Here is a 117,894-nt window from a genome sequence, read left to right on the forward strand (position 1 = left end):
TAAAAAAAAGATGTGTGTGATAAATTATAGAAGTAATGAGAAAATTACACGTGTCGGCATATTGCAAATAAAACCCACTAAGTAAACATTCTCTCATGTCATTCACGAGATCGGGTGCGGATCGGATGTGCCCATTCCTTTTCTGCCATTCCGCGTTGAGCTGTCAAGTGAATTCCAGCCGTTTGATTTGATTTCATTTCCCTCATGATTTGTCAAAGTTCAATACAATAAATACATTACTTTTACTTTTGTTTAATTTTGATTTAATATACTCTATGTTCTTAACTGTGAGCTCTGTTTTTCAAATATTGAAATCAGTAGCACTTCGAAATCGCATTTTCTCTCGATGAAATGTTATAGATTAATGATAGGTTCGAAAAGTTGATCGTGTTAGATTACGTTTATATTGATATGTGGTGCACATTCTTGATTTTGATTTTAGTTGAAAAGACACAAAATGATTAACTCACTAGTCTACGTTGTTACTCTTATCGGTGTTTTTGTTATTGTTGTCGTACGATAATTATGAATATGTTATGTTTAGTGTTTCTGTTAAGGTCAAGTGATGATGGTAACGAAAACGTGATAAATTCATAATCGTAAGTAGATGTGATAACAAATAATTAAATTAAATTCCATCACGATTACACTAATTTTCATTTAGTGAACGAACTTTTAAAATTATCCCTTCAAATTTTAAATTCTTTAAAATTCATCCCTCTCTTAAACAAAAGGTCAAAAGTCTATGCTTCGTTTCATAACTATTTTATGTTGTATTAAAAGGATATTTATAAGCATCGCTCCCACTCATAAATACTTTTTTGTTTTGTTATCCCTTCTTACAACTAGAAAAAATAGTCAATTTTAAAAATCTATTTAAAAAATGATGGGAGATTCAAATGTTTATTTAACATAACTAAAATTTATGAGTATAAAGTTTTTTTTAAAAAAAAATCAAAATTGTTATGATAATACATTATGGTATTGAAATTATGATTAACCTTTATTTTATTTTATGTTATTGACATAAATGTTCCAAACTATTATTTGGAAGTACAATACTTCCGTAAGAAAAGGAGACATGGTTGATTTAAACAAGCCACGTGTATGCTAATTAATCATTATAAAAATAAACACAAATCAATTTTTTTAGAAAATAATAACTGGTTAAATAAAAAAATATATATATTTGGTTAAACAGCTATTTACCTATTAATATATGGCCAAGTTTGGTTAAAATCTAATATATAATTTTGTCATTTTTCATCATATTTGTAATTTAATTTAAATCAATTTCCATTATTGAAACTAGTGAAGACCTTTAATAGTACATGATTTAATTAAATAACAAGATAAATGGTGTCAGACATATTTTCATTTCTTCAACTTGTACAATTGTTCTTATATATCAAAGTTTCAAGTTTTTATTAAATAAATTGTTGTTTTAGTTCTTAATTAGCTTTTGTTTTAATTGCTTTTTGTTAAGTTTTTGTCTTTGTTAACTAAATAAATTGAATTTAAAATTCAACCAATGTTGATAGATCAACGATGCCAAATAATTTATGAAAAATTAAAAAGAAAAAATGAGAATATTATTAAACCAACTTTAACAATATATATCTATATATGAACTATTTTTATTTCATATAATATCATTACTCATATACAATAAAAATAAATATAGCTTTGTCACGGATCTATTAAAAAACTATAGCAAAAATTATTATTATTATTATTTTAATTCAAAACCTAAGGATAAATTTGAAATTTCTAAATACCAAAATATTACACTTTTAGAAAAATAATGCTATACACCAAGTCCCTTATCTTGTAGAAAATTCTCAAGTTGGCCCAAAATTATCCAAGAATGTTTTAGAAACACTTAGGTCATTTTTGTAAAAATAAAAACATTAAATTTATTCAACAAAAGTTGGTGCATAGTTGAATTTAATTCAACAACATATTAGAAAATATGGAATCAATCAAGGGGTGGGTGAATTCTTTTTTCTTTTCTTTAATTAAAATAACTAATAACTTATTTATTTTTAGAGAGACTATAATAATTGAGAGAAAATTATTTATTTTTAGTTTCCAAAATTTAAAAATTATGCAATGTTTAACATTAAAGTTTTGCTATTTTTTTATTTATTATATTATCCTTTAAAAAAGGAGGAAAAAGAAAAAGGAAAAAAAAAAAAAAAAGAGGTGGTAGCTGTAAGCCAACGAAATCCCTTGATTCGCGACGTGCCGTGACTCGGGCGAGTCAAAGCGTGACTCAAATGTTCCTCCCGTGATTGGCGAGGAGAATATTACGTGGCAACGAAACAACCGCCAATCATTATCACGCTACTTTGATTAATAATTACAATTATAATAATTAATTACATTGCTTTGCTTTTAATGATTTTTCCCTTCTCCCATTTTCATTCCTTAATCTCAGCAAAAGAAATCACCATTTTTCCGTAACCTCTTCGTACATTTTCGATCCATTGTTTCAAATCCACAATATTTTTTCTATTTTTCCCTAATAATTAAGGTTGTTTTCTCCCCAATTCTTTACATAATTTAATATTAAATTCCCATCCACGATTCCATACACGGTAGAGAAACTATATTTATCAATTACTTATTTTTTAAATTCAGCTTGAAAGAACAAATGTGTATGATTAATAATTAATGATTTTATTGCCAATTGATATAGCAGAAGAAATGCTATCACTGGACCATCTTTCAAATTTTATAATTCAATAAACCCCATTTCTATCACTTTTGTATTAAACTTTCTATTTTGCCTTTAGTAATTATATGAGTTTTCAACCCCAAAGTTGATATTTTTTTATGTCTAATAGACTAGTAAATTAAAAAATTGAATAAATTTGAAATATATTAAGGCATAGCATTGGTCATCGATTTGTGGTAAATAAGAGAACAATCTAATTTATAGATTACTCGTTAAATAGTATCATTTTAAAGCAAGCATAAAAAAATGTTAATACGAGGATTAATAAATTGAATGTTGGATCATAAATAATTTTATTTAAAAAATTATTTTTAGGAGAGTGGTAAAAAATAGTAAATTTAACTAAATATTTACAACATAGTAAATTGTTTGTTACTAATAAAAGTTATAAAAATCTATTAGTTTAATTTATTTTGTTATTTTAAAAAATATTATGCATTTATTTATAGTTGAAATAAAGAGTATAATTAGTTTGGAATGTGATAGCTATAGTTATGTGGAACAATATATTAAAATTAAAATAGTATATGAATATGAATATTAATATTAATACAAAATTGACTTATACCAAAGTGAGGAGAAAACAAATGGGTACTGATTACGTGACAGATTTTCCTGAAAAATAAAAAGATTACGCGACGGACGGAGACGATGGTCAAACAGTCAACGTTTGCGACGTAACGGAGAGAGAAGGAGGAAAAAATCTGGCACGTGGGAGCCGACGCCCACATGTGTTACGGCAGTACAGTAGTTAAAGGTTAAAACGGAGCGTTAGCGAGGGTAAATTTGGAAATGAAGGTGACCTAACTGAGTTAACGGTGTTGACGTCGGTTGGATTAGTTTTTATAATTTATTGTGATTTTTAAAAAAATATATATTAATTTTGAAGAAAGTCTATAAAAAAAAGCCATTTCGTTGGAAGCTTACTCTGACTCCATTACTGCCTTCTCCATCTTCTTCTTCTTCTTCTTCTTCTTCTTCTCTTTTCAATCTCATCAGTGAACAGTTGTGTCTGCATTTTGACACAAAAGGAATTGGAGTTGAAGAAATGGCAATGGCGGAATCTGGTAAATGGATTCGTTTGATTCTTCTCGTGGTGTTCATGTTGTTCGTCGGAGCAATTGCTAGAGCTCCCAAAGAGATTCCTGAAATTGAGTATGAATCTCCGTCTCTACGATATTCTGTTTTGTTTATTTCAATTCTTATCTCCGTCGGTGATTTCCTCTCCGCCGCTGTTAATTGCTCTGTATTTATTGGATCCGAGTTCTCTGTAGTTCATTTATTATTTTTCCGTCTGTTCTTTCTGATTTCGTATTCATTTTAGCTACATTATGTGAGTAGCCGTCCAATTTTGAAGGCTCTTCAATCTACCGTTTGTGATTTTCTCAATTGTATCGCATTAATGCTGTTTCACTCGGAGTTTTTCTTCGCCTGTTCTTGTTTTCATTTACAACTCTTGTTATTTGTGTTGCTGAATTTGTTTCTTTCTTTAAGAAAATGGCTCGTCCTTGTATCGTACATTTTAACCTACGGAAAATTTCAGTACGTAGACAGAGAGAATGCGAGGGGAGATGAAGTGTTCAATTAGATCTTCCTTTAAACTTTAATTTCTCCGTTCCAAACTAATGATTTCGATCAATTTTGCAGGAATGGAGGAACTGAGAAGCTGCAGAGCTCAAGCAACTCAACGATGGCGGTGAGGTGAATAATTCTTTTGCTCCTCTTTTTTTTTTTTTTTAATGAACAAGTTCTATTCAGTTAGAAGAATAAATGCGGCAGATTCAGTACCTAACCAAACATCTTTCAACGTTATTGCACTTCCCACCTTCTTCTATTCTGAATTGATCTCAGCCGTCTGTTTTTTTGGCCTTTTTTCACCCAAATTCTCCGTTTGTAGATCCAGATCGCTGGATCTGAACCGTTTATTTCGTTAACCCTTTACTTCTTTGGATTCCTCTCTCCTTCTCCTTCAATATCAAATTTGAGGTTCCACCCAGATTTGCAACTTTTTCCCTTTTTCGTTATTTATTTGCTATATTAATAATTGAAGAAAAAGAATAAAAAAAAAAGGTTATGACATTTTCATTTGTGAGATTGTTTGTCAAAATGGACTTTTCCCGCTCGCTCTTAGAAAAAGTTCCTTTTAACGGTTTTCTTGTATGAGCTTCCAGTATCCTTTTTCCACCTTTGTGTATTGCTACTGCACTAAAAAACGCGTTTGTAGTGAACGGGCTGCACCTATCTTTTTGTGTATTTTCTTTAGTTGTATAATAAAAAATTAGATAAAATGATATTCGTTTAAAAGTTTTCTAAAGTTTGTCATATGAAAAAATATAGACTGAATAACCAGTGAGCTGCACAAATATAGATATTGATATAGTTCAAATTGAATGTGAACACTCTAACAGTTCACTCTTTTTTTTTTCATCACAGTAGAAAAAGTATTTATTTTAGAAAACAACTTATTAGATGACAACTGAAGCTTAATAATTAGTCGGAGTACACAGGAAAGATGGATTTATTCCGAAGGCAACAAACAAATTTTCGGATTACACTACTCTCTTTCTACACTTTGTAACTTTGCCACGTTTTGCTTTATGATTCGCTAAAAGCTGGGGTTTCTCCAAATTCCATGTGCCTCTGTCCCGGTCACAATGCATTATTGTCCCTGCCAAAAATCGATATCGTGCCTATCAACTGTCGGTTCTAAAGTATTGTTCGTTTTCTTCTTTTCCGTTAGGGTCATTTCTTTTTATTGCATCTAATACATGGTAATTTCAGGTTGGATGAGGCTAAGGATCTCGGTAATGAGCATGCTGTGGACAACCCAGAAGAGATCGCTGCTATGGTTGACATGTGGGTCCCTTTTCCTCTTCATATAGATTATAAACATGTGAAATAGTACTATATTTAGTCTAGAATTTGAATTATCTGTAGGAAAATTATGTGGGGTGTAGATTAGGCTCATCAGCCCAGAAACAGGTCTTCAGGAATCAAATTTTTAAGGAAATTTGAGTAAACCTGTCCAATCTGACCAAATTTTACAAACCCACCTAAAAAGGATCGCTATTAATATGCACATGGCTACTTTCCTGTCCTTCATCGTCAGATTGTTGGTAGATTGAATCCTGATTCCAAAGTTGAAATCCCCCATTTCATCTTTCGTCTCTCTTACTTAACGATGCTTTAAAATTTTCAACTAGGTGTCCCTGTCCATAGCCCTCTCTTTCATTCAGTTTTTACCGTTTGGTTTTGTTTCGGGAACAGGACAGTCCAATGTGGATCCATTTATTTTCTAGGATCTTGTTATCCAGTCCATGTGCACTTGTAAAACGAGGCAAATGAAGTTTAAGAGTAATTTGGACGAGTTTTTGCAAGTGGCAACTGCCCTTTAGTGGCCCAATACGCGACAATGACCCGAAAAAAAATGCCACCAAACTTTCACCCATCAAACTGAATAGTCTTTCACATATTGACAAATGGGATTTGCCTTTTTTTTTTCATGGCTCCCATCATCCCGTTCTTGTTTTGGTCTAAATTTAAATGTACAAATAAAATTTACCCCACCGACGCTGCAAGCAAGCGTTTCTATTGTTAGGTCTTTCAATAATGTCCCTAATATTATTAGTGTTATAACGTCAATGGTTAACAGTTAAAACAATTAACTTGATCAGGAGTATCCGCAATGCTACTGCGAGGAGGGAGCTCGGTTTCTTCTCTTGTGGAACCGGCAATCCTATTGATGACTGCTGGCGTTGCGACCCCAATTGGCAACAGAATCGCAAACGTCTCGCAGATTGTGGCATTGGCTTTGGCCGAAACGCCATCGGAGGCCGTGACGGTCGATTTTATGTTGTCACTGACTCCGGCGACGACAACCCTGTCAACCCAAAGCCTGGTACTTTGCGACATGCCGTCATCCAGGACGAACCTCTCTGGATTGTGTTCAAAAGAGACATGGTGATTCAGCTGAAACAAGAGCTGATTATGAATAGTTTCAAGACAATTGATGCTCGTGGGACCAATGTTCACATTGCTAATGGTGCTTGCCTCACAATCCAGTTTGTGACCAATGTTATTGTCCATGGTCTAAACATCCATGACTGCAAACCCACTGGAAACGCCATGGTAAGAAGCTCACCCAATCACGTGGGGTGGAGAACAATAGCTGATGGTGATGCCATTTCAATTTTTGGATCAAGTCATATTTGGATCGATCACAATTCACTCTCTAATTGCGCTGATGGCCTCGTTGATGCTGTCATGGGATCCACTGCAATTACCATCTCCAACAATTACTTCACCCACCACAACGAGGTATCTTCATTCATCCTATCTAACCGTAATCTCGAATCGTATTGTTTCTCTTCCATTTTTAAGAGACATTTCATAACATTGTGTGTTAAATGAACAGGTTATGTTATTAGGACATAGTGATTCTTACGTTAGAGATAAACTAATGCAAGTGACCATTGCTTACAATCACTTTGGTGAAGGACTCATCCAAAGAATGCCAAGGTACAATCTTACTATTCATCATTATTGTTCTTTTGTTCATTTCAAGTAAGCACAGTTTTCTTAAATGTCAGCTACAAGCTGCAATGTTTTGATGACAGAACCAAGTATCTATAGATAGATATTGGCTTTAAAACTCTGATCTGCTAAACGACAGTGTTTAGCCATTTATAAGCAAGAGAACAATAATAATATCCCAACCCGTTCCCAGTCATACAAAATTTAATCAATGTTATCAATTATTCCAGGTGTAGACACGGATACTTCCATGTGGTGAACAATGATTATACTCACTGGGAGATGTACGCCATTGGTGGAAGTGCAAATCCAACCATCAATAGTCAGGGTAACAGATATGCTGCTCCAACCAACCCTTTTGCAAAAGAGGTACTAATTACCTCTACTTTAGTCTCTATACTTTTATTATTTGTTTATTTTGATTCATATACTTTCAAAATATTCATTTTGATCGTCGTACTTTGATCTTTGGTTTAATTTAGCGTTGAACTTAAAAAAAAATGACCATTTTGATCTCTAAAAAAGATATAAAAATAAAAAGGACCAAATCAGTTCCTTGAGTGTACTTTCCAAAAGTACGAAAACCAAAACGAATAATTTAAAAGTGCAGGAACCAAAATGAACTAAACTTCACCAAATCTTAAGCTTTTGAGTTCAATTGTAGTTCAACTTAATATCAAACCCATTTATTAAAGGTTAATGTAATGTAACCAATGACTAAATCAAACAACTTGTATAGGTAACAAAGAGAGTTGAGACATCTGAAAGTGAGTGGAAAGGTTGGAATTGGAGATCAGAAGGAGACCTTTTGTTGAACGGAGCCTTTTTCATTCCATCTGGTGCGGGGGCCTCATCAAGTTATGCTAGAGCTTCAAGCTTGGGAGCTAAATCTTCATCCATGGTTGGTACTATAACATCCAATGCCGGTGCGCTTTCCTGCCGAAGAGGCCACGCGTGCTAGCATTCCAATCCTCTCGACCATCACAGAACACCCATTCTCTATTATTCTTCTGTGAATTTTTCAAATATTTACTTACAAAATAGCCTTACCCACCAATCTCCATATATTCTATCAAAATTCATATATCTCCTCCTCCTTCCTTCCTTCCTTCCTACCTACTTTCTTTTATCATATCCAAAAACAAGTGTACATTTTATTATCTTCTCGTCTCTTAACCGAGACGTTTCGTATTTGAACACGTCCCAGTTTGCTGTTTGTTGAGAGTCAGACACTCTGAAATCGCTCGACCTCGGCCTGCTTCGACACGAAAAAACACACCATTTGCCGTTCGGCAAGCAGGTGCGGAAGCGTTGTTCTTGTGTGTTCATTTATTCCCTTCACCACACTTCCCCCTCACTTTTCTTCTTCCTAAATCCATTCCAACTCTCTTTTGCTTCACACCTATCATTATTCTTACTCTCTCTTATGTCTACTCTTCTGTTCTTATAGGATCTGAATGTTTTGAGTGTTTTTTTTCTTTTTCCTTTTCTTCCTTTTTTTTTTCTTTTTCTTTTTACACTATGTTCTGTTTAGTGATACAAGTTATAGTATGTTTGTCAAACATTGAATTATCAAAGCAAAAGTTTGCTAAAGATGATAGCAAATATTGTTCATATGCCTTTCTTCATCTTAATTTCACCTTCTTTTTTCTCTTTTTTCTCTTTTTTCTCTTTTTAATTATTCTTGGATGTAGAGTTGTAATATAGGGGTTGAGAAGTGATGTGAAATAAATTCATTTGGTTGAGTTTTAAAAACTCCTATTTTCTTTTCACATATAATCATAAATATAAAAGACTTATTGATAGACAAATTAAATAGGTTAGGCCCTCTCATTAAATTTGAAAAAAAAAAATAGAAGAAAAAAATGTGGCCCCGTTTTAATGACAATTTTGTAGTGCTTTTCTATTTGTAAACATAATGTTCAACTTCTGCTCTTTTTTTTCTACTTTAAAAACATTTTCGTCATCTTAATTTAATATTTGGAACCAAATAACTATGTAAGGAATAAAACTGTTTACAACAAACTTACTTTGTACAAACAAAATGTTTACAAAAGGAAAAGGCTATCATCTTAGCTTTTATTTGGATTCAAACTTTCGGAATCAATAATTGTTTAATATTATCGATAGATGTGTAGAGTTAAACTTTTATGTATTATTGTCAATCTTTAATAATCCAGGTTTCACATCTAAAAAAGGGTAAAGATGAAAATGAATTTAGGAAGTAAAGTGATCTGAACTCAACCTAAAACAAAAAGAAAGCAAACCAATTAAATTTATGGAGTGATATTACTTTTTACAATTAATAGGAAATAGCTTTTAAAACTTTTTGGGAGTGATTATTGAATTCTTTAGATACTCAATAAGATTATGTTGTTTTTATTATTGCAATCACTTTCATTTAGATTGTTGAGTGGCAGTTGATGATTCTTGCATGTGCCAACCCACATGCTACCAAGTCATCATCATTTCCCCTTTTTCCCTCTCCCTTTATGGCCTTCACCTATCAATAAAGTTTGGGAATTTGTTGCCCTTTTCAATTTTAAAGTGATGGGGGAAAAAACAGTTAAATTTCCTTTAACACAACTTAGACAACAACAGCTGTTCATTTTTTTACAATAACTTCATTTCTATTTTGGTTCTTTAGAATCATTTTAGAGGAATAATATGTTCAAAGTTACTGTTAATTTTAAATATTAACATAAGTAAAAGAAAAAGAAAAAGGAAGAGCATAGAATAAATTAATATGGATTTTATATAAACATTGAGACTTTTTGTTTTCTATTATAGGTTATATAGTTTGTTTTCTCAATTAGGAAATTGAAATGATTTCTTGAGCGATCAAATTGGAATTCAAAGTCAATACCAAATTAAGTAGGTATGCAAGAAAAAATTCATAGAAAGAAAATAAACCCATGCCCTATGTTATAAGGCATCAAACATTTGACTATATTTTAAGAAGTATGATATGAATTTCAAAAGTAAGTAATCATTTTCATGACATTTAAAAACCGTTGAACTTTCGTTGACATAAACCAACATGGTAAGACTCATAAATTGCAATACGTAATACCTTATCCATTGAACAAACTTGCAAGATAAACAACAAAATAATCACTTTTCTTTTCAATCACGTCGAATAGAAAATCGACAACATCAACTTGTGAAGTTGAAGAATTGAAAGGTTTTTGAGCCAAAATGATCTAATACCTCAACCAATTAAGCTAATGCTCAAGTTGTCGACAAATTTCAGCAGCATCTTCCTTTTTATCCTCATTTCAAATAAATGCTAAAGGAGAAAGAGAACAAACGATGACAATTTAATAACTAATACTTTGATGAGAATCTATTTCCTGTTAAATGAGATATGATGGAGCAAATATTTGAAGAGAGTATTCCAAAGTGTAATAATTCATTCCAAGAACTAAATTCAGTTGAAGACTATTCTACTACACATGGTAGGCTTTGCCTTATGCTCCACTTTACAACTGATAAGAGAGATTGTTGAAAGGGAACCATAGAATCAATCAAAGAAAGCAACTACCCACCACCTTACATTCTGTTTCCACACACATACACATGGCTTCCAACCCCTCTCTCTTTCATTCCTAAATACAGGTAGGAATTGGATAGAAACTTTAAGATTTGGGGAAAAAGCACAATGTGTAGTTGTCAGTTCGACCATATGACACGTGAATAATTTAAACCTCTATGGATATGTTTTTGTAAGCAATCTGAAAACAAAAATTTTAAAACAAGGAATTCAACAAAAATATGGTTCTATGCTTTCATATTTCATAAATTAAGAACCAAACTGAAATTAAGGTAAAATATAAGACCCTAAAACGAAATACTAAAGATATAATTTAATCTAAACAATTCTAATATATAGATCAAACAATTAGATTTTAATAAGATGGACATGACAACTTTAAATCAAACAATTAGTTAACAGCACGGCTGCAAAAAGCTTGTAAATAGTTTGTTATGGCAGGACAAGATAGAGAGAACCTTTAGTCTTGGATCGGGCTTGTGTAATTAGCTTCAGCAAAGTGAGATTTCACCAGCGCAAGAGCACGATAGCGATGAGATATCTTGTTCTTTTCTTCCTTGCACATTTCAGCATACCTACAAAATAAATGAAGTAAAATCATCGGAAATATGTTTCAGACCTTTTTTTTATAACTTGATCGTATTTGTTGTAATATGATGCTACAGTGAGAGGAAAGAATGATTAAAGCTTACGTTTGGTCAAAGCCATCAGGTTGAAAAATTGGATCCCAACCAAAATCATTAGGGCCTCTCGGAAGAACAATTTTTCCCTAATAAAGCAAGTAATGAGGACAATTTTTTAGCAAAACATAGAATGAAACGCAGAGAACTTGTTTTCATATAGTGTTATTTTAGGAACGACAAAATTTTGTGAGATCAATAATGAGAGAATCTATAGCATCATTGTCCAAGCATTGATATTCCAATACAAGTGATTAATCTATAGTTTCCTGTGTTGGACAAAAGAATTATAGTTCGCTCCATTGTTTGTCACTACAACTTCTTGACTGCCATTACACCCTTGCAATGGCTTGGCGCAACCACTTAATTTAAAATGATGTCAATCATCTGAATAGCTTCTTTTTCTCCTTCTAGTCTTGAATTACCAACTTCTCCTTCATTGGAATCCATCTGTTCCTCATTTACAAAAATAATTGCTCTGCATCAACAACCAAAAACTGCAACTATCTGTTCTTATACTACTTAGACTTGTATCATTGTATGTATTGTCCCTACAACCAGAATTTACACCGAACTCCCCCATTAGAACCTTTAGAAGCATTAACCTCACTAAGTTGTGCACTTTTTGAATGGCCGGCAGATCGTTTCATACAAAAAACTGGCATTTCTAGCCTTCACAGTTGCACTTTGAAATTAGTATTTCCTTCCATTTTCCTTAACCATGTTTCTCCCAAACCAGCTTAAGCACACCTCGACTAATCTCACTAGATAACCCACCCAACCCAACAACATTAGTGTGTCAAGGAAACTTATAATAAATTAATTCCTAGATAGGTAACCACTATGAATTGAACTCATGACCTCTTGATTAGTTATTGAGACTATCTCTTTTTTTTTTTTACCACTAAGCCAACCCATGATGAATATGTTTGTGAGTGATTTTGAATTGTTAAAGTTAATTTTACCATATTCAAAATCATCCAAAAACATGTTTTGAATCATTCAAAACTAATTTTAATTAAAGGCATGTTTTGGAGTGATTTGAACATGGAAAATGTGATTTTGACAAAATCATTCCCAAACATGTCCTAAGAAATCTTCTACAAATAACTAGAGCAATGGTGAGGCCTATCAACTCATCTTAAGAATCCAACAATTTGAGTGGTCTGACGTCTTCTTTTATTTAAGACTGATCATCCTTCCCCCTTGCCTTTGGAGCTAGGGCAACAAGCATGCGTGAACCATTTCACGGAGGATCCAAATAGCCCAAAGTCTCGATAGTTAGATCTCAGCCTTCCAGTTGAAAAACAACGTTGATGGGAATTGTCACTTTCCATGAATTTCCCATTTCTCACTCAACGATGGAACTTCACTTATTTCTTTTTTTAAGGATTGACGAATCAAGTGAGATTTTTGTTCCACTCCCAACCTTTCCCTTTCTTTTCCTTGCCACAGTGATTCAATTCCTAGTAGTATCAAATGATACAAGCCGGATCCAAGATGAAGAAGGAAGATCCCCTTCCCCAAAGAAATGATATTTTTGCGGATACAACACATACAAAATTAACCAAATTTACCTGATGTAGAGGCAATCAAGAAAGCCGCATAAGTAAATATATAACCTACAGAAAAGTGGGCTAATCCAACTAATCTTGCTTGCACAATGGAAAGAGCCACTGGTTTATCTCTCCATCGAATCAAATTAGCCAAAGGTGTACGTTCGTGAGCCCATGCTAAAGTTTCAATCAAACCAACCTACAATCTCAACTTCTAAACATCTTAGTAGAAAAAAATATGTATTTAGGATATTTTATTTGAATATATGTTGGGATTATTTTTAGGTAGAATGATATGTATTTAGGGTATTTTATTTGAAATATTTTGGGATTATTTTTAGGTAGGATATGGACTCACTATAAAAGTAAACTGTATTGTAGGTGATTTTTTTTTTTTTTTTTGTTTCAATAAGAAACAATTTCATTAATGGTATGAAATTACAAAAGAAGGGGAAGATCCCAGTGAGGGAAATGTGGAGGAGATATCAGATATTTTTTTCGTCTATGGGAGAGAAGAGCACTGAGCCTCTTGAATGGGGATATGTAATTTGCACTTTCTATTGGCCATTTCCAATAGAGTATTTCCTTTGAATTTCTGGTGCTATCAGTTTGACATACAAAAGGGTATATACTAGGTCCCCATCTAATAGGATGTGCTTTCCAGCAAAAGAAAGAAGTGATCTGAAGTAAATCAAAGATTAAATTTATAATAAAAATAACCATACTTCAAATGGAATTGGTTCGTATTTAGATGATTGGAGAAAACATTGCTTAGGAATTTTCTTCTTCTGCTTTTTTTTTTCTTCATATGTATAGCTCAGCATATTGTTAAGTAGAAAACTGTATTGTTTCGTACCGGAGTTTTTCCCACAAATGTGATCGGTTCAGATTCAGGCCCAAGAGAAAATGAAAAGATGCATGAAGCATATGCTGACTTGTCCTCGTATGCCATCAACAAATTGTTCAGACCTGAAAAATAGGGATGTAAGCAACACTTAGTTGCAATGACCAGCATAAATCACTGCCACTATATGTGTGTGTGTGTGTAGAGAAAAAGAAGAAGAAGAAGAAGGTAAAGTGAAAGCTAGTATGATGACGAGTACAACCTTCGTGGCCGATCTTCTCCAAGAACCATTTGCTGCTCATTTAAAGCCACCAGATGATTAAAAAAATAAGATACATATCTTCTGCAAATTCAACTGAGATTCATGCGGAAACAAACTTGGATAGATCTCAATGAGTTTTGTTAAAATAAAAATGGAGAAAACAATCAAAGAAAATTTTGTATAAAAGCAGAAAATGCTATTTCAGTAATTAAGGAAACCAAATTCTACACCTCCTTCAAGAATGTGTCATACTTAAAAGGCTATTTTCTCACTTGAAAATATATGATCCTTTAATTGAGTTCTTCGACAACTTTTATATATATATATATATATATATAAATCAATGACTACATGGATTATGGTTCAACTAACACGTAAGTAACAAACAAAACTTCACCTCAGAAGGGACATTGATAATGTAGCAACTTACATGTATGGCCCTGAAATGGAGACAAATAACCATGTTAATCATCTAAACATATACCCCTTGGGATGAGAGGAAGAAATTGAATACCAGGGAGACCCTTCAAAGCATTGAAGCAGAGGCATGTATCTTCCACCAGAACCGGCCCATTAACCTTTCAATTACCAAACCCGGCAACTTCAAATCAGTCAACTCCTCTCTTTGTTTTGATTCATATGAAATGACAAAAATGTAGAAGAAACTGCACCTTGATAGCAGCCAACCGAGCCTTCTCTTTCGATATATCTTCTGGTTCGCCTTGCAACTCCGGCACTGTCGATAAGAATTTAATGAAATATGCAAAAGATCGAAAAATTAGGATTAAGTGAAAGCGTGAGAGAGTTTACAGTCAAGCTTGAGAGAACGAAAAGGAATGGAGTTGCCCAATATTGCTCGAACTTCCTCAAGCTTCTTGACGTTCCCGGTCACAAACGTCACCGGCTGAGGAAGCACCAATCCAATTCTTGTCGCCATTATGGATTCGGATTCCTCAGAATTCCAATCAGGAGATCAGATCGAACTCCAAAAACAAATAACTCAGTTCACCTCAAGGCGCCAATTCTTAAACCCTAATTTGGGACGAGGGGTTTTTCGACCAATGTTTTAATAGTTCGAGCGGTTACGGCAGTTTCTTTCAAACCTTCTCTAACTTCTCTTTTTAATAAATTCCCTTACCTAATTATATGATACATGAACCATAATTCTGATATAATATGTATATGTTCGTGACTTAAATAGCTAATTTTTATTTTAAATGAAAACGTTAGATTAATATATGAAGATGGAGAATCGAATCTCTAACTTTGAAGTTGATAGTATAAATATTATATTAATTGAATATGTCTTTTTCAACTTGTTTTCTATTTCTTAATAAATATTGTAACAACAAAATTTTTACATCCAATTCGACTCAAAGTCATTTGCATACGATTTTATCCATTATCTACCTCGCTAAATTATATAATCTATGTTTACTTTTACAAAGTACGAGTAGTTTTTTGACTTGGGTTCGAATGATTATATGTTCATGTAAATGGTACTTTGCACTCTTATTTTTCATTATTGCTAACAAAACGACGTATTTTTACTTGTGGTTTAAATCCCCACCATATTCCCTAAGGAGTGTTTGATTTTGAAATAAGTAATTTAGACGACAAAAATAAAAAAACTTGATAACTACTTATAATAGCCGTGTGACTGGAGACACTAAAAGCCCAAAACTCTACGCAATAAACGAGGCCCAATTGTGTTTAACTATTGGGCCGAGCATTTTGGCCCGTATCTTTTTCCCTCCCTGATTGTTCTTTCTAGCTCTAAACATTTTTTTATATATATTATAAGTTCACCATATATGACGATAATTTGATAGTAATGTGACATTAATCTACATTTAATTTGTTATTTTTATAATTTAAAAAATGTGAGTGACGTTAATTCTATTATCGTAATTATTTTTGTTACTTTTCTAAACTCCTTTTTTTCTTTCTTTCTTTTCCTGTCTATAGTTTAATAATAAATATATATAGTTATTTTTTAATTAACCCATTCACATTGGTTAATTTTTAAACGGTGAGTTTGTAAAAATAATAAATACAAATTAGGATAACAAAGCTTATATCGCTTACATTTTCAAAATTGCAAAAGTAAATTGTCGTTTGACTACCGTCATATTTGTCAAATTTGCAATATAAATAAAAAAAAATGTTATGAATTGATGTTTTTTTTTTTTTTTATCCAATACAATTTTCCAATTTAAATTATATCTCAGTTATGGTCAAATTCTTTACATATTTATGATTAACAAAAAGTGTTCATCTACGTGTCAATTCTCAATCCTCAAAATAAATGTTTTACGGATTCAAAGTATAATTTTATTTGTCAAAACATTACCTACGTATTAGGAGATCGAACAACATTCTCATTAGTTATGTTCAACACGTGTATCTCTATTGCATACACTCGTACTATAAATAGGGAAAAAATATATATATTTTTTTTTAGAATAATGAAAAGTATAAAAAGGAAACAAAAAATAACAAGTTAAATAGTAAAGGTAACATCGTGTTTTGTTTAAATCATGTATTTTGAGTGTGTGAATGTGTAGCAGGTTCACGAGCCAATGTATTTTTATATCATATTGGAGTGAATAGAAATCTAACTAGAAGTCATCACGTTGTAGTTGAATATCAATTTTGAGTATCTTGAAACATATCAACAACTTCAACCTTTACACAAAATTGAAAAAATGTTCGTTTCGAATCGGTTTGTTTTCTTTTCTTTTTAACAAATCAAATTAAAATTGTGTATATTAATTTTTATAAAGACCAATTATTATTGTATATTAAAGACAAGATTATGTGATTGCTTTTTTTTTTTTTGTTTATTCAAATTTGAATATCACGTGAAGTGGCCTAAAATTGAGGGACACACTGTCCTTTTTGTTGAAGACTTAGGGCAAAAGTCACAGTGCCAATCAACCAAACACCTTTTTTTAAAAAAAATCATAATATCAACAATAATTCTAATAGAATAATTATTTTAAATAGTAAAATTGTCATATATCAACTACTCATTTGACTAGTTTTTATGTATTTTAAAATATCTATAAAATAAATTTAAAAAATTACAACAATTAATGAAATTTTGTAATATTTTCACAAATGTTTGTGTTTATGTTTAATAAGATGAAGAAAATTTGCCCTTTTTAAATTGATTTCATGGACGTGGGTTGAATGATTTTATTCCTTACTTACAATTTGGTATTCCACGTGAGTTGGATATATGATTACATTTTGCTTGTGAATGTGATCAACTAATGGGGACTCATCTGAAATTATATTTTCTAATTAAACAATATTATTTACATGCCATCTTTTAATATATTAATATTAATAATATATATATAGATAGATAGTGAAAAAAAATAAGAAAAACTATATCACATCATAAAAAAAGTTTTAAAAAAAATGATTTAATGAGTAAGACAAGTAATTAGATATATTATATTGTAAAAGAACGGTTTATTTTAAAATTTGTTATTTTTACAATTTATTAAATGTGGTGACATGAGCTCTATTATCATTTTTTTTTTTGCTGTTTTTTCAAACACTTAAAATATTAACCAAACTAAAAAATATATGTTGTTCGTTGTTATACTCAACTTTTATATTTTATCAAAATCTTACACTTTTCTTCGTTGATGTTAAAAACCCAAAACTTTTATTGGATAACTATTTGAACTGTGTGTTGTAATCCATACAACAAAATATGAAAAGTAGAGATAGAGAAAAAGGTTGAGTTCATTGGTAAATGTAAAAAAATTGTATAGTTAATAGATTACTGTATAAGTTTAGTATTTAAATCGACTTGTTTGCACCAACTTAAAAAAGTTTAATGGTCAAACGACCTTTGAAACTTTGTCTAACAGGTCGGGTTAAAAAGTCTTCGTGTTGACTTGTTTTTTTGGCTGAGGGGGTAAAAATGGAAATGACTGATTAACTTGTAGGACAATTCAAGAATCTAATCAACATTAATGTGACCTAGTGTTTATAAACTATGTGAGGTATGAATTGCACGAATTTCAACCGTCTGATCATTTTTGCTCATTAAATCGAAGGCTTGTTGGTGACTCTCATAATTAATACATTTATTTAAATAACACAATTCTAGGGAAATGGCAATGTAAAAAATGTTTATTATTAATAATGTGTAATTAATTGTTTAATTTAAAGATTCTCTTTGTAGAACTAAAGCTAGAAGTGTGTCAGTTTATTTTTAAATCTCATTTACCTAAGTCTTTGTATTTATTTCATTTGAGTACTTATGTATATATTATATATATTCTCATTTTGCCTCTCCACGTCATTTTCTTTCATCTCAAGACATCGTATTTAATAAAAGTTTTAAAATATACACAACTTTTGATTAAATAATTTATAGTTACTAGTGAGCCATAGTCACTTTTTAAAACTGCAGTGACCATCACAAGTGTAGTGAAAATATGAGAAGATTTTTTTTTTTTTTTGAAAATACAGTTATTTTAATTATTGTCTTGTTAATTAAAGTTAGGGTTATTTTTAAATATAACAAAATAATCATAGTCTAAGATAAGACGGTGAAAGTTAGTAGATATACGACTTTTAAGACTTATAGTAGCTTCATTGAACTAAAAAAAATGACGAAGATATCTATCTTGTGCTAACCTATTTGCTCTTACCCTTCCAAATGTCCATCTAACTTAATTACACATATTTGCTAGTTTTGGGGATGAAAGCTAAATACACTAAATAAGATTTAGTTTTAATCAATTATAGTCTATTTAAATTATTTTTTTTATAGAAATCTATTAAATAACCACAAAATTTTAAAAATAAACATAATATGTGAAACTATTTTAAAATGATGAATTTTAAAAAAATAGTATTATTTACTTTTCATATCAAAATTTTAATCAAGTCCAAAATAGACAATCATAAATTTAATTAAATTATAAATTATTAATTTTTTGATATATTTTTAGGATTGATACTTCGTGTGGTGTGAACATAACTGTAGTGTATCTGGTGTTACTATACATATAGTTCCTACGTTTAATACATCTCTTATGCATATAATTAATTATAAAATGTACGCACAAAACAACATCAATTGAATTTAAGAGAAAGTTAAGAACACAATATATTTCTATATAAAAAATTATTATACAATTTATTGTTTCCAATTTATGTTTCTACTTTTCTTGAGAAATATAATCTGTGAAAAATAGTTTCCCTCTATTATTTTTCAATTTTATTTGATTCTAATTATATTATGCCTTCAAATCAATACTTTTATTTTGATTTCTTTATTGAATTTAAATTTTAGTTTATATTTAGCTATATTTATTTTACGTTTTATATTTATATGATTTTAAAATTTTAATTAATTTTATATTTGAATTTATATACTATTTTTATATTCCAAATTTAAACTGTGAATATAATTTTTAAAATTTTAAATTTCAATTTCGCATTATGCATATTTATATGTTATTTTACATTTAAATAAGGTAGTTTTTGTATTTTTTAATTGTTATATACTTTTTTCCATTGTTGCTCGTGGATTTTTATTATATTTTGGATCCAATCACTCAAAATTAAATTTTTTTTATCTAAATTGATTAAATAAATGGATTAAAAAAATGATATTTTTAGAAATAGTAAAATAAATTAAAATATTAGCAAAATATTGGATTTTATGTATACGAGGGGTAGAATTTGTAAAATTTGCTGTTTTTTTAAATTTCCCCATAAAACTATTTAAACTCCTTAAAGGTAAATGTTTTATTTATTTTATAATTTTACCTGTTTTTTCAAATAAAAATATGGATATATTTTTAGGATTTATAGGAATGTTAATAATTTTTTTTCTTTTTATGGGACAAAAAAAAGAGAAAAGAACTAATTTTCAAATTATCAACGGTTCATGAACACTCTGCCCTCCAGAGCTTATAATTTTGATGCATGGAGCAAGACCAAGGAAGCAAATAAGAAGCAACAATGGAGGCCATTCTTATTCAAAACTCAACCTTTCTTCAACTTCAAATGATAAACACACAACCCATTCTGGTTTTTTTGCTCTCTCTCTGTTCATCACTTTCCTCTGTTTTCGTGCCATATTTTCCATTATTCAATTCTTCCCCTCTCTTCCCTAGAGAGAAAAAAGCCCAAAAACAAGCATCCAAAGCGCGGCGTGGGTAGTGGGTTGGATTTTGATAATCTCAAAACAATGCTCCACAATTCTCTATTTTATTGGCTTCAATTTGATTCCCTTCCTTGATGAATCGCCATTGCTAGTAGTTCTTCGAGAGAAACGGAAAGAGGCTGCAATATCAATGATACGAACCCGAGAAGAAGGGTTTGGAAATTGATGCAAATGTCGTCGATGCCTTATTCGAGACAATATTTCTCCATCTCATTCTTCTTCTTCTTCTTCTCATTTTTCTCTGTTCTTCATTGTGTTTCTTATGTCTATGCTTCTAATGGCGAAGCCGCTATGTTATTTTCATGGCTTCGAAGTTCTGGTAGTGGTTCTCATTTCTCCGATTGGAATGCTCTTGACGCTAGTCCATGTAACTGGACCTCCATTTCTTGCTCCCCTCATGGGTTTGTTACTGACATTAGTATTCAGTTTGTTCCTCTTCGGCTTCCTCTGCCTTCGAATCTCTCTTCGTTTCGGTTTCTTCAGAAGCTTGTTGTCTCCGGTGCTAATGTTACCGGAAAAATCCCCGACGACATCGGGAACTGTACGGAACTTGTAGTTCTTGACTTGAGCTTCAATAATCTCGTGGGGTCTATTCCCGGAAGTATTGGGAATCTCCGGAAGTTAGAGGACTTGATTTTGAATGGAAACCAGTTGACGGGGAGTATTCCGGCGGAGTTGGGGTTTTGTTCTAGCCTAAAGAATCTCTTCATTTTTGATAATTTACTATCTGGGTTTTTGCCGCCGGACATTGGAAAATTGGAAAATCTCGAAGTTCTTCGAGCGGGAGGTAACAAAGAAATCACGGGAGAAATCCCACCGGAGTTTGGAAACTGCAGTAAACTGGCATTGTTAGGATTGGCCGATACTCGGATTTCCGGCCGGTTACCGTCGTCTCTGGGAAAGCTTAAGAACCTTCGGACATTGTCGATTTACACAACTTTGCTCTCCGGTGAAATTCCATCTGATTTAGGTAACTGTTCCGAGCTTGTTGATTTGTATCTTTATGAAAATCGTCTCTCAGGTTCGATTCCACCACAGATAGGAGACCTTAAAAAACTTGAACAATTGTTCTTATGGCAGAACAATCTAATTGGGGCAATCCCAAAGGAGATTGGTAACTGTAGCAGTTTAAGAAGAATTGATTTCTCTTTGAATTATCTGTCTGGGACTTTACCTTTAACGTTAGGGAAACTTTCAAAGCTAGAAGAGTTTATGATTAGTGATAACAATGTCTCTGGTTCAATTCCTTCTAGTCTTTCAGATGCCAAGAATTTATTGCAGTTGCAATTTGATAACAATCAGATTTCTGGGTTGATTCCACCAGAGCTTGGAACCTTATCAAAGCTTACTGTGTTGTTGGCATGGCAGAACCAACTTGAAGGAAGCATTCCTGAAAGTTTAGAAGGGTGTAGTAGTCTTGAAGCTATTGATTTGTCTCACAACTCACTTACTGGTGTTATTCCTTCTGGATTGTTTCAGCTTCGTAATCTTTCAAAACTTCTGTTGATTTCCAATGATATATCTGGTCCAATCCCTCCCGAAATCGGTAACGGCAGCTCACTTGTGCGGTTGCGGCTTGGAAACAACCGGATAACAGGTGGGATTCCTAGAACAATTGGCAGGTTGAGTAGTTTAGACTTTCTTGATCTCTCTGGGAATCGTATTTCTGGTCCATTGCCTGATGAGATTGGGAATTGCAAAGAGTTGCAGATGATAGATTTGAGCTATAATGCTTTAGAAGGTCCTTTGCCTAACTCATTGGCTTCTTTGTCTGAGCTTCAGGTCTTCGACGTTTCATCTAACCGATTTTTAGGGGAGCTTCCGGGGAGCTTTGGGAGTCTTGTTTCGTTAAATAAGCTTGTTTTGAGAGCAAACTTGTTATCGGGATCAATACCACCATCACTTGGTCTATGTTCAGGTTTGCAACGACTCGATCTTAGTAACAACCATTTTACTGGCAATATTCCAGTGGAGCTTGGACAGCTTGATGGTCTTGAAATTGCTCTCAACCTCAGCAACAATGAGCTTTATGGACCAATCCCACCTCAAATGTCTGCACTTACTAAGCTTTCGGTACTTGATCTTTCCCGAAACAACCTCGAGGGTGACTTGAAACCACTTGCAGGGCTGAGTAATCTGGTCTCTCTCAACATCTCTTACAATAATTTCAGTGGTTATCTTCCTGACAACAAGCTTTTCAGGCAGCTATCACCAACGGACCTGACTGGCAACGAAAGGCTATGTTCTTCGATCAGGGACTCATGTTTTTCTATGGATGGATCAGGACTAACAAGGAATGGAAACAATGTGAGATTATCACATAAGCTTAAGCTAGCAATTGCCTTGCTTGTTGCTTTAACATTTGTCATGATGATCATGGGGATTATTGCTGTGGTTAGAGCAAGAAGAAACATAATTGATGATGATGATTCAGAGTTAGGGGACAAATGGCCTTGGCAATTCACACCATTCCAGAAACTAAATTTCTCTGTGGACCAAGTGTTAAGAAGCCTCATTGATTCAAATGTGATTGGAAAAGGATGCTCTGGGGTTGTCTATCGTGCTGATATCGGTAATGGCGAGACCATTGCAGTAAAGAAACTTTGGCCAACAATATCAGCTGCTGCTGATGGGTATACTGATGAAAAACCGAGGGTTCGCGATTCCTTCTCGACGGAGGTGAAAACTTTAGGCTTGATTCGTCATAAGAACATTGTTAGATTCTTGGGTTGTTGTTGGAATAAAAACACAAGGTTGCTCATGTATGATTACATGCCCAATGGGAGTTTGGGAAGCCTTCTTCATGAAAGGGGAGGGAAAAATGATGCATTGGATTGGGGACTTAGGTACAAAATTTTGCTTGGTGCAGCACAGGGGCTTGCTTACTTGCACCATGACTGTGTCCCTGCTATTGTTCATAGGGACATCAAGGCCAATAACATTCTGGTTGGCCTAGATTTTGAGCCTTACATTGCTGATTTCGGCCTCGCCAAGCTTGTCGATGAAGGCAATTTTGGTCGGTCCTCCAACACTGTCGCTGGTTCTTATGGCTACATTGCTCCCGGTAAGTGCTCTCTTGAATTATCGTTTTCATTTCATATCAACTAATTTATTTATCTGGTCTGTTAAAGAAACCAAGAACTAACCGTGTATAACTACATCCACAATTAGAAAGAGAGAGCAATTTATTATTAGGGATAAATATCAAATACTACAAATTACAGAGCTACTAATAAGGTTTGAGAGTTTATAAATAACACCTCTCTAAATCTTGTGCTTGGTTATTCAAAATGCAAATATCAGATTCATGACATTTCAACACAATTTTACTTTATAAAACTTTCCATCTATATGTCAAAACCTTGAAGTGTCGCAATCAAGTATAATTTAGCATAAAGCTAAATTTATTATTTTCCCCCTTAACTGAATCCTTTACTACTGGCTTTCTCCGTTGTAGTGACAAACAACATTCGTTTTTCAACCTGATAGTAAGAGACATCATTCTTTCTTTTCCTTTTCAGAATACGGATACATGATGAAGATCACAGAAAAGAGCGATGTTTACAGCTTTGGCGTAGTAGTATTAGAAGTCTTAACAGGGAAGCAACCAATTGATCCAACAATACCAGGAGGGCTACATGTGGTTGATTGGGTGAGACAAAAGAAAGGAGTGGGGGTTCTAGACTCAGCTCTTCTGTCTAGGCCAGAGTCAGAGATAGAGGAAATGATGCAAGTTTTAGGCATAGCATTGCTGTGTGTGAACTTCTCCCCGGACGAGCGCCCGAATATGAAAGATGTCGCTGCCATGCTCAAAGAAATAAAGCAAGAAACCGACTCGAAGATTGACGTGTTCGTTGAAGGAGGGTGCGATGGTCAAGAAAATAAGAGGCCAAGGGGGGTGTTGGCAATGGCAACAGCTTCATCTTCTGCTAATAAACTGGGAATAGAAAGTGTTTGTGTTAAAAGTGATGGTTTCAGCCTCACTTCTTCCTCACTGCTTCACCCATCTTCCTCTACTGCCAAAATGGGAGCCAAATGAATTAAAGAATTGTATAATATAACAATACAGGGGAGAGAGTATGGTGATTTCCATTTCTTTAGCTGTGTTTCTATGTTTTTTTTTCTTAATCCTTCCCAATTTTTTCTATGTAAAGAGAGATGGCAAAATGTAATTTTAACTGACATTATTGTTTCAGCTTCTTCACTTAGATCTTTTTTAAAAAAGTAAAATCTTGATCTTGGTAATAGATAGAACATAATCATGATTACGTCCACTATGCTTACTTGGAAAGAGTAAAAATATGATTTCATTTCAGTTCTCAAAATTTTCATTAGTCTATCTTGAAGATTTAATTTTTTAAAAAAATTAAACTACCGCTGGAAAGTTCAACCTTCTAAGTTGTAATCTGACCATCGAAATAACTGGAATTTCAAATATTCATATATATGATTTAAGAACTTATCAGATGTTTCTAATAGGCCATCACATTTTCTATCCTGTGTACATTTTTTTAATAGTTCACACACCTATTATATTAAAAATCTAAGATCAAAATTAATTGCACGTGATAATTCAATTTCAACTCTAATTGCTCTCCGTTCATTTTAGATACCTTTTTAATACATCAATGTTATTATAGTAAAGGTAACTCTTTGAATGATCTATCAGACATTTAATTTTCTAATTTTTTTAGGGCAACTTTTACTGAGCAAAATAAGCACTAATAACAGCGCACTCCTTTATCCAACAACAAACGAACACGTGGACCATTTTGAGCTCAACTGACGAAACGCAACCGGAAAAGTGGCGTATTCCGGCCATGCAAAGGAATCGACATGCAACCCGGCGTTGGACGACCTTCATAAATATTTATCATGCATTTTTAATATATATATCTGAAGTTTCAACCAACTCTCTGGTCACAAAATTTAATAATTTCTATTTTTCCAAGAACGTTAATAAATAAAACAATGTCACAGACCAGTGTTGCTCTTAAATTAATTAATTAAATTACCATTTACTCCTCAATCGGCTGCCTCGCAATTACGCCTTCAACAGTTCCTCCTCTCACTTCTTCCCGTTTTTCTCCCTATATATAATCCCATTTCCCCCCTTACAAGTCCACGAAATAATTAGAGATATATACAATGGAGAAGCTCTTTGTAATGTTTTTGCTGGTGGCTGTTGCGGCGGCGCGTGGCGTTCCTGGTGGTGATCAAGCGGAGTTCGTGGAGGCTGTTGAAGTGAAGGCCGCGGAGCTGCCGAGGAATGCTGGGCGTGGGGATGCTGTTCGTGATGAGAAGAATTTTATCTACGGTGGAGTTGGTGGCTTTGCTGGAATGGGCGGGTACCACACTCTAAAATAACCAATACTCACGTGCAATTCCATGCATCCATTTTCGAAAAGGAATTTTTTTATAAAGATTAAATTGAATTCTTAAATGGGTGCACCAAAAGCTACACAATGGATGTAGTCTAAACCAAGTTTTTTCCCCTTTAAATTTTCTCTAATCGTTCAATTTTTGTTTAAGAACTTGCATTATTATTAATTCTAGGAAGCTGACATGTTTTTTCTTAATGATTTTGACTTGAATTCAATTGTATTTATTGAAATATTTTGCATGATACTATAACTCTTTCAAGTAATGTAATTATTATTATTTGGTTTAACAGATACGCAGGGTTGGGAGGCTTGCCGATGCTAGGGGGTTCAGCCGGGATCGGAAAATTTGGTGGAATTGGTGGGGTCGCTGGAATTGGTAGCTTGGGTGACCCCGGCGGTCTGGGAGGTGGAGGAGCTGGTCCCGGCGTCGGAGGAGCTAGCGGGATTGGCGGTTTAGCCGGGCATGGACTTGGCGGAGCAGGCGGAATTGGTGGTCTAGCTGGGCATGGACTTGGTGGGGCTGGGGGCGTCGGAACCGGCAGTGGCATCGGAGGCATTGGAGGATCCAACGGTGGTATTGGAGGAGACGGCGGAGCTGGCGGTGGTCCGCCAGTCAGTGGCTCTATTCGCCCATAAGGTCTTGAAAAAGAAAATGTGTAGTAATGTTAATTAGTGGTGCTTTTTGTGGGTGCTGAAGCTCATGTAGGGATTTTTATTTTTGTGTGTTTCTAAATTATGCATGGCATGCATGCATGCACGTACTATGCTCCCGTCTTTATTAAATAAATATTAGTTTCCTTTCTCTTAACACAAGGCTTTTAAATACGAATTTACCACGTTGAAGTGTGAATTTTAAATTTTAAGAAAACTTTGAAATATTCTCATGTCATATAGCTATACAGTTGTTACTCTCATACAGGGGAACTTAGTATAGGTTTAAAGAAATTTGAGTTTTCTTTAACGATATGATATATATACATGCATGTATAAACTGAAAAAATACAAATAATAAAAAAATAGCTATACTGCAAAACAGTCTCCACTAATCTATTTGTCGTCAAGTATCCGTTGGTGCATATACACTTATATGACATTAATTTTTATCTTCAGCTATGCGTTTGATCTTCTAGATTACAACCAATATTTTAACCATATACAATGTTAATAAAACTCTATAGCATATGTCGTACTTAACAAATCAAGGAATCTAAAAAAGACATTAAAAATGCACCCAAATATTAGAAGCGACACGTACAAATGTTTCATGCAATAATCTGGAACACATACAATAATATGGCTTAAATTTGTTCGTCATAAATTAAAAGAAAGCAATCAAATGTTATTATTGTGGTATTAACTACCAAAGCGAATTTGGGCTGCAGAAGTTTCAATCCCTCGATTTTGTAATTGTTGTTGCAGTTAAATATATATATGTGTGTTGGTATAGTTGAATGTTAAACAAATGTTTAGTCATATATTTATTTAATGATGATTTTTGCATGGCCACCACTTGTAAGATCCTCTTCTTTATTTTAACCACCACAGTTTGATCTATCAAAACCTGCATGCATGTCTCGAACCTATCACGATCCCATTTGTCCAAATATTTTTCAAAAATGAAAACTAATAAATTAATTAATTTCAAGAGGTGAGATCAGCCTTCCTCTTGAATACATTTTTTGGGACGTTCGTTTAGAACTATAGCTTTTAATAAACTACACTCTGCGAAGTCTATTACCGAGCTCACTAATGTAGTGGGTTAATTATCATAACGGATGAGTTGTAATTAACATATGTTTGAAGTATCAATTTGAGTTAATCAATCATAATAGCTTAAGAAACATTAATTACTATACTTGAATGTTCAAGTTTACGTTGGTTATATAAACTAATTCACTCTATTCGACTTTCACACAATTCACAAAATTTTACAGGCAGTCAATGCAACAAAGGCTTTGATACAGCTAGCAAAAATATGACTTACTATTTGACTATAAACATCCATTATCACTTTCAAAAGTTCAATAGGTTCAATTTTATCTTTACAATTTATTGGTGTCGTGTCAAATTGAATGGCCAAGCCGATGCCATGTAAGTGTCCAAATCAAAGGTTCCACAGCCTCCTTGTCAAGCTAAATTCTCCACAAATGCCATACATCCAAAATAAAATATCCCAATGCCCTGCTTCTAAATTCTTTCTATAAATATCAACACTAACAACATACATTCCCCCATTCCTACCCATATCCCCCATATGGCTCGACCCGGAATTTTCCTCTGTATTTTGGCTTTGATCATAGCCAGTAGCTTCGCTAACCAGCAGCCGGCCAACGTCGGCACTGGCAGCACGAAAACTATTACTGGAGGAGGCGGCGGCGGTGGAGGCGGAGGAGGTGGAGGTGGATCGAGTAGTGGTCCGGCCACGGGCTCTGGGAGCGGTTCGGGGTCAGGAAGTGGTGGCGGGGGGTCGGGTCGGTAGAGGTTGATGGCCCGTTGGAAGACGACTTGTCGTCTCTCCAATCTTGGTGTCGTTTTACGTATAACAACGTGTATGTCGACAATAAAGAGCGTTGGGATATTGTGTTTTTAGTGTAATGTATTAATGAATAAGCTGCTGCACGTGCCAATGCTTTCACAGTTTTTTACACACGGTTAAATTAAGAATCTATCTAAATACAAATTCAACAACTCGTATCTATTTCTCACGTACTAAATAATTAACTTGTAACTAACCAAAACGAAATTGTTTTGGTTGTCATACACTTTTGAATTTCGTATTTCGTTTTATTTTAGTACTCTAGGTTTGAAAATGTATTAAACAATAAACTAAATAGATGAAATAGTTTTTTAAAAATATATTAAGGAGCGTTTGAAGGAAGTATGGAGATTGTAGTGGTCTAGTTTTGGTTTGTAAGAAGGTTTGCTAAATGTGATGAAGAGGAATGGAGAGAGAGTTAGTGGTCGACTATGGGAAGACGAGAGTGAGAGAAGGATTACCAAAAACCTAATCCTAATTCCTACCCCACTCCACTTTCTTCAAATACGAGAGACAACCACCTCTTAAATACGTAAAAGAAAATGGTTATTTTCAAAATATAACCAAACAAACCAACAAATTAACAAATTTTTGAATATTATTATTTTGTGTAATTTCAATAAACACATATAAGACTATTAGTAATAGATGTATATCAGTGTTATTAATAAAACGAGACATAGTTTCAATCATTAACTAATTTTGTTACATTTTAAAATAATTTGAGCATTTTTTTTTGTTATTCAAAACAATTGGTTGAAGAAAAATGATTTATGGAGGCATTACGAGAAATAAACAATGTCTGGGCTGTTGGGGAGGCCCATATAAAATAAAATAAGTTTGGGGTAAAAATGGAAATAACGTAAAGTAGAAGGATTTTTTAAAATACAAACACCCTGACTTCATTTTTACGCATCATAAAGGCGGGAAAGCTTCAAATACACAAACCGGAGGATTAAGCGCGCGAGAAAGAGGAAGAGAAGCCATGGACGGAAGCAGGTCAAGCGGCGATTTGCAGAGCATTCTCGATGCCATTTCGTCTTCAGATGTAAGCTCCATTTCAATACATTGTATCTCACTTCGTAGTTTCTTTATTCTGTTTTAGTCGAATTCTAGTTTGTTAGCTAGGTTTTGGTTGCGATTATGTTTCGATTTCAACTGTTTGTTACTACTTGAAAATTATGGTTGAATCCACGAGAATATTATTGGTTTACTTAATTATTTGGACATTTGCAACTTGTTTCTTCATTTTTTTTTTCTGGATGAATTATTTCTAGCATTCTCTTGAATATTGTTGAATTTCTGCTACTTCCTTCTGGTGGCTGATTGATGTGTCATTGAGTTTTTCAGGTGGTCGAGAGTCGTGTTCAGTTGCTCAAGAAACTGGAGGATTTGGATTTATCAAGTAAATCAGACTTGATTTCATTAGTCGAAAGCCTTGTAGTATCCGCTCTGCGACTCTTTTCATTTTTTAGGTTTTTTGTTTTCCTCATTCTCGTTGTTCCATATTCTCAACAGAATGTGAATACAGGTATTGAAACGTCGTTTTCCTCTCAGATTTGCACGTATTTAGCTGCTAATTAAAGTTTTGAAGTAATTTTTTAATCTGTTTATCATTATACATTCCTCTTCTGAGCAAATGTTTGTATACCTTGACGGGGAGCTTGATATTTTGGGAAGATTTCACATGTTTGGATGTGACGCAATGCCTGTTGAACAGAACTATTTTACTTGTGGCTGTAATACGAGTAGGGAAGGACACAGCTGATTGTCTACTTCAGTTTCTCACACTCGGAGTTAAGGTAAACATATTTTGTTAGTTCTCTACGCACAACAGTTTTCTCACTGCTGGGAAGTAAATGTACGAATTGGTAACCTTAAAATACTTAATACTTAATATCACGTGTTTTTTTTATAGGCAAGTATCTGGTGTAGAAAGCATTTAAAGATGACGCTTATGTCAATCCAGGAGTCACAGGAAGAAGAGCATTCGAACCTGTTTTTTCAGGTGGCATACAGTTGATGTAATCTTACTGTTTGCATAGTAGATTTGAAATGAAATCGTGCACACACATCCCTCAACGTTATTCATCAACTTAGATGCAATTTTATTTCAGATCACTATATGTAATCAGATATTTTTAAATGCAGATCTAAAAAACGTAGTTCTAAAATTATCGATAGATATAAATATTTATAGCTTTACTCCATGTTAAGATTAATACTTTCTTTGGGACAAACATTCTCTTTATTCACAAATATTTACCTAACACTCTCTTCCCCTAAATTTTCTAATAGTTTTGAGACAGATCACTGTTTTAAGATTATTCAAATTTTATTGGACGTCTCCGAAGTCTGAAGGGACATTATTTTAAGATTACTATGACTACTACTACTATTGTTTTTAAAAAGTAATGCATAGGTAAAGGGTCCCGGAATCCTTTGTGTGATGTGCAATTAGTAATATTGATAGGTGTCATATCCATTATTTCTTTCTGGTATAACCAGCATGTACTTATGTACCAATTATATAACCTATAACTAGTTATGTTGATTATGTCAAGACTGTTCTGTGTTAACTTTTTGGATCATAGAATATGAAGTTGCCCATATCATCACTTAGAGTTCTTGTGTGAGCCCTCACTGGGACCAATACATTTCTTCTCCTTGACGCAATTTGCCATTCCCATGGTGCCCTGCCTGTATTCTCGTGACTGGGTTGCTTCTTTATGCTCTTTCCTCACGAAGTTGTACTGGCATAAGTGTAAATGTTTTATTTTAGATTTTAGGGTGGGAATTATTGTTTTCTTATTATATGTTTTGAATTAGTCTCTAGTAGGTTTGGACTCATTTAAATTTCTTTGTGCAGCTTCTTTTGGATGCATTGAAATTTTCTGCTGTCAGTTTTTCAGCCCTTGCGAGATGTCCTCCTTCTGAAGACAAGGTGCTGATGAATACGGTTGAGAATTTTGCTTTGGAGCAGTTGAATTTAATGATTGAATCAGTATCAGAAATTCAGGTACTAACTGCTTGCATGTTGTATTGATTCTTGGTAAGAAGCTGAATGGTTAGCGCTCCCAGATTTTCTTTATTTCCATTTTGTTTTTAATATCAAACTCAGATTTTCTTTCATTTTTGTTCTCAATGAAAGAAGTTGTTTTCATTAAAAAAAAAATTAAATTCAGGTAAAAATTGTACTTTACGGAGGTCAATTTAAGAGAACTGTCAACATCCAGGAATTGCTGTGGTTGGGAAGAAAAATACTGTACAAGCATCTTCAAAATGCTTTGAAAAAGTCTCGGACTCACGCAATAAATTTGTTTATGCTAACGGCCTCAATACTGCTGATTAGATAAATGATAAAACCACGAAGAAGCTAGATGTGTTATCAGCTCACCTTATCCTGTCTTGAAATCTAGGAAGATGCAGTCAGTAACTATTCTAGGATTCTTGTTTCCGTTATTTGTTCTTTTCTCTGTAAATCTTTTAATCTCTGATCAGATTTGATGCTAATAGAAATAGATATATTCAACGTTGGATTAAAATGGTCCTCCTCATATTATCCTTACTATGATTAATATGACTATACAAATGCTTCCTGCAATACACTAGAAAAAGAATATAAACAGGGTTGTAGTTCTTATTATTACTCTTTGTCATGCGTGACTAAACTATAGATTTCCAAATAAGAAAAGATTAGTTGGCTTCGAGTTAAATTTTTTGGTTTTATTAGTAATTCAAGCTGTAGTATCGAGTTTACTAGCCTTGGTTCGATTAGGTGACTTAACCAAGCCAGTTTGGAGATTCTTTCCAAACACAGCAATCCAACTATTGTTGGATACCGAGAACAACTTAAAAAGAACTCCGCGGCATATTCGTTTCCTTGATTTAATTTACTAAACCTGGACCAAGTGTTAGTGTTGGCTATCTTAATCATTCTATAGTTTCGTATTTTGAAGTTTCTTTTGCTCGTCTTCTTTAGTCTTGTGTGTATAAAATGAAATATCAATTGCTGAAATTTTGCGTGGTTGCATGAAGATCCTTATTCTTGACAATCTTCATATTTCTTTTTTTAAAAAATACTTTCCTTGTGGAGTGGAACTTTAATACTTACTCTTTCCCTCATATTTCTTAAATTTTTTTGGATATTTTCTCTTTGCCACTGTATTGCTTGAAACAGGCGTGATCCTTCTTGAAAAATTATTTGTTATTTGTTCTTCATCTGGCATCATGACAATTGACAACTCCTTGGTTTCTTTGATCAGAGTATTCATAAGTTTCGCTCCGAAATTTTGAAAGCTGTGCAGATGGTCATTGATGCAATGATAAAATTTTCTGAGTTTCACTCTCAAGTCCTAGATTGGGAGTCCTCTGGTGAAGAATTCAATAAAACCAGGCCTTCTGTTAATCATGTCTTAAACGTACATAAGTGTGTAATGGAGAAGTTATGTGAATTGGGCACCATTGCAGCCAAAGGTGGTGGAGGATTGGTAACCATTCTTAATGTGTCATGGAAAGGAGTGTTTACCTTGCTTCAACATGGAAATGTGGTGTTATCATCAAAGGTGAATGTAGCAGCCATTATTCTAAATCTAGTTTCACTTGTCATCGAGCCTATGAAATGTGCAGCAGCGACCTGGTCTTCTGTAATGAAAGAACCTGTCTCTGCAACTGATGCCAGACGGATATTTCTTCCAGTCAAATTTTTTCTGATTAATGCTGTGAAAATATCATGCCTTTGTCCTTGCCAAGCTTATCTAGTACGTAAGGAGATTATTTTCTGTGTCCTTGTGATCTCCACATATAAAGTTTGGCTAAGCAATGAAAAGTTACTAGAAACTGTATCTGAAGCGATTACTGAACTTTTGGAGCAACCATGCTTGGACTTAGTCAAGTGTATACTAAATTCCACCGATCTAAAGCAAGACCTGAAACACAATATAATGGATTTGTTATTCACTACCGAAAGGTGTTCTTTCCCAGATGGATATCCTAGTGCTTGTTTTATGAATGATCCAATGAATGAAATTTTTAACACTAATTGTGAAGGCAGGAATGATGCCAAAATCTTATCGCTTGGTCGCATTAATTTTCTGCTTAATTTGATGAAGCATTCTTTCGATCTCAGCGATGATGCAAAACTGCTGATCACCACAAAACTCAATTGGCTTTTGGACATTTTAGTTCAAGAAGATGTATATGCATCAGTTCTTCTCCTGCAAGTTCCTTTCTCATATTTCTCTGGCAAAACTACGGAGCTAAAGTGGCTGCCTCTATTATCTTGTCTTTTGCATGCATTGAAGACTTTCATGGTTGCAGTTTCTAAGAATTATGCTTGGTTGGAACTCCAGTTGTTCTTGCTTGACAATCTCTTGCATCCTCATTTTCTTTGCTGGGACATTGTTATGGAACTTTGGTGCTTTATGTTGCGCTATGCTGATGATAACCTGGTGAATGGTGTCATCTCTAAACTTTTTTCTGTAATGAAGTTGCTGGCATCATCAGAGCCAGTTCTTGTTTACAGTTCAGCTTTGAGAAAAATGGCTAGGTCTATAACTATGCTACTTACATATGGTGCACATACTAAACTTAATGAGATTTTTGAGTATATTTTCATTCAGGACAAATCTCAGTTGTCGACTGTGATATGGGTTGCCTTGATCTTGGAAGGCTTTCCCTTAAACTTACTTTCTGAGAAGATGAAAAATATCGCTATTCAGAGTACGATTCGTGATTATTTGAGCTTCATTGGAAATTTCAGTGAGACTTCAATGTTAGCTTCCTCCTCTGCGACTATTGGGTTGCCGGTATTTTCTGCATCTACTACAATACAATCCATGTAAGTCATCATATTTTGCCTTGTTAAGGAGACTTGATTCCTTTTCCTACGCTCTACACTCCTTTAATCCTATCATGACTTAAAATTTTATTAATACAGGTAGTTTTGTGCTTTAGCATATTAGGAGGCGATTGTGTGATCCGCTTTCCTGTTGTTTCTATTTGCCAATGGAGTTGACGTTATATATTTTTCAGACTTTCTTTAATATCGTTCTAATATGATGTTTTAGTACAGATTCTCAGTTTCTCATGTATAATTGTGTTATTTGGATGGCATGATGTCCCGCAGGAAGTTAAGCACCTCTGATATTGATGTGAGAACGTTAAAGTTCTTACTTGCTCTTCTCCGTAGTTACAAAATCTCTGGAGTTGAACAAGCAAAGGGAGTCTGTAGGAAACTAATATCTGAAACATTGGGGATCATCTCGTGCATGAAGCACCTTTATGCAGTTAATGAGATGGAGGAAGTCATCTTGGAGCTTGAAAAGCTTTTTATCTCAGGACCAACGGCCTCAGATGCTCTGTTATATGAATGCAAATCAAGTTTGGCTCCTTTCCTGGCAGGGCTTGCACATAGCAAAATGACTGAAACTGATGATAATGCAAAAAGCTGTGCTGTGTGGGAGTTATATCACATGTTATTTAAGGAGCGGCACTGGGCATTTATACATTTGGGGTTAAAAGCTTTTGGATATTTTGCGGCACGTACTTCTTGTGAAGAGCTGTGGAGATTTGTGCCGCAGAATGCAGCTCTTTCATACGACTTGGAATCAGGAAAACAGGTAAGTGAAGATGGATTTATGTTAGAGTTTAAAATATTTCTTGAGAAGGAGATGGCTCTCCTCACAGTAACTTCGAGCTCCGAGCAGCTAGAGCTGCTTATGAAAGAAGGACTTGTGTTAAAGGATATGTTGAATTCGTCATTGAAATTATGTGGAACTGGCAACGAATGTAAGAGTATGGAGATTGATGAGGGACCATCTAGCAGGAAAAGAAAGCTTCCTGAAGGACTCAGTAAGGGAATGGAATTGCTAAAGAATGGATTAAAGGTCATGCGCCAGGGTCTCACACTGTTGGAAGAAGGCCATGTCGATTCCAGAGAACTTCACAACAAACTTCGGAGTCACTTTTCTGGCCTTGAAGATGAAATATATCGTCTGGGCAGCCAGGGTGGGGTTGACTAAGTAGTCACGAATCCAAAGGTACACTCTCCTTATGGCATCACTTACATGCGAACGAATAGACTGTTCATAGTTGTCAGAATACGATGGGGTTCTATATGTATTGGGTCGACGACCTTTTAGTTAAATGCATATATTTTAATCGGTTCAGCTATGCTCAGTTTGACATAATTTACTGTTGCACTGATACGTTCTTAAGCATGGCCTTGCAATCATTGCTTCAAATGAAAAGAGCCTTAAATTCTATTTTCATATTGTTAATGCCTTCTTTTTCTCCTTTCCGTTCCAGACCAAGAAATCCAGTGCTGGTTAAGTGACTTATGGTTCAGTCCGTGCCATCCTTCAATTGCAGAAGGAACTGGATGCCAGTTTGCACAGTGGAGCCACACCTGACATCGGTCTTTACCTATAATGACTAATGAATCATACCGATTGGTTCGTGCTACAGTGGTGAGTCCGAGAAGTAGTTTGCCCCACAGCCTTTCTTTGGTGCCAACTAGGGCTTTACAAAGACTTCTTGCCACTCATCTCGGTAATCTTCTTTCCTAAAACTGACGTTTGTTCATTATTGTTAGGGAAAAGTTAGTATAGAACTTCTTTTATTGTTCGTCGTAAGAAAAACTGTTTAAGACACACGGATCAAAATATGATATCCTCAAATCAGCAATATTTATTACTGTAATACTAGAAATCTCCCCATTAATGTTTGTTAGAAATCATTCCTCTTTTTAAAATCACTCAAACTTTCAATGATAATTATTTCTGTATTGAAACCATTGATGGGATTTGGCTTTATGGTCCATTTAGGCACTAGAATTAGTATAAGTCGAGTCGACTGTAGCAAAATTTCAGAGAAAGTAGAAACAAATGATAGGATTTCTCGAACGTGTTACATTGCCAATGAACAGAAACTGAGGCGTCAATATAGTATAACGTTTAGGCGACTGATATTATTCGAATATGGAAGAATTAGAACCGTCATTTTTACCATAGTATTATTGAACGCATATTAACGACTGATGCCACTATAGGACCATGACAGACACCATTTTGTTCGTAGAGTGGATAAGGCACTATCTCTCTCTCTCTCTCTCTCTCTCTCTTCTTTTTCCTTTTTAAAATTTATATATTTAGGGTATAATATCAGATCCTCTCTTCACCTTAACTTTTCGTTACGTAGGATGAAGATTTGAGTTTATCTCGGACTGTGCCATAAGTTGATCGATATCAAGTATATCGTAATGGTCGATATTGATAATTGGGATAGCGATAGGAGGGGGGAGTGAAGTTGAGAGATCTAATCAGTGTCCCTACGAGGTAGAAACCTTGTTTACGAAAGGATGTAGAAGTGAGTTTTACATTGCCCAACTCTGCAAATGGTAAAAAGACTGGCGTTCTATGAACAGTGGTCAATAACTGTCTACCTAATCCCCACTTAACATCGGTATTTATTTATTTATTTCGAAAAAAAGAAACAATCTGGAGTAAAAGTAAACTATGTAGTATGCAAAATGAAATGAATGATGATGATTTAGACTTTTGCCTTTCGCCTTTGACCGCAGCTTTCCCACTTCAAAAGGCCATCGGAGCTCTTGAAGATTTTCGAAGGAGATACTTTCTGTGGACTAACAGGTATTTGTGAAATCGTTGGGTCATTATGTTCATGCGTGGGTATAGTCGATGTATTCTTGATCATCTTGAATATATTGTTGTCCTGGGATCCAAAGGATAGCACTGGAGTAATATATTCTTATGCAGGGATTTTAAATAAAACGACTTTTCCTTTTCCTTTATTTAAGTGAGATAAAAAGGAATATTGAAATTATAATTTTGTAGATAATTCACTATTATGATCTTTTTTTAGTTTTTGATTTATAAAACTAATTTTGTTAGCTAACATGTCTGAGTGTATCTAAATTTTCACTTTTTGAAAAATCTAAGTATTTTGAAAATGAGTTATTTTAATTTTTCTATTATTATAATAATTATTATTATATTTGTGTCTTCCAATCTCAGGAACAATTGTTTGACTGCTACATTTGATAAGAAAACAATTAAGACGTTGAAAGGTAGGTAGAAGTTTTATTGACTTGAATCCCCCCCCCCCCCCCCCCCCCCCCTTCCTTGTTATCTTCATGGTCCTTGTTTACTAGTGTGTCTAACCCACAGTGATAATTTAGTATAAAATTTTCATGACTTGAATTTTAAGAACTATTTCAATTGCAGTTTACAGGATAATCAGAAAGAAAATCATTACCAAAGAGCTTCTAACCAATTATATTTAACTCTGTTAATTCGAAGTGTTTACATGAGCACTAACGCTTTCCGATGATTATAGGGCATTTGTTTGAATTGAAATTTTAATTGTAAAGTACTTTCGGAACTATTGGCGTCGCTATTATACAAAGCTTTCACATCGCATATTTTAATTCCACGGTGTGATAATTAATTACACTGCCATTTTCTTCAGGGGCTAACTTGAATGTGTCATTAAGATTTTCATCATTTTCCTAAAGAAAGTTCTGAAAAATCACGCGCCGCGTCTCTGCTAGTGGGTGTGCATCTACATTTCTCTTCCAGATGTTCAATATATAGAACATGTGTCAAATTAATGGAGGAGCATATAATTCTCTCTTGATATGTTATACGAGAATATCTAGAAAGGAAAAGCACACTTACGGTTCTTCTACCTAAATTTTTCACAACCATTTCTCTTAGTACCATCTACTACACATTTAGCACATAAAAATGAACAGTGAAAGTGCATTTCACTGAAGTAGTACGTCCTCATCATTGAGAACGTAAAAAGTCTAGAATTACCGTTCTTAGAAAAAAGAAGCTAGCTTCGAGACCATATAAAGCTTGAGCAACACTGCCATCATTTACACCAGAAAATTTGAGTTTCCATTGTTTCATGATCATGAAGATTCTCGTTAGCATTCTGATGCTCATTTTCTTCCCATTCTTCACTGTTTTCGTGTCACTGTTACCTGCAGAGCAACTGTTTGGCATAGAATACGAAGTCCGTGTGATCAATGGCTTCACAAACAACTCCTCACTTCCTCTAGTGATATGGTGCGCTTCCAAAGACGGTGATATTGGCGGGCGTGCGCTCCAGGAGCATGATGATTTCAGTTGGCCTGTCAAGACCAACTTCTGGATTACTACAACAACCTCTCAATTCTCATGCACTGTCAAATTGGACCGTACAAGGAAAAGTTTTGATGCATTCAAGGTACCAAGAGATATCTATCGCTGTAGTGCTCTCAGGAAATGCTCGTGGTTGGTTATGGAAGATGGGTTTTATTTCAGCGATGATGAAGTAAACTGGAAGAAGGATTTCTCGTGGTAAAGCACCAGACCAGCTAAGTTCTCTCTACTCTACTCTACTCTGTTCTACTTCTACTTCTACTTCTCTACTAGTTTTGCTTTTACTGTCTTGATCTTGGCCTTTCCAAAGCTAGATTCTGTAGTGTAGTTCAGGAAAGGAAGGCTATTTTGAATCATAAATATGAGTTTAGCGATGGAATTTGAATTCCCCGGTTATCTACCTAGTAAAAGTCGCCTTTTTTTTGTACCGTGTACCTTTTGAATTAATTAATAATAAATCTCTTTTTTAGGCGAATGATAAATTTACGTTTGTTCAGTAATCCTGTGGCATATAATGGTTAGTAATAATTGCCTTTTGTGGTATTTGGTACGTAAAATCAGGCGTTCATTAGACACGGGTTCTCTTCTTTTTGAATGCTCTCGATCTTACTGTCTAAGTTTTCCTTTTTCCTGTTTTTTTTTGTTTTTGTTTTTGTAACTGCAAGTCTATTTTTTCATGTAGACGTGAGATTGAAATGGCTTGTGTTTATGTAGCTTATTAAGGATTGATTTGTTCTCTCAAATCGCCCTTCCACAACTAGGAATGTTAGGTGAGAATGTCTAACGTAAAGATTTTGAGAGACCATTTGGAGAGAAGAGCCGAAACAGAAGTTGAGACAGAGGAAACAGAGGTAAAATGTATAATGAGAAGAAACTATTCAAGTCTCAGAATCAGCAAGCTTCTTAGATGGCCTTAGCCTAGTTTAAATTCACTCCTAAATCTATCTGATTTTCAATACTTGAGGAATAAAACAGTAGTTATCGTACCATTTCATCTTAAAACAGTAGTACAAGTCCCAAAATCTCGATAAGCTCACTCTTTAGACCCCAGCTAAACTTGTAGAACAACGTTTGAGGATAAAAGGATCGTTGGGATGCAGGAAGAACTAGGTTAGAAAGGAGGTTTGATGGGAACAAAACTACTAAAGTCAGGTTCAAAGAGAAGAGATAGCCATAAAGATACTCCCAAACTATACAGTAATCCCTTTAGTGGTAATTCCATAACATAGCAAAGTTTTGTGGTGCAATCAATGTGTTGGAAAATGTTTAATAATAATTAAGACCGTGACTAACAATGTTTAGTTGAAGGTAAGATAATATTATTAGAAATGTGGTGAGAAGGTTGTAGGGTAAAATTGAAACATCCACAACCACAACAGTGGATTGTTTGGGTTTTTGCAATTTCTTTCCGTTGGACCCGCCCATGGGTTTGTTTTCATTAAATCTGGTATTTGTAGATTGGTTTGTATGCAGGCGAGGGATTGTAAATGATAAATATTTTAGTTGAAAAGACGCAACATATGTAGCAAAATTGGAAAATTGGAAAATTGAATTTTGATGCAGGGCCCCGAGTCTATGCTAAAAAAGATTTGGCCTGACATGATGTAGAGATTTTCCTCCGTTTTCACATGCGCTTCCTCGATTTGTTGGTATGTACTGCAACATCCTCTGCACACATAAATTGTTACCCAATTTCGAGACACATCTATTTCAATTCTTCTTTTCTTTAAAAATAAATATAAATCATATCTTTTTTTCCCTATACAAAACTATTGTCTCAAATAGTTGGGTGAGTTTATAAAGTATCTATGTCTTTAAACTCCAACCTTGTGTTCATAAAATTCTTAATTTTTTTTTAGACTTAAAAGAGTAATATTTTAAAACCATCAAAAGTATATACAAAACCTATAAATAAAACAATATATCTTTCTCAAAGATTCATCCGATATAAAATAGTTGATGACTTGAAATTGTTCAAAGATTTCTTAAACATAAAATTGTACTTGATAAATTTTTAAAATTGAAAGTCTTTGATCATAATTTTTTGAAGTCACGTGCTTTAAATTTCCTGTGGCTTTGTTTAGTGCCAACTGCCAATTTCTCGTATGCATCAACTTTCATTTTAAAAAATGATAATAACATTATAAATTTAAAGTACAAGTACAGAGACTTTTTTAACCTCAAAGACCTGGAAGTGTCTGATTGTGCTTTGCTTGAACTTCTCAACTTTGTTGGGTCAGCAATTCACCTTTGAATTCCAAATCTTTTGTCACCTTCTACCAGCTTGGTTCTTGATGCAACTTGTCCTGATTTTTCAGAAAAGAAAAAGAAAAAAAAGATAATCATCAACTTAAATAAACCACTGATACAAAATTTTGATAATACTTACTAGTTTGACCTTCTAAGTTGGTTATTGTTTGATTATCAATAATGTTCTACGTTTTTTGTTCGTTATTTGTATCAACTTCTCAAATTACTCTTTTCTTATGATGATTATCAACTCAACTTTATATGTCAAATGTTTCCTTAAATACATTTAAACGTGGAGCTATATGTTCATCTCGTTTTAAAGAAAAATTGTGATAAAATCTACATGAACAATTAAATGAGCTACGACCCATGATAAACTAAAGTATTTTCTTTTATATAAAAAAATATAAATACTATGTGAATTTAAGCACCGTTGGTTATGTTCAATCCACTAACCTTCTAAAAAAGATATGCAAATATTGACACGTGTAAAATCATAAGGTTGGTAGGGATAAAGAAAGTACCGTACTTTGGAAAATTTTCCTAATGTTCAATGTCAAGTGGCACATTAAGTAGCTTAGGCCAACGTGATTAGAAGCCTCTATCTCCATGTGAATCACAAAAATCCACAAGTAATGAAATCTTTGTTCCCATTGGTAAATTAAATTTGTAAAGTTCTTAAATGCAATAATTACACCAGAGGCCTCGAATCACCACATATTAACCATTAATAACCATATGAAGTTATATTAATATATAATAAAAAGAAAACTATTAAAATATAATATCTTTTGTAACATCAAATCTTTTTGTTCTTCAAATTGCACAACTAGGCCTGATTTGAAATTGGAGATGACTGAACCCATATCATGCAATCAAGTTTTTTTTTTTTTTATATTATCTAGTAAGATTAGATAATTTATTTCCTCCTTGTTATTATAGTGGCAATAATCTTATTTATATTATTGCACACACTTTATCAGACACTTGCACTACAATGTCGTCTCAATTGTAGAAATAAATATCATATTTTCCCGTATACATTTTAGTTAGAAAATTTAAAGTATAACTAAAATTTAAAGTATAAGTTGAATGTTGAGTGATAACGATAACTTTAAAATGTAAGGTTTAGACCAACACGATATATAAATTTTCTAACTGGTTTAGACCAACACGATATATAAATTTTCTAACTTTAAAAATTCCTCGCGACTTAGTGAAATGTTTTTTTTTTATAAAACTATTATTTCTTCTATCCCTAAATATTTCTATCACATTGTTAGAAAATCACGTCTATATTCTTTATTCATCTTTGGTTGTCGATTTCTTCTATCCCTAATTATTTAATTGATGAATTTATTTAGACATTTTTATGCAATCTCATTTTCTTTTCTCCCATATGACCACCATAAGTGACTATCACTCATGAGCGTGCGTAGTTGCGATTTGTTTATAGATCTTTTCAACGTTCAAACCTTTTTAGCTTGGACTATACATAAGTAAGTATGTTATGGTTGCAAATTTGGTTAAGTATGATGCTAAATTTGTTATTATACAGAGCCTAATCATTATGAGACCTACCATATATCATATGTAAAGAAAATCCAAAGTAGGGAAAAGAAAATGGTTATGATGCTTTCATATGTGGGAGGCAATTCTATTTCAGTGCCATTTATCCAATTAAGAGTCACTCTTTCACATCAGTTTCTTGAGGACCCTCCAAGGAATATCTTACCTCACATGCCTTCATTTCCATTGGGCTTAGTCCAATCCAACAGAACTAAAAAGTTTAGCTTTGAGTTTCAATGGTTTCCCAATATTAGCAAAAGAAACATTTTGTTCCAAAAATAACGGAGTAACTGTAAATATTCGCCATAAAAACCTCGCAATTCTACCGCAGAAGAAACAGAAAATAACTGGAAAGTCTACGAGAAAGCAATTTAACTCTAAACATAAGACTTCCTTTGTGTCTAAATCGAGATCAATTCTCTCTTCCGAGTCCAATTACATGAACACTCTCTTAAGATTTTTTTACTAATCACACTCTTTTCTCACTCTCAAACTAGATAGCAATGGAGTAATATTCTCAGGTAGGAAAACTAGAGATATGGATTCTTTTTATAGGCTTAGAGTTCATCCCCGTTCTTAATATTTTAATTTTGAAACAAAACTCAAATCTCATTTCTTGGAAAAATAATAATTGAAATAACTTTGTTGGTTAGGGAATGGGCAAATGGCATAACAGTGTTCAAAAAGTTTTATCAAAATTATTGAATGTAGGTATAATAATGAATTGTTTTAGCTTCCTATTACACTACTATAGTTTGAGGAAACAAATATTTTTGGGTTTAACTTTTAGATTCTTTTCTTTTTTTTTTAAAAAAAAAATAATAAGTCAACTTTTAGAGATAGTCATGGAGGGGTCCTTCCCCTTCATTATATTTATAAAGTGTTAAGTACTGAAAAAGAGATGGCGACATACCAAAATCTCAAACCAAGACGATGAACAATCTCTTTTTGCCGACGCCCTCTTCAATTGCAATTACCGCCAACACCATCCTTCTCAAAGTTTCAAAACAAACAAAATAAAGGCTTAATTTTAAGACTAAGAGATTAAAAACAACATAGTGTAAACAATTTAGATCCTATCGTAAGAAGTCGTCTTGATAAACTTTATCGTATTTACAATTTTATTAAAAAAAATTTGTTATACACTCGATTATTATTATCGTTGTTGTTGTACTTTTATAATTAATTTGATTACGTACTACTACCCTACCCTCCAAAGGGACTTTTATAAGTGTAATGTGATGAAAGACTTTTGTTCCATTTGACTTTCTATTCACATGTTCCTTAGCTTTCATAAAGATACATATGATATATGAGCATATACACAATTTTAATTTCTTTCATATTTCTCCAAACTATTATTTCCTTTGGTTATTCAATATGATCCTCAAGTTGCTTCCTATGAATAATGGTGTTTGGGTTGGCACTCATAAGTTCATATTGTTGGGAGTTGGGATTATCTTTCTTCTCCATTCATTTTTGTCTCTCTTCTCTCCTTTTATTATAATACGACAAAATCTTCTATCCACAATTTAACAACTATCAAAAAGTCGCTTACATATGTTTTAGTTAGTCTTACTCGATCAAAAATCATAAAAGAAATAGGATTTGTTTTAGTACAACAAATATTATGAGTTATATATGGAGGATTTTAGAAATCTTTCCTGAAGTATAACAAAATGATATCATTGTCTATTAGTTATAGACATTGATAGATATCTATTAGTGTTGATGTCAAGAAATATTTTGTTATATATGTATAAATAAATTGGTTCGTTCGTGTCAAATAGTTTCTTGCAGTAGAAAATTACTAAACCCAAAACATATTGTATATTATCACATGTCTTATTAATACTTAGATAGATGAAACACACAATTATATTATATCTCTATAAAATATAATAGGATATTGTCAACTTTTCATAATTTTAACATAAATATATGTTCAAATTTTAAATGTTAATTTGTTCATCAAATCCTAGTATTTGCTAAATAAATATAATAATAAGTAACACTTTAATTATATAATAATTAAGTGAATGAAATGCATTAAGCCTAAAAAAAATATGAAATTTATTTTTTTTGGTTGAAAATTATTATAAATGAGAATATGTATAAAATAAATTAAAATTTCAAAATCTATTTAATTTCTTTTTCTTTTTTTGCATTATTTTTTAACAGTCAACGGTCAACTTGATTGTGATATAATAGAATTTCAAGAAGAAGAAAATAATTTATAAATTTCGGTACAAATTTGAATATTATTTCAACAACTTTGACTACATATACCATCTGTCTATATATATAATAATTCAAAGCTGTTGAAATTTATGATATAGTTTTGTATCCTACCTTATACGTCACTAATTAAATTGAATTCATTTAATCCTTATGGAAAAAAAAGTTTGTAATATGAATAAACTTTCATTTTTTTTTAAAATTTCATTTTAAATTAATAAACCAATTTAAAAACCTCGAAAACAAAAGCAATAAATAAAACAAAACTATTTTATCATCAACGCCATGCAAATTAACGGTTAATTTGATCGTTCTAAGTAACAGAGAAAATAAACAACTAATTAGTCTCTTAATCTTAAAAGTTATTTTAATAAATAATCTCTAAATTTTAAATTTTAATCTCTTTTTGTTTAAGTTTATTTATGATAATATTTGAGAGTAACTGATTATATACAAAATTGAAAATTCAATTAAAAAGTTTTGAAGACTAAAGTCGTAATTTGAAGGATGATTAGATATGAAAAAGAAGCTGTTAGTAGAGTCTATAAGCATTGGAAAATCCCAATATCTCTTTTGCTTTTGCATTTGCATTTGCATGGTCCTCCTAGTAATCAAACAGAAAGTCAAAATGATGTATTCTGTTCACTAATGGCTCTTTCTAAGGCCATTCTTTCACCAAATCTTCCATATCAAAATCCTATTGACTTCTAAACAGGGTTTCACACATCAACAGGGTGAATGCAACTTTATCCTTTTTTTGGTTTTTTTTTTTTTGTTAATGTTGTTTTCTCTCCAATTAATATTGATCTACTTGAGCAAATCATCAAGAAGAGTAACAAAACGTTGACGTAATCATTTCCGTACTAAGTTGTTCATAGCACCACATAAGTTGTTCTAACGACTCTAACAGTTGGAAATTGAGATATCTAGCTAATGCAAATCATTGGGGTTATCTATAGGGAGTGGATGGAAGAAGTTCAAAACTATTTATTGATAACACTGATGTTTTACATACAGAACAATGGTATTACCAACTGTACATGAAAATTGTAATTAGTTCCTTTTTAACAAAAATACAGAAGTGGAAAATATCTATCTTTACCCAATTACCCCCAATAACTTAGAAGACAAATTCAATGGAAACATTTTTCTAAAAGAGAGAGAGAGAGAGAGAAAAAAAACTATGAAACTAATCAATTTCCTGTTAGAAAAAAATCAGGAGGAACAAATCAGAAACTATAGCCATCTTATGAAACTTCCAAGAATTGATGAACTGTCATACGGTGTTATCTTTGAGGGGAAGATCGGAATCCGGAGATGGAATGAAATTCACTTCCTGCTCGTTAGACTCTGTAAGCATCGATACAACCTCCCGCATTGATGGTCGGTCGAAAGGAGACATACTTGTACACATTAGAGCAATTTTAAGCACACTCATCATGTGCTCAACAATACTTCGGTCTTGAAGATTCAACCGAGAATCAAATATTCTTGACGTGTATGAATGGTTGCGGATAAAATTTTTCACCCATGTTACAAGATCACCTCCTTGATCTAATGGCTGTACAGGAGTTTTTCCTGTTAACAGCTCTAGAAGAACCACTCCAAAACTATAAATATCACATTTTTCTGTAACCTTCATAGAGTAAGCATATTCTGCACCAAGAAAAGAAAATAGAGTAGGTAACTCGAGCAAGAAATGCAACATGGGATGATAATTATATTTATCTATAAACTTAACTAATAGCTTGTTGAAATTTTTTTATATTCAGAGTCATAACGAAGAGCTTACCAGGAGCAATGTATCCATATGATCCTGCAACTGCTGACATTGATTTAGAATGAGGCATGTCGATAACTTTCGCTAGACCGAAATCACCGACATGAGCTTCAAAGTGATCGTCGAGGAGAATGTTGTTTGATTTGATATCACGATGAACTATCTTTGGTTTGCAGTCATGATGCAGATATGCTAGACCATCTGCAGCTCCAACCGCAATCGTAAACCGAGTTGGCCAATCCAAGCAACAAGAGGATCCGTGGATTAGTTCACCTAAACTACCCCTTGCCATGTATTCATAAAGTAGCAGATTGCAACCTTGGTGGTAGCAGTATCCATAAAGCTTAACGATATTTCGATGCCTTATCTGTCCAAGTGTCAAAATTTCGGCTTGAAAACTGTTTTCAACGCTGTTGCCTTCCCTATTTGATGCCAACTTCTTGACAGCAATTATCTGTCCGGTGTGAACTACGGCTTTATAAACTGTTCCACAAGCACCCTTTCCAATAATATAACTATCATGAAAGTTATTTGTGACTTCAACTAGATCATGGAAGGTGAAACCCTCCTTGGGAGGTAAGTAAAAATCTGAGTCAGAGGACGGAATCTCCTTATTTGGCATCGAAGATTCATGTGGACGTCTCATGTGATGTAAAATAATCACAATCAAAATGAGAGAAATACCACCTATAGCAGAAGCAATTCCTGTGATGATTTTACCACGTGATGTATTTGCATTCTCTAGTGGTGTTGAATGAGAATACGAATTCCCGCTGCAATCACCAAGAGGTCCGCCACAAAGACCATCGTTGCCTATAAAGCTATCGGTGCCCATGTTCTGAAACAAAGGAATGGAAGGTATAGGCCCAGAAAGGTCATTGTAGGAGAAGTTACAAACTGATAAACTAGATAGGTTGTCGAATTCTGTAGGAATTTGTCCAGTCAAATGATTGTTATTGAGAAGGAGAATCTCTAGAAGGTAGAGCCTTCCAAGCTCTGGGGGTATTCTCCCAGTTAGATTGTTATAGCTGAGATCCATTGCAATCTGCAAGCTTAAAAGGGAGCCCAACTCCTTTGGAATTTCACCAGAAAATGAGTTACTCCCAATCTGCAACTCCGTCATACGGGGCATGTTTCCTAGTCCTGCAGGTATGTTTCCTGAGAACTTATTTTCTGAGAGGATGAGAAGCTCCAGTTGTGAAAGTGATCCGATCTCATTCGGTAAAGAACCTGTAAAGGCATTGTGGCTGAGATCGAGTCTTTGAAGCATCTTGCAGTTGAAAAATTCAAGTGGCAACTGACCAATGATCCGATTTGATGAAACATTGAAAGTGACCAATTGAGTGAGATTTCCAATCTCCTTTGGCAAGCTAGATGTGAAGAAGTTGTTTGCAATTTGAAGCCTTTGCAACTTATGACATCTTCCAATATCTGTAGGAACTGGACCACTGAATTTATTTTGGCCCAGTTCAATAGCAGAAAGGTTCTCCAAGCTGCATAGCTCAGATGGAAACGCACCGGTAAGCATGTTCCCGCCAAGACGAAGTTGCACCAGTGATTTACAATTCAGGATTCCAGAGGGGATGTTTCCATAAAACTTGTTAGACTCCAAATTCAAAATGCTCAGGTTAGAATGATGACAAAGGTGAGAAGGTATTGTCCCTGTTAGGTTGTTTAGTGAAAAATCAACCACCCAAAGCCAGCTGTAAAGTCCAAGTCCTGAAGGAATGCTACCACTGAGTGAGTTATCAAAGAGCTGCAGTTGTACCATCTTAGTGAAATATTGAAAACCAAATGGTATAGGTCCTCTAAGATCATTCATCGATAGATCGAGTCGTGTCAAATTACTCAAGGTGCTAAATTCATCTGGTATAACACCATTCAGCAGGTTTTTGAAGAGGAAAAGCAAGTGCAGACCTTTTATCTTACTTAGTTCAGAAGGGATTTCACCAGTTAGATAGTTCTCTGAGAAATCAATTTCTTCAACAAGAGAAAGATTACCTATTTCCTTTGGAATAGTCCCATTAAGAGCATTTCTATAGAGATACAACTTCTTCAGGGAGCTGAGATTCCCCAACGTCTTTGGTATGAGGCCAACCAGATTATTTGCATACAGCGCAAGGACCTCGAGGCTCTTACAGTTCCCAAGCTCCTCAGGAATATTACCAGAAAACTGGTTACCCCAAAGAATCATTTCGGTTAAGTTACGAAGCATTCCGAGCTCCTTTGGTAGTTCCCCTCCTATCTGATTTTGAGCAAGACCAAGCACATTAAGACTCTGGCAACCACTTATTTCAGAAGGTAGGCTTCCAGAGATAGCATTCTGTCCAGCTCTAAATCTCTTAAGATTCTTGAGATTTCCAATAGAACGAGGCAACGGGCCAGTGAGCTGGTTAGTGTACGCCACAAACTCAACTAGTGAGGATAGCTTCCCAAACTCTTCTGGGATCGAACCACTTATTCGGTTGTTACAAATATTCAAACTCCTCAAGGAAGTAAGATTCCCCATTTGAGGTGGGATTTTTCCCTCAAACATGTTGTTATTAAGAGAAAGGTATTCTAGACCTGAACAATTACCAATCTCTTTGGGAATATTTCCAGTGAAGTTATTGTAAGAGAGATCAAGAGAAGTTAGGTGAATTAAGTTACCAATAATGGGGTTCACGGATCCAGAGAGCTTTTTCGATTTCAAGTTGAGTGACGATACGACCGGAGCTTCACCAGATGTACATTTTACACCGATCCAACTGCACGGTGTCTGGTCCGCAGGATTCCAGTTCTTCAAGCTATCAAAATCATCCTTTAAAGTCCTTTTCAGCTCCAAAAGGGACAATCCCTCTAAGTTCAACCCTTGTGAAGTACAAAAGAGAAGAATGATTGTAAACCAAAATCCAACAAACCTGACTAAGAATCCTTCCCATGACTTGACATCTCCAAACATGTTAAGAGCCATTGCCTCCACAACAACTACCAGAAAATCCAGCAAACTTAGCACCTGTAGAAACACCTATTATGTCAAACAAACAGCATTGTCTAATAAAATCAAATCTTACTCTAACACATACACCAAAAGAACAGATGCCCCTTTCACTTAAAGTTTCTAACAAGTTCATTTCAGATTCAACACAGTCCTCAATCAAAACACCATAAAATCCTGAACTCAGTGCCAATTCTAAGTGAATGCGAACAAAAGAGTCAATCAACAAAGAACAACAAACCTCATAGCATGGCCATCACTCGTCGAAAAAAGGGTAATAAACACAGCAATTCCGCCATGTCTTCTTCCAATTCACATCTTCTAACGAAAATCCCAAAACCATGGAGCTCATAAATCAAGTACAACAAAATAAAAAGGGGCAGATCGAGATTGAATTTCAGGGCCTTTGCAATAATGGGTATCGCCGAATTGCGGTCAATAATTTGGCAGAAAGAAGAAAAAGAAGAAAAAGAAGAAAAACAAAACAAAACAAAAAATTATCACAATCTCTACTACTTTGCGGCTGTAATCGAACACTTGGCACTCTAAAAACAGCGATAAATCAGAAAGAAATCATTTCCCCTTTTTTGGTATATTATATTCAGCTACATATTGATCAAAATAAAGAAGAACCCATCAGCGGAAACCCTCAAATTAGTTCTCTAACAAAAAAAAAACAAAAAAAAAAATGGAAAAAAAAATGAAAAGAGTCGAGAGATCTTAGAATGAATTATTAAAATGAAGAACAAAAACCAGAGCTCAAACTGTGAAGCTAAAATGGCCGACAAATAAGAGGATTATTTCCCATCTGTGTAGGGGAGAGTGGGGGCTGATTTTAAGTGGTTGGAAAGACGAGAGAACTGTGAGTTCCACACCCAACTTGGAAGAGAAACTTCGAAACTTTTCTTTTTCTCCCATTTTATTTCATTTCCTTTTTTCCATTTTATAAAAGTTCAATTTTTCTTTTCTTCTTTTTCTTTGCCATTTGTATTTTGTCTGTTTGTTATTATATACATAAGCCGATCCTTAGCACTGGGTCGTTAATGGAGTCACGTTTAATAATCAAACCATTGAAGAAGATGATGATGAAGAAGAAAGCTTCGTCTTCGGTTTTTGTTTGTTTCTTTCAATTTGGGGTTTTCTTTTTTTAATTCTCTGAGAAAGAAAATTTGAATTTTATTTTTCTGGTTTTTGTCATTACTATTTGATTTTTAAATTATTTTTTTGGGGGAAATCTTTTTCTTTCCTTTTCTTTATAAAGAGTAAGTTTAGTCATTATGAAAATAATTTATAATCCCATTGGGTATGCTTATTTTATTTGGTAATTCCTTTTTAAAATCTTAATATAAAAATTAATACCATCTACCTTCAAACAAAAACATACAATCTTATCCACCATTTTAAAATCCATTATATCAACATAAATCTCTTCAAATTATAGAAAAAAATCGATCTAAAATAACCATAATTTTAAAAGATGAGTAAACAATAAACCACCAAATTACCACCGTTTGTTTAATTATCTATAAGCCCAATTAGTTTAAGAGTGAAAATACCTGATTTGGAAGGCATAATCATCAATCTTCACTGAAAATTATGTTGATTATCTCTACTAACTTAATCAGATGACGTCATGGATGAACACTCACCATGCAACCCTCTTTATTTATTTATATGTATGTATGTATATATATTTTAGTGCCAACCAACCAATGGGTTTCATTATTTTCTATGCAAATGGCCAGATTCCAAACGTCGTCGTTTCAATCACCAAGGCGTCACATCACACGTGCAGCAAAGCGGGTAATGTTTTTTGCCTTTTCTTTTTCTTTGGGAAATCCTTTTTCCTTTTGTGTTTTTATAATTATTCTTTTTGACAGGTATAAGTTTCCCTTAATAATTGACAACTCTCGATTAATTTCATTTTACGTATGCAAAAATATATTTACTAAAATATTTCAGAAATTCATTAAAACCATTCATTCTAATTGAGAAACTGAATAATGACATCAAGCTTGTGTCACCAAAAATTGATGGGCCTGATAAGTGGGCCGTTAAGATGTCTATGGGCCCATTAAGCCCACGGGATGAGAGAAAGCCGAGGGGCCCAATAAAAGTGGCCGACTCTTGAGTCATGACATCAAGATCGCCACTAGGGCAATCGTGATGTGGAAATCGGACGGTCCACATTGGCGGGTTTTAGAGTCCGGTTGCCTAATCATCAAATCTTGAAAGGCCAGATCGGTAGGGTCCACTTGGAATTATTGATACTACTAATTAAAGGAAAATGAAAAGGAAAGTGGGAGAGCTTTTTAATTCACTTTTTTATATATATAAAAAAAGATTGGTAAATTTTTTTTTGTTAATCTACGTTTTAAAGAAAAGTTGTCGAAAATAATAAATTTGATAAAATAAAACAAAATTTTAGATTCTATATACATTTGATAAACGTTAATATGCTTTTCTAAACAGTAATAAAAGTTCATTTGTGTCTATCATTAATATAATCCAAAATTTTGGTATATATTTGTAAATATTTTAAAAAATGTCTCTATTTTAAACTTCGTTTAATTCTAATCGTTATATTTTTTTACTTTATTCAACACTAGTTAGTCCATTGTAGGGTTGTTGTTTTTGCTATCTACGAACTTTTTGTTATATAAAAGTTTAATATTTAATTAACTCTAAGAAACTAAATTTAAATTTAAGGCGTAACTAAAATGAAAGGTTAAAAAAAAGTATGAGAGATTAAAATGGAAGTGATAGTTTAAGATAATATTATAAATTTGAAGGGCACATGCATGTTGTTAGGCCTGCAGTGAAATTTGACTTTTATTTTCATTGGGGATTTCTTTTGGGGTTTGGCTTTCCCCCACTACGAAATGAAATAAAAGGAAAATTTTATATCACTTTCCCATTCTAACACTTTATATCCTTTTAAATATATTTCTTTTGGCTCTATTTTACACTTTTTACATTTCTTTAATACATTATTCTCTTTTACCTAAATATATGGATATGTTTTAGTTCCTAATTTTTATTTATATAAACTTTTTAGCCACATAAATTATTCAAACTACCTCCTGATTTAGTGAAATTGTTACAAATTTAACTGTTGGATTAAAAATAATTAAGTATATAACAACATTTTAAAATTCCATCAATAATAAAAGTCCATTATCGATAGAATTTGACAAATTTGACTATATTTGCAAAAAATTTAAAATGTTGTTAGACTTAATGATAAAAGTTTTATCACTGGTAGACAATGTTGCAAATATTAGTCTATCATTAATTATATCGTTAATTTATTTTAAATGTTATATTCTTAATTATTATTCATAAAATGACTATCAGTTACCATTACTAAATAAATCAATTACATGTCAATTTTGTCAAATTAAATCGTGAAATGTTTTTAACTAATTTGATCGATTATTACATTATCATATGAAAGTTGTCAACATCAACATAGTTCAAGTTATTAATCGGAAAGTTAGATGTTTGATTATCGCATGTTACAATATTATAAATAAAAAACTAGCAACAAATTGTACATTTTTTTAATGATATCAACACGAGGTTATGTTAAGGAATGAAATACCAACTACCAAGGTTAAAAATAGAGGGAGCTTCGTTTTATTTATAACATAATTGGTGGATGAAAAAATTTATTTTCTACAAAGGAGGATCGAGATATAAAACTTAAAATATTACATATTTCACTAACTAATTAACTTGAAAATATTAATTAGTAAGTGACACCTTCCAACAAAACTATTATGGTTCATGAAATTTAATATAATGTATGCATATATATATTTAATTCAACATCTTATCCATTCTATCGTTCTCAAGTAAAGTAATATAAAGTATCTTTTTCAAAACGGTACATCCTCACATGTATCAAAAAAAATTATTTAATATAGAAATTATTTGTAGATAATTTTAAATTCTTTAGATCGTTTTTGTTAATTAATTAATTGTAAACAAATAAACAAATAATCCACACAAAAAAAAAAAATCAAAGGAAAAATCTAAAATATATTTATTAAAGAGAAAAAAAAAAACTCTACCAAAATTGTAAAGTGGGTCCTACATAATGGGATTCTTTGTCACACTTGCATTTCTCTATTGTATAAATCATGCCAATTTTAAAAAATAATTTTCCAAGAAATATAAATATAAATAAAAAGAAAGAACGAAAGAAAGAAATAAATAAATTATGTGAAGAGTGAGTGTGTTTTACTGTAAGTTCACATGGATTTTGTTCATCAATAATTGCACATTGATTATTCAAATTCACTAAATCCAAAACTATATATTAAAAATGGATTACAAATTGATCAATTAAAGAAGACTTAGGGTAGCTTTACATTGGTCCAAATCTGCTTGAATTTTGAATAAATTAAAAGAGTGTGTAATTATTTACATTAAACCACTCTTCTTGTAATCCCTTTTTTTATTCCATATTTGACCAATTTTCAAATTAATTAGATTTACTCAATAAACTAATCTTTTCTTTTAGGTGGTTAATTGACATTTATTTATATATATATATTTGATCTATTAATTAAAAGTTATCACATATCACATGATATTATAACAACAAATATATAAAATTATCTAATACGGTGCAATATCATATATGCTTATGTTTAAAGATGGTGTACCCTTTTACTAACATTAAAACTAAATAATTACAATATCTCGATAACATTGATTAATTCAATCTTATGAATCAAGACTTATTATATAAACGTGATTACTTGTTTTATGATTTTTTTTATAAATTAATTAGTAGTTAATATGTTAAGTCCATGTTTAATTCTATAAATTGATTTTACACCAACATAATTCCTTTCTCAAAATTCTAATTAATAACATTTTTAGTATGATCAAACACAATTCTTTTCAATTCACATATATATTATTCTCAAACAACTATAAAATGATATATATATATATATATATTCAAAATTGGAGTTTTGAAATAAATTATTAAGACAAGTCAAAGAAGATGTAATTTTCATCTATTGGTATCTCATCCCTAACCACAAATCAAAAGCCATTTAAATCATGGGGCCGCTCTATGTTTGAAGAAAATTATCGAAGCCTATGAATTGACACTTTATTTTCTACATCTATATATGCTTTTTCTTTTACAAAGATTTTGTAGCTTTTCCATGGAATGAAAATTAATTAGTCTATATTATCATCTCAAAATTTTAATAAACAACAAAAGGTTTTTGGTGAGAATTATGAAAAAAAGAAAAAAGAAAAAAGAAAAAGAGTTTTATTTGACTAAATATGATATGATGGTCGACTAGTTAAATAGATTGATTTTCATTATAAGATCAATAAAATTCAAATCATGAAAGGTGACTTCTCTAAAGTTGACGATGAAAGTTAAGAAATTAAAGTCATGGATATTGACTCTATAGACTTCATAAATATCTATTTCATTGAGTCGGTCGTAAGAAATATAAAATAATTAATGCATGAGGTTGACATATAGAGTAAACCATGGAACTTAAGGAAGTCGACCTATAAGGTCGGTCATGAAAAACAAATTATCACTAAATGTTTGTTTATTAAGTGAAGCATGTGTACTATCTACTCGTAATGGACAAATTAAGTTAGTAATATCGTCAAATTAATAAGTTAAGTGCTCGTTATAAAAGCATTTTTTTTCATATAATCAAAAGGGTTCAAGGCATTTGAGATATACTTTGAATGAGATCATGAATTATCTATTCTCCAACTCTTTTTAAACGATTAGCTAACTTGATTGTTAAAACTGTCAATGATCAAACACCAATGTAATTTTTTTTAGACGAAGACAAAAAAAAAAACCGAAAAAGTTTATTCAAAATAACAATCAATTTAACATGTGAAATGATCAAGTTGATGTAAATAAGTTATGATGAATTAAAAAGATATGGTAATTAATTATTGATATAGATACATTAGCTGTTTTTGTTTTCTAATTTATTTTGTCTTTTAAACTATAAGTTTTATATTGAATAATAAATTTATCTTTTATGTTGTATCAAGATTCCATTTTAATTCTGGCAAAATTTCAAGTAGTAATATTAAAATCTTCTAAAAACTTTTAGAAATCAAATAAAAAATGCATATAATAAGCTGGTGATTTGAATCTCAAGCTATAGTTTTTGGAACCCTCATTCAAAAGTAGGATGAAAAAGACATGTGAATTATGTTAATCACTTTTCTTTTACTATTTAGTTTTTTAAATTCTAGAAAACAAAAACCGGTTTCAAAAACTATGACCGTTTAGTAAACGATTTGATTTTCTATTTTTAAAAATGAAGGTATGTTTTTCAATACACATTTAAACTAAAATTTGAAAACGTAAGAGAGTAGTTAGTTTCTACGTTTTCAGATTTTAGTCTACTCAAATTTTACATTTAAAAGTTTGAGAATGTACTTACAACGACCACCATATTATATGTGTGATCTTTTACAATGATTTGCTCTTAATTTTGATAGTGATCGTTAAACATTAATAATGATAAACCAAAAAATCGAACCAATTAACCAAAATCAACCCAATCGAAAGTGTTTAGTTGAGGATATAAGAAGGTATTTGATTGACAATAATTTGAAGAGAAAAAAATCAAACATACAACTTTTTTTTTTTCAATTTCAAAGACTTAAACCAACCAATCGATCGAACAACAATTGATTTGCACTCATTCATAGTTGAGATCAGTTTAAATTTTACTAAACTGATTATGGTCAGATTAGTAGTTGTTTGGTCGAAAAATCAATTCTAATTAATCTAACACTAAATATTGAAAGTAAACTTTTGGTGAAAATTTGAAACTTAAGAATCAAATAAAACAAACTTCAAACTTCTTGCATGAAACTGTAACTATTAAATCAAATATTGGTAGGGACTAAAAAGATATTGCTAAATTGAGTCACAAAAACTATATTATAAAATTAAACTTTAGACTTGTGACAGAGAGAGAGAGAGTTTCAACAAAAGTTTAGAAGGATTTATGTGAAACAAAAGGAATAAGTGAGTGATGGGATGGGATGGGACGGGATGGGATGAATGAATGAAGGTTTGGTAATGTCTAATTTCCACCGTCATTTTAGAACCAAAGTCAAAACTCTTCTGAGCTTAGCCTTCCTTCAACCACGTGCCCTCCATCCTTTTTTTTTTTTATCATTTTCAATTACTCTCTTTTCTTTTCTTTCTTTTTAAATTTTCATTTATTTAACCAAATTTGGAGTTTTAAGTGATACGACCCAATTAAGATCAAGATTTAATTATACCCTAAACTTTTTTTAATGCGTTTTTAAAGCTATTTGTATAGAGTATGATATCTAATTCATAAATATATACAACCTATGGTGTATGTTGAATGTATTAACAAGGTTAATAAAAGTTTCTAATCATGGGTTTTCAGACTAAGGGTCTGTTTAGATTAATATAAAAGAAAATGTTTGATAGATTTTTTTGAATTAATATTTGAAATAGATATAGATTAAAAGAGTATGAATTGGAAATGATTTGGATCCCATTGTGATGATAATTAAGAAAGTCAAATTTAAGGTTTATAACCAAATTTCATATAATGATTTTGACTAAATTAATTCCTTTAAGGTATTATATTTATTGTTGTTTTGGTTTACAACTTTTGTTTTCAAAGTGGAAGTCTTTATCCAATTCTACAAACCTTACGTTTCAAGAAATAATCATAAATCATTTCTATCACCAAAATCAATTTTCTAATTTTTGTATAGTCTTCTTTTCATTTCCCATTTTATTTATCTATACACACATTTTCACTAACATTATTTTCATCTTCCATTCCAAAAATATATGAATTATTTACGTATATCATATCTATATTCTTATTACGAAATATTAAGAGTTGGAATCTAATTCAAATCTAAAAAACAAAAACAAGTTTTTAAAAACTATAATTTTTAGTGATTTTCAAAATTTTAGCTTGGTTTTAAAAACGCTCATCGGACGTAGCTAAGAAAATTTCTAATTTTCAAAAACCAAATAGTTATCGGATGGGAGGTTAGTTATCTCGACTATGTTTTTGTGTTAATTGCTAAAATTAATATTCATTAATCTTTGTTGTTAATTTGTGTGTGATTTGTTTTTAAAAAACAAGGGTGAGAAACACAAAGTGTGATTCTACAATTGGAAAAACGTTTCTAAATATAGTTCCAATTATGTAAAAGAAAATGATAACAAAGTAGAAATCAACTTCCATCCATTCACAAATATTAAAACAAAAAAAATAAAAGTGAGATAGAACATTTACAAAACATAATAATGATGTTGCACTGACCACACCATTGATCTCAAATCATCGACTTTTAGTTATGTTGATGAGGTGTCGCTTCGATAAAATTCAAGTTATCAAACATTAGTATCGAAATTCGAATAATTCTTTGACGAAAAAACAAAAAATAACTTAAATTTTAGGAAGAGTAGAATCGAGTATGATTTTTTTTTTTTTGGTGTATAATTAATGATATATGAGGTATGACTTTCCAACGAGAAGAAAACCACAAAATTAATGATAGGATTGTTATTTCCAACCTATGAATTGTTTAGGACTTGACCTCCACTAGTTTATCTACCTTTAAAATTTTCCAATTTATAATTCATTCATAAGTATTTTTTAAAAATTTATTTGTAAAAAGATATATTTTATTTGTGATTCTAACAACTTTGAGCGTCTATAGTTGGATTATAGACACAAATGTTAGAAACTTTTAGTACATATTTGAATCTTTTAGAAATATAGATTACATGGCTAAAAATTAACAAGCACAAATTCATAAGTTATTTTAGGGTTTTTTTGCAAAAGAAAAGTAATATCGTGGACATTGAATTCCTCGTTTTAAAAGTTGAATTCATGATATAATGTTAAAAGACTACTTCGATCTTCTTTTTTGGGAGGTTCTTCGTTTTAAATCTAAGTGATTATTTTTTTAATCCATTAGTTCAATAATCACAAATAAATAAATAAAAACAGACATACCCTTAAGACAATTCAGGGTTTATGAGAACAATGATGAAACAATTATATTTTTAACTCGACGAAGCATAATTAACACCAAACTAATTCGTGGATGTTTTGATTTTGTTGAGTGAATGTTAAATTTCTCACCAACCCATTTTCTAGTGTCATGATTTATAATTTAGAAAACAAAATTCAAAGCATGCTTTTACCTTGTGACTATAATTTCAAAAGAATGTCATGCTTAATAAATTTCTACCTTACTCATACAATTATGGAAATGATAGCAAATCACCTTTTTCTTTTTTCTTTTATAACAAATTGTTATTGATTTAATCGTCTTAATCATTCATTTTAAAATCATATCGATTTGTCTAATAAAGATATAATTCAACAAACATGAACTTGTACCGTTAACTTCAATATGTGAGGTACGATTTTTGAAGTTTCTTTTTGTTCATCCTAAACTATCAAACAATCATGAGCTTTGATTGAAGTTTGAGATCAAAAGAGTGTGCTCGACGACATAGATCCATGGAATTGCTAGAGATGGAGAAGAGTACATAAGTGAAAATAAAAATATAGTTAATTAACTTTAATTCACATAGTCAAATAACTAAATATTTTCTGTTTCCAACCTTGGAGTTAAGTTAAGAAGCCCAATTTCCACGTGGCTCACAGGCACAAACGAGAGCGAGTCATTGGGTTGTATCCAAAGACCAGGCCCATATATGTTGGGCCTTAGCCCAAAACGTAGGATTGAGTTGTTATCATCAGTTCGTCGTATCGAAGTTGGAGACGAGCATCCCGTTTTATCTCTGGAGCTGCGACGTGGCAATCTTCGGAACTCATACACGGATTTGTTGGCGGAGATTCAACTTCACTTCGGAGTTATTTCCCGGTTCAACCGCCGCCGGCCGGCGAGAATAATGGCTCTTTAGTAGGTGAATTATGAAGTTATAGGAAGGAAAAGAGAACGAGAGATGGAAGGATTGGTGGTTCGCTCGCCGTTCGTTTCAACGGGGAAGAAGCTTCCCTTCTCGCCTTTACTCGATTCTTTGCCCAGTTGTTCTGCTTCTGGCGGTGTATTTTCTAGGACCGTATCGACATCGCGTAATTCTCTCTTGCATTTCCTTTGTTTTTGATTAATTATCTGGTTTTGGTTTTTGGTTTTGCAATTTCGAAATGCTGCGAGTCTCTTCGAATTATGTATGGATGATTCTTTTGTTGTATGCGCATTGTGTGCATTGTGTGAACATATTTGAGTGAGTTATGAGTATGTTGCTTACAGTGAAACATAGAAGAGTGACGAGGTTGAGCAGGACGTATGGTAAAAGCAGAGCACATTCGTCGAATGTAAGTATCGGATCCGATGGATACAAGCACGAGGAGGAAAAAGAGGGCCATCATGTTATTTCCGGTAGTGCATCTGATATCAGTTCATCTAAAACGTGAGTTTCTTCGTTTTTGTTTTGATTTTTCCGAGTTGAAAAGGAAGCTCATTGATGTTGTTTCGAATTTTGGATTTCTATGACTACGGCTATGGTAATGCACTATGTTACCCTACAATTCCAATTGATTTTATGGATTAATGGTTAGAAATCCAACGTATTTATTTATTGTCATTTAAACTGATAATTCTACTAATCTGGTTTCTGGGATTTCTAATCCATTTGATATTTTTACGGAGTTTTGTATAATCGACAATGAATTCGACCTGTAATCATGCTAATTGCTCCACCGAGTTGTAGTCAACAAAAACTTAAAATTTTGTTGTGTAAAACTGATTTTCTCGCCTTGTTTTGTAATTTAGTGAATCCATGATCTATTCGTCTTCCTCACTCGTTTATACGTCTTCTATGTTTTGGCAGCGAGAAGTCTCCAAGTGGGTTGCCTTATCCTCTTTCTATTGCACTAGTACTAATTGGATGCGGATTAGTATTCTCGCTGATTGCCTTTGTGAAGGGAGGACCTTCATCTATCTTGGCTGCAGTTGCCAAGTCAGGGTTCACCGCTGCCTTCTCATTAATATTTATCTCTGAAATTGGGGACAAGGTGACCTTTTCTTTTCATCGGAACTTTATCTGTATCAAACCTGCGATGTTTTCAATTTTATCCAGATTCTAAATTTGGATATCGGTAGAAGGATTGTACTTATCCATATAATTTATGGCAGAAAATATAGATAAATAAAGAAAAATTAAACAACTGAAATATGTGATCATTCCATTGAGACGGGAAAACTTGAAAATTGACCTTGTTTAACCACATCACAATTCAGAGAATTTCTAGTGGAGTTACCAAAATATTACAAAATTTCAAGATGCTTACAATTTTTGTGGCTCAACTTCTTGATCTAGCATATTTAGTGTCTCACCCTCTTAGAATTCAGAAGGCATTTTCAGCTTATACTCTCTCTTTTGGACAGACGTTTTTCATTGCTGCACTTTTGGCCATGCAATATGAGAAAGGACTGGTATACCCCTTCTCAGTTTCACTCTCTCGCATTTTGTTCCATGTTTCCTTTTCTCTTTTCATCTTTTATTTTGTTCCATATGACTTGGTTAGGAATTGAAAGTTCTATTCAGGTATTGAATTGTTGAACAGGTTCTGTTAGGATCTATGGGAGCACTTTCACTTATGACGGTCCTCTCAGTTATAATTGGACGAATATTTCACTCAGTACCTGCTCAATTCCAGACAAGTAAGTTGAGCTATTTGGACTTTCTCAACTGATTTAGAATTTACTTCAATTTTGTGCGAAGAGAATGTTGCTTTGTATTGTATTTTCTTTTATCGGGATTGATTTAATGCAGTTTATTCTTCTGTGATTATCTGGTTACATAAAGATGATGGAATTGCCAGCAAAGTTTATGTTTTCCTCAATTAACTTTTTTTTTTGTCTCAAACATTTGTCTATGTACTCATTAATGGCTTTTAATCTCTTACAACGTACTGTCTTGCTGTTTCTGTGAAGATAATAACTTTGGCTCTTCATTCTCTATAATGTACAATAACAACTTAATCCAATTGGCTTTATTGTTTAAACTAGTGAATGCTGTTTTATTAAAAATACAATTCTATATTTGATATTTTTTCTATCATAACAAATAACACTGCTCCTAGTCATGGTTTTAGGTCCATAATTCTAACAAAAATTATTTGCTGTTATTCATGTAGCTTTACCAATTGGAGAATATGCGGCAGTGACTCTTCTATTGTTCTTTGGTCTCAAGGCCATAAAAGATGCATGGGATCTTCCCTCGAGTGTTCATAAACAAGGTGATGAGAGTGGCCCAGAACTTGATGAATATGTCGAAGCAGAGGAGCTTGTTAAAGAAAAGGTAGATTCTTAATTATTAGTTTTCTCTAGGTTTGGAACTTTGTTTCGATAGGCTCTATTACAAAAATCTTTTATAATTGTTTTCAGGTCTCGAAACGGCTTTCCAATCCTCTTGAAATCATCTGGAAGTCGTTCAGCCTAATATTTTTCGCCGTGAGTAATTTTTAATCATTACTATTTCAGCAGAAATGGAATACAAACGCATAATATGTTAAAATGAGATCGTGTGTTAAACTCACAATAGGAGAAGTTTGTTGAGTAGTCGTAGATCGCCAAAAGCTCCAAATTTAGTAACCTATGATACTTCATCAGCGATTAAATTAAAAGTGCATTGTAGGCATTCCTTGTAGCCGTCAAATTTATATCACATTCGTAAATTCAATCTATGAGTGGCATAGTTAGTACATCAATTTAGGGGAATTTAAAGCCTTTTCTGTTACTTTTTCGAGTGTGTGTTTGAATTGAAAAAGATTCGTGTGCAAGTACTCAAAGTTTGAATCACTATGTGGAAATTAGGAATGGGGTGATCGCTCAATGCTTGCAACCATTGCTCTCGGAGCTGCGCAGGTTCGATTTTCTGTATTTTATAAGCCAGCAATTCAGTCTATTTTTCTTCCTCATTTTCATTTCAAGTTTTAGTAATCTCTCTTTTTCAATTTCCACTCTACAGTCTCCATGGGGTGTGGCGACAGGAGCTATCACTGGACACCTAATTGCAACTACCATTGCCATTCTAGGAGGAGCATTACTCGCCAAATACATTTCTGAAAAACTGGTAGGACCCGAATTTCATGTTTGAAAGTGATTTTGAAATGATTTCGAAAGCTCTAAATCCTCAGCATGATTTTGAGATTTTGAATAATTTCATAATTACTCCCAAATATACACCAACTTCCCTTTGTTTCTAATGCAACAACTCACTCTACTGTCTATCAGGTCGGCTACTTAGGAGGTGTACTCTTCTTAATTTTTGCAATAGCAACTTTTTTTGGAGTTTTCTGACGGGTTCAGATTGGCAAACATCGAGTTCTTCCCCAACCTATAGTGAAACTGATGCATTCGAAGAGGATAAGTGGCTTAACGTAGGTTACTGGATCTTTCTTTGGGAAGTTTAAGTATATTGTATAATCTTATTCATTGCTCACTAGCTTTACATTTATGATTTGGAGTGATTGTCATGAACAATTGTTTTTAAAAAATCGTTCTTTGTGAAATTCATATTTTTGCCAATAAAATACATTATATGCTGTGTTTCTGATGGCCTTACACCTTCTCCACTACTTGACTTGTTCGCTTGTTATTTTTTCTCTGCTTTCTCCTTACTATGAACTTTCATACAAAAAATTGAATGGGTGAGTAATTCCATCGACTTACCAACTCATTATTTTTCCAAAGAACGAGTACTCACTTTTTGAAATCCGCTGTTGATTTGTTCTTGTTTTGAGTACTCTTTTTTTTTTTTTTTCGATCCAAATGATATAATTGATTTCTTATCTGATTCAAATTGACTATGAATTTATTTATCTCAAGGCCTTCCAAAATCCATGTGTTTCATACTCGAGTATGGATGAATTACGAGAAAGTACAAATTGATCTTACTCATTGATGCAAAAGTTATGAGAAAATCACTAATATAAGATTACAATTAAGTTACTTGATTCCCGAGTATTCAAATTTTTAAAAATTCACAAATTTATTAGACTTTGAATCATAAGTTTAAAGTTCATAGTTCATGTTTATATCAAACCTTTTGAAAATTTAGATTAGATACAATTTGAGAAGGACTTAATTAGACATACATGATATATCCTCAACCTAGAGGTCAAAAGTTTCACTCGACCTAGAGGTCAAAAGTTCCAATATCTCACGTGTGATTAAACTCAAATATACATATATTCCACGCCCGGTTAATGTTAACAACTAAATAACCTAAAACTCTCCCAAGGATAAAGAATCAATCAAGATGGCAAAATCCATTGCCTGGATTTGCACCATTTTCCCCCCATCTGTTTCTTTTGGGGATGTTCAATTGTTAAGAATCATTCAACAACTACACACCTGTTCGATCTAAAGGTACCATTTGAAAGCAATCCAACAATTCGTTTTTCGAGTCGTCTTGCTCCTAAACCTGGCCTAATTACATCTGCATTTCCCCATACCAAACATGTATCATTTCCAGCCTCCCCCAAGCACCACCCACCTGGCACAGTATGTCCGGGACCACGATTCAAGATTTCATTATCGATCCGGTTGAGGACTGGATCATTCAACTTAAATCTTGTGGCAAAGGCTGCTCCACTGTCAATCATGAGATCGAAATCAGAGGAGCCAAGGACGTGGGGCTCTTCTTTAGGTGGCTTGTCATATATGGCAAAAAGTAAATTATCATTAAAGACTGTCTTGTTGAACTGATGAGAATTGCAGAGCACGGTTGGAAAATAGTTCAAGTGGCCAGATTGAGTATTTGAGAAGTACATCAATAGAGTTCTTGGAAGATTATCCGTTCCAAGGATGCAAAACTCGACGACGTTTCGACTCAGAATAGAAAGAGATGAACCTGCAGGAAAAAAAAATGGTGGTGGGGGAGATCTCCAGTGTCAGTTCAAATATTTGTTTTGTTGAATACGATCAAGATCATGAGATAGAAGGGTTTAATTTTAGGGAGCATTATAGTTCAAACCAACATGCTTAACTGAACATCAACATTCGTGTTGGATTCATTATCTTAGAATTGGATAACATGATATGAGAACATAGACAATTGCCCAAAAAACTCCTTTGGCTATCAAATGAAAATATAGACTATCACCACAAGTCCATCTCTCTCTCATCCACATTCTAATCGAAAGACATATAATACTAATTGAGATATTGAGGCACAGCATCAAAATGGAAAGAGAAACATACAAGGATGCCATTTCCACGTCAAGTTAATCAACATTTTTAAGTTAGGAATGACAAACAATTTCAAATTGAGTTCAATGGGTGGGAAATTTGAACCTATAAGCTCTTAGTTGAGAACATATATCTTGACTAGTTGAGCTAGCTCAATCTGTCGATTGAAGAACGATAAGTTCAACAGGTAGGGGTGAAACGTGGTGTGGGAGATTTGAACCCTTAACCTCATGGTTGGACCTATACTTTAACAAGTCAGAGTTTTCAATTTGGCAAAGATTAATAGAGTTATATGTACTACATCTAGACAGCTTCCCAACATCAGAGTCCCCACCATTTGCAAAACTAGAAGTCCAGATCCAGCATATACAAATAATACCAATGGACTTTATAGCCTTCTTGGAATGAACCCAGAATCCCCATCTTCTAAAACTCTACTGTTAGCAATATTGCACCATTCCAAGTTAAAGCCATTATCCAGAAGTTATTGAATTTCCATAAATAATCATTACACTGAAGATGCAAGAAATCGTCGGGAAGGCCTACCTGTAAACAATTGGAAGGCATTAGGCAATTCCCTCTTTTGGGTGGCATAGAACATGGCAGTTTTCTCAGAAAGATAAAGCCCGGGATCAACAATTATTGGCTTCAATTTCTTGGTCCTTTCATCAACAAACAAGAACAAGTGTTGGAAGTTCAGAAAAAAGAAGTCGAAACTTTAAAAAAGCATTGAATTGAGAAAGGGTGATAATCTTACTCTCTCCACCCAATGTAACTCGAATGCGTTACGAAGTTCATATCCTTAGGCAGAAATGACAGAATGTGAAGAAGATCTAAAAAAACCCAAAGAATATCACTCAATCAACAAAATCCTCAAAAAAGGGGGGAAATTCATCGCAAATGAAAAATTCTAAAAAAAAAATTACCGTCTTGCGTGACGAGTGGGTAATCATCGGCGGTGAGACGAATAAACCAATCCCAATTCGGCGACAAGTGGAGGAGCAGAGAGGCACCGTGAAGCGTCGATGAAATTGCGGAGGAGCCTTTGAGATACACAAAATCAGCCCTACCAATTACATCTACATTCTGAGCAGCTCTGAAAATGGGAACCGATTCGACGGCAAGGGCAAGAGAATCACGCTCCGATTGAGGAGCAGAGAGATCGAGGTGAAGGAGGTAATGATTCCTAGGATGATAAGCGGCGAAAAGAAGACGAAGAATCCGATCGGAATCCCCATTGGATCCGGAAATGAGATAAGCGATAGAAGGGGGAGTAGGATCGGAAGAAGCATTGCTGCTATGGAAGACAGTCCGGTGGGCCTGGCGGGTGGGGAAGAGGAAGGGGTTGGTTTGGGGCGGCGGGGGAGGGCAGGGGAGGAGAAGGGAGAGAGGTTGGCGGAAGAGGAGATGGAGAGGAAGAAGATGAGTGAGAAGAGGGCGGTGGCGAAGATGATGGAAAGAGTGGTTTTGGAGTCTTTGAGGGCGAGGGCGGCGGGGGAGGGGGCGAGAGACGGCGGCGCCGGCGAGGATTGCATCCTTTTACGGGGGGAAGTTGTGGTGGTTGGTTTGTTGAGTTGTGAGTTAAGGTGTCGCTCAGCTGAAGCTGAAATCAATGTCTTCGTTCTCATTATTCTTTATCTCTCACCAAATTTAATTCAAATAAAATAAGTAAATAAATAAAGTAAAATTGTTAAAAATAGAACCTTTAATCAAATTTTCACTTTTCATAACCAAATATTAACCCTTCCTACTAATTTTTTTTTTTTAATTTTTCTATATTTGAGAATGTCTCTTTAATAATTTCAATATTTATTTTTAAATCACTAAAAAGTTATATATTTTGTAGACCAAAACTCAATCAAATGCTATTTTTGTTAATGATTACGAAATGAATGTTGTAATCTTCTAGCTTCTATAGTACTAAATGAGAGTTTTACCATTGGATTAAGAGCTAATATTGATTTTACATTTACTAAGCATAAAATTTGATAATGTTCTAAATTTAATTAACTTTCATAATTTACTTTAGAGTTTATTGCAATTATTTGATTTAATTTGATAATGTTCTAAATTTAATTAAATGGTTAAAATGAGCGAAGGCGATGAATCCAATTCTTGAACAGTGCGAGTTGAGAAAGACAGGGATAACATATCATCAAGCGATGAATTCGAAGCACGATGAAGACGAACAACAGCGACGGCAATGGGGTACAAGAGCGTGGGCCACACTCTCCGCCCTACGAGCCCGATCGCCGCTCATCCAATGCATCACCAACTTCGTTTCAATGGATTTAATGGCCAATACTCTCTTATCCGCCGGCGCCTCGCCGGCCATGCTTCATTCCGTCGAGGAGTTGCCAGATTTCACTCCTAACGCTGACGCTCTCTGTATCAATGTTGGCACGCTTTCCCCCGCCTGGTTGCCCGCCATGAAGTTCGCCGGTGAACTGGCGGTAAAGGCTGGGAAGCCTTGGGTTCTTGATCCGGTGGCGGTCGGAGCATCTAAATTCCGGATGATGGCTTGTTTGGAGCTTATGAGTCTGAAGCCCACCGTTGTTAGAGGGAATGGGTCCGAAATAATCGCTCTGTCTAAAGCTTCTTTGGACTCTAGTATGGTAAGATGTAATTCATTTCGGTTCGACTGTTCCTTCTTCTCTGCTTTTAAATTCTTGCTTGCAGAGTAACAAACTAGGTTACATCCATAAAAGAGCCTTGTGTTGGATTTTCTTTTTCTCTATCTATTAAGTAGTTCAATTCTAGTGGGGGAGCTTATTTAATTTGGGCATGTCCATTCAATTTTCTCTTAATATGCCTAAAATTCCAAGTGGCTGGGGTTTCAAGTTTTGCGCATTAGCTCATCTTTACAAATCGTAACTACGTCCTTCATGGAATCAAGAGGTTTAACTTTTAAGTCACAAGGCCAAAGTGACCGTAACTCAATTGGCATACAGTGCGAGGAACTATGAGATTTGTGATTTGAAGGTTTGAAAATTAATAGAGGAAGTGAAAATCAATATCAATTAGAAAGATAATGATATTAGATATTATGGGAATTTAAAGATGGACATGTTGCTTTTGTCCTCCAATTGGCTCAAAAGCTTGCAGATGACTTATGGTCAATTTAAATACATGGATACTTCATCTTTACTTCTTTGCCTCAATTTCAATTTGAAGGGTGTGGATAGCTGTCATGAGTCGGTGGATGCTGTAGAAGCTGCAAAATCATTAGCTCAATCCAGTGGAGCAATAGTAGCAGTATCAGGAGCTGTGGACATAGTTACAGACGGGAAGCAAGTTATTGGCGCTCGAAATGGAGTGGCCATGATGCAAAAGATTACAGCAACTGGATGCTCAGTAACAGCCCTTATTGCTGCTTTCCTTGCTGTCGATCAACTTCATGCTTTAGAAGCAACAGCTTCGGCTTTATCAATATTTGGAATTGCAGGAGAAATGGGAATGGATGTGGCAAAGGGCCCTGCATCACTACGAACTCATTTGATTGATTCACTTTATGGGCTCGATGAAGCTGCTATAATCTCGCGAATAAGGATCTCCAGCTTGTGATTAAATTTTGAACGCGGTTTTATGTATGGTATGCCTAGTAACTACTCTTGAACTCTTTTGAGTTTGCACAGTGCTTTAATGTTCAATAATATTGAAAAGACTGGCTAGCCTAAACTTTTCGTTAATATATCCATTCAAGATTCCATTCTTTTCAGTGAAGTTATGTACATCTGAATCTGATCGACCTCAAAAATTTGTTTCGTTCTTTTGATGCTGTTTTTAACTATTTTTATAATCCGGTATGGTATATCACGAGGGTGATTAATCACATTTGTTTGATACTTCTCTTTTTCAAGTTTATCATAAAATTCAACTGAATTCACTCATGATATGATCACAACAGAATTACAACTGAGAAATATATAAATTTCATAAAACTGGATTACATTTTTTTACTTGCAGCTGCATTTGATAGAAACTACAGACCATGGTTGCATTCATCACCACACATATATTGCGTTGTTCTTTGTTCACCACACTGGTTTTCAGTAGGTTAGATGTACAAGGACCCTCAGCAATGTTTCTGCTCCATCTGCCACGTGCTGGCCCGGAGGAATGAGGGATCGCACCTCTGCAATACCACGTGCATTCTTGAACTTGCCAGTTCCTCCAGTCACTGACAAATGCGACGAGGGGCTACCAATCCTGAATACTCCATAGAAGTTGAGACTGTCACCATATTCTCCTCCTTCAACCATGGCTGTAAATGCCATCATCTGTGTAGTTCCATCAGCCGAACTAGCCACATACACCCCTTGTGCCTGGCCAATTGACTGCGAGCCCAACTCTGGCGAGGTGGTCAAGACGTCATCGATGACTGTAATTGTTCCAAAGCCTAGCCCCAACCCATCAGGTCCCAGTTGGGTCTGGGGGACATTTTGTGGGTTGGGATTTCCAGCGAAAGAAGTGCCAGACAAGCCAGTCCCTAGAGGGATCCCATTGATGCCATTCACAGTAGGGAGAGCACCATTGGCATTTGGGATCGCTACACCACCATCTGGGGGAAGAAACCCTATAGGTGTTGCAAAGGGTACTTGACCAGTGTATATGTTCCCTAGCAGACCAGTTATCGGTCTCGCCGTTGGGCTGGCACCGCCAAGAATGTCGTGCATATAAAATTCAAGGACTGGCTCATGTGCCCCGACATTGGCAGTGACAGCTGCAGACCTAAATGCCACAAAATGCACTACGATGATCGCTGTTGCAAGGAAGGCAGGAAAAGATGCTTGTCTCATGATTATGTTGGAGAGTTAGGTATGAAGAACTTCTCTTGCTTGTAGAACTCAAAAGATTATAATTCTTGTGATGATATGCAAATGAGTTCAAACTCTACTCTTTATATAGTGCTGAGATTATTAGATCAATTTGGATTTTGGAGTTGGTATTAACCACCAAAAATGGTGAAGTTGTTGGATTCTGTTCTTGAAGACATGCATAATGTTTTTGTTTCATCTACCAAAGTTATTTGCTTTCATTTTTCATTTATTTTTTCGCCTTAACAAGGGTTTAGGGAATTTGATAAATCAGTTCTTGGAATGAGGCTTTGGCCATTATTTTTCAGAAGTTCCATAGTTGAGTTGGTAGAGGTTGCAATTTTTGAAGATAGCTGTTTATTCGGAGTGGGAGGGTATAACCAAACCCAATAAATACATCTTGTAAGATATAAAAATATAAAAGCATATAATTTGGCAGTTGGATTTTCAGTGACATATTTGATCTGTTCCACTTGACTACTCTTCTAAATTGTCTATCAAGGATTAAATTTTCAATATTGAGATTTCAATTTGTATTTTTTAACCCAAAAAGTTTGTAGATTAATAATTAAGTTATTATTATTTTTTATTTTTTTCTAGAGAATAATTGTTATTTTTACTTTTGGACTAAATTGTGTTTTAGTATTTTCTCGATTCTTAATATGGATATTCGAAAGTAATGCATAACCCTTTGTCCCTCATGAGTCTCTGAATTTCGAGAACAATTCTTCAAGTAATTTTGAAACAAAATTATATTAAGAATTTGTAATCATCGTGTGAGAGCACTATGGATTTATCCCGATAGAATGTATTTATTTTATATTAGTTGAGTTATGTTTATATTGTTTTTCACATCATTTTGAACATGGAAATGGAAATGTCAAATGCTGCCAATGAGGCTAAGGATATTAATATCATGCTGTAAAGTTAGAGGACAGTTGTTTAAAAGATTAGAATATCCATTTCATAGTCAATCAAAAGATTTGACATCGATACCAAGATTTGATCAACATATCTAAATATAGTCTTAATCACTATTACGAATATAAAAACTAATCTCAATTTAATTCCTAAAGTTTAATGTTTGTTGTATATTGGCTATTACAATTTCAAGTTTAAACTTTTAAAATGATTGTTTTAGCTTTCGATAATTATTATTATTTTAAAAAATGGTTATCATTTTTAATCCTTACCTTTATTTTTATTTTAGCAATGATACCTAAAATACTCAAATAGTGAGACAAACATGGCCTAAATGAATATTAGGTGACAAACTAATATACTAAATGCTTTCTTGAAAATTTGAGCTTTAGTGAACCTATGGAATTTCTTGATTAATTAACCTAACAAATTGGATTTTCTTTCTTGGTAAAATAAATTAAAAAAAAATGAATTTAAAATGGGAGATTTGCATAAAACTAGTTACTTCAAAACAAAGGTTTCTTGTGGTTAATGCAGTTCAAAGGCATCTGTTGAATCTTGTGAAACTTTTCATTTATCATTTTAAAAGAATGACAACAACAGTAATATAATCAAAATAAAAAATGGATGGACAAAGATAAATGAGAGTACAGAAAAAGAAAAGAAAAGAAAATATTCCAAAATTCAATGTCAAGGAATTGCTGAATCTGCTGAATCTGCTGAATCATTTGCCTCTTGCACTACAGCTCCTTCCTCATAATCTCTCACCTTTGCCTTTCTCACCACTGGAGACATTAACGTCCACACTGTACAATTCAAACTGAGTTATGGTTATGTTGTCTCGTAAGATTAAATGTTAAATGCCATATGTAGAAAACGTGTTTTGTATACTTTTGAATGTTATTTCTCAGGGGTTATCAAAGTGTCTTGGTTTCTAGAATGAAAATCTTATTCGCACGTTGGTGAATGGTGAGAGTTGTTGCAAATTTGTTATACTAAAATCTCATTCGGTAGTGATTTCGTTGTAGCTTCTAATTTTTAAAATCGTTTACAATCTCTGTGCTATATGTTAAAAACACAAAGGTTTTGAAAACCGTTTTCCTTTTCAAACTTGGTTTGTATTTTGATGAATCTGTAAAATGTAAATAACGGAACCTATAAAAACTTACAAGCATAAGTATCATTTATAAGCATAATTTTTAAAAATGGAATGGGAATGGTTATTGAGTATGATTGTACTTACAGTATATTGTGGCTGCAAACCATTCATTGATGATTTTAACCCAAGTACTTGTCCATCCAACATCCATACTCCACCTAAACATTTCACAACTGTATAAGAGCTTCAAACTTGAAACACTATGAGGATCACATAAGTTGGGAGTGAGATAATTCGAACTAATTGGCCAACTTTACAATGGAAATGCAATCTTGTGCTAAAAGTCTCACAGACCAGCCTAATCAAACTGAGTATTAGAAAGAGATGTGAGTTTTAGATACAACAGCGTTTTCTTACTTTGTGGCTGAGTTGTTGAGGTTCCAGCTGATGAAGAGCATAGCAAAGTACATGGCCCCGAGAGAGAATGTGAGATGGAAAAAACCATACTTGTAAGGAATATCATCTTCCTCTTTCACTTCATCTTTTCGGAACTGCTCAGCATCGGAAACATACTTCAGTATTCAGTTGTCATAAAAAAAACCATAAAGATGGAAAATGAAGACGTTGAGATGTGTAAAAACTTTTGGTGACTTTAAATATTTTCTGTTTTTAAACAATGTGATTGTTTGGGATTGTTCAGATAGTTTCTTTGTTTGGTAGTTCAGAAAATACTTTTGAAATATTAGCTGAAGTTTAGATGAACATTTGAAGATGAAAAGTCAAAAGAAAGTAACCTGAAATGATTGTGAATCAATACCAGTTGAGAAGGTTGCCATGACAACAGCACATATTGCAATTAAGAAACTCTACAAACACAACAAAGGAAAATATCAGCTAGAGAGACAGGATTTTCTGGCAAAGAAAATTAAATTGCTTGATCATCAACATTTTCGAGCTCGTCTTGTATGATGACTTCCGTAACAAAGAATAAGGCGTTCAGTACATAAAATAATTGTAATGTCTAGACCAACTTATGCACACTTTGGAACTTCAAAAGCACAAACTAGATGAAAGAGCAGTGTGCTCCTCAATGTATGATCAAAGGAAACCACAAAGTTCAAGAAGAAGCTGTAAATTCTCACAAGTATTGTAATCCAGTCACTGTTCCCACTCTCTTCCTTCCGTGCACTGCATTTTTCGGTCGTAGGTTCACTGAGAAGCCATTCACTAGAATTAGTAAGATCATAGTTTCATTCAAAACCAGTTTCAGATTCACCATTCAACTTAAAAATAGCAAGCCAATATCAAAACACAGTGTTAATTCTTAAACCTTCTAATGGCAGACCAGCAGAGGAAGACAACGTACGAAGCCATGATACCGGATGACAACAGACCTCTATTAACCTGACTTTTATAGTTCCAAAGAAAATTCTTAACCAGTAAGTTAAATCTTTCTTTTGAAATAGAAACTGCTGACAACTGCGATATTCTTGCTGAATATGAAAAAGCTTTGTAGTTATGAACGAAAAAAGGGCGATTTTGAGGAGCATACCTTTGAATGTAAAGATACAGCCATCATCACAATGAGCAAAATCAAAGTCCAAGAGATGAAGAATATATTGAGAACACATCTCAGTTTTGGAACGTATAAGGAGTACATTAAGCCAATTCCACAGAATGAAGCTATATAAAAAATTGTCGACGTGAATAATCCGAGGGAGCAGCTGTTGAGACATTTATGTGGAATTTGATGCTAAAAGTAAGTTGATACTGTTATAGATAAATTTAAGGTTTTTGGATTGCTGCTACACTTCATTAGAAAACATACCTCTGCTTCATCTTCTCATCAGGCATCCAGTACTTGTTCCACCATGAGATAAACTGGATAATACTAACCAGTTGGAGAATGAGAAATATCCTATTCATGAGAAGGAAACAAAATGCATTCATATCTTCAATGAAATAATAATTAGATAGATAGACTCAACAAGTTCATCTTAAGCTATGGAAGTAAGGATGAAAGGGATCTAGTCAGTATCAGTTGTGGGATTGGGATAGCCAGTATACGAAGGCCACTTCAAGTATGAAACTTCGAGAAAGATTCATTTCAGAATATCTATGAAATTAGACAGCCTAGAGATATAATGGGAGAAAATAAAGATGGATACTCACCCTGCACCAGCACGCGCAAACTCACCTTCAAAAGAGAAAAGAAAAACATCTGTAGTTAATACCATTGGAACAAAATCAAATCACTATTCATTTTAGTTCTTGAGTAAATTGGAGGTATCGACCATGATAAGGATCGTTGTAAGTTTTACGTCAAAGTAAGAGGTAGAGAGTTAAAGATTGAGAAAAATGAATATCGAACTAATGGTATATACCATATAATTGGATAAGCGCGGGAGGGAAGAAAAATGGAGCCAGCATAGAAACAATAAACACAATAAACTTCAAGCTCCACCAACTAGAATGCCACACGTTGCGAGGTTCATGTAATTTTCTTGTTCTGGATGTAGAGAGAAACATCAGAAAGAAAAATATCTGAACTTGCTGTTAAGGATTTGGTCCTTAAAAGAATAAATAGCAAGGAAGAGTTCTGTTCATTTTTCGAATGGAAATCAGAACAATTTCCATGGCTGATGTACAAAACATGCCAACACTATTGTCATAGTCAACAATGCAATAACAGTAAGGGACCTCATTGCATAGGAAACACTATCTTGACTCTTTTTTAGCTAAACAAAGCCTTCTCAAAATAATTGAAGAAGAAATATTCTTATTTTTGTATGATTTAACAAAAAGATACAAAACATCCTAAGCTCACACGAAGAACTCCGAGTGCGTGAAAACAATCCTGTCCTCCTGCTCCGCATGGTTTAAGATCTGCAGGGACATTCAATTACCAAAAAGAAAACCATATCTAAGCCACAGTTCTTATTCCTGGAAAAAAAGCACAAAAGCAAAGTTTCTGAATGGGAACGCTTCTACAGAACTTACACAAACTGTAAGCTTCAATATCTTATTTTTAATTGTTAATTATAGTGTAGTGGATGTAAAATGGAAATGTATGGACAGATGAAAGAAATTTTCCTTACAGTGTAGCTGAGGAAGAATCCTTTGCCCATAATCTCGAAGAAACCAAGCAATGAGATTTGTTATCAGGAAGATAATGCTATATACGTAGCGCACTCGTAAGGACTTCTTCTTTTCATTTGCATAATCAGCATTTGGAGTTTCCCAAGAAACAAAGTCCGAGTTTCCTTGTCTGGTATGTTCTCCTCTACCTTCACCTCCTTGACTCATTCTGCAATGTCAAACAAAAAGATACTCATTCTGCCTCCAATCTCCATCATAAGAGAAAAATGTATTTCTAAAGAAACCAATTTGTTTTTCTCCTTCTTTTTGGAATGAAGCAAATTGAAGATCAACAGTAGAGAAGAGTCATTGGTTCCTAGTGACAAGCAAAAGGAAAGATAATGCATATGGTGAAATTAAGAAGCACACCTTTGATTTCCCCACCACACTTCTGCTTGATGCTTCCACCAAGCTGCAGGCATTTTAAAATGCTCCTCTAAAGGAACTAAGAAGAAGCTACAAAATAATGAAGCTGGCAGTGTAGTGAGAAGAAAAAAAGACAGAGGGAGAATTATATCTTAGTCTTACATAGATTTGTTCTTAGCCATTGGATCTTGAAGCTATAAGGGTTGTTTGAAAATTTATCTTTAAGAACTATAATCCAAAGATGTGTAAAAAGCTACTATAAATATATACATTTTGGTATCACTTTTAACAAACTCATGTTTTTTGAAGGAAGATTAATTTCATTTTATTAAAAAGAAACAATGATTGTACACTAAAGGAAAACAAGAAAAAAGAAACAAGTTTGAAAAAATAGTTATTTAATATGTTTTCACTGTATCTATGTTTTGAAAAACAAAAAAGAAATGTTTTTGGCCTATTCATTTGACATTTTGCCCTGACAGCTCATTACCTTTCAGCTCTCCTTTCTAACATCTTCTAGTAACAACTTTCTTGAATGAGGGGACAATTGATTGAGCATATTTTCACAAACAACTCTCCTTCTTCCATCTGTTCACACTGAGGAAAACCCAAAGAAGCAGCCCCAGTGAGAAGAGATTGTCACATGAATTAGGAAGCTCTCTCACCAAATTCTAAAGGTCAAATTCTTTTCCCAATCACCAAGAACTCACCTCATTTTGCAGAGGAAGAAACAAAGTTGTTGTCATGGTTGGGCTCATGATTTTCCTTGAGGCAGTAAACAAAAACTTTCAACTCTTTTCCTTTCAACTTTGAAATTCACGTTCTCTATCACATTATATTGTTCCACCTCAAACATCACATTAGAATAGAAAAAAAAATTACCCTTGAAAGAAAACATGTCATTCAGCTCATTGACCATTCATCACTATCAAAACATGTTTGTTTTGTGTATGGTGTGTGTGTTTGAGCTCAAAGTACATTACAGTCTACTCATTTTCTTCCTTTTCTAAGTCAATTTCCTTTAATGTTCATATAAAATCAATACTGTCGATTCACCCTAAAACAGATCTAAATCCGACCAAGGCCTCACCATCTTTGGCATTTCATCAAACAGGTACAAGCAAAAAGTTCAACCTGCTGTTCCAACTGCTCTTACTACGCATATGTCAGATTTCAGCTCATGAAACATAATTCATTTGGTTTGATTTACAAAAGTAGTTCCAAAGTAAATAATAACAATGAAATCTTTACATACAAACTAACCATCATAGGAAGCTAATGAGTTCAATCCCTGTGACCATATCAAGGATTTAATATTCTATGAGTTTTCTTAGCACCAAAATACTGTAAAGACAGAGGTTGTTTAAAGAGATAAGTTGAAATACATATAAGTTGATCCAAACAAACATGGATATTAAAAAAAAAAGAAAAAAAAGTTCTTATCAAAGGAACTAAGCAAGTAAAGGGGAAAAAAAGAAGAATCAATAGTAAGCTAATGGACAAAGAAGGCAATGACAACTTCCCTTTGACTAAACTATATTAAGTTTACCTGAAATCCTCCCCAACTTTGCTGAAACGTGTAGGCCTACTTTTATTTATATATGAAAGAAAAGGAATTTTCTTTCTTCTCTGGAGCGTTGGCCAAGGTTAGTGGCTCGGCCCTCCAACCATATACTGTTTCAAAACACTAATTGCAAATTACCTTTCAATATGATAAAAAGAAAAAAATGGGAACACTTTTCAAACATAACAAAAAAAAAAAAAGTTAAAACTATTTACCAAATATATCAAAATCTATCACATTCTTTAGAGTTCATTTAACTTTTAGTTTCAATTCTTTTTTGTTGTTCATAAGAGTTTCTCTAAAACTAAACTATGCAACCTCTTAGTTTGAATTTGAGTACAACCTACAGTGAGAGGATTTGAAGGGTTACTTTTTTTTTAAAAGGAAACAGCAACACAACAACAAACTAAAGGACTATAATACGAAAGTGGGCATATCTAAACTTGCATCTAATACGTGTTAGTGAGTGTTTTCGAATCTCCTTCTACTGTACTTCAGAAAAACATGACATCAAGAGCCACCAAAGATGAAAACCACTTAAAGTAGGGAGTTTGGCAAGAGAGTGCACTCAAAAATTGTATCCGCGAAAGGATGCAAGTGGGGGATACCGAGCTCTTACAAAATTGGTAAAATTGGCCACCTACACACAATATGATTCCACTACGACATTCAAAGTTTAGTTGATGGTACAAGTGTAATCTCTTCATAAGTAGCCATCGTTTCGAGGAACTAGTTGAGTTACATCTATCAAATGTTCATTTTGTCACCTTTTTATTAAGATTCAGTAACATACGTAGATAGTTATTCAAACTTTGATGTAATACTTGTTCATTGTTTTTTTTTTTTCTTTTGGCCATTAAAATTCTTGAGCTGGAATGATACTTCAATCTAGCTTGATCTATGCTTTCGAGCTAAGATGACAGAGTCTTAAAAAAGCTCAATCATAATGTCATGAAAGGAAAATTTATCCTTAAATGAGAAAATCAACCCTAATTTAACTATTTACAGCATTACAAGAAAATAGCATAATTAAAATTAATCTAGATTAAGAATATAACTAAACATACTAATTTTCTTAATTTATGTGTTCTAGAAACCAATGGCATTTATTGATTTTCTTGAAGAATCCACATTACCCATTTTATTGGTTTCTTCTATTCTTGAAATTACATCCTAATTGACAAATTCCTAATTAGGGTTTAGGTAATATCCTTCTTAATTAGATTTGGTTGGTAGGAATTCTCTTATGATTGAATCACATTGAAAAATATTTGAAGCAACGAAAAAAGAAGAGTTTGAAACTGTCGGAAATGGGCCTTGGGGCCTTAGGTGTGGTGGGTTGGAATAATGGGCCAGCCCAACACTAAAAAGAATGTTACGTAGGAGGAAGAAATCGAAGGGGTAAATCCGTCAATTAGTATAAAACCGTTCAATTTCTAGGGCTTGGTGGTCGTTGCATCAATGGCGGGAAGATTCGGGGGATAAGAAATCCGCCAAAATTCTCTGACATCTTTTTTTCTTTTCTTTTTTTTTCCGATTTAAAACCTTTGAATTCATTTCCATTTTCCTCACATGTCTTTCCTCGAAGAATTTCAAGCCAGTACGTATCATCTTCTCCCCCTTCTTTTCCTTTGCGGCAATTTCTCTTGATTCATAACTGTTTCAAAACCCTATCTCCTTAATTAATTACTCTACTACTTTCTTTGTTTTTATCCGATTAATTTGTACTATATGTTTCTGTTATTTCGTTATGTGCCCTGTTCTCGATTTATAGTAATTTCTTTCTGCTCTGGTTCTAGGATTGTAATCCTTTTGTGGGTGAAAATTTATTCCCTTTTTTTGCGTTTTGAATGTTTGGGTTAGATAAAGTTTAGTATAATATTAGAAAGAAAGGTAAATGAAGTTTTGAAAATTTGGGTTTGATAAAGTTAACAACAATGAGATTTTACATTTTCTTATTTTACCTTTTATACAGACCTGGAATCACTACCCAACATTCTTCAAAAGAAGTATGCTCTGCTGCATGATTTAGATCAAAGTTTGCAAGGTATGCTTCTTCGTTCATTTGCGATGTGCAATTAGTTTTCTAGATGGCTTTATTATTATCTTATTCGTTTCTCCTCTCTTTTTCTTTCTTGATTTTTTTTTTTTTTTTTTTTTTGTGGATGTGGGAATATGTTAATACTCCAAAATCGTTTAATGGTCTCCTTTATATTGTCACTGTTATTGTACTTTATGGTGGCATATGTGTTTGGGGATTTTCAAGAATGTTGCTACATTTGTGAATGCAGGACTAGTGAAACAGAATGAGCAACGCTGTGAGCAAGAAATTGAGGATATTAAGCGGGGAGTTAAATGTGGTAATATTACTCCAGATACTTCACTCATTCGATTCTCTGATGAAGCTCTTGATGAACAGAAGCATAGCATCAGAATTGCTGACGAAAAGGTTGCTCTTGCTGTTCAGGCATATGATTTGGTATGTGAAGCGTCTTTGAAACCTTTCTATGTAGTGTGTTTTAACAGATTGCGTGGGTGACTTTGAACAGAGCCACACTGTACTTTATTATAATGATTAGGATATTAATTTTCTGCTTAGAATGTTTCAAGTTAAACTAAGGAAAGAAAAAAAAAATTAGTTTGACCATTTTTATAAAATGCAAGCAGGGTGTATGATGTTTAATGCTTGTAATGAATGTTCTATGTTTGCAGTTTTCCTTCCCTACATCTTGCTTAGAAAAGATCATTGCAAAAGCACCTTCATATTTATCATTGTCATTGACTAACATGTAGAGAGAGGGGGAAGAAGTCTCCCAGGTTTCTCGTGTAGTCTCAAATCTCAATGACTAACACAGAAACTAGTACCTCATCCTTGACCTCCAGCAGCTTCAACGATATTTTTAGCTTTTTTATCATCTGTAACTAAGGATGTTTTGTGTGTGTTTTCTTTTGTTATTTGACTAGAAAAAAGACAGGTCTTCTTCTTGTTGTTTGAATGTTTACCTCTTCCATTTATTTGTATTGTGCTTCAGGTAGATACCCACATACAACAGCTTGACCAGTATTTGAAGAATTTTGATGAAAAGCTTCGTCACGGTAATATCTTTGTTTCTACCTTTGATATCTTCTATTATTATGATTCCCTAGGCTCCTACCAATATGGAGTATAAAAGCATTTATCTTACTCATTTTGGGTCTAACTCCTCTCTTCTATATATCATTGTTATTTGCAGAAAGAGGAACTGCTGCCGCTACTGGGTTACCAGCTTCAAGTGTAGATGTTAACACAAAATCTGGACGGGGAACAGAAGGTGGTAGAGGTGGGCGTAAAAAGTAAGATAATTTCATACTTACGTCAATGTGTGTATTTCACATGAACGATGTTGAAACTATTTGCCGACAAATGACACCAATTACTTAGGAGGTGCATAATTAATTACTTAGGAGGTGCATAATTACTTTAGACAATCATTGTTTGTGATGAATTGGAGATAATAGTACATCCTATAGTAACATTTATTGTAGGCATGTTTAGCAAGAAATTGAGGACATCTTCAATAATGAGACTATTTTCTGCAGAAGAAATGGCCAAGCTGCAGCTGCAACAACAGAAGCACCAACTACGGCAAATCCCACAGGAATGGAACTTGAACTACCAGTTGATCCAAATGAACCAACTTACTGTCTCTGCAACCAAGTTAGTTACGGGGAGATGGTTGCCTGTGATAATCCAAATGTATTTACCATCCTTTCCTCCCACTATTTCCAAATTTTTTTGGTGGTTTGAGTCTATAAGCTAACACATTATTCTCTTTCATACCAGTGCAAAATCGAATGGTTTCATTTTGGCTGTGTTGGTCTAAAAGAACAACCAAAAGGAAAATGGTACTGTTCAGATTGTGCAGGCTCCAAAGGTCGCCGAAAAGGCAGGTGATACAGGTATCAATCAGGAGTCTCCTGTCTAAATTTGTATGAAATACATTAAATTCAAATGTTACTGCAGATCCTGCTCAGCTAGAGCTAGTCCATAAATTACTTGCAATCCATGTAAATTCTGTTTTTGTTTTAATGCTGCTGTTAGTGGCCACGAAAGTTTTGAATTTGTAGAATCTTTGACAGTAGATCCAGATCATTAGTGCCCTTTTCTCCCTTTCCCAATCCTGGGAGGTCGATCAAGTTTCTGCCAGAACGGGTCAACTCATGATAATTGAAGTGGGCCTTAACCATTAGTGGGCAATACTCAATAAAATACTGCTGTTCACTGTAAAACGCACTGATCGGAACCGGAACCGGAGCTACATGGTTGGGGATAAAAAGGGAGATGCCTAGATATCTTTGTTTGTTCGTTATGTGGGGACTCGAGGTATCCAATTTTTACCCATATGTCTTGTCCCATATTTGTTACTCAACTAAAGTATAATTTATCTGTAATGGTTCATTTCTGTATATTAATTTGTCCAATAAAGTTATTTTGAGTTCAGTTGATGTCAAATGGATGTGTATGCATTGGCATTCAATATGAAGAACTGAATTCGGTCATAAAAGATAGCTGTGATTTGTAGATGAGTGAAGTAATGATATCAATATCTTCATATAGGAGAAGTTAGCATATACCCGATTATTTTGGGGTCCGGGGTTTAAATTTTCATACTTCGCATTTTTATCCTCGAAGGAAAAAACAAAAGAAAGGAAAACTAGGCTTTGATTGTAAGCATCTACAGTATCGTCCTCATTTATGTGGTTTCATAGGGACATCCGTCGTTTTATTTTAATACTGAAAAGCAAAGAAGACAGGTTTATGCATTTCTACACTGTGACAGATCCTTCTATGTTTCATATTCGACATTTTCTATATCAAAACAGAGAGAAAGTACACATTAGCCAGTCATGCAGAGTGCTAGTTTAGAATATTTGCTCGTTTTTTCTTCTTGGCCTTTATTTGAAGGTTATGAATAGAGTGATCAATTGATATATTCTAATATTGCATTTAGTAGAAATGAACAATTTTTAAATTTTCAAGAAGATTCTAATTTGGTTCTCATGTTTGTTTAATGTCTCTAGGGAATCTTTAGACTTAGTCTATTGTTGTGTGCATGACAACTCTATATTCCTTTTTTTTTAGTAGGATCCCTTTACTCAAGTCCTTTTGAGTTTCATAAAATTGGAATTTCAGTATACAATCCTGACATTTAGGGTTTAAGTCATCAATAAAAGTAGTTCAGGAGTATGGTTGAAATTGAAAATTTAAAAAATATATCTGAAACAAAAGTACTAATAGTGCTAACGAAAAATTGGCCATCGGAGAATTTTTCAAAAGTTTAAAGATCTCTACTTACGAGTTTTGATTTCATACATTTGTTCTTTGATTTATTGTTATGTATTTTTGGTACTTAGTAAAATGATATTTGAACTTTTAGTCTCAAGATAAGTATTTATGTCTTTATCTTTATGTCAATTACTCGCTGTTTGAATATACTTATAATATTTAACAATTTAAAAAGAATAAGAAAATTTAGCAAGCAATCTAGAAGATAGAATACAATGTAAATCAAAGCTATTATTTTAATCTTATTTAGAGCATAGTATAAAATGATGTTCTTTGTATGCTACAATAGCAACCTAGAACACCCTCCATTAAAGATGGAAGAAGTGAAACTCCATGGGATGTGGGCAAGTCCTTTTGTTTACAGAGTGAAATGGGGTTTGGAGCTTAAGGGTATACCTTACGAATACGTGGAAGAAGACATTGCTAACAAAACTTCATTGTTGCTTCACTACAATCCTATTCACAAGAAGGTTCCTGTGCTTGTCCATGGTGGAAAACCAGTGTGTGAGTCCATCATCATCCTCGAATACATCGATGAAATATGGCCTCAATATCCTCTCTTTCCTGTCCATCCTTTTGATAGAGCAGCAACTCGCTTTTGGATTAAATATGCTGACAATAAGGTCCTTTAAATTTTCTTACTTTTGTTCATGTAGTTTGAGCATTAGGTAGGTTCCATTCCTCACTTAGTGCATTCATTTCTATCCCTCATGTTAAAGAAATAATTTAATTAAGTCACGTTTTGTTAAATAGTAAATATAGACGAAGTTTCATAGATCAAACTTAATTATATCCTAAACTTGAAGACTAGGTTCCACAATTTTGAAACTTTTTTAATTTAGAAAGTAAGATTGATTGATTTTTTACTCAAATTTCAAGATCAAAAGTCACATCTTTTACAAAATTGTATAAAATATCTAATAGAAACTCAATCAATCTTTATCGGTAGGATCAAGGTCTTTATTTAGTTTTTGAAAGTTTGACGATATCCAAACTTTCAATTTAATTTTCTTAAACTAGGAAAAAAAAACTTTATGATTCGCAAAAAAAATAGTAACATGAAGAAGAAATTGGCAGTTGTTTGGAAGTCGGCTTCTGTTCGGTTCCAGCAGCAGCGAAGAAGAGGAAAAGGCTAAGGCGGAGGGTCTCGAATTCCTGAGAACAATCGAAGAACAATGCCTTGGCGACAAGAAATTCTTCGCCGGAGAGGAGATCGGCGCCTTGGATTTGGCGTTCGGAGGAATAGCGCACTGGCTACCAGTTCTTGAACAAATTACAGGAACCAAACTTCTGAACGCCGATCAGTTCCCTCGCTTGTACGCTTGGACCCAAAACTTCAAGGAATCTGCTGTCATCAGAGATAACCTGCCGGACGCCCAGAAGTTGGCCGCGCTTTACAACGCCCTGCGCCACAAGCAGCTGCGATCTGCTGCAGAGTAACCGATCTTCATAGATGTCTGATTTGGATCCTAATTCTATTCGAAAATATGTTCTTGTGGGTTGAAATTTCTGGAAAAACTATAAAAATAAAAGATTCAAATAAATTGTTTAAATTAATATAAACAAACATTTCTGCTTCTTCAAATAAGTTATACTATATTTCTGCTGGGTGAAATATACCCACTCAAATACTAGGTTGCAAACAGAAGCTATAAACTTAAGAATGTACGAATTATGACATACAGATTGACATGACAAAGGTGTTAAGAATTTGAAGATGTGTATGAACTATGAACAAAACGTGATGGCAGATGATGGTCTTTGCTTGTAAGGCATTAAGCAATGACATTTCAAGACACTCAGTCACCAGATTTTCGCCATTGATTGATTCGATTCAGCTTGTCAAGGAGAGTAGAAGCTTTTGTTGCAATCCTGTTAATGTTGTTTGTTTTCTCAAAGAAAAACAAAAAACAAAGTAAAGTTAGTGTTAGGATATCCTGTAAATGAAATATATTAAAATATAAGAAGTAACTATTGAAACCTTCCTCTCGAGTGTACACATACAAGCCCTAACTTCCTATCTAATTATTTTTATACCCTTACGTTACGTAACAATAACAATTAAGAAATAACATCTAAATACATTCTCTCTATGAAAAAACTAACAATAGCAATTAAGAAGTCCTAGAAACATACAAAGCTACTCCCATTTGTAGGCAAAGGACCAAACGAACATGTGATCCAACCCAACTCCTTTCCTATGCTATACTATACTGCCAAGAATTCTGTACACAAACGAGCAATTTTATCACCAGCTGGTGTTAAAGTGGACCCGTCCCGCCAGTCTTTTCAGGATCGGCTATGCTCGAGTACGAGGTGAAGTGATTCGACATCCTCCAGCTCCAATCTTCATTCCTTGACACAAACATTCGTGGCCATCTGTTTATTCTAACATAGTGTTCTCTGATCTCCCCATCACCAACAAAACTTGTAACGGTAGAAAAGCAGCTTTCATGGCCACCCCATACTCTATCATCAGGATCTGCAGTTTGGGTACCATCGGGATGGAAATAACGGCGCATGAGAGGGTGGCTTCCTTGCCAATACGGATCAAGATCTCGCCAGTATACTGGAGCTTCCTGAAGGAAACAGAAATTAACCTACCAGATATTATGAATCAATTTTCCCCTTCAGGAAAGGTGCCTTGTAGATTTGTTGCACATGAACTCTAGATACATTAGCATCTAAGCAGAAGATTGGTAGATTAGTTTAAAACCAGAACCAGCTGGCAGCTAGAGCACGCTAATAGAACCATGTAATACTATGAGCAGTAGTACTAGTACCTGTCAAATCGTTATTTGGACATACCCTCTAAATCACTAGTACGGCTGTCAATACTACAAGAACGAGCATAAAAATTCCACAAAGAAGCATGACACCACACAAATTTGAAAATGGACACACTATATACTATGAGAAGTACCTATGCTCCATAAACGTCCAGATACAGTTGGTAGTATGGGAGTTTTTTCAGGCATGTTTGACGTTTTATTATACAATCACTAGCATGGCTCTCCAAATAGTGAGGATCATCCATGAAATTGGTATTGCCAAAGCATCCATCACCAGCCATTTAACTTTTAAAGATAAGATAAAATTAGATGTAGATAGCATGAAGCGTTGTACAATGCCAATGGTATGGTGTAGAAGAGATAGAAGGTGATCAAATTTGTAGAGGATATGTTAATAACATAGTCAGATTTAATCAATCCTAAAACACAAACATAAAAGTCATCCACTTAATTAAAGTATCCTTCTCTCTCAACCAGGCTTCATGTCATCACATAATGGATAGCACAGAAAAAAGTTTTCATAACTGCATAAAAACTAGCATACCTTATTGAAGTGAAATTGCCAGGCATGATCGCATAAATCCTCCCTCATAATGCGAGTCTGATACAAGAAGTTAAACCCAGAAAAATTAATATCAAAGTATCCATGCTTGGGAGCACATGTGTAGAACATTTTTCTAAATTATTGATGATGAGATTCAATAGGTGCCCTTGGTCATCCCAATTCCCAACTGCGGCCACACAACTACAAATTGAGTACCATTCATATATATGTATATGTAACAGCACACTCCCACAACTATATTTGAGGGTGGAAAAAGAGACTTAACTCGTTTGCCATCCATAACGGATAATGAATAAGCGGCTAGCTTTGGAAGACCTCGGCTTTGCGCCAATCTAGGAATGTGTGCTTTCCCGAGCCACAGTTCCATGCACTGAGAGAAAATTCAATAAATTATCTTACCAAATGTTCAATTATTTTTGCTGCTACACAATTTCAAAATTGTAAATTTTTTTATCTTCTATCCCAGTGTCTAATAAGACATGACAGGCAGCCATAATGATCCCATGTGCATACACAGGAATGGACCGACCCAAATCAATTCTGTACGAACGAGACCCAACCCGACCCGGTTCAAAATCCAAACCAGGTTGGGTTTGGACTGTTTATATATATATATAAATAAGAAAACACAAACCAGTTCTTGAATAAAGCAGCCATTAGAAAAAGCCAAGAAACTTTCCAACCTCCAGAGACTTAGCATTGCACACAACCAATAAACATGAAATTATCACTCTTACTAAGAGAGATATGAACTTCTTGGGTTCAACTTCAACTCTTGTTCATATAAAGAGTTTATGTATGTAATCATATCACAATAACATCTAATACTTGCGGTTACGCAAAGTAACTACTAACTAAAACACATCTTCAAATTCCAAACAGTTACTAAGGGCCTAAAAGAAGACAGAAATTTAGAAAATAATTTTGAATACCTTCCAAACATGCCTAAACAAGCTCATGACATTACGTTGTAGATATAAGTCAAAACTATGCACACGCAATTTCATATCATTAAAGGGCGAGAGAAGGATACTACAACCTAAGTATTTCTCCAAAGGATTACATGATGCCAATTCCGTATCTAGGAAATTTTGATTGTCTACCCAAAATACTATGAATACACATCGATAATTTTAGTAGGCTTAAAGCACTTGACCAATCCCAAAACCGTCTAAACTCACACTTGGATAGAGTCGAGGAAATGATTTGAAGATAAATTTTCAATATCCCGGACAAATAATTCAAATTAACGTGAGAGAGATTGAACTACAAATGAACTATATGCAGTTGGTTATGAACCTATGATCCATCGATGTAAGAAAGGCCAAATTCAGCAGAGAAGGCCACAGGCTACATAAATTAAAGATTCAGGACCTCGATGGGAGAGAAGATAACTCCATAAAACAAAACAGAAATGAAAGCTACAGAAACGAATCGAACTTCTAAATACAAAAAAACGAGTGACTCGATTCCATTCGCACTAGCCGCACAATTACTAACTACTAAAACTAACAAAACAGGTAATACCAAAATCCAATTCCACAAAATCGAATTAAATCCTAAGCACACCATAACATCAACTAATTAACGAAGTGAAGACGCTGACCTTCGAACTCCATAGACGATCACTGGAAGCAACGGCGTACCAAGATCGAGAGACAGGGAGAGAAAGTGCCACGCTGCGTGCATCGAGGTAGCTCAGTATCGCCAATAATAGATCAGAACCTAAAACCTCAAAAGGATCTTGGAGAAGTGGGTTTCTGGTTTTACTATTTTGTTGCCCACGTTCATCGGAGACAGTCTCTCGCTTCTTCTTCTTCTTCCTAGATTTCCACCGGGCTCCGCCGCCGAGGAAGTCGCTTTGCGCCATAAAATTCAAAGCTGAAGAGGAGGGGAGAGGGGTTTATGAAGAGGATGAACGACCGGCGATTAACACTGCAATCGGACCGACGTTGTTGAGGGAACGGCGGTTGCAAATAGTAATAGAGAAGATAGCAACCAAGCTTTGTTAAAAAATGTCTTTAAAATATCTAAACATAATATTGCTAAATTTAGAATATACTCTTAATTTGTATTTTTGTGGTTTGCTTAGATGTGTTGTAATAATACCTTTGAAAATTTTCATTTTTAGAATAAGATTCATTTTCGCTTTCAAACTTATTTATTGGGTAAACTTTTTCAAAGTTTCCCTTTTAATTTGTTTCATTTTTAATTTTGATATTCAAACCTTGAAGTCTTTTTTTTTATATATATATATATATAAATATTTGAGAGAGATTTTCAAAATGAAAATTAATTTTCTATTTTTTAAAATTGTGTTTGCTTTCTATATTCTAAAAGAATATTTGAACCAATAGTTAAATTCTAAAAAAACAACTTACCCTTAAAAATGAAAAATTAACTATCAACAACAATTGTAAGTAAAACTGTCGAAAACTCCACCGCCTCGTCACAAGCGATGAAAATTATACACATTGACAAATTTAATATAGGTTCAAGGATTTGAGCCTCCTCAACTTTATGCTATTTATATAATGTAGATATATATAAAAATTGAAATAGTATCGATACAATAGCTTCGGAGCTCCATATTTTCGATATAATAAATTTTAATGAATTGAGTTAAGTTTTTCTTTTTTCAATTAATTAATTATTTTTTGTTTAAGAATGTATTTTCTTTTAATACAATTGAATTAGAGAAATTGAAACTTCTTACTCTATAATTACAACTAACCAAGCTATTCTCTCTTTGTCCTTTCCACATGTACTATAAGATATGGAGGGTGCCATGTAACTTTTAAGTACTAAGAAACCATTATTAATGTGGTGGCCACAAAACCAAAGTAAATATAAGCTATTCTCGTACTTATACACGATGTATTATATAATCACAAATATAGTATAAACTTATATTTAATTATTGATTTTTTTCATTTTTTTACTAACTATGAACTTTAGAAACAAGTTCACAATTTGTTCTTGCATACAAACTACTTTTATAACAATCTAGTCATAAGACTTGTAGTGATTTGGGGTCTTGTGTGTCTTCGATTCTTCCTTTGGGGCTATTTTATTCAAGAAAACTTTAGAAGTATATATGGAATTATGAACTCCAAAGTTTAGTATTAATCAATTCTTATGTGAAGAAAAGAAAAACTACTTTTATGTTTTCGCAGATTCCAACAGTTGCTCCCGCCGGCGACGGAAATTCTCCATCATGGGGTTCCAGTCCGGCAGATTATCTCTGATCACCGGCGCTTCCTTGAATCTTCCAATCCAACCACACACCTGAGGGAACTCGTCGACGTCCAACAATTTCACTCCCGTCACTTGCTCAATCATTCCCAACCAATACGCAATAGCGCCGAACGCCAAATCCGCCATTCCGATATCATCTCCGCCGAAGAATTTCCTCTCTCCGCCGCTGAATCCCCATTCTTCGACGGTTCTCAGCATCTCCAAGCTCTGTTTCTTCGCATCCTCCCGTTCTTCCTCATTCTTCGCACGAAATATCTTAAAAACCACCGTGCCCTAATATTACCAAACCACCAATCAAATTCGATTAGCCCATTTCTTCTAACAAACTGTAAAAATCCATTGATTTATGAATCTAAATCACAACTATAATTTTGGTTATCGTTACTGTTAGACATAATATCAGTCATATTTATTGTTGTTTTTAAACGCAACCTCAAGCATGTAAATTGGGTATATGAATATAACGACTTTACCTTATCGTCAATGAATTTGATCCAGAATCGAGCGGTGGCTCTCTCGTAAGGATCGGAAGGCAGCAAGGGATTTTGCGGCCATGTTTGTTCGATGTATTCGAGAATGATCATGGATTCGGAGATGGGTTTTCCGGCATGGACGAGGACCGGAATCTTCTTGTGAACGGGATTGTATTGCAAAAGCAGAGGAGATTTGTTGGAGAGATCTTCTTCAATGTATTGGTAGGGAATGCCTTTGAGTGCCAAAGCCCAAATGACTCTGTAACTGAAAGGGCTTGGCCAAGTTCCATGGAGTTTCAATTCTTCCATCTTCTTCGTCAATGGGGGATTCTGAAGCTCAAGAATTGAGGGAAAATCACTTTTGTAGTGATGTTTCTTGGGGTTCAAGAATCAAAAGTACGAAAAATCCATCCACAAATGGTTTTAAAAATTACAATGTTTCATTGAATTTTTCGCTCCATTTAGTATTCTTAATTGAATAGTAAAGTATGAATGAATTATTTAATTGAGTTGGTTTGAAATGTGTTTTCGGATGATTTTTAAATTGTAAACACTAAAATAAGTAGTCCAAAAAGCACTTGCAATATTACTATATAATATGTAAGTTTCAAACATCATACGCATGAGCTTATGTAATTAATCAATGTTCAGAAGAGCTCCTAAGTTTTGAGATTTGGATTTGGTAAATTTTGTCTACATGGTTTATAACCCCAACTAATTTAGATTTCTATATCCATTGAGTTAAATTCGTAGGAAATGAGTTCAATCAATATTTACCGTCACAATCAAAACAAAAGAAGTACTAAAGAGAGGATTACACAAACGATAATTCCTTCATTCATTTGAACTTCAAATTGAACAAATCCTCCATTGAAGATGACAGAAGTGAAGCTCCATGGAACTTGGCCAAGCCCTTTCAGTCACAGTCATTTGGGCTTTGGCACTCAAAGGCATTCCCTACCAATTAAAAATTAGGAGACTTTAGAAATGATTATGAGATTTAACTAAACTATCAACATCATATAAGAACACAACAAATCATACGAATTCAAACCAAAGTTATCTTATGATTACATATAAGAAGAAACGTTCAAACATCATACGCATGGGCTTACGTAATCAGCGTCCCATTTGCAAGGAGATAAAAAGATCCCCAAATTTCAACCTTAGATTTTTCTTTTTCCATTTTAAGGATATGTTACAAGGAATGAGCTCAATATTATTCAAACCAAGTGAGAAAATTAAAGAGCATTCTATTATTATTTTGAAAATTCAAAGAAGCTTTGTAATTGTATGTACTGTTTATACATATATACTATATATATACAAATTGTTCATTTATGTGCTGATCAAGAAAAGTTACTAAAACAGAGCACTATATAAACGACGGTAACCAACTTCAAACTCCCACAATTCTCCATTGAAGATGACAGAAGTGAAGCTTTATGGAGCTTGGCCAAGCCCTTTCAGTTACAGAGTCATTTGGGCTTTGGCACTCAAAGGTATTCCCTACGAATACGTTGAAGAAGATCTCTCCAACAAATCTTCTCTGCTTTTGCAATACAATCCTGTTCATAAGAAGATTCCAGTCTTCGTCCATGCCGGAAAACCCATCTGCGAATCCATGATTATCCTTCAGTATATCGACGAGACCTGGCCGGAGAATCCCCTTTTGCCCTCCGACCCTATTCAGAAAGCTGCAGCTCGGTTCTGGATCAAATTCGTAGAAGACAAGGTATTTTTTGGATCAAAATCGATTTATACGTTCTTGTATTTTAGATTAAACTTGTTGTAAACATTTTGACCGAATTTTTACCAGAGCTTGGTGATGTGGGGATTATTTATCGCGGAAGGGGAAGAAGATAAGGAAAAGGCGAGAAAAGCAACCTTGGAAGTGTTGAAGACAGTGGAAGAACAGGCACTCGGCGATAAGAAATTCTTCGGCGGCCATGAAATTAACATGGTGGATTTGGCGTACGGGTTCCTTGCGCGGTGGCTGCCAGTGATGGAAGAGTTGGTGGATGTGAAAGTCCTTGAACCAAATACAAACCCCCGGCTCTACGTTTGGGCAGAGAACTTCCGGCAAGCTGCTGTGATCAGAGACAATCTGCCGGATCACGACGAGATGGTGCCGCGGCTCAGGTCTCGGAGGGAGCAGCTGCTGGAAATGGCGAAGAAATCATAAGTGCGATTCCTGATTTTGATTTTGGGTGTTTGAGTTTATCTTTGCTGGGTGTGTTTGTATTTGTGAACACTCTTGCTTGAGTTCATACAGAATAAAATGAAGCGAAGCCATTTGGTCTACAAACTACTTTTTTTCTTCTTAATCAAAGTCCAACGTATTAGTTGAACCATGCTCAAACTAACAAGCTAGAATCAAACTTGTTTTTCTCTATAAACGACAATAAACAGGGGAATTGACAAAAATATGCCAAAAATGGAGTAGATAAAGATTTTTAAGATTGATTGTAAAAAAAAGTTGACATTTAGGACAAATTAGAAGTGAAATGATGAAAACACCCTCATTTAATTTCCTCTTCCTCTTTCACCGTTTCTTCTCTTCCGTCCATTTCTTTTCCACTTCCATCAATTTCTTCTCCATGACTCTCCACTATTAATCCTCTAGGCTTGTAAACTGATTGAACTTTTCTTTAATCCCTCTTAGCCTATCTCGTACACATCTTGCACATTTCAAAACTTTTACTATTAGTTTCAAAATCAAATTGTTACCCTTCCTATCTCGTACACATCTCACACCTATCTAGTAAGGGTTGGAATAATACATTAAAGATAATGAAAGAACAAAATTCTTCTCAATTACATCGATTACAACATCTATATCATAAATGATCAACTTAAAAAATACAATTAAATGGTTCGGCATAAGTTCAAATAAATACAAAACAGTAACTCCAGTTTCTGTAATGCCTACCCTAAAGCTAGTTACACCATGTGTGTCCATATCTTTTGCTTTTAATAAGCCATCAAGCGTTGTTTGATACTTGTTTTCCACTAGTTGTCCAATCTTCAACTAGAACAGCCAAATTTCCTACCTGGTATACATAAGTAACATATAAGCAATAAAAATGAGGAAAAAAATCTATGGAGAAATCCGATAAATTAACTAGGAAAAGTCTATATTGTTCTAGAATGTCCATGTTTCTTGCTTGGAGGAATCCGGTTCAGAGGATGAGACATCGGTGAGGGTTAAGCCTTTGGAGAAGGACATGTGTGGGAGAAGTAGGCTTGTGTTCTTTAGAGGGGTTGCTACTGTTGTTACTAAGTTGTTCAATATCGTGGAACTCGATGTTGCAGTGTTTGGAAAGAAGGATTATCAGGCGATGGTGAGTCTTTGTAAGAATGTGAATGATTTTGATTTTCATATTTGTTTTGAGCTCAAAATTCATTGTTATTCATTTGAATTCCTAGCTTGATAACTTAATTCTATTATTTATGAATTTAATTTGCATCACTCTAGCCAGAGGCATCAATTAATTTTGAAAGAAACCTCATGCTATCTAATATGGTATCAAATCCTTAAACTAAAATGAATATTCAACTCATTAAAAAAATTTAAATTTTGATCCAATAATAGTGAATCCAAAAGGGTACTATCTTGAAAATGGTCCATAAAATAGTGCATAAATGAAGAAACAAATAAGAGATGAATCAAATGTCCATGTTTTCTCCATAGATTTTTTTCCTCATTTTTATTGCTTATATGTTACTTATGTATACCAGGTAGGAAATTTGGCTGCTCTAGTTGAAGATTGGACAACTAGTGGAAAGCAAGTATCAAACAACGCTTGATGGCTTATTAAAAGCAAAAGATATGGACACACATGGTGTAATTAGCTTTAGGGTAGGCATTACAGAAATTGGAGTTACTGTTTTGTATTTCTTTGAACTTATGCTGAACCATTTAATTGTATTCTTGAAGTTGATCATCTGTGATATAGAGGCTGTAATCGATGTGATTGGGAAGAATTTTGTTCTTTCATTATCTTTAATTTATTATTCCAACCCTTACTAGATAGGTGCGAGATGATACGACATGTGTGCGAGATGATACGACATGTGTGCGAGATGTTGTAAGATAGATGGATATATGTGGGAGATAAAACATGAGGGCTTAATAAACTTACTACACATGCATAGAATCACAAAGCTCATTTTCTAAAATGAACAAAGTAAAAACTCATTTTCTAAAATGAACAAAGTAAAAACCATAAAAAAAAAACTCAACAATACACGTTAAGTGAACTGAACAATGTATCTATCTGACTCAAGTAACTAAACTCAACAAAGTAGTGTTGCCCTGACTAAGCTGTAGATACTTATATTTGATCTCGCTCTCAAAGGCTCGTCTAGGCTTGTCGAAGTAGAGTCATTCCCTGATTGTCTCCCCTTCAAGAAATGTAATATAAAAAAGCTCTACAACAATGAAAAGAATCACTATAAATACACATCAATTGATACAACTCACTAGAACAAAATAAAGAGCATCAAGGAAAAACAAGTAATTATAATAAATAAAACAAGAAAAGAAAAATAAAATCAGGAAAATGGGAAAAAGTTAGAAAGCAACATAAAGGTTTTACTAGGAGGATTCCATGAAGATTTCCTTGTTGCAGCACCATCACATAAGAGTATTACAACATATGAGTATTTCAACTTCTTTGGCTTGTGTCTTTGCATGAAGAGCAGCAAACAAATGACCATCCTTAAAGCCAATTCCCCCAAGACGCAATATTGGAATAATTCCAAGAAGGCCTTCATAAAAGAGACATTTTGCACTCCTCAAATCCAAAAAGTAGATTGACATTTACTCTTCAAACCCTTGGGCATTGATCCATTTCTTTTCTTCCACCAAAATTATCTTAGCAGCAACTTAAGAAAAAGAAATCGCAATGAAGTGCCAACCCAATATATAATGTTCGTTTAGGTTGCAAAACAGAACGTACCTAGAAGGAAAAAATGAAGGAAAAAAACTATGGAGAAAACTGATAAAGTATTGTTTATTTCATTTTCAAAAGTATTGAGTATTGACTTATGCTTAATTCTTATTCAAATAAAGCATTCACTGTTTTTTCTTCTCCTATCATGTGGGTTTGTTGGCTAATCTACAGTTTTGTGAATTTGAATGAAAAGTTATTGATGTTTTTCAGCATTTCCTCCGAATACCAATTCCATCCATCATCATTCTTCTATGTATAATAAATCTCCAACAGTAAAATGGAAGCAACAAAGAATGTTGAGCATTTTGATATATAGTCTAAGAAACTATTTACTTGTAACAATTAAGAGCAAATCAACAATTAAAGAGTGATCTATGAAAAGTTTGATTATGATAAGTCATCATCTCAAAGTAATAATTTGCTTAGCCTAACAACTATCCATATCCAATGCTAGATTTCTCCCAACTAAAATATCAAACTTCCAGTACACACTAAGAACACATCCAAATGAGATACATCAAATCCAAAACACTACTGAATCATCATTAATTGAAAGGATCATCGAGAAACAAAACAAGGTATATTATACACAAAATTGGTAAGTCCCATGTACCAATCATATCAAAGCTTTGATTGAATCTAAAGTAGATAAGTACAATATACGACCAAACAAACAAAACCCGAAAGAAAAAAAAAAGCAAACGAAACGAAGAAACATCAAGATCAAAAAGAAAAATCACATTGGGTTATCGATCACATATGAGTTCAGAAAGAAATGAAGTGCAATCGAATTGATTCAACTGGCCTGCTTGAAGATCTCTCGAACCCTTGTGAAGATGAGGGGTGAAGGAGAAAGAAATGATTAGGAAATGCAAGAAAGCGGAATGGGGGAAGGAGAAGGCCGCAGAGTTGGCTAAAAAGAAAGATATAGAAATTGTTGACACACAATCCATAAGACCCAGACTTTAGTTTCAGTGAAATTGTTGTTGTTGTCCAAGTCGCCCAATGGATGTCGTTGCTACCCAAGTCACCGCCACTCCATCTGATCGATTGTCTCCGTTTGTTGGTTGGGATTTGTTATCTATGTAAATGGAGTCACCTGCGAGCAGCAGAATATGTGTTGCGTGAGGAGAAATCTTTTTTAAACTAAAGGGTAATTTAGATATTTCACATACCCATTTGTCCCAAAACTCTTCTTTTTAAAATTTGGTCTCAAAAGTCGTCAAATTTGTACACATTTGGGCAATTTCCCAATAAACAGCTATTAAATAAATCATTAATGATGGTCACATGCATAGTGAAAATATTAGACACAATTCAATCAAATGAAGAAGACAGAGGAAGAATCAAAGTCTTCACAATTTATGAAAACCAACCTCCCATTGAACTTTCAAAAACTTACAACCAAAGAAAACAAAACCAGCAAATATATATAACAATAATATAATTAGAAACACAAATACAAAGCCTCCATTGGCAATGGATGAAGTGAAGCTGCATGAAAATTGGTTAAGCCTTTCCGCATGCAAAGTCATTTGGGCTCTGTCCCTCAAAGACATACCCTACCGATATGAAGAAGAAGGTATCACCAACAAAACTCCTTTCCTTCCTTATTCTAACTCCGTCTCTGTCATCGTGGACGGAAAATCGATCTCCGACTCCTCTGTTATTCTCGAATACATTGACGAGACGTGGCCGCAAAACCCCTTACTCCCTTCCGATCTCCTCGACAAAGCTACGGCTCGGTTTTGGATTCGATTCATTGATGATAAGGTAAATGGCATCATTTACACAAATTTTTACCTTCTAACTTTTTTTGCATACGCAATCTTTTCATATAAAAATTTTCCTTTTCGTTTTACATTTACGTTTATCGGAGTATTGGATTCAGGGGGCGGCCATAACTAGAATGTTCTACCCGGGCGGGAAGGAACAGGGGGCGAAGGTGGAAAGCTTAGAGATGCTGCGAATATTAGAAGAGGAAGTGATCGGCGAGGAGAAATTCTTCGGCGGAGAGAAGATCGGGATGGTGGACTTGGCATTCGGAGAATTTGTAGAGTGGTTGGGAGTGTTTGAAGAAGTAATCGGAGAGAAATTGTTGGAATCGGGCTCATTTCCTCGGCTAGAAGCTTGGAGCAGAGCTTTCATGGCAGTTCCAGCCATTAGTGAGAATCGTGCGGATCGAAATGGGATGGTGGAGAATATCAAGCGTTTTAGGATTCCGCTTCCGCAACATCGTTCTGCGTTGAATTCATCCAATGATATGAAGAACGTTCTTGGGTTTTTGGAGCTCTTTCGATGTTTTTGTGAACTCGTTTCTATCGTTGGCAGGTTTTTCTGAAACGTTTTCGTATTTTGTAAAATAAGCTCTTAGATATGATTGTGCATAAAAAAATTATATATTGAAATAACCTTAACATCTCTCTCATTTATGAACTTCAAAACTCAACAAATAGAAATCAATGTTAAATGGAGAGAATGAAAAATAACATTGCAGAAAACCTCTGTTCTTAAGCCTCTGGTCTAATCTAATTTTAAATCACAAATTCAATCCAAAATTTATGCCATCACTTACCCAAATTTAACTTAAAAAAAACAAATGGAAATAGAAAACATGATCAATTATTTCAATTGCAAGAAAGTCAAGATTAGAAAGAGTAAATAAAATGAATTGGTTGGCAAAGTCAAAGTCTAACAAAAGGATGATGAAGAAAAAACACTTCAATAAATGATGAACAAGAAGGCCGAACAAGAAAGCTCCTCCATTATTGACAGTAATGGATGAAGTGAAGCTATATGGGCACTGGTCGAGTCCTTTCGTTTATAGAGTTATATGGGCTTTGAAAATCAAAGCTATTCCCTACGAATATGTAGAAGAAGATATTCACAACAAAAGTCCTTTCCTTCTTCACTACAACCCTGTCTACAAGAGGGTTCCTGTCCTCGTTCATGGCGGAAAATCTATCTGTGAGTCTACTGTCATCCTTGAATACATCGACGAGACATGGCCACAAAACCCTTTACTTCCCGTTGATCCACTCGATCGAGCTACCGCACGATTTTGGATTCAATTCGTTGAGAATATGGTAAATTTAAAGCACAAGTTTTCTGTTGATGAATTTAAATTTTTGTTTAGAGGAACTCTTGATGATTTAGGGTTGATGTATGTAATGATGTAAGGAAAAACTCTTGAACTCTTCGTGAATTACATTGATGATTTTTTTAAAATTTATAGTTATTGAATTTTTAAGATATCCATTTTGATTCAATAATGGTAAACTTTTTTGATAAATCATTTTAGTCTATGAAGATTTTAACGTCTGAAAAATCTAATATATTCAAAGATGTAATACTAATAATGAATGTGTTTCATTAGGGGCTAACCACATGGACAATGTTTTGTTCGAGTGGGGAGGAGCGAGAAAAGAAAAGGCGAGAGAGCTTGGAAATGCTGCAAATTGTAGAAGAGAAAGCAATCGAGGACCAAAAATTCTTTGGTGGAGAGAAGATCGGGATGGTAGATTTGGTGTATGGAGTATTTGGATATTGGTTGGGAGTGATCGAAGATCTAATTGGCGAGAAATTGATAGAAACATCTACGTTTCCTCAACTGCATGCTCGGATAAAAGTTTTCTTGCAAGATCCAATAATTCGAGAGAATTGTCCCGATCGAGATCGGATGGCCATTTCTTTCAAAGCCATAAGGGAGCGACTTCTTGGATCAAGATGATGTTCGACTTTCCAGTCATCACATAATGTAATTTGAATTACTGTCAATAAATTTTCATTGGAAGCTAATAATTTTTGTTCCAATTAAAAGAGGTTAAAGTGCTATATTTATCTTTGAGTTTGACCAACAAAACCCCTTTGCTCCTACGTTACAATCCCCTCTACAAGAACATTCCGGTGCTCGTCCACGCCGGAAACCCTATCTGCGAATCCATTTGTTGCCATCGGAACCTTACAACAGAGCCATAGCTTGTTTCTGGATCACATTCATTCAGGATAAGGTCAATAAATGTTGCTCTTTTTAGATCCCAAATCATCATAATTAATATTGAATGATCAAAACATGGTATAGGTATAAAACCAAATATGTAATTCAGGAATCCTTGATATTTAGGAGGATTTTTACCGCGATTGAGGAGCGAGGCCTCAAACGGCAGTGAGTTCTTTGGGGGAGATGAGATAAATATGATTGATTTGGTGTACGAATGGATCGCAGTGCGGATGAAGGTTGTTGAAGACGTTATGGATATGGAAATAATGGAAGACCTTGAATTCCATCGCCTCCAAGCTTGGATGGAGAATTTCAAAGTTATCACAGTTATCAGAGATCACACTCCCGATCACCATCAAATGTTCCTAAATAAGTAAATGCTACAAATTGTAGAAGAGAAAGGCGTCAACGAGTGAAAACTCTTTGGCAGAGAGAAGACTGCACGGTCGAAATGGAAGCTCTAGCCTCTAACAATTCGAGAGAATCATCCCAATCATGATCAGATGGTCATCACTTTCAAGCTATGATTTCAAATGAAAAGTCTCAACCACTTTCACGATGTGAGACATCACTCGTACGTATTCTAGGTCGTGAAGTGCATAAGTCGAATGTTAGTTTTCAATCATTTGTTCTCTTAGAATTTGATCATTCAACATTGAAGTCATTTGGATCAATCATTTGTACAAATTTCTCCATGTTCAATTATGATTTATAACAGTAAACTACAGACATCTAAATAACTTATTTTAAAAATAATATTATGTTTGCATCAACACCTTGTGAATTTATTCATTTCCGTTTGCGTCATTGTGATAACTTATGATCTATGTTCTATATTATATATTAGATACTAGATTCGGATCCTCCATACTAAATACTAGATATCTGTTACTTGATGCTCGATGCTTAATGTCTAATATTTAATACTCTACATTTTTTTTATGATATATATGTTTGTTGCTTGAATAATACTCTAATAAATAAAAAAAATAGAAAGGCAAGAAAAAAACAAAAGAAGAAATAAAGAAAAGAAGAAAAAGTACAAAATGCAACAAAAGAAAAAAAAATCACAAAGAAATGAATTGTAAAAATTTCATTGGAGTGTTATATAGAAAATAGTTTAGCATGATATTAGACATTACTTCAAATTAAATTATTATCACATAATTGAAATAAATTGTTATAAATTTTAAAAGAATATGAGACGGAATTATTATACAAAAACAAAAGATAATTTTTCAAAACAAATCGATCAACTAAAAGTTGTAATCTAAAAAATGAGAAAAATTAGGTTAATCTTTTTTAAAAAATAACAAATTTTATAAAGTATTTACCATCTAACAAATTGTATTAGTGATATCAATTCATATGTTATAGTGATGGAAGGTTATTTTTGATAAAATGGGTGTAATTCCTAAATATTTTAGTCTTGATTACTTTGGTTAATTGGTTTTTTTAAAAAGAAAAAGATCCGAATATAGAACGTGATTTATCCATCCAAAATAATATATAATATTTGTGGATCAAATGAAATCTCTTTACTTTCAGAAGCTTTTTGTTTCACTGCCACTCTGCTGTAATGCACGCCATTGCCAACCTCTGCTCCCTTCCTCTTTCCCTTCCCATCCTTTGTTCATCTTCATCTTCTTCTCCAAGTAACTCTCTCTTCATCTCTCGCATTCTTCTGACTCCACCGCATATGATTTTTCTTTTTCATAGTTATACTCCTTTAATTGTTATGGAACAGATGGAAAAGAACCGAAACAAGTTAAACTCAGGGACGACTGGAGGCAACGCTCCAGACCAATTCCTCCTGGAGGCACCTACCCTGCCAAAGAACAGTGCAGGTTCAATTCATTCAAAGCTTCACTGTTTTTTCCTGCCTTTCTGTGAATATCACCTGTTGGTTTTTGGCGGGAAGGTCCTGTTCTTTGTATTTTATGGCTTTGGTTCTTGCTGTTGAGATTATTGGTAAAATATTGGGTTTAAGTAACATTTCGGGTTAAGGGGTAGTTTAGGATTTTAATGAATTAGGAGTTGGATGTCCTATGTTGGAAATTTTGTATTGTTATTGAGACATTCGCTTGTTGGAGTCATGTAATTTCAAAACCCATGGAGCGGTTGAATATAGATTTTAAGCTTTTGGGTTTAGCGGTAGTTTAACGTTGATTTCGATTCTTCGTTTCTTCTCTGCAGTCGATGTGGCTTGTGTGATACATATTACATTGCTCACGTGAAGGATGCGTGTGCTTTCTTGGGGGATGGCATGTCAAGAATTGAAGTAAGTCTGCACTTCTTTCTGTTTGTATGTGTTGTGTATCTTCCTTTACCTAAAATATTTGATATTGGTTCGGATAACATTCGTTAGTGAAGGTTGAATGTTGAGTTCCATGTAATGTAGAAGTTGAACAAAGGACTAGAAATTGTCGGTAAAAGAAGAAATTCTTGCGAGAACAAGAATATGTATTATGGAGCTAATTTTGTGGATGTAAACTTCTCCTGTCTTCTATACAATTTGACCAGTGGGGATGGAACGAGATTTCTCTTGTGTGTTGACTATTGATCATACTGTCCTTCTGCTCTCTTTTTTATCCAATTATAGATTATTAATGTTCTCAAAGTCAAATTGCATGACTGACGTAGTACTGGCTCCTGCTCATCAAGTGAAAGCAAATTGCTCGACATCTTATATGAGTAATTAGTTTGTCCATCAGTTTCATAAGTGTGGTTTCAGACTTTCACTGATATTTCATCAGGAAATGGAACCTGTAGTTCACGGTAGAGGGAGGAAAACAGATACGCTGGATGAGACATATTTTGGAGTTCATGAGAAGCTATTATACGCTCGTAAGATTAAACCAGTGGAAGGTATAAGTGTTTGTAACGTAAAAAATAATCTTAGATGTTTCCTCTTTGGTTTTTATGATACTTCAACAGCTTGTTTTAAAATGCATTGTATTGTCTCTTTTTGGTAGTCTCAATGCTAGACCAGGCTACTTGACTGCCTCTGTCAATATTTTGTCCTATCCTTGTTTGCTTGACTACATTATCATTAGGTTTCTCCAGAAGACTCCAGTTTTTTTTATTTATAAATCTACAGTTTGAGAACCAAATTTCTGCGAACTTGTAGGAGCTCAATGGACAGGGATAGTAACAACCATAGCAGTTGAAATGCTTAAATCAGGCATGGTCGAGGCTGTTGTTTGTGTGCAGAGGTAACTCTGAGGTTTTCTTGAAGCTATGTAATACTCCTCATCTTCATTTCGTGTTTTTCCAATGCCATTTTTGTGGTGAACTTTGCATTGTTCTGTCATATTGTAGTGATCCAGAGGACAGACTCAGTCCAAGGCCTATTTTAGCAAGGTTTGTCTAGTTTATTTACTGATCTTTGGTAGCTTTGCTAATAATATTCTGGAAACTGTATTGACAAATAGCCTCTCCTTCGGTTCAATCTTCCCGATTTGCTACTATAATTATTCTTGCCTTTGTAATAGGACACCAGAAGAAGTCCTAGCAGCCAGAGGAGTAAAGCCAACGTTGTCTCCCAACTTGAATACCCTTGCTCTAGTTGAGGTGCTTTTCTTTTTCCATTATTAAGATGGAGAGAAACCCAGTTTATGCTTCTCTTTATTGTAGGCGGCTTTCTCTTGAGGGAGTTCACGTCATTTTTATTAGACTGAACTGATGTTAAATTCCAAGCTGGTAATCAAATAAGATGCTTAAACTGCCAGGATGGGTTTTATATCAACTTGTTAAAGGTCACATGAAAAGAGGGGTACCTGCATTAGCACCCATAATTGTACTAGAAGTCAAATGCTACTATAGTATATTTAATGAGATGTATCAATTTTTTTTAAACAGGCTGCAGGAGTCAAACGTCTTCTTTTCTGTGGTGTGGGCTGCCAAGTGCAAGGTAATTCTTTTATTTTAGTTGGTGGATTTGTTAAAAATACCTGTTTGTTGGTATATTATGGTACTCCCATATTTTGGGAATCAAGACAATTTTGTATTCAATGTGTTTTCTGGGTGCATAAAGATCCTTAGTTCGTTTCGCTATTGTGACTTCTACAACTGTAATGCAGAATGATATCTTAAACTGCAGCATTAAGATCTGTGGAGCAGCATTTAAATCTGGAGAAGCTTTATGTACTGGGCACTAATTGTGGTAACTTTGCAATTTTATTTTTCATATAAGAATTTCTGTTTGTTATGGCATGCTACTCTTACTACTTTTAGATGTCTGTAAGTTTTTAATTTTTTTTCTGTTTCATTTCAACAGTGGATAATGGAACTCGAGAAGGACTGGATAAATTTCTCAAGGCAGCAAGTACAGAACCAGAGACAGTTCTTCATTACGAGTTCATGCAAGATTACAAGGTTTGTTTTGGTACTCTCTCTAGTCCTTGACACACACACTTATATGCTGAGAAATATTGTTCATCTTATGTGGATCTCTTGAGGCTCTAGATATCATCTCAGTGGCTTAGGTATAAGATTTAGGTTAACACTTAGGCTTCATGTCAATATCTGAAGTTGTAATTGTTAGAATTATGATATTTTCACATTTTAATTTTCTATGCTCGACATTTGAATCCAATTTTAATTCGCTCTATATGAGCTAGATGAAAGTTAGGTGCCAACTTGCCAATTCAAGCACGAGTTAGTAGATAAGGCACATCACACGTATTATCTTTCTTAGGATCCTCCTGTGTTCCTTTTTGATTTTGCAATGATATGTTCCTTAGCCTTGTAAGGCCGATACCAAATAATGCAATATTCCCCTTTATAACTTGTGTGTTCATTTACATATTGGTTTACTGACTCCATGAAAGCTCGTTGGTTCAGTAGGAAAATATGTTTCTTTTGTGCAACTTTGCCTTGAGTTTCAATTTTTAGCCTTAGTGGCATTTCTTCTCAGCCAAGTTCTTGTTGCTTCAATAGGTGCATCTCAAGCATTTGGATGGTCATATTGAAGAGGTAATTAAGTCTCTGCAGCTTTATTGTTCATGAACATCTTCCTTGTGGTGCCTCATCGAGTTAACCTTACTGAAACAGGTTCCATACTTTTGTCTACCTGCAAATGACTTGGTCGATGTTATTGCTCCATCTTGCTACAGGTATTTTTTCTCATTGTTTCCCATTTCATTTGGTGGGCATTTTGCATATTTGATCTCTCGTCAGGAAAGAGTTCCACAGATATGCAGATGCTGAGAATTGAGTATTTGTATTTTCAATTTCGTGTTTTAAAGTCTGGTTTGATGCAAAAGGGAGTCGCATTGCAAATGCATGCTTACCTGTGTTTTAAATCAAATGTAGTCATTAAGGAATCATTCTTAAACACTTAAACCAAGATGCAATCATGACAGGAAAAAGATAAAAAGTGAACTAAAGATGTTGAACAAGGGAAAAAAGATTTGTATCAACAAAAATTTTAAAATTTGAACGTAATTGGTTGCAAATTCGAAAGTGAGAACTGATAAGAAACTTCATAAAAATAAGGAAGTGGACAAAAAGGGAGGAGAAAGCTTGAACCCAAGCTGTAGGAAGTTGTGGAATAAAATTTCCATGGGGGGCCGAAACAGAAAAGATGTGATCTTTACGACATGAAAATATGTTCCTTCACTCAATTTTTAATTTTCTTTTTTCATTTGAAAAAATCTAAAAGAAAGTTATAATAGGGTTAAGCTAAAATAGTAGCTTTGTTTCAGAAGTGTGTCCAGGCAGTTTGAATGTCTTGGAGGGGAGTTGTCCAACTAAAAGATGAGAGGATCAATCTCTCTTCATAATTCATTAAATTGTATATTATGTTCTCTTGTTTTAAAAAAAAATTACATACTGCACAAGAGAAAAGTATATGTATTAACAGGGAGAAACAATTAGATATAAGTAGAAAATTGTATATTATATTTGATCCTCTTTTTAACAAATAATTTTGTGAAGGAAAAACAAAACAAATACGACGCTAAAAATTTGCATCATGTTATAAGAAACTTTTCCTAGTGATGTCTTATCTTCACTCTTTCCAAGTTGTTAACTACTTGAGTTTTGGTTTGCATTGCAGCTGTTTTGATTATACAAATGCTCTAGCGGTCAGTATTTCTACTCATCCAACTTAATATGGATGTCATGTAATTTTCTACTTATATCTAATTGTTTCTCCTCCTTTAAATAGCGAGGGGTGCAATATATTTGGACTTATGATAGCAACACATTGTTGTTATTTTGTCACGGTTTTTGTTTGAAAGCAGTTTGATATTTTTCTATCTAATTCTATACTGGTTGTCCATTTGTAGATATAGGTAAAAATACACTGTAGAATGTATGCCCAACAATTTGAGATTCAAAGCTTATTTCTGTGAAACTTGGGCCAATTGATAATATTTGTTTAGTCATTAAAAAAGAAAAAATTTGAAATTGATCTTCCAAAATTATTTCCAGCGGCAAACTCAGGCCAATTTAGAATGTCTGCCAAACAATTTGAGATTCAACTTAATTGATAAATGATAGCTTAAGGCAAATGGTGGTACACTCTTGGCCAGACATAAACACTATTTTATGGGGATCTTGCGTGTGTGTTTTTCCCGTCAAAATTATTCCAGGCCGGGTTCCACTGTATCCAACAAGACCTAGAAAGAGCTACTAAATCATTTTCCATGAAGAAGTTCCCTGACCTGAAAGATTTAAGTTTATTCTAGTTTGATCTAGAGGTTGATGTCTCGTGGATACATTGAATTTGAAATGTTAAAAAATTTGTTTTTTTCCAAAACGAATTGAAGTGGCTAGTCTTTCTTGAGATGTGTATGTTTTCAGATGCATCTTAACAATTAACTTCTTTTTTACATTTGCTACTATGAAGCTGCTCAGGCACAAACGAAATACTGTTTAACTCATCTTTGATTAATGGTGTAAAATTTTCAGGATCTGGTTGTTGGTTACATGGGTGTGCCAAAATATTCTGGAATCAGCATGACCCAACATCCACAGTATATTACTGTTAGGTAATATTGGTTCTTTCTGTACTTTCCATGACCGGCCATGTTACTAGAGACTATTTTGTGTTAGTATTAGTTGCCATTTTAACATTTCATTTTTGTTGTTTCCTTAATATTGTAGAAATGAGCGTGGTAGAGAGATGCTGGGTTTAGTAGAACAGTACCTAGAAATTACTCCAACGATTAGCAACGTAAGTTTCTTGCCATTCTCATATCTTCTTTAATAAGAAGCATAGAATATATTACTAAGAAAGTAAGACTAATATTCTTTGCTCAGGGTAACCGAAGACCTTTAGTTATGGAGACTGTGAAGGCAGATGACGATGCTAAGCTTGGTATGTATGGCAACATCTTCAATCTCTCAATCATCAATTCTAATCTTGTACTCTATTTTTTGTCTGTTCGGATTTATTTTTAAATCAAATTTCATTCAAATGTATTGTGTCACAATATACCATTTAATCTATATGGAGCCTCTTTGCAATTATATTGATAACTTTTCCTCCTGTGATGACCAGTACTTCCCAATCCTTAATTACTTTCATTCCGGAGATAGTCAGATTATGTTACTTGTCGTCTCTTTAAAATCATGGAAAAGTAGCATTTCCAAGCTTTGTTCTACGACTTTGATTTGTATACTTGTGTTCTTACTCTCAGGAAAAGGTCCTTCACAGCCTGCTCCAAAATTCATTGGGAACATCATAGCCTTCTTTCTGAACTTGGTAAAAAATTTCTTTGCTAAAAAATCATTGTTGTGTAAATAAAAAATAAAACACTAATTAACTTCTAGATATATAAGTGTTCATTGATCTATGATTCACTTAATAAAGTATATGTAAAAACTTCATTATCTTGGTTTTTCTTCTATAGATTGGCCCAAAAGGTCTGGAGTTCGCTCGTTATTCACTGGATTACCATACCATCCGAAACCATTTATATGTCTCCCGAATATGGGGAAAACAAAGGTAAACTGGATTAAGCTGTGTATGGACTCTTTTATTCTTGTTTCCTTGTCCTCGTTTTAATGATGATTTATGGACTGCAGAGCTGATAAACATGAACCCACATACGCTAAAAAGATAGTGGATTTGTACAACCAGAAGGGTGAAATTGATCGCATACTTTCCAACACGAAGTAATCATACTGTTCAGTGACCAATGGCGCTTGCTCTTATATTACTGGTTCTTTTGCTTTTCATTGCACAAACTCTGAAGTCACAAAGTGATCATGAAATGATTTCTTGGAACTTCAAGATTCTTGCTACCAAATCTTGGTTCCACTATTGTGTTATTTCAATCCCTGAATCATCCACCTCTTTCTATGGGTGATTTGTTGAATTTCTTTGGACTGTAAGAGACGTTACAAGTAGTTTTTCCAGGATTAGGCTACAAAATGTAGTAATGAACATTTGTACCAATTTTAATACATGTTTTGGAAGATGGAAGGACTTTCTTTTCATAGAATTTCATTTTGATAACGTGATGCAATCTTTTTTTTCTTTTTTTTTTTGGACATGCTCAATTTGAATTGCTCGACAATTCTGAATGATGGTCATTATACTACATGAAATAAATTAAAAGATTATTGTTCGACGAAAATTTACAAGGGTTCTGTAGGAAAAAAACATGGGAGGGAAAGAATCTCTACTAATTCAATATCTGTCACTTTCATTTACGGCAACAAAACACTGTTCATAAATGTCAAATCAAAATAAAGATGCATATGAAGGATATACCATGGTTTCTAAACCTAGTGAGTATTTCCTCTGACTAGTGGTAAATTTGTCACTTACCATCATAGTCTCAACTGAGTTGATTAATCATTTATAACATGAAGGGATGGGCTTTTGATGAAGAACTAGGAAAATTTTATGGGTATTTACTACCCCATGTGTTTTCTTCTCTTTGATGTCTCAGTAAGAGGTTGCATGGTTTTATGAGAACATTGGAAACTCTAGTGGGATTTTTGACAAAGACTGCAGGTTTGGACTTCCATGTTGTAGGTGCTTCATGTATTGCAATAATCTAGAACATTAATGTCTACTTGACTGAAATATATACCAAATTGATGCAGGTAACATGTTCATGAAGAATCACGATTGGGTCAAATTGCAAATTCTTTCTGCAAAGCTTTGAGTTTGTGGTGCTGAAGAAGAACATTTATATGGGCCATGGAGTTATAGCACTATGTTTGGTTGAATCAACAGCATGGGGAGTCATATGGGTTGTCTTCTCCTTTACCCTTCCCTACAGGTGAATTGTCTTGTCCTTGTTTTTAGTCTTAAACTCTGTTCTTACTCATTAAGGCTTTCGGAACACAAAACATCCAGTTTATAATGTACAACTTCATGTGCAGTATGTTTTGTTATAGCTCATTTTCATTATGCTGTTGGATTGCATCAGAACATTGGCTGTGAATTCTGTTGTTTAGCTTGTCATAAGTGTAAGTTAGCTATATAATGAAGAACGAATGAAATATGGATTCTGGATTCAAGCAAACTAAAGAAAAGAGAGGGTAAGCAATTAGCAGGTACTGATTGTTTTGAATGTTGAGAACTTTTTTACAGTTGAAAAGTTGTAGTGGCAAGAGAGATTTGCTCACATGTATAAACTAAGATAAGGTTACACTTCTCTGCTCAGACCATGTGCAAAGCAACATGGAGACAGAAAACCCTGAAACCTTTCTTTTTTCTTTTTTTTCATTGTGAGACCAAGACTGGGATCCCCTAGTGGAGATTTGTTGTGTTGGGAGGAATCATGGACTTAAGGGGCCACATTTTTGTTAGTGGGCCCATTGTGGATTCACTTTGGACACATTTAATTGAATCTTCTTACCGTTTCTTAAGTGGCCCACCTTGTCTTGGATTTACAATAGAGAGAGAAAAAGAAAGATTTCAATTACAATTACAATTACAATTACAATAAGGTAGATCCAGAGAGGGAAAGTCAATAGGAAAGAATAAAAAAAACAATAAGCCTCATCTTCCTTTATACAGAAAGAAATTCTTAACTATTTTGCTGTGTTGGGAATTATAATTTTCCCTTTTTTTTTTTGGAGGGGGAGAGGGCTCTACTAATTTGGTTCTTTTGCATTTTTTTTGTTGGTTACTGTTCTTCACAAGATAAAGGCAGCCCTTTTGTATTAAAAATGTGAAATGCATCTTCTGTGGCGAGCTGCCACTGATTTTCTCTTTTGTTTAGTATCTTCTTTCCAGCTCTTGGCAATGTCCTGAGCTACATTAATGGCATCCAGTGAAGCTCCTGATAAGCCTTTTCTTGTAAACCCAACAGCGTAGAGTCCAGCTTTGCCTTTCCACCCATTTGGGAATGGACTTTTTGGAATCCCATCACTGGAAAAGAACTCATTTTCCTGTGCATTCAATTACTATATAGCTTTAGAGAGAGAATCAAAAGTTTCTATAAACAACAGTAAAAAGCATTTAGGACAGAGGAGCTCTAAAGTTGGACACAAAATTTGGAAGAACTGAAAGGTATTGGACAGTAGACTTTGAAAACTGAACCCAACTTCCATAACTGTCACATGGACTCACCAACAAGAGCTCAATTCATAATAGGGGGAAAATGCCAAATTTTAAAAAGTATTAAAAAAACATGCTGACCTTGAGCCAAGATGGAACATTGCTGCGATAGCCAGTAGCTAGAATTACAGAATCGATCTCTATAACTTCTCCATTGACCAGTTCTACTGCACCTCGCCGGAATTTTTTTATGCCGGCCACCACCTTGATCTCGCCGGCTCTTATCTTCTGCAGTGCTCCAATATCCAATACGGGTGTCTTACCAGCGGCATTCTTAAGCTGCAAAGGTCCCACTGATGGCCTCTTGAGTCCGTACTTCTCAACGTTCCCAAGAACAAGTCTGGCAATGATCAACAGCATCTTGTCCACCATATGAAGTGGCAGCCATTTCATCAGTGAAATTGCAACTTCAAAAGTTGATTTTCCAAGTATTTCTCTTGGCAATACATGAACCTGTGGATCAACAAAAATTGCACAACTTCCAAGTTATTACTCAACGTTCCCAATGAAATTCATAAATTTAAAACACAAAGTTTCATCTTTAGATGGAATTGAAACGGTTAGTTTAAACTTTTAGAAATTTGGTTGAACTATGTTCAAATCGACTTTACAAGTCTATAATTGAAAGTGGACTACTTTGAGTTATTTGATGTAACTTAAAGTTGACTCACCGAGCTTCGTACCACCATGGATGGCTTGGCATCATGGTTACAAAGATCAAGTGAAATTTCCATGCCGGAGTTCCCACACCCAACAACAAGCACCCGTTTCCCACGGTAAGCCTCACCGGATTTGTATTCACAAGCATGCATGACATGACCACCAAATTCCTCCATCCCTTCAAACTCCGGCACAACCTTCTCAGCATTCTCTCCCGTGGCAACGACCAACCACCGGCAAATGTACTCGACCTGAGTTGGCTTCGGACTCAACGAAAGGGTTTTGACTCGCCACAAGCCAAAAGTTTCATCATACTTGGCCGACTGTACTGTTTCGTTGAAACATGGGGTGATATCAAAATGGTTGGCATAGGATTCCAAGTAAGAAATGAACTGAAACTTGGAGGGGTAAGCAGGAAACTCCTCTGGGAAAGGGAAGTTGGGAAGTTGACAGAATTGCTTTGGAAGGTGAAGTTTGAGACGATCATAGGTCCGGTGCTGCCAAAGAGAGGCAATGCAGTCAGCTCGGTCAACGACTACGAAGGGGACTCCTTGTTGTTTGAGAGCAGCTGCTACTGACAATCCAGATGGTCCTGCTCCGACGATCACCGGTCCATTGACCCATATACACCGATGATCAAAGAAGTGATCACCATCCATGGTCTGAGCCAATGGAGGAATGCTGATACAGGTATTATTATTCATCATAATAATAATTGTCTCTTGTTTTGTTAAAGACTAAGAGGTAGAGAAAAGAGAAAAGGAAGTTGGACAAGTTTAAATGGGGAGTTGGAGAGAATAGAATGTAATATTCACTTTTTATTTTTGTTTGTTTTTTTTGAAGATGGAGAGAGTTGAAATGTATGGAATGGCTTAAATAGGGGATCAGCACAAGAGATGAAATGAGAGAGATTCAATAGCATGTGATGTGAATTTGAAAAAAGAAAAATTATATAAACTTTATGGTCTCTTTCTTCTGAGGTCCAAAGCATTTATTTTGTCTGATTTAAACCCATAATTTATGCTAAAACAAAAGCCAAGTCAGTCATTGAAGAGAGAGGGAGAGATAGATAGATAGATAGAGTTTATTTATTTATTATTTGTTTTTATCATTATTATTTATATATATAGTTTGCTTTGTGTATAGAAGAAGTTGTAAACCAGGGGCTCTCTTGTGCTGCTGTATCTTGGCAAAGATTTTCTTTCAAACTTATTATCATTTTTATAATTTTCTGATTCCTTAGGGAATTTATTCTGTGATCTCAACTACAAATTTGACCCACATGACTTCAAATGACTCATATCCCTTCTTCTAGGATTTTCCTAATGATTAATTAGTATTGTTTAGGTTTATGTTAATACTTAGAAAGAGAGATTAGAGAAAAGAAGATCGTATATCAATGTTAAAACAGACTTTGCCGATGTACTTTTAATTCAAAACTTTAAAGGAAAGGGGATGGATGCATGCATGGGTGATATGAATGTAAATTTGGCTTCTATCTATTTGTATTTGTTCTAAAAGTTTCCTTTTGTTGATGGAGATATATGGAGGTCTTCATCATGAGACACCTGTGTAGTGGTTAGTATAGCTTCAATATCAATGTCTCTTTTATTATCATTTAAGTAAAAATGGTCCTTAGGAACAAGTTCATGAAGATTCAATAATTCTCTACAACCATCAACTTCCAAACCTTTAATCCTCAATTCTAGTACACAACTTCTTCTACTTGCCTATGTTGTAATCTGCCTTTTGTTTATATCTTTTATTCCCATCAACTTGTTTTTTCTAATCATTGTTGATTACTAGTCTTTATTTAATTTGATATTTCTATTTAATTAGCTTAAATGATATATTGAAAATATCATTAGTTAATTATTTTGATTATTTTCATCTCTACTTTTCTTCCCTACATATTTCAAGATTAACTTTTGGAGTAGAAATTTGTTAGAGTTACAAATGAAAATTACAAGTCACTAATCATATCAATATTCCACGTCTCAATTTTTTACTAACATTCTTAGATTTCTACTTCAATGTTATTTTAAAACGTTAATGAGAAGTCAAAGTTCACATTATAATTTTTGGAATATATATCTTTTCTATATAGAGAAATGGAAAAAGATAAAAAGTTGTAGTATTAAATTTCGAGTAGATCAAACGTTGAACCTCCAAATAAATAGACGTGAATTAATTAAGGTGTGGTTTTGGGAATTTGGTGTATTTGAGAGTGTATCCTTATAAAGAAATGAGGTGAAAAAGATTATAAATATGGAGGTGTGTATGGAAGACAGATAGATGGATGAAGAGAGAAAGGATAAGAATGAAAAATATTATGCTCTCGTGGCTAATTAGTGGCCTAATATTCTGTGTTAAAGAACTCTCTAGGAACCAACTTGACATTAACAATTAATTGTGTGTAAATCAAAACCATAATAACAATTGTTTCAAAATTAATGAAAATCGAGGCAATATATTAATTAATTATTGTTTTTCACATTGGTTTACTCATTAAAAACCTATTGGAATTTGAAGCCACCATTCATATACTTTGTTCTTTGTTGCATTGGAATAATTGCTTCTTAGTTTTTATTTTTTTATAAAAAATCCAACCACAAAAATATGAATTGAATGTAATAGAAGAATAGCAATTTACAACAACAAATATGAATTGAAGATCCTACGTCGTTGATCACAACACTTTTACAAAATATAGAACATGCACGAGTTACATCATCTCTTATTATCGTCTCTTATTATGAATGATAATAACTTGAGATAGAATTTGTTGATGGGCAGCTTAATATTGAAGAGAGAGTTTTATTTAATATAAAGTGAAATTTGATGCATGAAAAAGTAGTACCAACCATATTTAACATTTTAGAAAAGTGATGTGTTTAGAATAGTATATTCCAAAAGCCATTCCTCAAAGAATTTTCTTTAAAAGGAGAATCATTATTGTATATAGCTAAAAAGTCAAATTTGTATTGTGATTTCACCTTCTTCTTGGATGAATAATCATGCATATATATAAATATATAATTTGAAAAGTGAAAAGGATGATCATAACAACTATATCCCACCTCTGAACAGTTCATCTTGAAAAGTTCGAGAAATGGAAGAATTAGAAGAAGAAAAAGAAAAGTTGATGGAAATATGGGAAAGGAAGATATGTTTATTATTCTTCTTTAATATTAAAGGTGAAAAAAAAAGAGGAATTGCACGTGCAATATTATTATTCCAAACTTGGGAATTTCAATATTACATACACATACACACACACACACACACACATATATATATACACATATAGATAGATATATATATATATTTTGTGTTAATTAATATTTGGGTCCAGCTCTACCTCTTGATTTTGATTATTCTTTTTTGGATTCAAAACCCTAATTTGCTTGCTTTAAGGGATGTGAAGAAGAAGCAAAGTATGATCATTGTTTCATCATCCCAAAATTTGCATAAATTTATGTACTTTAATAATTAAAATGTGTATACCAAATTAAACTCATTATTAATTTTGTAATTAGAGTTTCATTTCATCCCCATAAAAGTTACAAAATAAATGAAAAATATTACACTAATTAATAATTAGTTTTAAAAAGTTTGGTATTACAACGTTGGAAAATCTATATAAAGGGTTTAATATAATTGGATAAAAGAAAGAAAACTTCTAAATTAAATAGTTGTGTTAAGAACTATGACAATTGTTAATCAATGAAAGAATCGTAATTATTGATGGATGCATGAGTAGAAGAGATATACATATTTTCTTCTTCTTCAACATTGATACTACTTTATTTATTGCATTCTTGAAGTTACCATGCATAATTCTCTTTTGATATGTTCAAAACTTTGATTTTATAAAAAAAAAAAAAAAAAAAGTATTATTAGTGAATCAAATTATTGGTTTTTCTTTTAGCCAAGATAATATAGAGAAGCTACGTAGAGGTGTGTTCTCTCCTCTTCTTGAGATTTGAAAACACAAATTACACCATAATAATTATAATTCCCTTTGGTCATTTTGAGATTTGAGAATATACATTATGGTAATAATAAATTAAAGTAAGTAATATTAACCCAAACCAATATTCTTTGTATGATATGATATGATACCACGTATCATCCTTACTTTCTTCTCATTCATTCTTGAGTGTATGTGTGTGTGTGTGTGTGTGTGTATTGTGTATTTCTATGTATCCAAATTAAGAAAATTAATCTCACCAATATATATTCATGTAAACTATTTTAATTTTATTTATATTACAAACCCAATAAAAATTCATATGCTCTGCTCCTAAGAGTGTGTGCCAAAACAAAGATAGATCCATTCTCAAAGAGTATGATCTTCTTCTCCAAGCTAGGAAATTAAACAATTTTATTTATGGGTTTTCCATTTTTCATATCCATTATTATTTTATATACTCGTAAATTGAAAGGTTCAACAAGCTAAGGATTAATACATCAACTCATCTATTAATCCTTGTCTATATAACATAGTTTGAAAGTAAAAGGCACCTCGAATGTTAATTAATTCAAATATATATAGTTATATCCATTATTATTTTATATATACAATTTATTTTGGAGTTTATATGCAAAAATTTTAGTTCAAACAACAAAGTGTGGTTGGTGGGTTTTGAACATATAGAGCTTATAATCTTTAAGGAAATTAAAGATTAATTAGGGTTCCCTTCAATTTAGCTTCAAATCAGTAGTTAGTATAAAAATAAATAATTCTTAAAAGGTCAAATTGTTGAAAATGTTTATAAAATATTGCTAAATTTTAAATTAAATACTTTAAAATTTGAGAAATTATTATGAATAGAAAAAAAAATTTGAAACTATTTTCATATATTTTTGAAAAAAAAAAGTAAATGAGGTGTAGAATTTGATAGATTTTACAATTACAATAATATTGTTTTTTTTTTGTTTGCTGTATTATTAGTTAAAACTCATTCATTAACATATGAACTCAAAGTAATACAATTTAATAGATGATGTTAAAAGAGTTTATAATTTTGTCAAATAATTAACTTGTGCTTAAAGTTTTGTGTGTTTTGTATAAATGGAATCTCTCTCAAATTGCAATTAGTCTAATACACAAAATTAAACTTAGAAAAGCATTATCATGTGCAACCCTCTCTTACATATTTAATTAACACCCATTAATACTAACTTTTCTCCTTCTTTTTTCCCCTAATTTTATTTTTAAAATGTTCAAATTAAAAGTTTAAGATTGCCTTTAAGAAAAAGCAATATAATGAGAATTGATATTTATACATAAATTTTCTTCTTCTTCTTTTTTTTTTTTTTGAAGTGTTTGGGACTCCAAAATGAAGGAGAAATTTTATCATGTTAGGTAGTTTAAAAGATTAATTAAGTGTTAATCAATTACATTATTATTTTAATGAGATTCAATTATATAATCATTGGAAATATATAGCATTGATTTGTATGATTATAAAAAAAGAAATCTCTTAAGCATGATTTTATATTTTTTACTCAAAAAGTTGTGGAAATAAGAAAGTTTATTAATTTCCCACCCTTATTAGCTTTCATATATAATTTATATATGGATTATGGTTTTTTTTATATCTATGAGTGTTCGGTTCTACTCACGTGTATCTCAATTAATCTTACAAAATAATAAATTTGATCTTACAATATTAAATCCTAAATAGATAATAACCCTATTTTGAATTAAATCTATGACCTCTTAATCGTTTGGTCTATCTTTTATCATGTTTACACTAGACTAGGTCCAACCTTTGATCGTTATATAGAGAGAGGTGAGAGTAAGTCGAATCGAACTCTCGTACAAAAATTCAGAGTCAATTTAACCTTTATGAAGTTGAGCTATTATGTGTAAATCAAAATGATGGTAAATTTTTAGATATAATATATTGAGAAAGAGCAATGCATGGTTTGTTCAAGAAATCTATGATGTTAAGATCTTATGGATGAACATCTTTGAGAAATCTCCTTCTTCATATTAACTTCTAAATATTTAATCTTTCTGTTTAGAGATCAAATTAAGGAATGTTTGATGCAATCTTCACACTTCAATTAGGTTTAGAATATTATTTGTTTTTTTAGGGTTCTTCATATAAATTAATTGGCATATGGTGGGTCACATGGAAACATGCATTGGGAAAAGTTAACAATATAATCCCACCACCCAATAACCCTTTCAAAAATATGGAATTTCATGCCTAATTAAGATCATCATGTTATTCAATTCATTAATTAGACCTTCCCATAATTAATAAACATATATTATTATCATTACCATTATTGTTTAGGGTTTTTCCATCAATCTATATATTTTCCCTTTGACTTCGTAATTAATCCATCTCTGAACTCCCTATGTAATATATTTAAAAGAAATTAATTGTACTATTCCCAAATAATAAATATAAATAGTTAATGAAACAAATAATTTCTTTCTATAGTATAAATCTTAAAAGTTTAAAAGGATTCAATGAATAGTAACCTATCGAATTTCGAGATGAATATATATAGATGGATTAGAGTAAACATCAAAATTAAAAAATAATAATAGGAACTTTTAAAATGAAAGATGAAAAGAGAGAAAATGGGGTTAAGTACATGATTATGAATAATTAATAATATGATTATTTTGATGTTAAAGAGTCAAAAGAAGAACTCAACAAATAGGAAGGCAGCATAGGGAAGCTTTTCCATGTGAATTGATATTTGATTAAACTTGTAATGATTGACATCATGTTTATGTTTATATAGTGGGTGTGCCCAAACAAACAATCATTTCTCTTTTTATATCTTTTAACACAAATTCAAAAACATGAGGTCTCAATCATTATAATTATAATTATATATTTGATTCTCTGTAGTTTTCAATTTTGATTAAATTGATATGACATTCACTAATTTGTATCTTTTTTTCTTTTTTTTCTCTCTTCCAATCATTAATTGTTGTTCAATAAAAATAGTTTAGTTTGAATTAATAAGCTTCATTTTCAAAAGAAAGAAAAGGGGGGGAAGAAAGACATATGAATAAGGCCAAAGGAAAGTAAGAAACTAATTTGGAATGATTAATTTGTTGGGTTTTGAAAATATAAAAATTAAATCTATATATAATTTCTAAAACTCTATTATTGAAGCATTATATTAAATTTAAATGAATTAAAAAGAAAATGCAAATTTCGATGATTAGATTCGGTTGATGAGTGCTTCAATTTGATTCAATGAAGCCTACAAATCTTTATCCTTCCACTAACTCCTTTATTCTACTACTTCTCTTCTTTCCTTTTTAACTAATATCATCTATATATATATATATATATATATACATATATATATAATGTTTTATTTCAAAATAAAAATAAATAATAAAACTATTGTTAATATATAGCATTTCGTACCCATCTCGACTAATTTGATTAATCAATCCAACCATACAATATTCGAGAGTCAATAAACTTGGAGAGAATAGTCAATTATCCTAAAAAGAAAGAAGTGCATTTGTTATATTACATATTTTTTTCATCCATCTATGTTTAAGGACAAGTTTGGAGATTTTGTTTAAATTGTTTGAACTATGGTTAGAAGATTTTTTTAATAAATGCAGTGGTAGCACTTTTAAGATTAATTAGCAATATAGTCTCTTACTAATACACTCCAATAATTACATTCGTTTCTATTCATTGTGCATATAAGTATACAAATAAAAAAATGTTGAAAAATAGGGTGATAATTGTGGCATTTTAATATAAATGTTCAATGGTTCTTTAGCATTTGATTTCAGAGATATATTATTCTCTTCAATATTTGACTACAAATATGAAAATCCATATCATTATAAAATGAATTGTTATATATATTTTTCCGTAACTACCTCCTCTATATTTGATTTTATTGAATTGTGAATCACAACAATTTATTCCTCTCAAATTTGAATCGAAATGATTGTCTATTTTTATTTTTTAAGAGAAAGTTTTTAAAATAATAAATACATAATAAATGAGAGTCTAAGATTTGAACCTTAGTTATGTTATATAAATCTCAATCACATCGATTAATACTTGTATTTATGTTTAAAGAAAAGGTGCAATATAAGATTGGATAATAAGCCAAAAACAAAATCTTAGAAATCTACATAAGTTGATGATTAATAAAGAAGAAAACGAGTGAAATGCAAATAAGAAAAAAAAAATATATTGAGTTGGTCTGTGGGTTTTGAATTCTTCTTTGACCTTTGAGATTCCTTTGAGGATCAGATCCAATAAGTTAACACCAATAAATCAAATAAGACATTGATCAATGAATATTGAATAAAAACAAATGCAACTACCACCATAACTGTAATAACTGAAATGTTTTTTTGTGAATATAAAACTAAGAGTCAAAATGTTCCCTTCATCAAAGAGAGAAACAGAGAGAGTCAAATACGAAACATGGGAATTCCATGTGATCTCACATGAAGAATGGAGCAAAACTTGGCTAAGCCTAGTGGTAATGAAGAAGAAGCAGTCAACAAAGAACCCCTTTAAATCCCAAATTTCTGAAACTCAACAAAAACTAGTCTTGCATGTGCTTTACCCATTTATTTTTAATTCAAAGGAAGGCTGCTTTTGTTTGAGGAGTTCATAAAACTTCTAATACTTGATCAAAAAATGAACAAACAACTTTGGGGAAAAGTTTATTGGCATTCTAAGACCCTGATAGTGCAACCATTTTTTAACCACAAAGCTACAGCACATTGTAAGATGCAATGGAATAAATCATAAAACTGTTGTTGATATAACAAATTAGATGCACATGCTTATGTTTTATATTTAAAAACTATGTAAGAATGCTAATTCAATGCACTTAGAAAGACAGAATCCCAAATCTCAAAGC

General features: G+C 33.6%; 20 protein-coding genes and 1 long non-coding RNA gene across 45 annotated transcripts; 12 read left to right on the forward strand and 9 right to left on the reverse strand.

The window, feature by feature from the left end:
• The first annotated feature begins 3,654 nt into the window (after window positions 1–3,654).
• Window positions 3,655–8,907, forward strand: LOC101218188 (probable pectate lyase 8). Its single transcript, XM_004133967.3, has 7 exons — window positions 3,655–3,895; window positions 4,388–4,441; window positions 5,522–5,596; window positions 6,415–7,057; window positions 7,155–7,258; window positions 7,504–7,642; window positions 8,013–8,907. Exons 1-7 carry the CDS (start codon window positions 3,789–3,791, stop codon window positions 8,232–8,234), a joined length of 1,344 nt encoding a protein of 447 aa, XP_004134015.1. The 5' UTR covers window positions 3,655–3,788; the 3' UTR covers window positions 8,235–8,907.
• Window positions 8,908–10,653: 1,746 nt separating this feature from the next.
• On the reverse strand, window positions 10,654–15,255 carry LOC101218429 (inosine triphosphate pyrophosphatase). 3 transcript variants are annotated; one of them, XM_011652587.2, is made up of 9 exons: window positions 14,979–15,255; window positions 14,840–14,904; window positions 14,683–14,746; window positions 14,599–14,608; window positions 14,169–14,200; window positions 13,919–14,031; window positions 11,519–11,595; window positions 11,285–11,401; window positions 10,654–10,881 (listed from the first exon to the last, which is right to left on the reverse strand). In XM_011652587.2, exons 1-8 carry the CDS (start codon window positions 15,103–15,105, stop codon window positions 11,287–11,289), a joined length of 603 nt encoding a protein of 200 aa, XP_011650889.1. In that variant the 5' UTR covers window positions 15,106–15,255; the 3' UTR covers window positions 10,654–10,881; window positions 11,285–11,286. The 3 variants fall into 3 exon arrangements, with proteins under 3 accessions (XP_011650889.1, XP_004134016.1, XP_011650888.1); XM_004133968.3 differs by having other exon boundaries at window positions 10,654–11,007; window positions 14,979–15,254; XM_011652586.2 differs by lacking the exon at window positions 10,654–10,881 and having other exon boundaries at window positions 11,036–11,401; window positions 14,979–15,253.
• A 4,879-nt stretch (window positions 15,256–20,134) lies between these two features.
• LOC101206423 (receptor-like protein kinase 2) lies at window positions 20,135–24,632 on the forward strand. Its single transcript, XM_004134337.3, has 2 exons — window positions 20,135–23,437; window positions 23,895–24,632. Exons 1-2 carry the CDS (start codon window positions 20,539–20,541, stop codon window positions 24,410–24,412), a joined length of 3,417 nt encoding a protein of 1,138 aa, XP_004134385.2. The 5' UTR covers window positions 20,135–20,538; the 3' UTR covers window positions 24,413–24,632.
• Window positions 24,633–25,459: 827 nt separating this feature from the next.
• On the forward strand, window positions 25,460–26,565 carry LOC105435083 (glycine-rich protein 23). The gene is made up of 2 exons (XM_011654450.2): window positions 25,460–25,721; window positions 26,048–26,565. The coding sequence occupies exons 1-2, from the start codon at window positions 25,522–25,524 to the stop codon at window positions 26,391–26,393; spliced, it is 546 nt and encodes a 181-aa protein (XP_011652752.1). The 5' UTR covers window positions 25,460–25,521; the 3' UTR covers window positions 26,394–26,565.
• Window positions 26,566–29,222: 2,657 nt separating this feature from the next.
• Window positions 29,223–38,944, forward strand: LOC101206663. Of its 11 annotated transcripts, XM_031882957.1 has the most exons (13): window positions 29,223–29,341; window positions 29,644–29,736; window positions 29,961–30,095; window positions 30,212–30,301; window positions 31,163–31,312; window positions 32,559–34,132; window positions 34,421–35,333; window positions 35,602–35,844; window positions 36,493–36,756; window positions 36,875–36,944; window positions 37,329–37,381; window positions 37,783–37,867; window positions 38,309–38,944. In XM_031882957.1, the coding sequence occupies exons 1-7, from the start codon at window positions 29,279–29,281 to the stop codon at window positions 35,313–35,315; spliced, it is 3,000 nt and encodes a 999-aa protein (XP_031738817.1). In that variant the 5' UTR covers window positions 29,223–29,278; the 3' UTR covers window positions 35,316–35,333; window positions 35,602–35,844; window positions 36,493–36,756; window positions 36,875–36,944; window positions 37,329–37,381; window positions 37,783–37,867; window positions 38,309–38,944. The 11 variants fall into 11 exon arrangements, with proteins under 11 accessions (XP_031738817.1, XP_031738816.1, XP_031738815.1 ...); XM_031882956.1 differs by lacking the exon at window positions 37,783–37,867; XM_031882955.1 differs by lacking the exon at window positions 36,493–36,756.
• Window positions 38,233–38,664, forward strand: LOC101218823 (S-protein homolog 6). Its single transcript, XM_004133969.3, has one exon. It carries the CDS (start codon window positions 38,233–38,235, stop codon window positions 38,662–38,664), a length of 432 nt encoding a protein of 143 aa, XP_004134017.2.
• A 6,538-nt stretch (window positions 38,945–45,482) lies between the features above and the next one.
• LOC101219053 (probable leucine-rich repeat receptor-like protein kinase At2g33170) lies at window positions 45,483–50,414 on the reverse strand. Of its 2 annotated transcripts, XM_031882569.1 has the most exons (4): window positions 49,518–50,414; window positions 49,200–49,294; window positions 46,312–49,085; window positions 45,483–46,175 (listed from the first exon to the last, which is right to left on the reverse strand). In XM_031882569.1, exons 2-4 carry the CDS (start codon window positions 49,250–49,252, stop codon window positions 45,796–45,798), a joined length of 3,207 nt encoding a protein of 1,068 aa, XP_031738429.1. In that variant the 5' UTR covers window positions 49,253–49,294; window positions 49,518–50,414; the 3' UTR covers window positions 45,483–45,795. The 2 variants fall into 2 exon arrangements, with proteins under 2 accessions (XP_031738429.1, XP_004134018.1); XM_004133970.3 differs by having other exon boundaries at window positions 46,312–49,294.
• Window positions 50,415–59,078: 8,664 nt separating this feature from the next.
• Window positions 59,079–62,905, forward strand: LOC101219292 (protein PAM71-homolog, chloroplastic). Its single transcript, XM_011652593.2, has 10 exons — window positions 59,079–59,409; window positions 59,588–59,747; window positions 60,168–60,351; window positions 60,725–60,772; window positions 60,904–61,000; window positions 61,477–61,640; window positions 61,727–61,792; window positions 62,156–62,206; window positions 62,310–62,414; window positions 62,576–62,905. The coding sequence occupies exons 1-10, from the start codon at window positions 59,280–59,282 to the stop codon at window positions 62,639–62,641; spliced, it is 1,071 nt and encodes a 356-aa protein (XP_011650895.1). The 5' UTR covers window positions 59,079–59,279; the 3' UTR covers window positions 62,642–62,905.
• A 463-nt stretch (window positions 62,906–63,368) lies between these two features.
• On the reverse strand, window positions 63,369–66,195 carry LOC101206907 (beta-glucuronosyltransferase GlcAT14B). The gene is given in 5 exon segments (XM_004134339.3): window positions 63,369–64,196; window positions 65,081–65,196; window positions 65,292–65,367; window positions 65,461–65,881; window positions 65,884–66,195. Coding segments are annotated over 5 exon segments (1,410 nt in total). The 5' UTR covers window positions 66,163–66,195; the 3' UTR covers window positions 63,369–63,678.
• Window positions 66,196–66,521: 326 nt separating this feature from the next.
• LOC101219530 (hydroxyethylthiazole kinase) lies at window positions 66,522–68,771 on the forward strand. Of its 2 annotated transcripts, XM_031882160.1 has the most exons (3): window positions 66,530–67,149; window positions 67,709–68,126; window positions 68,501–68,771. In XM_031882160.1, the coding sequence occupies exons 1-2, from the start codon at window positions 66,637–66,639 to the stop codon at window positions 68,096–68,098; spliced, it is 903 nt and encodes a 300-aa protein (XP_031738020.1). In that variant the 5' UTR covers window positions 66,530–66,636; the 3' UTR covers window positions 68,099–68,126; window positions 68,501–68,771. The 2 variants fall into 2 exon arrangements, with proteins under 2 accessions (XP_004134020.2, XP_031738020.1); XM_004133972.3 differs by lacking the exon at window positions 68,501–68,771 and having other exon boundaries at window positions 66,522–67,149; window positions 67,709–68,246.
• LOC101219771 (dirigent protein 18) lies at window positions 68,395–69,550 on the reverse strand. Its single transcript, XM_004133973.3, has one exon. The coding sequence runs from the start codon at window positions 69,331–69,333 to the stop codon at window positions 68,584–68,586; it is 750 nt and encodes a 249-aa protein (XP_004134021.1). The 5' UTR covers window positions 69,334–69,550; the 3' UTR covers window positions 68,395–68,583.
• Window positions 69,551–70,777: 1,227 nt separating this feature from the next.
• LOC101207145 (probable serine incorporator) lies at window positions 70,778–77,177 on the reverse strand. Of its 3 annotated transcripts, none has more exons than XM_004134340.3 (15): window positions 75,586–77,168; window positions 75,366–75,472; window positions 74,879–74,965; window positions 74,470–74,678; window positions 74,181–74,257; window positions 73,756–73,915; window positions 73,544–73,568; window positions 73,200–73,289; window positions 72,924–73,095; window positions 72,702–72,775; window positions 72,514–72,583; window positions 72,166–72,237; window positions 71,789–71,922; window positions 71,516–71,589; window positions 70,778–71,078 (listed from the first exon to the last, which is right to left on the reverse strand). In XM_004134340.3, the coding sequence occupies exons 2-15, from the start codon at window positions 75,386–75,388 to the stop codon at window positions 70,963–70,965; spliced, it is 1,383 nt and encodes a 460-aa protein (XP_004134388.2). In that variant the 5' UTR covers window positions 75,389–75,472; window positions 75,586–77,168; the 3' UTR covers window positions 70,778–70,962. The 3 variants fall into 3 exon arrangements, with proteins under 3 accessions (XP_004134388.2, XP_031737842.1, XP_031737843.1); XM_031881983.1 differs by having other exon boundaries at window positions 70,983–71,092; window positions 75,586–77,177; XM_031881982.1 differs by lacking the exon at window positions 75,586–77,168 and having other exon boundaries at window positions 74,879–74,981; window positions 75,366–75,454.
• Window positions 77,178–77,858: 681 nt separating this feature from the next.
• LOC101220012 (PHD finger protein ING1) lies at window positions 77,859–80,931 on the forward strand. Of its 6 annotated transcripts, none has more exons than XR_968910.2 (8): window positions 77,859–78,039; window positions 78,415–78,486; window positions 78,731–78,918; window positions 79,472–79,535; window positions 79,673–79,759; window positions 80,019–80,175; window positions 80,263–80,378; window positions 80,559–80,931. XR_968910.2 is itself a non-coding variant. In XM_011652597.2 (8 exons), exons 1-7 carry the CDS (start codon window positions 78,012–78,014, stop codon window positions 80,371–80,373), a joined length of 720 nt encoding a protein of 239 aa, XP_011650899.1. In that variant the 5' UTR covers window positions 77,859–78,011; the 3' UTR covers window positions 80,374–80,378; window positions 80,562–80,931. The 6 variants fall into 6 exon arrangements, 4 of the variants coding, with proteins under 4 accessions (XP_011650899.1, XP_011650900.1, XP_004134022.1 ...); XR_968911.2 differs by having other exon boundaries at window positions 80,562–80,931; XM_011652597.2 differs by having other exon boundaries at window positions 79,673–79,772; window positions 80,562–80,931.
• A 218-nt stretch (window positions 80,932–81,149) lies between these two features.
• Window positions 81,150–83,681, forward strand: LOC101220801 (glutathione transferase GST 23). The gene is made up of 2 exons (XM_011652599.2): window positions 81,150–82,388; window positions 82,843–83,681. The coding sequence occupies exons 1-2, from the start codon at window positions 82,029–82,031 to the stop codon at window positions 83,203–83,205; spliced, it is 723 nt and encodes a 240-aa protein (XP_011650901.1). The 5' UTR covers window positions 81,150–82,028; the 3' UTR covers window positions 83,206–83,681.
• LOC101220252 lies at window positions 83,342–87,153 on the reverse strand. 3 transcript variants are annotated; one of them, XR_004215213.1, is made up of 5 exons: window positions 86,729–87,153; window positions 85,388–85,492; window positions 85,102–85,158; window positions 83,902–84,365; window positions 83,342–83,657 (listed from the first exon to the last, which is right to left on the reverse strand). XR_004215213.1 is itself a non-coding variant. In XM_031882489.1 (4 exons), the coding sequence occupies exons 1-4, from the start codon at window positions 86,990–86,992 to the stop codon at window positions 84,027–84,029; spliced, it is 765 nt and encodes a 254-aa protein (XP_031738349.1). In that variant the 5' UTR covers window positions 86,993–87,153; the 3' UTR covers window positions 83,342–84,026. The 3 variants fall into 3 exon arrangements, 2 of the variants coding, with proteins under 2 accessions (XP_031738349.1, XP_004134023.1); XM_031882489.1 differs by having other exon boundaries at window positions 83,342–84,365; XM_004133975.3 differs by lacking the exon at window positions 83,342–83,657 and having other exon boundaries at window positions 83,701–84,344; window positions 86,729–87,149.
• Window positions 87,154–87,940: 787 nt separating this feature from the next.
• On the reverse strand, window positions 87,941–89,773 carry LOC101207387 (probable glutathione S-transferase). Its single transcript, XM_004134341.3, has 2 exons — window positions 88,854–89,773; window positions 87,941–88,653 (listed from the first exon to the last, which is right to left on the reverse strand). The coding sequence occupies exons 1-2, from the start codon at window positions 89,160–89,162 to the stop codon at window positions 88,285–88,287; spliced, it is 678 nt and encodes a 225-aa protein (XP_004134389.1). The 5' UTR covers window positions 89,163–89,773; the 3' UTR covers window positions 87,941–88,284.
• A 361-nt stretch (window positions 89,774–90,134) lies between these two features.
• LOC101207634 (probable glutathione S-transferase) lies at window positions 90,135–91,164 on the forward strand. Its single transcript, XM_011652600.2, has 2 exons — window positions 90,135–90,588; window positions 90,673–91,164. Exons 1-2 carry the CDS (start codon window positions 90,280–90,282, stop codon window positions 91,036–91,038), a joined length of 675 nt encoding a protein of 224 aa, XP_011650902.1. The 5' UTR covers window positions 90,135–90,279; the 3' UTR covers window positions 91,039–91,164.
• A 3,789-nt stretch (window positions 91,165–94,953) lies between these two features.
• On the forward strand, window positions 94,954–97,651 carry LOC101207882 (probable glutathione S-transferase). Of its 2 annotated transcripts, XM_004133978.3 has the most exons (3): window positions 94,954–95,584; window positions 95,703–96,897; window positions 97,188–97,651. In XM_004133978.3, the coding sequence occupies exons 2-3, from the start codon at window positions 96,589–96,591 to the stop codon at window positions 97,539–97,541; spliced, it is 663 nt and encodes a 220-aa protein (XP_004134026.1). In that variant the 5' UTR covers window positions 94,954–95,584; window positions 95,703–96,588; the 3' UTR covers window positions 97,542–97,651. The 2 variants fall into 2 exon arrangements, with proteins under 2 accessions (XP_004134026.1, XP_004134391.2); XM_004134343.3 differs by lacking the exon at window positions 97,188–97,651 and having other exon boundaries at window positions 95,141–95,584; window positions 95,703–96,325.
• Window positions 97,570–98,383, reverse strand: LOC116402739. Its single transcript, XR_004215341.1, has 2 exons — window positions 97,947–98,383; window positions 97,570–97,796 (listed from the first exon to the last, which is right to left on the reverse strand). It is a non-coding gene; the product is annotated as an uncharacterized LOC116402739 (long non-coding RNA).
• Window positions 98,384–99,337: 954 nt separating this feature from the next.
• LOC101208123 (7-hydroxymethyl chlorophyll a reductase, chloroplastic) lies at window positions 99,338–106,281 on the forward strand. The gene is made up of 19 exons (XM_004134344.3): window positions 99,338–99,466; window positions 99,559–99,658; window positions 100,008–100,092; window positions 100,568–100,679; window positions 100,942–101,026; window positions 101,133–101,174; window positions 101,306–101,384; window positions 101,673–101,724; window positions 101,914–101,976; window positions 102,091–102,188; window positions 102,753–102,788; window positions 102,867–102,928; window positions 103,873–103,900; window positions 104,730–104,809; window positions 104,925–104,994; window positions 105,081–105,138; window positions 105,461–105,525; window positions 105,674–105,768; window positions 105,849–106,281. Exons 1-19 carry the CDS (start codon window positions 99,391–99,393, stop codon window positions 105,940–105,942), a joined length of 1,380 nt encoding a protein of 459 aa, XP_004134392.1. The 5' UTR covers window positions 99,338–99,390; the 3' UTR covers window positions 105,943–106,281.
• A 1,394-nt stretch (window positions 106,282–107,675) lies between these two features.
• On the reverse strand, window positions 107,676–109,903 carry LOC101221268 (probable indole-3-pyruvate monooxygenase YUCCA3). The gene is made up of 3 exons (XM_004133979.3): window positions 109,014–109,903; window positions 108,424–108,795; window positions 107,676–108,173 (listed from the first exon to the last, which is right to left on the reverse strand). The coding sequence occupies exons 1-3, from the start codon at window positions 109,707–109,709 to the stop codon at window positions 107,946–107,948; spliced, it is 1,296 nt and encodes a 431-aa protein (XP_004134027.1). The 5' UTR covers window positions 109,710–109,903; the 3' UTR covers window positions 107,676–107,945.
• Window positions 109,904–117,894: the final 7,991 nt, after the last annotated feature.

Source organism: Cucumis sativus, chromosome 3, assembly GCF_000004075.3.
Source record: "Cucumis sativus cultivar 9930 chromosome 3, Cucumber_9930_V3, whole genome shotgun sequence".
NCBI lineage: Eukaryota > Viridiplantae > Streptophyta > Magnoliopsida > Cucurbitales > Cucurbitaceae > Cucumis > Cucumis sativus.

Excerpts from the sequence above, each read along its gene's own strand:
- LOC101218188 (XM_004133967.3), top strand. The coding sequence starts at position 3,789 with ATGGCAATGGCGGAATCTGGTAAATGGATTCGTTTGATTCTTCTCGTG. Across the intron at positions 3,896-4,387 it reads AAAGAGATTCCTGAAATTGA|GAATGGAGGAACTGAGAAGC; the intron begins GTATGAATCTCC and ends TCAATTTTGCAG. Across the intron at positions 7,259-7,503 it reads CTCATCCAAAGAATGCCAAG|GTGTAGACACGGATACTTCC; the intron begins GTACAATCTTAC and ends CAATTATTCCAG.
- LOC101218429 (XM_011652587.2), bottom strand. The coding sequence starts at position 15,105 with ATGGCGACAAGAATTGGATTGGTGCTTCCTCAGCCGGTGACGTTTGTG. Across the intron at positions 14,747-14,839 it reads CTCGGTTGGCTGCTATCAAG|GTTAATGGGCCGGTTCTGGT; the intron begins GTGCAGTTTCTT and ends GGTAATTGAAAG. Across the intron at positions 11,402-11,518 it reads CCTGATGGCTTTGACCAAAC|GTATGCTGAAATGTGCAAGG; the intron begins GTAAGCTTTAAT and ends TTTATTTTGTAG.
- LOC101206423 (XM_004134337.3), top strand. The coding sequence starts at position 20,539 with ATGCAAATGTCGTCGATGCCTTATTCGAGACAATATTTCTCCATCTCA. Across the intron at positions 23,438-23,894 it reads TTATGGCTACATTGCTCCCG|AATACGGATACATGATGAAG; the intron begins GTAAGTGCTCTC and ends TTTCCTTTTCAG.
- LOC105435083 (XM_011654450.2), top strand. The coding sequence starts at position 25,522 with ATGGAGAAGCTCTTTGTAATGTTTTTGCTGGTGGCTGTTGCGGCGGCG. Across the intron at positions 25,722-26,047 it reads GGCTTTGCTGGAATGGGCGG|ATACGCAGGGTTGGGAGGCT; the intron begins GTACCACACTCT and ends TTGGTTTAACAG.
- LOC101206663 (XM_031882957.1), top strand. The coding sequence starts at position 29,279 with ATGGACGGAAGCAGGTCAAGCGGCGATTTGCAGAGCATTCTCGATGCC. Across the intron at positions 29,342-29,643 it reads ATGCCATTTCGTCTTCAGAT|GTGGTCGAGAGTCGTGTTCA; the intron begins GTAAGCTCCATT and ends TGAGTTTTTCAG. Across the intron at positions 31,313-32,558 it reads AATCAGTATCAGAAATTCAG|AGTATTCATAAGTTTCGCTC; the intron begins GTACTAACTGCT and ends TTCTTTGATCAG.
- LOC101218823 (XM_004133969.3), top strand. The coding sequence starts at position 38,233 with ATGAAGATTCTCGTTAGCATTCTGATGCTCATTTTCTTCCCATTCTTC.
- LOC101219053 (XM_004133970.3), bottom strand. The coding sequence starts at position 49,252 with ATGGCTCTTAACATGTTTGGAGATGTCAAGTCATGGGAAGGATTCTTA. Across the intron at positions 46,176-46,311 it reads ATATGGATACATTGCTCCTG|AATATGCTTACTCTATGAAG; the intron begins GTAAGCTCTTCG and ends TTCTTGGTGCAG.
- LOC101219292 (XM_011652593.2), top strand. The coding sequence starts at position 59,280 with ATGGAAGGATTGGTGGTTCGCTCGCCGTTCGTTTCAACGGGGAAGAAG. Across the intron at positions 60,352-60,724 it reads TCTCTGAAATTGGGGACAAG|ACGTTTTTCATTGCTGCACT; the intron begins GTGACCTTTTCT and ends TCTTTTGGACAG. Across the intron at positions 61,641-61,726 it reads AGGAGCTTGTTAAAGAAAAG|GTCTCGAAACGGCTTTCCAA; the intron begins GTAGATTCTTAA and ends AATTGTTTTCAG.
- LOC101219530 (XM_004133972.3), top strand. The coding sequence starts at position 66,637 with ATGAATCCAATTCTTGAACAGTGCGAGTTGAGAAAGACAGGGATAACA. Across the intron at positions 67,150-67,708 it reads CTTCTTTGGACTCTAGTATG|GGTGTGGATAGCTGTCATGA; the intron begins GTAAGATGTAAT and ends TTCAATTTGAAG.
- LOC101219771 (XM_004133973.3), bottom strand. The coding sequence starts at position 69,333 with ATGAGACAAGCATCTTTTCCTGCCTTCCTTGCAACAGCGATCATCGTA.
- LOC101207145 (XM_004134340.3), bottom strand. The coding sequence starts at position 75,388 with ATGTTAGAAAGGAGAGCTGAAAG. Across the intron at positions 72,584-72,701 it reads TGCTGGTCTGCCATTAGAAG|TGAACCTACGACCGAAAAAT; the intron begins GTTTAAGAATTA and ends ATGGCTTCTCAG. Across the intron at positions 71,590-71,788 it reads CTCAACAACTCAGCCACAAA|GTGGAGTATGGATGTTGGAT; the intron begins GTAAGAAAACGC and ends TGAAATGTTTAG.
- LOC101220012 (XM_011652597.2), top strand. The coding sequence starts at position 78,012 with ATGTCTTTCCTCGAAGAATTTCAAGCCA. Across the intron at positions 78,040-78,414 it reads CCTCGAAGAATTTCAAGCCA|ACCTGGAATCACTACCCAAC; the intron begins GTACGTATCATC and ends CCTTTTATACAG. Across the intron at positions 79,773-80,018 it reads GGTAGAGGTGGGCGTAAAAA|AAGAAATGGCCAAGCTGCAG; the intron begins GTAAGATAATTT and ends TATTTTCTGCAG.
- LOC101220801 (XM_011652599.2), top strand. The coding sequence starts at position 82,029 with ATGATGTTCTTTGTATGCTACAATAGCAACCTAGAACACCCTCCATTA. Across the intron at positions 82,389-82,842 it reads TTAAATATGCTGACAATAAG|TTGTTTGGAAGTCGGCTTCT; the intron begins GTCCTTTAAATT and ends AGAAATTGGCAG.
- LOC101220252 (XM_031882489.1), bottom strand. The coding sequence starts at position 86,992 with ATGGCGCAAAGCGACTTCCTCGGCGGCGGAGCCCGGTGGAAATCTAGG. Across the intron at positions 85,493-86,728 it reads ATCGTCTATGGAGTTCGAAG|TGCATGGAACTGTGGCTCGG; the intron begins GTCAGCGTCTTC and ends ATTTTCTCTCAG. Across the intron at positions 84,366-85,101 it reads GGCAATTTCACTTCAATAAG|GTTAATTTCTGTTTCCTTCA; the intron begins GTATGCTAGTTT and ends AATATCTGGTAG.
- LOC101207387 (XM_004134341.3), bottom strand. The coding sequence starts at position 89,162 with ATGGAAGAATTGAAACTCCATGGAACTTGGCCAAGCCCTTTCAGTTAC. Across the intron at positions 88,654-88,853 it reads TCAAATTCATTGACGATAAG|GGCACGGTGGTTTTTAAGAT; the intron begins GTAAAGTCGTTA and ends TGGTAATATTAG.
- LOC101207634 (XM_011652600.2), top strand. The coding sequence starts at position 90,280 with ATGACAGAAGTGAAGCTTTATGGAGCTTGGCCAAGCCCTTTCAGTTAC. Across the intron at positions 90,589-90,672 it reads TCAAATTCGTAGAAGACAAG|AGCTTGGTGATGTGGGGATT; the intron begins GTATTTTTTGGA and ends AATTTTTACCAG.
- LOC101207882 (XM_004134343.3), top strand. The coding sequence starts at position 95,291 with ATGGATGAAGTGAAGCTGCATGAAAATTGGTTAAGCCTTTCCGCATGC. Across the intron at positions 95,585-95,702 it reads TTCGATTCATTGATGATAAG|GGGGCGGCCATAACTAGAAT; the intron begins GTAAATGGCATC and ends TATTGGATTCAG.
- LOC101208123 (XM_004134344.3), top strand. The coding sequence starts at position 99,391 with ATGCACGCCATTGCCAACCTCTGCTCCCTTCCTCTTTCCCTTCCCATC. Across the intron at positions 104,995-105,080 it reads TTACTCCAACGATTAGCAAC|GGTAACCGAAGACCTTTAGT; the intron begins GTAAGTTTCTTG and ends TTCTTTGCTCAG. Across the intron at positions 105,769-105,848 it reads CGAATATGGGGAAAACAAAG|AGCTGATAAACATGAACCCA; the intron begins GTAAACTGGATT and ends TATGGACTGCAG.
- LOC101221268 (XM_004133979.3), bottom strand. The coding sequence starts at position 109,709 with ATGATGAATAATAATACCTGTATCAGCATTCCTCCATTGGCTCAGACC. Across the intron at positions 108,796-109,013 it reads CCATGGTGGTACGAAGCTCG|GTTCATGTATTGCCAAGAGA; the intron begins GTGAGTCAACTT and ends GTTGATCCACAG. Across the intron at positions 108,174-108,423 it reads ATGTTCCATCTTGGCTCAAG|GAAAATGAGTTCTTTTCCAG; the intron begins GTCAGCATGTTT and ends TTGAATGCACAG.